Genomic DNA, 121,896 nt, shown 5'->3' on the forward strand with positions numbered 1-121,896 from the left:
GCTTCTCCAACAACTAACACCACGGCAGCAATACTGATTATAGTTTAAAGCTGCTCCTTTTTTCTTACTTTAGGGGTATTTCCAGCCTGATCCTCACTTTGGAAAAGCAGATGTGAATCCGTGTCAATTAATAAATGACAATAGTGATGATTACAGTAATATGTTATGAGCTATTCTCAGCTGCTCCCAGACACATGGAGTGGTGGTTACATTTTCTATTCCATGGCCAGCATAAAGGAAATAAATAAAGCAGTGGTTCTCAATTTGTTGTCCACAGATTCACTGGAGTAATTCCCACATAAAGCAGTGAAGTCTATGGTCACTGAGTGCAAATTCAATACACAAGAGCCCACGTGTTTTAGTGGAAATTTTTTTGGTAGCCCACAAACAAAAAAGGGATGAAAACCACTGAGGACTGAAGCACATACAAATAGAGCATTAGATCTCTCACATATGTCCTCCCAGGGAAAAACTCCCACAGAAAGCACCAGGAATTAAATCTATAGAAATGTAATACAGCTCTATGGAATTTCCTCTGAAGGCCTATAGAATTTAGTACAGCAGGGAGTCCTTTTCAGAGCCCTTTTTTTTCAGACAACTCACAGAAGGATATAATTCTAATGAATGGGATTTAAAAAAAAAGTAATAGATTGACAATAATCTTCTATTAAATTATTTCCCATAGAAGTATTGACAGCAATAGCTATTAACATTATTTTATAAAACTGGAGAGATATATTGATTGGTGGAGCCATTCTGTCCTGACACAGAGAACTCAGGCAATTTATGTTGCTATTCATTGTTAGGCAAAGGGGTTTGTTCTTTCTCTTTTTTTTTTAAACATCTGGAGTCCCATGAATAATTATTTTAATTAAAATAAGAGACTATTTTATCTGCTCTGCTTGACAAGAACTTTGCCTCATGCTACCTGGCAAATCCACTACTGCCACCATGTAAATACTTCTCATGGATTTTTTTTGTGATTTAAGATGCAATTTCTCCTGGGGATTCCCAGCTCTTGGACTCTGCCTGAGCATCCCCAGGTCACCCAGGGAGGAGCAGTGAGTACAGCAGAGCTGGGCTGGCTCAGTGATGGACAAGGGACTGGTTCCATGGCAGTGACAAGCCTGGGGACAGCAGAGCTCCTTGCACAGTGAGGCAAGGGCAGCCAAGCTGTAGAAGGAGAGGGAATCATGGAATTACAGAATCATTTAGGCTGAAAAGCCCTGTAAAACCACTGAGTCCAACTCTGCCAGCACTGCCAAGGCCACACTGCCCCATGTTCCCAAGTGCCACATCCACAGGGATTTTAAATCCCTCCAGGGATGGGGACTCCACTACTGGCCTGGGCAGCTGTGCCAGGGCTGCACAAACATTTGGGTGAAGAATTTTTTCCTAATATCCAACCTAAACCTCCCCTGGCACAGCTTGAGGCCATTTCCTCTTGTCCTGTCCCTTGTTCCCAGGTAGAAGAGCCCAACCCCCTCTGGCTGTCCCCTCCTGTCAGTTTTGCTTGTCCTAAGGTGACAAAGGAAATGAGGTGAAGAGATGAGGATAAAGACTTTGGAAATTCCTCCTGTCCCAGCTTTCTCCCCTTCCATTTAAAAAGGGAAGGAAAAAAACTGTAATGAAATCAACCTCATATGCCTTATAGTGCAGGGGTTTGTGAACTGATTAAAATATCCTGCAGAAAATATTGAGTCTATTTAGGTTTGATGATTTTCTCTAGATCCTCATTAGTTTTATCATAGATTCGTCTCTAATCTTTCCCACAGTGAGGTGGCAAAGTCAGATTTGCAAGGATCTATCAACCAAAAGCAAAAAAGTCAGGGAAGGAAAAACTGTTTCTTCCTTTGACGATGCAATTGTCTGGAAAGAATTTTTTTTTATATTTTATTTCTTGTTGTCTCCTTAAGTGTCTTTCATTTCATCTTCTTTTTCTTCATTTACCTAAATATTGGCTAAATACAGGGAAACAAAATATTGAATTCTACCAAATTTGGGGACTCAAACTCACACAAGCCTGACCCTAATTTTTTTTTTTTTCCCAAAGAAAAATGTGCTCTCCATGCTAAATCCTAGCCCCACAGAAGTCAGTGGCAAAATTCCTAATGCCTTACTCCCCTGGGAGCAGGATTTGGCCTGGCAGGGATGGACAGTAGCTAAGCCCACCACCTCCCATCCCTGGAGATCTTCCCAAGGCAGCAGTAATCAAAATAATTCATTTGCAGTTCTAAGCCTTTGATGCATGACTGCTGAGAAAGAAGATTTGTGAAAGCTGTGACAAACTTACACCTCAGCTTTCAGAAAAGGAGAAAAAAAAATCTGTTACTGGAAAATTTGCCAATTTTTCCCCTCTAGCCCTTAATGCAGAGCAATCCATTTGACCATATAATTATTACTTAAAGGAAAGGAGTTGGTAAAAGAAACGTAATTTATGAGGGTGAACAAGGAAACAGATGAGATATAAGGAAGAAATATTAGAAGAAAAATACAAAAATAAGAGAAACAATGCTGTATAATGCTGTCAGACCTAAATCAAATTCAGAAAGGAAAAATGAGATGCTCGTGTACACAGATTATTCCACCATCAGTTTTTGCTGGAGAAGGAAGAACCTTGGCAATCAAGATTATCTGATAATTACCTTTCTTAATGCATTAAATTCACTCAGCTTCACCTTCAGGCACTAGCTGAAGAAAATAATGACACACATCCTCATGGTTAATGGTTAAACCCTATTTCCAAGAAATCTATTACATGTGGTGTCACCGAGAAAGCCACACAATAAAGCATCTTTAAAAGAAGCACTGATAGAAAAGGATGGGGTTTGGAAACATAAATAGCAGTTGTTTGCATCAAAACATTTTAACATGCAGGCTTTAGTAATACTAATGAAAGTTTGATTGTCTTTGTTAATTAGCTCCCCGCCCTCCTTTGTCAGCTGCAGAACAAACCTTCTCCTGCCAGCATCTCAGGATGCATTAGACATCATTACACATAATTTTTAAATGAACATTTCATTTAAAAGAGATTAATTTTCAAAGTATGGCAGTGCTTGAAAACTAATCTGTACAATGATACAGCTGCTGAAGAATACCTCCACCTCCTAATTCCCCAGTATTTATGGATGGATCAGCCCATGTGCTGCTGCTAATGAGGTTTGGAGAGTCTATTTGATAATTTACAGGCTCACAAAGGGGCTTTGCCAAGTGCCAACCCCTTTCCATAGGATGTGCAAACTAGCCCTGGGCCAGCAGAGAGCCAAACACAACATCTACCCAGTCATACAAGCTCTGGAAAGAGTAAATTTAACCTGAACCTGCTTTTCATCCCTTCCTGCACGTGAGGACATGTCCCTCACAGGCAGCATCTCCTAAGTGAAGTCCTGCAGGGATGACCTCAGTCTCAGGGGACCAGATGCTCAACCCAGCACATTCCCCATGGTGCAGACCTCTCCACAGCACACTCCTTTTCCAGACCTTATCCTCTGCTATTTCCAAAGGAGTGATGGGATTTCACCTTCAAATACTTTCCAGGGAGTTGTTGGGTTGTCCTGGGTGTTTGAATTAGTGACACCAGACACCAGCAGGAACCAGAACCTTTTATGGTTCATTGCCATCATCATGGGGGAGCATGGGAGAAGAAAAATGGACCAGAGCTGCTTTGTAAATACAGAATGAAACATCATTTTTATGTGAAATTTTGTTGGTCGTGTAGAAACTGACTCATTTCTTCACTTATGAATAATTTTTTGCTGAAGAAATGGTCATTTCTACTTGAGAACAAGTGAGGTGTCTGTCTGCAGCATGCATAAATTCATGTGCTTCCAGAAAAACATGAGAAATTATTCTTCCAAACTGGATGCCCTTTATCTCACAGTGGGTTTCTTTTAAAGTATAAACTAAAACTTTCAGAGACAAAAGGCCAAGAAATTTTAGATAATTCTTCTAGAATGGTCTGTGGACTCTGTCATGTCTCCAGCTGCTCCACTGAAACACGAAGAAGGAAACCTATCACTCACATCATGGAACTGCTTTAATGGTGCATAATGAAATGGAATTTGTTACAGGATTTGGGAAAAGAAATTAGAGCTTACCAGGACAGCTGATTTTCTCCCGTGCTGATATAACTCTGAGGAGTCCCATGGGACTCCTGCCTGTCATGAACCTTAATTTAAGCCAACTCTTCAGCAATGTCCATGAGTAAAGACAGAAATTTAATAACTTTGCTGGAGTCTCAGGAGTTGATTGGATTTCAGCATTATCTTTGGGCACAATAAATACTAAACTGGAAGCTGAATTGGTTTTCACTCGGTATCATTTGAAAGTGTTCTTGTTACTTTTTTTCTATGTGGATTGCTTAATTAGAAATACAGGTGCATTCACTGAGCTATATTCCACTGCTCAACTTAAAAAGCCATTTTTAAACTGCTGATACAAAGCAAAACAAATACTTGCTGTTTAATTGGTTTTGCTAAAAGTCGTTTTAAATTAGTAATTTTTAAAATTAATTAATTTTAATTATACAGTACAAATATTTATCTGTCAAGTGAGGACTCATAAAATGAATATGAGAAGGGAATAAAGGTGTCACTGCAAGGGATGAAATGGGCAGCTTCTGTGTCAGTTACTAATGATTGGCCATTATAAATAAGATTTTCCCTTCTGTTGTATGACATTATTTTTGATTTTTTTGTACAGACTAACCACAGTCAGGACCACAATGTACTTGTCCAGGATCAACACCTACACAGTCTCCAGTGCCCTGTACAGAGGAGGTGAGCAGCACTGACAGAGCCATGTCCCAGACATTTTGTGCTGCACTTGGCAGAGCACAGCTTGGCCCAAGAGAGGCTGTTTATCAGTGATGCTGTGCAGCACTGGTCAGGGAATGCCCCAGCAGCTTTCCCCAAGCTCTTATGGGCCATGCTGGAGACCAAAAGCCATTTTTATCACCCACTGCCTGCACCTGACAATCACATATTATCTGCAGATGTCATGGCATCATTCCTCTCCTGTGCAGGACTCATGGAAAATGCTGTCAAGTCCTTCAGCATTCCCAGGTAAAACAGCCACATTTAAACTCTAATTCTGTGCACATTGGTTACTTAAGCAGATTCCCTGCAGTTTACTGCAGGAGAAAAGTAACCCAGATTTGGTCATTAAATTTAGATTCTTTTTGCTCATCTTATTCACACAGTCAAAAAGGTATTTGTATCATTTTGCTTTCCAATGGATGGAATAAAATTAGCTGCATAACAAGTGTCCTTGATCATGAATTATATAAAGTAATGCATTTATTTGGAATTCCAAATACACAAAAGAATTAAAGATGGTGAATGAGAAAATACACCTGTCACAAGAAGAAAGGATCCAATTTTCCAGGCATAGTAGAAATCATATTCCTAAAAAGGCTGGAGCAGTCTGAAAATGTTATTCTAAGGGGCATGTCCTGACAGTCCCTCTCACAGATGCACCTTAATTGTTGATTGACTGAGATTGTAGCTACCCACACTGGGGTCAGTGAGTGTGGAACTGCCTCATCTTTAATGCAATTAATGGAAACCCTGCAGAACCACAGAGAGAAGCCACTCTGTCCCATGTCTGCATTCCCATCTTGCCAACAGCTACATCCAAAACGTAACTGTGCCTCTAGGCAGAAATTCAATCCATGAAAGTTCAACATAAGGATGGTCATGCTTGAAGTGAGACCAGAGGTTCATCTCAGGTAGAAACCTCTGTTTCAGAGTGGCCAGACCAGTGTTCCAGTGAATATTTGGAAACAAAGGATTTCTTGGCACAAGGTTGGCTTTATGGATTTATTAATCCCTCATTGGACTTCCCTTCCTGGAGAAAATGCATTTCTGTCTCTTTGAGGCTATAGGAAGCAATATGAACCTTCAGGTGCCATTCTCCACCTTAGATCCAGACCTCAGAATGAGAATCATTCAGGCTGGAAAAGACCTTTAGGATCATCAAGTCTAACAGTCAACCCAGCACCACCTCCATGGTCACCACCAAACCATGCCCTGAAGAGCCATATCCACAGGATTTTTAAACACTTCCAGAGATGGTGACTCCACTTCCCCTTCCAGGTTTTCTAGGTCTCTTCATCTCCAACAATGCTCATCCATCAGATTAGCAACAGCAACTCTCTGCTTTTGCAAACCAGTAGGCATTGAGGGCAGTAAAACTGACCCCACAAGAAAATGACAGCTGAGCTTGAGAGGACTCTGTCTTTGGTCCCAGCACTGCAGGTGGGCATCCACAGCTCACCCTCAGACAAAACCTCCTCCCTACTGCACATCACACACCAGCCAGGCAGGTGGAACCCTCACACTTTGGTGCCTCTGCCCTATGACTCATGATCATTTCGAATGACACCATCAATGGCTACCAAAAAACCCAAGTGTCAAACAAAGGACCCAGTCCTGGCTCTATGGTTAAGAACCTGGACAAATTCCAAATGATGTAAGGAATTATCAAATTAATTTAAGTTCCTTCCAGGTCGGACAGTCCTTGGCAGCCAAATGGGCTGGGTTCAGTCTGAGACCCTGGGCAGAATGGATTTCAGCCAATATTAATAATTGCTTTACTAATTGAAGTTCTTTGTTTAGAATCTACAAATTATAATTTAAGGTCTGAGGCATCTGGCATTCCCCTTCACTAAAAAGTAAAGCACCTGGATGACAGTATTACTATTTTTCAGCTCTTGTTCAGCATAACAGTTTTGAGATCTTGATGCTGGTAACATGGTTATTTCACATAGTTTGGTGTTTTCCTTGCTTTCTTTGATCCTTTGGGAATAACTGGAACCATGAATACCCTCTGGATGACCACCTTTGACCAAGGGGAATCATTGCTCAGTGATACAACTGATTTTTATCTGCATTAAAAAGAAGAAAGAGAACTCCATGCCACCATTTTTCCACTTTATTTGTGCAATAATGTGAAAGCCCAGAACAACTCAGAATTATGCTAAATACCAGGACACAAAGTGTCTAATTACATTCTGACTTTACTGCTTTCTAACACCCTAAGTCAAAGCAGGTGAACTATGAAGAACATGAAATAATTGCAATCATTATCACATAAAATGCACTGTATATGATTTTAGAGTGGTTTTGGGCTGAATCTGTCTTTAGCTTAGCCTCATGGTATAAAGTCCCATTTGTGCTAATAATTCCAAACCCCAGTTCAGGGAAATGCAACAGAGCTTGATGAAAGCCAAATCTGAGGGGTGAGCAGAGCATTTGATTCCTCTGGCGCATGAGAAATTCCTCTGATGAAAAAATCTTGGATATTATTTCATTGATGCTACATCTGGCAGAGCATCATGGAAGTGGTGAAAATGGAATCAACCTCTCTAGATCTGGACCTTGCACAGCTGAATTTCCATGATTTTATGTCAAGATAGAGAACTTCAATTGCTTATACCTATGCAACATTTTATGAGATCTGCTACAAGCCTGCAGTTCAATCCATTTGCTCTTAAAATCAGCTTCTTAAATAAATTTTTAAGAAAACCCTCAGCTCAGCTCAGCTCAGCTCTTTTATCCTTTATTTATGCTTTGTTTAAAATTACCAGAGTTGATAAGACTGAGCGAGGTTGCTTTGCACCTCTCAGAAGATGTGTGCACATTAAACATATTGGCAATATTTATTTATTCTGCCATCTGTCCCACCAGCTCCACGTTCTCAACAGTTTGGCCTGGAGAGGGCCAAAAATCACCTGAGCATCATAAACCGAGTCCCCGGCTGTCAGCCTAACACATTGAGCCCACAGCTGCTGTCCTGCTGCCTGATTTAATGAGGTTCCTAAAGTAGGTGGACAAGGATCCGGGCTCTCGGTTGCCATGGCGATGGAGCGGCGCATCCCGATCCCTGGGAATCAGCCGCGGTGCGGATGCGCCCGGCCGGCTCTGCCCGCACGGACCCGGCTCCGCTGCTCGCTCTGCCTGCTCTCTCACTGCTGGAAACACGCGCTTTGCGTCCTCTGAACCCCATCCCTTCTCTCAGCTTCCAGGAGAAGCCCAGAATCGTGGAATCACAGATTGCGGGGGTGCTGAGGCTTCCTCCTGGCCCCAGACTAGCTCAGTTTCCAGGAAGCAGCCTGGTCTCCTGCAAGGACAGAGTAAAAGATCACAAAAGGGGCTCTTTGCCCCTCCTGGGGATTCGAGGTTTATTTCCTGATGGCTTCCAGGAGCGAAAGAGAGCGAGGTCAGGGGATACAGATATTTTTCTGGGGTCAGGGAAGGGGCGGGGGGAGATCTGGCATCCTGCCAATAGGGTAATAGCAAAGGGGAAGGGGTCAGACCATGGGGCATTTACAGGGGTCTTGGGATAAGCCATTTTCAGTACATCTGGGATAGTGAATTACCACGTCAGATTATGCTGACCCATCAAGACCAGCAAACCCAACTCCTGGCCCTGAGCAGGACATGCCAACATTCCCCCTGTGCCTGAGAGCACTGCCCAAACTCGGTCAATGCTACATTCCCCAGAGGAAAAGGATTTGTCCATGGTTGACTCAAACACTTCTGAATTTCCCATCACTTCTCACAGCATTTGCTACAATAGAGCAGCACCTACACTGCTGAGGCCAAATGCTTTTTTTGCTGAGTCAATTCACCTGTTTTTGGAATACAAGCATTGATGTGCAATCTGTGATTGTAAAAGTTTCCTTACCCAGAAGGAACTGAAAACCAGAGCAGCAATCCAGTGACAGGGAGAAAATGTGTCATGCCAGATAACCCAGGTCGATTCCCACACATTTCCACCACAGCAGACAGGGACAGAATTCAAAGCCAAAATATTTTAAGTGTATTTTTCCTTCTGTCCAGAAGGGATAATTTAGCTATTTAAGTATATCTGGAACACTCAAACGTGAATGAAAGGCTGTCTCACACCCTTATCACGCCCTAAAAAACCCAGCAATTAAACATATTTTAATGATCCAAATCTCAATTTACCACCTTACAGCCTTGTGAGATTATTCCTCAGATCCAAAGGAAGCTGTTTCTTGCCCCTTTCCCAGCCCTTCTGACAGGAGCATTCAGACATTATCTTTCAGCCTGGAATATTAAAGTCCAAACAGCACCATATCAGAGGGATTAGTAGCACATCTTTACATTGCATTGGCCATTCAACCTTGCTTTTCCTCAGATGGATGTTAACAATAAAGCAAACACCTACACTAGGAACAACCAAAGTGGGTAATCAAGGCCTCTGAACAAAGACAGGGAATTAGAGGGTTTGGAGTTTCTGTGAAAGCAGCAAAAGATGTCATCAAAGTTGGTACAAGCTGACATTCAAGAAAGTATCACATCAGGTCTCAAAAACACTGCAAGTATTTTGTAAGGGTAGGTGAAAAACCACAAGATCATAATGACAAAAATTCAACCCCTCTGGGATCATCTTAGAAAACAGGATCCACATTTCAAGCACAGAAATTCCCCAATGAACCCACTCCTCTCCATATGAAAAAGCATCAATAATCAGACCTATCCTTGACATGGCATTTTGTCACTCATCAAATCCTCTGTGTCCAGAGAGGGAAACAAATTCCAAAGGAATTCACCTGGGGAGTAGGAATTTCCTTCTGTAAGAATTAATAACATCATTTTTGCTGCAGTTCTGAGCAGATGTTTTACAGCTTATGCTGCTCACCAGAACAGAGCTGAGCCCTCAGGAGCTGAGCTGCACCAGCGCTGCAGTGGGGACAGCATGGTCTGTGTCACTGTGGTTTGTCACTCATTGAAGTTGGTTCCAGTGCAAATATAGCAAACACAGCCCACACAATTTCATTTGCAGCTGGAGATTTATTTTATGCCATTTATTACAGCTGCAGGTTTCATCAGGGATGCCTTACAGACTGGATTTCTTCATCAAAATGGCAAAAGAGAGAATGTTGTTTCCTAAAGTTCCATGTCCAGTTTTCCTGTGGCAGCTACAGTGGCCAAGGGACATTTATGACTTATAGTATTGCTTCAGCTCAAGGAATTTGTGACTTGGTCACAATCCAAGACATGCTGATAGTCAGAACAAAATCCACTGCTCTGGTGGTGCTTGCTGCCAGTCCTTGTCAGACTTACCAGCCATGGGAAGAGGAGATGAAAGGCAAAGGCACATTCAAAGTCTCTCCAGTGAGGGGTAAAGCATTTCAGCACTGTGCCACGATGGCACATTTCATCTTGGCAAACCTGTCCTTGGCAAGAAGCTACTTCTGCCATGACATTTCATCTCATTCTTTTCAGTCAAACTGGGTCATATGGCATCTTTATGATATCTTTGGCTTCCTTTGAGTAATTGGAATGGATGAAATTAGAAAAGAGAACCTACAGTTCACTTGGAAATGGTGCTGAGGGCTGGTAACATCTTACCCTGTGACCACACAGGTCAATCATGAAGTGCTACAGCTCATGCAGAACATCCTCCCACTGTTTGCACAGGACCTGGCCCCACCAACAAAGCCAAGACTAGAAAATCAATAACAACCTCTCCACCTAATCAGATATTCTGATTGGCAAACCTGTCAAAACTGTGTTTGCTTTACCTAACCCCTTGTATGGTATTTTCATGATGGTCAATCCTCAGTTAAACAAGCAATAAAACTAATGGCACCAACCATTTTCACTGCAAAGGCAAAACATCTGTTTTATTGAACTTGGAGGAACTTGGCTGGTGGTTCAGAACACCTGAATGAAAAGGTAGCACATTCCTAACAAAAATTGACTCAGTTGCCCAAGAGCAGAAAAATGAAGTATTGCTATGTTATCTGAGACATTCCATTTACTAAAGCAGCAGACAGACAGGTGGAAAAGCACTGTGGACTGATCTGCTCATTGCTTTCCATACTGCATTATGAGTCTTTCCTTTCACATGGAACCTCTCACCAGGCTTCAGCTTCTCAGATTGACCATCTCAGAGCATCTACTGGCACAGCAGCAGAAACTTCCTGTAACAGGGCACTGGGATGAACAAGTTAATCAAAGCCATCCCTGAAAAGCTAAGGCTGGTGCCTCCACTGACACCACCAGGTAAGTGCCTTAAAACTTGGTAATGTAATCCTACTCACTTATTTCTGAAGTGGTGATTTCCACACAAAGTATTTCTCTAAAGCTAAGATGTCCAGAAAACTCTGGTTTGAGATTTTTTTAATTGGTCTTTCTATTTTATGGACTTTAAAAAAAAAGTTTTTAAATGTTTGAGTTTGTTCTCACAATATACAGACTCTAGGTTTGTAGTAGTAAATGAGAGCTCTGTTCCATCTTTTGCACAAAGACACAATTCTGACTTCTCTCCCAACTTGAATATTAAAAGTTAACTTCAAATCCCTTCATGAAATGGATGCTTATTCTGGGGGCTTTTATTTGCAGTTTTTGGCATAGTGTGATTTGGTTTATATTTACTTTTCCCCACCATGGCTATAATTTCCCCTTTCAGGATAGTGAAGTGTTCTCTAATTGGCTTTTATTTTGCTTCATATACTCTTTGCACCTCATAACAGAGCTTTGAAGAGCTCCCACTCTGGTGAGAGAATTCCTACAGAGGCTGTACTTGCTGTAAAATATGATGACATTGGTTAAGTGATACGATTCTCCAAGCACACATCCCTGACATCAGCCTCCAGGAGTCTGCATTACAGGGAAGCAGCAGTCCATAATAAGTCCATATACAACAGGGAGTGATGTGATCAGAGCATGTCCTACTGAAACACTTGTTCTTATGAAGTCCATGAATATTGCTTTTAAGTGTAAAAAAAGTAATCTGTTCTGGAAAGACACTTATGAACAGAAAGGGGGAAAGAATACTCTCTGATCTCTTGAGCCGAGCTCTCAAGACATCAATGACTATGCACTCATTTATAATCTCCACTAATTTACTGGCTGCCCTAGAGACACACTTTGATCTTTGGGAAGATCTACTGTATCTCTCTCCTTTGCAACAGGCAATAAAAACTGTAACCCCTATAATAAAGTGGTCTAAATAATGTAGTCATAACATCTAGCCCCCAATTCATCACGGAAGATGCCACCTTGCACTCTACATTCTTAGCATAAATATTCATCACCAGCATGGAAGGCTTGGCTGTGCACAACAAGTTTTGTAGTAGATGTCCTTTCTCTGCAAGTACATGTACTGTGTGAAAGTCTGTATAATTAATGTCAAGGATCACTGCTACACTTTGAGCTTTGAGCTGAGGACAGGAACAAATGCAGTTTGCTTCCCAAAGCTGCCTGGTTGGTCGGTCAGATTGCTGCCATTAGAGGCTGTGCTTATTCAGGTTTATTAATCTACAGCTTTGGGTACACATGGCAGCACCTCACATCCTGGCAGCACAGGGATATGTTCTGCAGGAGGTTTTGCAGGGAAGGAAAGCACATGGAAACCTCAGCCCAGGGGCTGCAGGTGCAGAGCTGTGCTGGTAAAAGGAAGAGGTGAGGAGCAGCACTGCTGCATGTCCAGCACTGGAACACTCCTGCTCCTCCAGTGCAGCTCCAGAGCTCCAGCAGCAGCACCTGCTCCTTGCCACAGCACTCTGACAGGCAAGAGGGCTCTCAATGCTCTCTGTGTTCACTTCAAATGTCTCCCTGCAGACCCAGGCTCAGCTCTCTCCTCTCGCTTGTCCCCTGCTCTCTCCCCTTTCTTTGGTGTTCAGCCCCACTCTCACTTGGAGCACCACACAGCCATGGAGCTGTCACACTGTTCAGTGCCACAGTGCCACTCACCCTGCCTTGTGTCACCCCCTTCTCTCCACACACTCAGTCTGTTTCCATTGAAGTCCAGCCCTGTGTCCAGAAATCACTTCTCCTACAGGAAAGCCCCATCATGTACCTGTTACTCAGTGCAGCACAGAGATATTCCTCTGAAAGAAGCAGAGATATTCCTCTGAAATTTCTGCTCTCATCAGTGAAGTGGGATGTTCCATACTGCTACAAAAAACAAGTTCAGAAAACCCACTAAAACTCAGAAAAAAGCAAGGCCCCAGAGTCAACAGACATTTTTAAATATTTTGGCCTAAATAATGAATAAGGCTCCCCAGCAAACACTCTAAGGATTAGCCAAGATTATGAATGTCTCACGACTGTAAAACAATAAAAATCACAGCCAAATTTAACAGCATTATTTAGCATATGGAACAGATAGAGGAATAATAATAAAATAACTCAAAGAGCTAAAAGTTCACCATTATAGCTTCTGAATCTGTGGATGTTTTGTACAATTTCTTCATAACGGCAGAAAGCAAATCCAGCTATTGGGGCTACAGGAAATCCCATGGGAGGAATTTTTCTTAATTGTGTATCTAAATTTCATTTTGCTGAAATAAAATGAATTAAATGTTTTCTGCAGTTATAGGAGCAAGGCATAAAGCACCACCAAGAATCCCAGATCTCCTGTGTATTCACCTTCTGTCACCCAGGGAAACTTGAAGAGAGATCCAGCACAGAGCAGGATTAATGACTGCACGTTTGTGCCAGCTTGGGTTTGTCATGTCAAGATCAACTTCCCATCCTGGTGTACCTGTCTGGGAATCCTGCTCTTAAACAGCACAGTGCACCCACAATCTCTCAGTGGGATGCTTCCAACTATATCTGGGACAGAAATGAATAGTGAATTGCCCACTTGCAAGCCAGCCAAAATTGAAGGGAAAAGCAGATTTGCAGCTGACTTTGCCGAGGTCCCTTTGTTTCAGCACAGGTGTCACACAGGAGTGGGTTTGCTTCTTATGAGGAAGCAGCTCCTCAGTGTCAGCAATGAAATAACAGCAGCAGATGCCTCCAGACCTGCCCACACTTGTTGATCCATGGATGTGAGAGACAGCACATGCACGGCATGGGAAATGACAGAACACACATCTGGAGGCCAAAAAGCATTTACTGCAGCACTTGCTCTGGGAAGTGTCTTCCCCACTGACTAGCCAGATACACATGGCTGGAAATATTAGCATGGGATAGGCAGATCCAACAGCAGGTTAAAAGTTAGCAAAAAGAGAAGAAACACAGCGGTATTTGGATAAAGAGAATTAAACATACCTCTTGTCCCTGAACAGACCTAAGTCCCTGAGGGGGTAAAACAGAGAGAAATGAATTTTCACATTCAACCAAAGCCAAGAAGAGACAACACAGAGAGAGGCCTCAGCATGGAGCCCACTGCTCACCTGGAGCTTGGCTGCAGGGAACAGGGAGACTCTGGCACAAGTGAGATGCACAGAACAGCTCCCACAGTCACAAAGAAAAGGGACCAGGAATGCTTTTCCTGGTGGAAAGGGCAGATGCAAAGGCCTGGTGTGACTTCTCCACAGGCTTTCTGCTTTCTTTGAAGTGCCTGTAACCAAAATTAATGACCAAAGAGGCAAAGCTAATCACTCATGCTGGTTTCAATACATGAGCTGTTCATACCCAGTACAATTTTACCTCTTGTTTATTCTGAACCTTTCATCCTAAGAATGTAAATGTTCTTTGCAAAACTGCAACATGAAAATGGGACCCAAACCTCTAAGTTCATGATTAATACTACTCAGAAGACAGTCCACCATCACATAGAGTCATTTTCTCAAACAGAAACAGAGATGCCCTGTAAAGTCTCTTCATAAGAACAGACTGAAGGGAAGAGGGAGCCCAGTGTGATCAGTTAACAAGGAGAGAATATACAGGTGAGCAACATTTAGTTTCCACTACAGGAGGAATGGGTATAAGCTCCAGGAGAGGCACTGGAGGTACTATTCCTGCAGGTCAGTTCACTGAGATATTGCTGTCACAAAATGACACCCATGGCCATTGAGTAGACATCCTGGTGTATGTGAGTTTTCCCAGCAGCACAGCAGTATGGAAGGTTATATTCTGGAAACAGGAGCACAGGGCTTGGCCAGAGCTCAGCTGGGCCATCCATGGCTGAGAGGAGCAAGACAGAAGGAAAAGAGCAGAGGGTGCATTTGAAAGGGAGAACTGGGGTAGAAAGGGGAGCAAGGACCTGCAGAGTGTGTGGCTCTCTGCTGACCATGGGATGGAAAAGGAAGAGGTTTCCTGTTGCTGGTGGGCAGACTCACTATTCCTGTTCCTGGTGGCCATGCTTTCCCTCCAGGATGATGGTTTGCTCAGCAGCAGCAGCTGCTCTGGCTGTGCAGGGCTTTTGCTGTAGCACTGGGAAAGGGCCACAGCCATTTCACTTCATCTCCTGCTCCAGGCAACTGCTGAGCCTGGAGGGGAACTGAACTCAGTGTTATTGTCAATATGTCATAAAAAAAAAATATTTAATACAAAAAGACTCCTCAGTCTGATCAGTCTGACAGACTTTAGATGCTCCATGGCTTTAGTTGCCCCACTAGAAAGCCAACAAATGATGATCAAATGGGTGAAGTACTATGGATTGCACCAATGAAACATAGGAGAACTTTGTCCTGTAATTGGCCATGGATAAATGAGCTATTTTTTTCCATTCATGCTACACATTTGTCAACCATTCTCTTTGGAAAGGCTGAATCTGTGTGACTAAGGGTGAAAGAGCTGAAATTAACTCATGGTACATAAGATTTATAGAAGTTTATAACAAGGTGGCTTTCCAGTAAGATACTCAGACTCAAACATGTACTAGTGTTTTCCTAAATAGTCTTATTTTTGAGGGGTAAAACACAGAAGTGTAGAGCAAAGCCAGTGCTGTTCATGTCCTGGAGTGAGCACACACATGGGAGAGCACAGCTCACTTCTCTTCTCTGCAGCTCCAGGGCCAACCTGGCCTCACTTTTCTGCCCAAGGCCATTCCTTCCCCCAAAGTATTTTAATGCTGTTGGGACCTCTTTCTCAGCTTTGCAAAAGCTACTCTAACACTGTCCAGAGGGGTACTTTAAGAGTTTCAGGTTTTTTGTTTTCATTGATTAAATTTATATTTTCCCTGTTAAAAGTTTTCTTGCTGCACCGTGTCCCTATTTTGGAATTTCAGACACCTCTTGTGTGAAAATGAAAACTCCACTTTAATGGGGAGAGAAGAATCAAATGCCATTTGCTGGAACAGGTTTCACACCAAAAAGGGAGCATGGAACATGCTTCCTCTTCATAATTACCGTGGAATTTGTGCAGAAGGAATTTGACACAATCAACAAAAATATGAACAAGAAGGAATGTGTGTTAATGAAATATCATGTATTTGGAATTCATACAGAGATCATGGGAACTCACAGGAAGAACACACAGCAAACTCCAGCTGCAATCACACCACAATTTTAGCAGAAATGGCCCCATCAGTGAGCAAAATATCATGGTATGAAGTGATAATGTTTGAATTAAGAAAACTTTTTGGAAAATGATACTAGAGGGTCTTTTCCTAAATGGATGGTCATGTTTAATTAGGTTTAAGAGCAAATATGGCAAGGGATCCTCACACAGCAGAGCAGACTGCTGTTAACTTTGGCTGCCTCCTGAATTTTCAATGAGATCTCTAATATAAAAACCATTTTGCCATTGCAAACATTAAGGAAAAATTGCCTTCCTGATCAAAGAATGCCCCCTTTTGGAACATCCCAATCCCACAGAGCACAGGTACAGCATCAGGGTGATTCTGAACACCACATTCATGGATTAAGTATTTTTTTCCTGTTGGAGGAACATGCAGGGCTGGTTAAAACCAGAGTTCACTTCATGCCACTCACTCACGACCTGTTATAAAGGCAGACCAACATTAACCATTCCCATGTAGCCTCTGCCAGCCCATGGCTGTACCAGGCCACTTGTTTGTGCCATTTGCTTTTCCTGACCAATTTTACAATTTCTATCTAACTCTATTGGCTTTTCAGCATGGCATTAAGCTTCATTTCCAAAGCAGCATCCAGGAAAAGTTAATGATCCAAAAATGATTCTATTTTAAGCTCATGATGGGCCAAGAAATCCCTTCCACCCATGGAGTGAAGGGTTTTGCCTCCCAGCCCTGAGGGGACAAAAAGCTTGAAGGCTGCAGCACTTGCAGCAGCTCTGCCCTCACTGAATGTAGGTAACAGTCCCAATTCCCCTTCTCTCTCTTCCCTTTCCATTACAGAAGAGATGGCAGCTTCCTTCTAGTCCAGGACAAGATATTTCCCTGTGGATCAAGAACTCAAGAGGGGAGCACAGCAAGGGAAGTGCTGGAAATCACCTCTGGCCTTTACGAGGGTGAGAGTGACTGACAGATAAGCCAGGACTAAATCTCTGAAGACAAATCTTGGGACTCTGACCTTTAAACAACACCAAATCCCTCAGAAAAAAAAAAAAATTAATTCAAGGCTTAAACTTCTGAGGAGCTCTTTAGACCATTTCAGATCCAGGATCCTGTTTTAGAGCAATTCTTTTCAGCACTATTTCATTTCTGTTGAGAGGGAAAAAAAAAACAGGCACTACTTTTAGAAAGACAGGAATAGGAAAGCAATATGGGCACATTCTAGCAGCTGGAAAAATGATGCTTAGAATTAACCAATATAAGTGGACAGCATAAAGCAGGGCTGCTCTTTCTGATTTGACTTTTGCTTTTTTTTATAAATGCCACAAATAATGCTTTTAAAAGCATTAAATCAAGCCCCATTCCACCTCAAGCAATGGATACCCAACTGTATCCTTTAAAAAGCATTGCATTCTAAGAAACACAAGAACACATTAACAATGGAATTAAGTAACTTGCACTATTTGCTAGCCCTGATTTTTGAATTCCCATTGGCTTTTCTAATTTTTTCTCCCTCCCCTCCACAGAACAAGATAATTAGACAGAAGCAAAGAAGATGTACAGAGCTAGAAAACAGAAGAGCCTGACATGTGTAGTGCATGCTGTCAGCCATATGGCATTCTATATATATTGTTACAGATGAAAATTGTACCACACACTGCGCTGTACATTAACACTGGAATGGTATACAGTAATTCACAGGCAGAAACTGATACTATCTGCTGTGTTGGCTAATAGATTTTTGAAGTTTTCTCCATAGCATTTTATTTTAAATGACAGTGTTTTCCATTAATGGGTGGGCACTGTCAGTTTGTTGACCCTGGTCGGGAAGGACGTCTTTTTGTTCCGATGGCAGCCATCATTTCTGTGAAGTGATGCATGTAAAAAAGCCGGGAAATGCAATTCACCTCACACGCGGCTGTCACTCACTCTGACATCTACATCTTGGAGTATTTTCTCAAAGTTTTCTCCATGTGACCTGCAAGTTAAAGATCAGGGAGGTTACCTTCATCCAGCCCATCCATGTGTCAATCACCCCCACCTAAAAATGAAAGTTACAAATAAACTGCAGCTCTATTTATACTCTGCTGCCTGTCCCATCTTTTCCACGTCAATCTGGCCGTCTCTCATTACAGCTACATCACGCTGCCCCCCTTCCTGCTTTGTGTATCCCCGATTAAGTGCCTTTGTTTTTCTGCTGCTGTCCTTCTGAGCATGTAAAGCCCTTAATGCCTTGGCTCTCTTTTTTACCCTGTAAAACTTTTGACAGGAAACTTAGAAACATATTAGTGGTCTTTTTAAATCGATGCGTGGCTACAAATCAAGCAAAAACTTCCTTCTCCATTCAGACACGCAAGGCAAGTAAATACAACCCTGAAGCTGAAGTGTCTCAAAGAGAACAGGGTTAGATGGGATATTGGGATGAAATTGCTCCCTGTGAGGCAGAGGTTGCCCAGAAAAGCTGTGGTTGCCCCATCCCTGGAAGTGTCCAAGGTTGGATGGGGCTTGGAACAGCCTGGGATAGTGGAAGGTGTCCCTGCCACGGCAGGAATGAGTTTTAAGGTTCCTTCCCACCCAAACCATTCTGTGATTCTATGATTTCATTCTTTTTGTGCCAGCTGTTGGAGCACAGTGAGGGAACTGCCAAAGGCAGGAACAGGAACTTGGCTGTGTTCTCCAAAGCCCTTGGTGTATCACTGTCACTGCTCAGTAGAGATGAGGGGGTTTTAGGTGTGCTGAAAGTTGACTTGAGCAGAATTACAGAAAAGAAAAGAAAACATTACCAAAACCAAAAAATATTACTGCAAATCACCTCTCCCAGTATTCAAGCTCCTTCCTGTATTTAGAAAAATGCTTCATAAAATCCTGACCTCTTCCTAATTAACAGAGGTAACTGTTCCCCAGCCCCTGAACACTGAACTGAAGAATAAGCTGGAAACTGCCCAATAAATCTTGAATTACTTCAGCTACAATAAAACTTCACGGGAAGACAAGAGGACTCTCCTTCAAATCCAATGGCTTGGGATCAAGGTCCTTGTACTACCCAAGGAGAAAAACTCATCTGAAATACCCACAAAAACACAGAGGGAAGATTTGGGAACAGCTTCATCTCAATTACCAAGCAGGACCATACAATTCCTTATTTTACTTATGTTTTATTGCCAGAAATCTAGTCTGTGTTTCAAGCATTTTATTTGTTTCACTGTTAAATCCCAGTGCCCATTGGGAGACAAGGTGAAGGTAGACAAATTCAGAGCCTCATCTCCATGCAGGCAGCAAATTTACTCACAACAGTCTTCAAACGTGGTACATGGGGGTTTCAAAGCTTGGCCATATCCAGGGAATCCAGAGGTGAAAGAATATTTTCTGCCTGTCTTCAAAGGAGTGAATTTCCAAGCACCATCCTTTGGGACGTGCCTTATCTGGCAGGCAAAAATAGTTATTGCAGTGCAAAGAGCAGAAAATGAAGCAAATTACCTCCATATTTTTGGCTGGAAATGTTATACCAGGTAGTCCCTCTCACAGTTGTTCTTTTCTGCTCAATCAATATTTGAGTACTGCCTACAAAGAGGAACTGGCTTCACAGAAAACAGGCATGGCAAATACACTGAAATGTCTCCATACAGCCAAATACATTGCTCAGTATCTCAGGAGTTGGGGTATTTTTCTTAGTGGTGGGGAATGCAAATTCCAGACTTCCCAGGCAGAAGAGGGGTTGAACCTAGGTCTGCTTCATGCTTTCATGCTAGACAAGCATCTGACTCTCGAATGCAGGAAGGTTGGGATCACCACTTCCCTGGCTTCCTCTTTGCTTTCAAAGATTTCATTTGAAAAGTGGAAGTAAAGCAAAGAAACAAAGGAAGAAAAAAGAATGGTTTGATCAAACGTTGTATTTTCCTCCACAGTTTTAGTCTGGCTGCCAAATTTGGGCTGGGGGAGGAGGTCACCCAGCCAGAAGCACAATATGTTCAGTCTGCTGTGTCTTCCAGTGGATCTGCTCCCTTGGGCCTGCCAGATGGAGCTGCACACCCTCCACTAAAGCCCCTCAGCCATATGCCAGGACTCACCCGTGGCTGTGCACGGCTCCAGTTCTGCTCTTAACAAAAACCAGTGGAAATATTTTGATCCTTTGTCTCAGAGCACCCATAGGGAGGTTATTCTAACCTGCCCTGAATGCCACAGCAAGAAATAGTGCCCAGACTTCTCCTCCTCCAGCTTGTGTTGTGGATGAAGCTGAAATTGTTCTGTTCCTGTAGAAATTCACCCATTTCATCCCATCAGTGATGAGGCACAGTTACCTCACTGGTTCCCACTTCTCCAGCCATGCCACAAGACAGAGTCCTCCCTGCATCCTGACACAGCCACACTCTGCAGCAATAAACCACCCAGACCAATTGCTGCTCATTCTCTGGCCATCCCCAGGCTTCTGAAACACCCCAAGAACCAGCTGTCCTCAGGAGCTTCCAGCTATCATGGGAAACTTCCTGGACTAAGGAGGTAAAATGTCCTCTGTGCTTCAGCTCTCTCTCTTGAGAGCAAATCTCCTTCTCTGGGCTACAAAATGTGAGGAATTTCTTCTGTTTTCTGACACAGCTAAGCAGAGGATGGTGTTTTCATAATATGGTTTGTAGGAGCTGGGACTGTATGAAACAACATTTTACAGCTATTTTGACTGCATGGCTGTTTACATCTCAGACTTTCAAATCTACAACAAACAGACTATATTTACCATTTAATCAAAGAATGGCTTCTGGATATTTTTATTTGGGAGAATCAACATGTCCCAGCATCATGTTTGCTGCCTACATTCACTGACCACAGCTTGATCTCCCCTCTGTTCACAGGAGGACTTGGGCACAAATCTCCTTAAGACAGTGAATACCTTCATCATTTTCTTGTGTCTCAGCTGGAGCACAGAGGAATGGACTGAGAAACAGGAGGAGTAAAATACTGCAGTGAACTTTTAAACTAAAATAGCAATAGAGAGTTAGATAATTAAATGGGAAACCAGATCCAAATGTCAAATAAGGAGGGGGACATCAAAGAGAAACAGCAATCTCTGATAAAGATCAAGAGAGAAAACTAAAATTTTTATGGCATATGCTGACAAATGGCTGAAGTAAAATATAACAAAGTAACTTGGTTTAGCAATATTTCTACAGATTGTCTGAACTACACTGCTGCAGAGATCAAAGGATAGAGCTGGAAACAAAATACCAAAAGAAATGACACACTACCCTTCTACCTCTTCCCCCTCCTGCCAACCCCCCTCCCTTTTAAATTCATATTTCAAACCCAGGACTCAGAGGCTGGAGATTTGTAAGAGTTTCTGCAAAGGTCACTCCATCAACTGGGCGAGTGGGAACTTTATATTTGAAATTTCTTTGCAGTATCCTGTTATTTTCTGTCCCCATTAGAAAGGTGTTCCCAAGGCAGGTCCAGGCAGTCTCCAGCTCAGATCTCCTCTCAGCTGAGCACCAGATTTTCCCAGGGATGCTCAGCTCTCCTCTGCCTTTCTGTGTGGGACTCAGTCACATGGCTCCAGCAGATGGGTTTGCTGCAGTTTTTTCCCAACAATGCTCCCATTGTTGTTATTGAAACTTCTCCTCCTGCTCGAGCCCAGTCCTCATTATGTGCAGATTAATCCCCTGGTTCTGATGACTGTGCTTCTCTATCAACACTTGCCATTTGTGGGCATCTTCTAAAAAGAGAGTAATTTCTTATTTTTGGTTTGCTTTGTTGACTTGCTTATCACTGCATCATACAGTCCAGCTAAATATATTTGTCAATTGAGGCACTTTAAGCATTTTGTAAATAAAACAGCCATCTGTAATTTATTTAAAGTTTATTTGCAGTAATCTCAAATGCAGGGACCCTGCCAATTATTTTTTGTTCCTGTTTTTCAATTACTTAAAATTAAAAATGAAATTTCATGAGGAAAAAACCCCTGGTTTTTCCCTTCTACTTGAAAGCCAGCTCTCAAGATAGCTGCTTTTCTGCTATTATCAGGAGACTGGGAGATAAAGATTATCTTTGACTACATTCTCCTCCTACATGAGAACAAAGATTCTTTTAATAAATGAAACTCAGATTGTTCCTGCTCAATGAAAAAAGTTGAACTCAAAAATAAGATAGTCAAGGGGAATCTTGGAGTAGATGTTACCTGCAGGAGTAAACTAGATTGAATGACCATTTCTGGCTTAAATCTAGGAAAAGATTTGGTGGATGTAGCAGATGGACCCTCTACCTGCTGCAAACATGTTACAGAAAACTGCAAGTCCATTGCAGGGCAAGGTTGGACAGGAGGAGCAAATGTTGACAGATAAAGTGGTTTAGCCAGTTTAAAATATCTACTCCTTTTAAACACAAAATTACTTCTCAGGCACTACTTGAAAGCTGGAAAAGAATACAACACCCTCCTGCACCATCAAAATGTGCAAAATGCTGCAGAGCCTCTGTGGAATTCTTGTTTTCTGTTAGGTCCCAGTGTTTTCCTGGGAGTTGGTAACTATCAATTCCCATCTCCAGCCCCACAAGAGCACAGCAGCTGCAAGGCACAGACAGATCACAGGGCCCTGATAGCAGGAAGAGGATGTTTATTGCCCTCCAAAGCACCTCTCCCTGCACAAAAGATGAATTCTATGTAACCCTGGTCAGTATTTAAAAATTTAGGAGAAAAGGATTGCTCAGGATCACAAGAGTGAATTGCTACACTTTAGAAAATGGATATGTGGGAAAGGATAGACAATGAGCTGGACTGGTGGAGACTCACCCTAATATTCACCAATTCAATCTTTATTAGCAGATACCATCAGAAATTAAGTGCATCCAAACTCCTTTTGATCCTTCAGCTTGCATGTTTGCCATGAAGAAAGTTCAGCAAAATAAAGTGTTGATTTTAGGAAGCTATTTGTCCCCTCTGTGTAATATATGCTGACATTTCCTCCCTGTGAACCATCTTTTGCCATTCATTCCACTCATCCACTGAGTCTTTCCTCTGATGTCTTCGTATTTATAGTTCTGTGTCTTCTATTTTTTTTTTCATTGCCTCTTAGGACTGTAGAGTTAAAAAACAAATGTGGTGCCAGAAGAGACAACTGACATTGGATTCTTCCAGGGCTTCCTAATCTGCTTCTGAAACTTCCTGGAATAAATCTCATCAGAGTGGTATGAGTCTGGGTTTATACAAGATAAATGAAAGAGCAAACTTTGGAAAGGTCCTGCTTAATCACAAAGTAATAGAATTTTAAAGGACTTTTTGAGATCATCTGGTTCATCCCATGGCACAAACAGGATCATGGTACCCAAAGACTTCTGAGGCCAACCCACTTCCTCAGATGGAGACACACAACCTGTCTATGAGAGCTATTTCAATACTTTACCTACATCTTGTCCTGTAAAACCTCTCTAAATTTAAACAAAGCTTCAAGTCTTGCATTTAAAAACAAGCAAAACTCCTACCAATAAAAAAAAAAAAAAAAAAAAGGAAAAAAGAACTGGTCTGTGTAAAAACTCTTCATTCATGGCTGTGCACTGGCAGAGACTTCCAAACTCCAAGAGCAAGGAAGAAATCCATCGCTGCTGATGACAAGCAGTAAGAATTCTTTGCTAGACAATAAAGCTTTTCATTTTAATTCCCTGTGACTTCAAGATGCAGAGGATCAAGTGGTTTTGGTTTCACACTTCACTACCACAGTTTATTTGGAAACAGAAGAGGTGACAGATAACACCACACAGCATCCCAGGACACTTCTAATGACCAGACAAATCCCAAATAACTGTCTGAGACTCCACAGAAAATGTCTACCTAGTTTCTACATTGAGCATGGAGTTTAGTACATGTATTGGTGGGAAATTGTTGCACAGTGGTAGTAATTAATGGTAGCAATTAAGTTTCCAGATTATAAAGTGATAATGAAGTGTTGATTGTTGCAGGTGAAGGAATGAGTATAGCACTGTATCCAATGGGGAGTTTGGTGCCTGAAGCTCTAACAGGCACAAAACTTCATAAATAAATGATTTTCTACTCTTCACTTCCACCTAAAACAACTGAAAGAAAAACAACAAACTTGAAACAGATATTAATCTTGGTTACACCAGCATTATAAAAATATAATACAAAATTACATCATTTCAATACTGTTTAAAACAGTATGAGTACATTGCAGACTGGTCATAAATCTTGTTTTCTGATTGAATTAATGACCAATAAATGTCCAGCTACAAAATTCCTTATTCAATTCATAACTTATAACATTGCAATCTCCCCTCAGTTTAAACCATATTTTTATCTTAGGCAGAAAAAAAATCTTAACACAGCTTTGTTTCATCTGCTGGCTCTTCTTTGGCTAGAAAGAAATTTGGGATTCCTCTTACTGTCCTTCAATCTCAAGGATTATATTTGCAAGAATTATATGAAATTTTAGAGAGGAAAAGTACCTGAAAATGAGATATTCTACATAGTTTATGGAGAAAATGGAGAAGGGGAAAGGCAGGAGAGGAAAACAATAAATTGATTTTTGGTGATTTTAGACGGGCTGAAGCATCGCCTAGAGCCATAAACCATGATTTGTGATCCATGAGTTGTTGCTCAAAGCTCACCTGGGAACTCCCAGGGCAAGGGGGTAACCTGAGTGGCACTCGGGTCCTTCCCACAGAACAAGGTGCTCCAAGCCCAAATGAACAATGGCAACAGCAAATGCCTCCAGGGGCAGAACTGTGACCCCTGCACAAAGGGTCCTCTCCAGGGGTGTCCCCCGGCTGGAAGGAGCTGGAAGAGGCTCATCAGCGGCTTTGGAGAGGAACCTCCAGGGGCTGCTCTGGGGGCACGGGAGGAGGGATCTGATGGCTGAATGGGATCGGGTGCACCAAGGCTCAAAAGTCACCTCCTGCCTCGGCTATGTGACCCTGCTGCTGTTAATGTGCTGCCACCCCAGGGTTTCTCCTGTTACCTGGATCAGTCAGGGGTGCACAGACTGAGAAAGGAAGAAGAAAAGCAATGATGAGGAAAATGTTCACCTTCAGTTTGGACAATGCTTTTCCTGGCTGATTCTCCCCTTTAGCACCCCCATCCCTGCCACGGCAGGTATCCACTCCCAGCAGAGTGCGATGGGACCGACCTGGGCTGGCTGCTCCCCACGGTTTCCTGGGATCTTGTTTCCCGAAGAGGCAGCCTGCCTTTGGGGAGAGCCCTCCTGCCACAGGCCAGGCACACAGGCAGGGAGGGTGGGGGCTCCCCCACCTTTGATGGAGCTCGGGCCCATTCAAACCCAGATAAAAGGAGCATTCACTCCCATGCTCCAGGTTGTAAGATGATCACCCACAGGTCTCAGAGCAGGATTTTCCCACAGAGCCAGGCACAAAGCTGGGGAATACCCTGGGAGTTTCCTGCAGTTTGGGATATTAGCTGTTAGCAAACTGGATGGATCCACAGGCCATGCCACACGAAAGCTGTAGATGAGAGCTGGGAGCAACAATCCAAGTTATTCCAACAAAATAACTATGTGCAGGAAGCCACAGAACAGCTGCTAGTTATTAATAAACCCACTACATCAGCAAATTGGCATACACAGGTACTAGAGTTATAATTACAGCAACTGCTATCAGAACCAGTTTAGAGCACAGGTCTCCAGTGAACTTGTTCAACAGTGGCAAAGAAGCCTTTGCACCCATGTGTGCATGTGCACCACGTCCCTCTTGCCCACAGTCCAGGGTAAAACAAACACCAAGACATTCAGCTGGAATTATTCAAAACTTCTGAGTCAGGTCTTCAAAAACAGAGGACTGAATTTGAAGGCCTTTTGTTCTTCTCTCTGTTACAGGCCTTTATGATAGACCTTTCTCCACAGCCACAAAGACTTTATTACCTCTTTTTTATTACTTAAAATCTGAGAGTCTCATAAATAAAGCAGAAATCTAAAAATCTGGAATGTGAGCAATGCAGCAGTGCTGTGACTGTCTTTGGAGACATCAAGGCAGGATGCAGTGCAGTGAAGAGGGCACCAAGGAAAAATGAACACATTCCCCATGAAAAGAAAAACCTCAAAAGAAATAATACAAAATTTAGGTCAAGAATCTAACACAAAGCTACAGAAAACAGTTTTCAAGGAGCAAAAAGCAAGAGATATTAAGAGGAAAACTGCAGAGGAATGTGGCCTAGAGTAGGATTATAGACTTTTGGCTCTGATTCTTACCATGAGTAAGGATTAGCCTTGATTACACAACGGCTCTGCTACTATTAGTGACTTGCTCACTTGCCAGTTGCAATAAAAGCAATGCAAAATATATTTAGTTAATTTTGACACCAGAAAAGCAGCCACAGGGCAGTTATTTAATCATGATTATGGGAGAAAAGTCCCATTTTTTGTTATCGTCCAGAAGTAGAGGCAGTCTGTTTTTACTCAAATCAATGTCATTATGCACATACTGTCATTCCTTCCAGAATCTCCTCTGTCTTTACCCCACATAAATAAACCCAACCACTCTCTAAGCTCAGTCTCTGAGGCAATGCTTCCAAAGAACATTTGGTCTTAAAAAAGGCACGGTTCAGTCTGAATCAAATAAACTTTCAGCAGAATCAATCAAAACCATTTGCACTCTCTTCTCACATGGATTGCCTGAAACTTGAGATTTCCAGAGGTGCTGGTAGGTGGAGAACTCATCTGCAGCACAAACACTCCCACACAACAGCAGAGATTTCACCTACAGCAGTCATTTTGTCCAGGGGCTCACCACATTCTCAGTCAGACAATACCACCACTGAGGGTCATAAAAAGACTGAGCTCTATATTGCACAGTTTGACAAGCAGATAAATGCACAAGTTGCTCCCTCAATAAATTACATTAAGGCCTGATTTGAGGATTAATAGGATTTGATAACTTCCCAGAGTTGCAGCAAGTCAATATATAATAGGTTTCAGACTTGCTTTAGAGCATCCCTCCCCTGAATGCCAAAGCAAACAGACACTGGACCCAAGACAGATCCCATTCAGCCCTTCCCCTTTCAAACTGAGTATTCCATGTATTGGTTGTCAGCTCCTGCTCCTCCTGCTGTTCACTGGACCAATGGGAAAAGCTAATAAGGCTCCTGCCCCATCCATCCACAACTCAATTCACCTGAGAGATGAGATTTGAATTTCATTATTCAAAGGAGGAGATGGAACATACATCTGTTTATGCAACACACTACATTTCCTTGTGTAAGTACAATAGCTGTCTGAGCACAGCTATTCAAAAGGCATTTCAGTGTTCAGCTCACTTCCCTCCTTCTGCTGTCCTTCCATCCCTCCCCAGCTACAGCTCTGACTGTTTTGGGGATCAGCTCTGAGTTCTGCCTGGAGCTCTTCACTTGGTCCTGTCAAAGCTGATACTCACCCTAGGAGGATTCTCGGGCAGTTGGCAAACACAAATAAGGAACTTGGACATCTTCAGGTCTACAAAGACAGGAAGTTGAATTTTTTGGGAACTCCATTTTTGGGTTAGGCAGCAAATTTTACTTAGTATTCATGGTACAGTGTGGCAGCCAGCTGAAGTGTACTTAAGACTATGTAAACTCTTGAAGGGGAAACCCTGACCTCTCCATCCTGAGTGCTTCTCCTGTTCTTCTTCAGATTCAGCTTTAGTGGTCCATGCAAGAATCTAAACTAAACTGAACTTTCCCTTCTCCAATGAATGTGCTCTCAGCAGCATCACCTTGCTGATCTGAGTGACTCCAAAATTCCTCAAGCACCACTGCCAGTGCAGGACCATGAGTCTGAGAACCAGGAGAAAGTCTGGACTTCCATCTCAGACTTAAACTTAATTCAGTTGCAAAATACATTCTTAACTATTTTATGATATTTTCTTGATCCCAGCAAAGGTAGGTAGGAAGACACAAACACAAAAGTCTCTCTCTGGAGCACCCACTCTGCCTATCTCTGTGTGTTATTCCAGGCAGGCAGGTCCTGGTGTCATTCCATACAAAATCTCTCATTCCAAAGGAACCAATGCAGAACTTTAAATCAGGAAGACAAAGGTGAAAACGATGTTGTGGCTTTTGCTTTTCACTGAATTGCCCTCATTGCAATGGGCATGGCAGGAGAGAGGGAAAGTCCAGCTCTGTTCCTGACAGGAGGTTTGCTCAAAGCAAGGGATGGTGGGACTTTGGCTGTGTCCATTTAAAAGTAGCATATCATGCTAACTTTATCTGCAGTAACTGCAAAAGTCTGATACAGGTGACACTTTAATTTGCTACTAATCTTTGAACTGATAAATACTTCCCTGTTTCAAATGCACATTCTTGGAGGCCTCTTGAAGGAACAGGATCATGCTGATTAAAGACAGTGTTAACACCTCCAGTGCCTGGCCTAGATTTTCAGAGAATGGTTCAGATACTGAACCAAAAGTTCAACTCTTCTAAAAGCTCACTCCTTCCTCATTACTTGTCTGGCCAAGATGGAAATTTGCTTTTTGAATTTTCAGAGAAAAAGCACTTGGAAGAGGTTTGAACTACTGTTGTTAACCTTACCTGTTTGTCTTAGCCTAGAATCCAGAATTGTATGTAATTACTTTTACAGAAAAGGATTGTAAGTACAGACCCTTCAAGTCCTCTACTTATATTTTTGGACACAAAATACTGATTTTCCAACACCAGAACCAAGCCAAAGGGAGAAGCAGACTCTTACCGTTTTTCTGATACACTGTTACAGATTTATTAATAGTTTATATTGATTTTGTTTTTTAGGTTTTTTAAGCCAGTAAAAAAAATCCTTTCTTTGAAGGCACCAAGACTGATGTCTCCCTGGTCTTAACTAATGGAGCTGGTACAAGGCTGAAAAACTTTTTGCCTTGTTTTATTTATGAATTGGCATATGTAGCTATAATTGGGGTGTTAAAAACATTATGCTATGCTAAGTAAAGGGAGATTTTTTTATTTTTTTCAGCTGGAAAAGCCTCTTTGGGACATTTGTGACGAGCATCCATGCCCAGAGACTCGTGTGGAGGCACAGGCTGCTCTCTCTGCACGCCCCGAGGGATGAGGGCTGCGGTGTGCGCGGCTCCCCGAAGGTTTGCAGCAGCAGCACCATCTGCCGGAGCGGCCCGGGGAACGAGAAGCGCTCGGCGGTGCCGGGCGGGCACCGAGCGCAGGCACCGGCCGCGATCAGAGCCACCGGCACAAAAACCTCTGCGCCGGCATCGCCGCCAGTCCCGGGGCAGCTCGGCCACCGCAATGTAAAAAATATATCAAGCTATTAGAGTGTCCAGAGGAGGGCAATGAGGATGGAGGAGCGGCTGAGGGTTCTGGGTCCGTGTGTCCAGGGCAGGACAGGAATGGATGATGTGGGAGCACCCAGCCCAGCTCTCGGCATTGGCACCTCGCAGCTTTGGTTCCTCAGATTCCTGTGCTGTGCTTTTCCTTCTGGTAAACACAGGATTCAATTTTTTTCCACCTCGCAGCTTCGGTTCCTCAGATTTTTGTGCTGTGCTTTTCCTTTTGCTAAACACAGGATTCACTTTTTTCCAAAGTAGAACTTGTAAAGCACTATGAGATCACAGATTTATAACTAAACCCTAGAGAGACCTTGGAAATGTGCGACAGGCTTGGGTTCTGCTCTGCCCCCCCAATACACCCTTTAAAAAAACATCTCAGAGCAAACACTGAAATTCTGTGCCTGAAATAATGTCTTATTGTGAAGGAGCAAAGACAATGGGATGTAGATTCCCAAACACTGATCCTTATAGCTTGACTAAATAAAACAATTACTAACAGCCTCTTATTCCAAAAGATCAGTCAAATAATTTAGATGAACTAAGGAATGTAGAAGATATATTAAAAATTATTATGCTGTATACCTATAAGCATGTGCCCATCTCCTAATTTAAGGGCTTTAGTTCTGTTGAAAATGAACTTGCAATCTTCTAGGACAAACTGCCCTTCACTTCATCTAAAGCTCTGCCATTAAATGCAAAGGCAGGAAGGCTGATCTTTAATGACATTCATCTATTTATATCTCACTTCTTAAATAACTGTAGAAATCTCTTTTCAGTGTGAACAGACTACAGAATATTTGTAAATGCATGCAGGAAATACAATGCACAATTTTGTTCTGTGCTTTCTAGAAGTGCCATCCTCTCAGGTGGAATTACCAGGATTAATTTAAGGACCATTAAAGGACAAAGCCCTTCTTTAAAATGGAACCAGACCAATTTATTTCTTGGTTGCCAAGAAATGCATTTAGGAAAAAACCAGCTACTTTGCATTTTGAACATGAGATAATTTAGTAATGTCAACATCCAGCAAAATGGACTCGAGTGTTAAAGTGACTCTGCCAGGGTGTAATTAAGGCTCATGTCTTGAAGGCTATAAAGCAGATATACCTGTACTCCACTGGGGTTGACTCCACTACACTGGCTAATTATTTTTTTAGGAATAATGGCAAACCATGTCAGACATCTTGCTGCTGATTTAATAACATTAAGCTTCAAGGAGACAACCTCTACCTTTCAGTTAAATCTGAAATAGCAAACAGGGCATTTAAAGAAGGGACAGAAAAATTCTGGCTGTGCACCTTTCCTCACACAAACACCTCAAAGCACATCACAATCTACAAAACATCAAAGAATCAATTTGAAGAAGTTTAAATGCACATCCAGACAGGAAAACATAAAGAAAATTGCACAGATCTTTTGCTAAATTTACCAGGTTTTATTTGAACTATCTTGGAGGCTTTTTGGTTGAGTTTATTATTCATTGTTTGAATTCTTTGGGGAAGTTTTTCCCAATTGCTGTAATCATCTGTGTTAGCTCTTCCATTTCCACTAAACCCTTTCTAATACAGCTTGATCAGACTCAAGGAAAGCAATTCAGGTGCTGCTCTGCACAGAATCAACACAAGGCAGTAAAACAGTTTCCTTTTATGCATTTCTGAAAATAGTCTTATATTTAACTCCTGAAAGTTATCCATCTGAAAGGTTATCCTTTATCTTCTTACAGGAACTTCTGGATTTTTTTTCATGAGGGTCTGGAAAGAATTTAGAAACTATCTGTGCGTTGTATCCATGTGGGGAGTTATAATGATTCTCTCAAATATGCTTTGATGCAACTTTAACACCTAATTCCATTTCTTTCATGATGTCCAAACACCAGTGTATACTGGTTTCTTCATTTCATCCATCCCTTTTCAGCATTAGTTTCCTTTGCATATTTTAATATCTTTTTGTTCATGCAGTATCCTTACTGTTAAAGACTGAAATGCAGTAATAACTCTTGGGATATATTTCTGTCATATGTCATACTGTTCTGATGTTTTGAGGTTTTTTTCAGGTTAAAAAGTAATTACAAAACTGAAGAAAAATTAGCTCTCTCCTGAGAATTTAGTTGTTCTGCCAGTTTACAACAGACATTTGAAAATCCAAATTTATTATCTGAACTAGTGAACCATAACAAAAAAAATTCTACTAGAACAGAAAGACATTATTTTCATATTGGCTGTAATTAAAAAAATATAAAAATCTTACAGCATAGTAAAGATTATATCTGGTGGGAAACAGGAATTTCCCCTACAATCTTCTTTAATTTTATTTATTTTTTTAAATTAAGACAGAATATGAACTGTTCATCCAAACCTCAACCATCCAATTTTCAACAGAGAGGACCTTGATGATGCTGCTGGGAAGGCTGACAAGAGCTGAAATTTTCTACTTGATACAGACAAGATTTTGTCAAAAATGAAGTGTTATTTAACAGTTAAAAGAACTTCATCTAGTTCAGCTTATCTGTTGTTTTTCCAATTTTTGGTTTCTTTCTGTTCTGCCATTTTTTGACACACCAATACCCAGCCCTGCCTTTGTTCCTTGTTCCCTGCCACTCTTGATTTGGGTATATTTGAAATAATTTCTTGTTTATCTTTCCATCTTCAGTTGTTTGCTCTTCAAATTCCCTTCTTAGTCTTGCCTGACTTTTTCCTGTAACGATTTGTTCTTTCTGTTGGATCCATTTGGGCAGGCTTTCCATTTTCTCTGTTTGGCTTGGATAACCCCTTAAACTGTACCAGCAGACCAAAAATCTGTGATGCTGATTGAGCAATTAAGATTCTTTAGGCATGTTAATGAAAGGACACTGACAAGTGACTGAGCTATATATAATCATGGCCTTTTAGAACACCAGGAAAATAAATTCACTAATACCAGGTCTTTTAGACCCCATTAGAGAGCAAAGTCTGTGAGGCAGCCTGAGCATTTCATCAGGTCGGCCAGGGCTGTGCTGGGTTTTGATGAGCTCCTCATTGCCATACATGAACTTTCCAGATGAGATTCGCTCGCCTGATTATTTCCCTGGGGGATGGGAAGAGCACAGCCCTAATTAGCAATCTACTTTGATATGAAATAAATATTAATTGGCTTTTCTAATCTGAAGGTGTCTACAACCCCTGCCTTTTACTATTAACGAGAATCCCTCCTTATTTTTTTTTTTTTTTTTTTTAATTTTGAGATGTTTGTTTTCCTTTTACATTTTAGCACATCTTAAAACTTGCTCAGGCAACATCTCGTAGTTACAGGTTTGGTTTGTGTTATTCTTGCAAAAACACTGGGAGTTTTAATTCAATTTTCAGATTTCTAGAAAAATCTGTAGGATTATATTTCTGAAATATCAGCCACATATAAACATTCACTTAAATTCCTTGCCCAAATAATATAGATAATAAATACAATATCTATTTTTATAGTATTTTTAAATACTTACTAAAATATTCAAGGTATATGGACTTACTCCTATAAAAGTACCTACATGGAATTAATCTAACAAGCTGCTCCTGCTCAACATTTAAGGGATAAAGCACCATATATCAGGAAGTCAAAGAGGTGGCTCTCCACAAAAGCAATTAGAAGTTATCAATGCAGAGGAATGATTATTAATAAGGTTGGAAAACAAGGCATGGGAGTCCTGAGTGTGAGAAACGGGGGTGGAAGAAGAAAAACAGAGAGGAAATGAGGATTCTCCTTTCCAGTGCAGTGCAGAATTTTCCTCAAGTGAACCTTTTTTATTCTGCGCCACGTTTTCCTTTAAAAAAACAGCAAAGCAGTTTTCTTACAGAACATCCACAGAAATCATTGTCCTGTAAGAAACCTCAGGAATACAATGTAATTTTTACAGCTTCTCCTCTTCAGTAAGAGAGCAATGGCAACCTGGCAGAAATAAGAGGCAGGCATGAAAGCCTAGTGAAGATTTTTTTCTTATTATCACACCATCACATCTGAAATAATTCCAGGATTCCAGCCAAGATCTTTGACACAAGTATTTGTAATGTTGAGCTAAAATACCAACCCAAAATGCAGCCAAGCACTGTTTGCTAAGACAGAAATCCTCCTGCAGGGTTTCTAGATTTATCTGTATTCAGGAGATGGGGGGGGGGAAAAAGAAATCCAGAAGTTTTTCTGAACTGATACAGCTTCAGGATTAAGGGTGATCTGTAGACAAAACATTCTGCAAGGCTTTTTATCCCTGCCATGGGAGTCATTTCACTTGAATGTTCTATTTCTGAAGCAATGGGGGATTTTAAGTTTGCTAAAACAACTGGACACATTCTTCAAAACAATACAGTGGGTCTTTCTTGTGAGAGCAAAGCTAATCAAACACACATCCTGTGCTATTGATGTCAGCCAGCTGCTCATGGCACTAGTGGAGTCTCTGCTTTTAGGCCAACAGGAGTATTATGGACTGTTTCCTCCATCTCTTCTCAAAGCAAATGCCAAGATGGTCAAGGTGTCAGAACATCCCACTGAAAACCACATCAAAGGAGTGACCTGAGCTGCCATTCCAGGACTGGAATCTTAGAAGAGACAAGATCTGCAGAAATAAATACAACAGCGAATCTAGAAAACATTTATAAGAAATTCAACAGGAACAGCTCTGGATGGGCTTTGAGGGCTTCAAAATCCCTTCCCCAAAATAACAAAAGGGGTAATTAAGGAAATATATAATGCCATCCCAAATGGCTGCAGCCACCTCTTTGTAACCTGACAATAAAGATTTCCTCAACACAGAAAGAAAGGAGAGAACTCGAAGGAAAGGTATTTACAGAATGGGTAAGTGAGGTGACTCAGGCTCTGAGAGGCTGGAAAAAGGGAAAAGAGGAGGAATGGGAGAAGAGTGCAAGAAAGTAAGGAGGGTGTTTGCAAAGAACACACTTTAGTGGAAGAAAAACCACTTCCCACAAAACTGAGTGTGAGGTTTGTGAGTGTGAGGCTCAGCTCCGTGTGCTCAGCTTCATCTGAGGTCACCTCTAGGAAATAGGAGCTGAGCACATCCTGGCTGAGGTTTGCCTCCCTGGGGAGCCCAGCCAGCCCAGGCAAAGCTCCCAGAACCCATCACACCCTCTTTGAAACCCAGATGTTTGCTTCAGCTGCCTGCTAGACATGTCTGAGGCTAAGCCAGCTCTCCTAACGATGATTTCACTGCCATGGGAAGAGGCACCTGAAGGACAGAGGGCAGCTAAAGAGAAGAGCAGCTGCCTTTGGCAGAAGCAGATACCTCCACATCACTCCCACTCCACCAAAGATGGCAAAACCAGCATATCCAAATGTGTAGGACTGTCCATCTCTCACACCTACCTTCCTTTCACTCCCCTTGCTGCAGCAGGAGGATCCAGTCCCTTACACCTCATCAGGGGTAGCAAAATTCAATTTTATCAGCTCTGCCAAAAGACCTGGATGAATTCTGGCCTGCTGTGCCCAGAAAAGAGTTTAAACTCGTTACAAATTCTAGGCAAGCCTCGAAGTTATCAGTGAGGTTTTTTTCCTACAGCAATAGTCAGAAAAGCCTGTGGATTGCAAGCTTCCATTTCCATGTAAAGCATCACATCTCCCTGACTGACCAACCAGGCTATTATGATTTGTCTATTAAAGCCTTGTGTTTTCCACCTATCGAGTGCATAAACAACAGTTTAACCTTTATCCCAAGGCATGTACACCCCTTTACTCCCAGAAAAATGAAATCATGTTTAGCAGTCAAATCAGTATCAACCTGACCTTTAAACACATCAGTGTTTCTTGGAAAAATATTATGGCTGGGATGCCTACTGTGGTAAACAATATTAGCTGCTCCAACCCATGGCTGAGCCATGCTGTGAGGAGCCTTATCAAAATAAGGGGGTGAAAACCAGCAGGGACTGCAGATCTTCTGACAAACTCCACAGGATATGAAGAACAATGTAAATGTAACAGTACTGGCAGATATATTTCTATATTACTGTTCCAGAGATAACAGCTAAGGTGAATCATTTCCCACCACCTACAGCACTGAATTATTTCAAATTCTGAAGGGACCATATTTATTTCATTGGTAGGTAGCAATTTACTTAGCTGAAGATCATTATATTTATGTGTCTGTGAAATCCTCACAATAATTATATATTTGAGCTGTCTCAGAAGTGCTATATATATTCTCATTAGTCATGTACTTCCAAGGATATTATCATTTTTTTTTCCTTCAACAACCTTTGCAATCTGAGTGTGAAGTACTGCACTGCACATGAACCTCGATTCTTATAGTTTTCTTAAACTCCACTTTAATCAAACAGCAGGGTGGCCTATATTCAAATGCAAATGCTAAGCGTGCTATGAAATATCTTCATTCCCTTAAATGACTGCACTGTGGAGCTTATTTAAAACAGACCACACTGTGCAACAAAACAGAGGAGGACATGGGAAAAAAGTCCCCTGTTTGATATTACTTTTGCCAGACTTCTCCAAAAAAGGTCATGAAAATGTTTAGAGCAGGGTAAGGAGATCAAGGCGAGGGGGTTCCTTTCGTTCCAGTCCTATCTGTGCCAAGCACTCAATTATACCCGTGGGTGGAGAGAGGTCCATTTGTTTTCTTCAATGCACTTCACAAGTCTCATGTGAAAAATATTTTGAAAACACAAAACGTTGCAAGGCTCTAAATGCAAATGGCAGCCCGTGGAGCCAGAGATTAATAACCTCAGGAGGATCAGTACACACTGACATTAAAACTTACAGCCCTCAGAGCTGCAGGAGAAGATCATGCTGTCCTTCACACCACCTTGTTACCCTCTTCATGTTCCTGCAGGATCACCAGCTCAGTTTTTCCCTCTTCTTTTTAATGCAAAACCAAGATGAGGTGCCAGGCTGGCACCCCTGGAGATGGATGCTGGTGGTTACTGTAAACACTCCACCCTTCTGCAGAAAGGTTGAGCCAAAGAAACCCAAGAGTTTTAAAAATATTAACCCCTCACATCACTACTCGTGTTCTGTCCAGTTTCTAATTTACTTGAACACCTTCCACAAGCAATAAGGAAATGGCCTCAGTTGTATTTTCCTTTACCATCCTTGCCAAAATCAGAGAGATTTCAGTTTCTTTCTCGTGTTTTGACTGATGGATTTTCTTTCTCCTTTTTGAAAATAACTGAGTACAAAAAGATTTAATGTCAAACTTGTTTTGATACACCAGGTCATATCAATTACCCACTAGCCTTAGACCTGCCAAAAGGACAAGTTACAGCTAAAATCAACAAGCAGCACAGGTAAAAGACTTGGCATTGCATCTCACAGATGCAGTGCAGTAACAAAGCAGCCACAGCCACTGTAACGCCATGACAGTCCCAGCAGCAATGTACTGCAACTACCAAAATCTGCAAAGAAAAGGGCAGAGGCTAAATTTTGTTTCAGGCTGTGAAAGCACAGGTTGAAACAAAGAGAAATAGTTCTCACTCTTTTTGCTGGTTTGGAAAATTGAGCAGTGAGGAGATGCTGAGGAATTTCAGTTCCTCCTATCATCAACCCATTCCTGCAGCAACCTTTACTCTTCCCTTTGGCAAGTACCTTAGTACTTGAAAATTAAACCCCCATCCTCTTGTTAAAAGCAAAGTTTCAATTTAGATCACTGAAGAATCAATTAAAAAAGCAAAAGCACAAAGTTTCTTGGAAATCACCTGCATAGGAAATGAAGCAGTAACTGACTTTGAGGAGTTCACTGTACCTCTCACCCTACAGATTTATCAATATCTATGCTACAAACCCATGACACTCTTGACGTTGCTGGGGCTGCTTCTAAGTAGTTCAGTTACATATAGGATCTACCATTTCTCTGCAGGTGAGCACCTATTTCCACTTCTTATAGAAATGTATGTATTTATTTAGACACTCCATGGATATGGAAGCAAGCACTGAGCAAATTTAAATAAGCATGACTTGGCAAACAGACAGACTCACTGTGAAACCCCCCCACAGAAAATTAATCAGCCTAAAAGACTCTCACAGTTTGAAACTGGGCTTGCTAATCTATGATGGCTGCCACATTTAGTTTATGATGATATAAAATAAACATCACACCTTTAAACTTTTCCCAGGGCTGATAAATCAGCAAGGAGGGGATGACTCTCACGAGAGGATCATGCCTGCGGTTAGCAGAGTCCCACAGATACACAAGAGATGCAATTATGCAGGAATAGCCAATTCTAGAACTCTGACACGGCTTATTATTTGACTAGCAAACAAGGAACTTCTTCAACTAAATTGCAGTCTAGCTATTCTAATTCTGATCTTTTTCATCCTTCTTTTCCTTTAACTATGGCCTTCATAGAATTTTGCTTTATTTCAATCCTTTGGTTGTTGATGTGCCCTTTTCTTGGGTCTGTTTTGTACCTGCTGTGGACATGCACAGCTTCTGAGTAAGTGTAGTTGCTGATAAGATTCACCCCATCACAGCTCACTAGTTAGAAATTTGTGATTCAGAGTAAAGGAATTTGCAGCATTAATTTCAGCCACACACTGTTAGAGGTTCTTAACTGTGGCAGTGCAATGCTTCTGAAATGTACGAAATCACTGACACTCTTGGTGCAATGTTTACCTTTGGATGCATCAGATGATACTGTGCCTTGTACCACAGTGTATGTTTGTGTGATAAGGAATTTATAACTACACTAAATACGCATCAGGAATCATCTGCATGATCTGCAGTGCGCGCGGGGAGCTGAGCTCTGACGGGGTGAGAACCCGTGGAGCTGCACCTCAGCCACACACCAAGGACACAAACTTGTCCTGCCTGAAACCATTTCCATCCCCCTGCAAGGTAACCCTTCCATCACCCCAGGCACAAGGAACAAATGATTTTCAGTAATTAACAAACAGCCTTGGCACAGGGCCAGGCCCCGGCTGCCCGTGCTCCGGTACCGGCTGGAAGGAGCACAGCACAGCAACTGCTTGGGCAGGTTTGGGACTGTAAAGGTCAAGTAATTACCAGCCTTTCAGAAGCATAAACTGCCTTTAAAGTCAGCAGAGCAGGCAAAAACTATTAGGAGATTCATCCAACATTTATCTTTTAACTTGTTATCTCTGATACACATACTCATTCTTATACTGTTTGCATTGCAGTGCATAAAATATTAAAATTAAAAGGCTTAGGGACTTCTGAAGGGAAAAAAGAGAGTAAAACTATTTTAGATTCAGAAACATTTCATCAATATGTAGTGTATTTGCATACTGGAATCAGAGAGTCCTGATTATGCATGTTTATTGATTTTGGCTTTGTTTTGATTAATGATAAAACTATGATCTGTCTTGTAAGGTAGCAGGGCTTGAGGGAGCTCAGTGCAATACAAATGGTTTGTATTTTAAGAAATCCTATTCATGCAAATAAGGGCACATTCACATGCATTTTGCTCAAGCATGGTTGTAACAAAGCTCTCCAAACATTCTCTTTTATACTCTGGATAATTTGGGGAGGCATGTTTAATACAGAAATGCTGCATAACAATTACTTTTTTTCTTCATTATGAATGACTCCCATTATATCACCTTGGACAAAAGAACAAGCTTCAATTCCCACTGCGCCTAATTTATTATCACAGCCAAAGATATTGTTTTGTGTCAGAGTGAATGCAATATTTCTAGAAATGGATTGCAAAAATCCTGCTGGGGAAGTTCAAGGGGACTAGGGAGAAGTGAGGAAGAAAAAACAATTCCTGGCTGGAAAAGTTTTTGCATTTCTGGAAAAGCAGCGTTGGCATGTTTGCCTCCAGTCTGGAAGGGAGAGAGAGGTTTCCATCAGACAAAGCAGCTGTAGATACTCATTATCTGGGTGCAAGGAAAACGTGAGGACAGACTCCCAAAGTGTCATGTCCTAAGGACATCAAGAGCTGTGACAGATTCTATTCCTGCCTTGGTTACCAGCATTTAGACCATCCACTGGGCAGTGGACTGAAATGATTCTGAATTTATCCAACCAGACATCTGCACATCAAGATAAATAAAATTATCAGTTGGCCTGTGTTCTGACACATGAATTATCTCACAAATCTCAGCAGGATCTTTGCCTGTGTGACAGCTGCCATATTGCCCTCTGATATCTACTTTGGCAGCAAGGTCAGAGTCTGAACATATGAGCAACCTGAGAATAAGTGAGGGAGTGGAGGCGAGGAAAATCTTCCTCCTTAAGTTATAATTTCCAAACACTTTTTTGACAACTTAATAGTCCAAAGCTATGTTGGAAGAAGGATATTGAACAAAAGTGTCCACATCTGCAAGCAAGGCTGACCCATCTGCTAAGAGACCCTGTGACAGTTTCTTTTTAAAGGACAGTGATGTTTGTTTGCCTTCTGTGGGCTGACAACAGAACACCAGAGAACACCAAGAGAACACCAAGAGAACACCATCCTTCCCATCATCCTCCACTGACTGACTATTTGCCTCCCCAGCAGTTCAGAGCTGCTCCATGCTGCAGGAAATTTGGTTGAACCCCTTCTCCAGGTGCTCCTGTGTATTTGGAGAGAGACCCAGTGATGCTCAGAGGGAAGAGGAGGTGTCAGCTGCACAGCAAGACAAGGTCAGGTTGCCTCACCACCACTCCTGCAGCTGAAGGACTGGACTTCTCTTGGAAATTTGGGCTCTTAATGTCTTCACTGGTTAATAACCCCTCTTTCACTTCAGGGACTTTGTTACATGAAATAAATGAAATGTTCACCTTGCCCTTCCAGCTCCAGCTGTTGGGAACTTTTCTCCAGTCTCAGAAGAAACGGTAAAAAAAAAAAAGAAAGCCTTTGCTTTCACAGAACACAGCACTGCCAGGCTGCAGGGCAGCCTCTGCCTCCCAGCTCCACAGGGACCCTTCTCTGGAGGAGCTCAGGTCAGGAGCAGCAGGGCCAGGACAGGCTGGGGAGATGCCTGCTGTCTCCTGAACAGCCCTCCCTCAGCAGGGAGCTCAGGGCACACGAACTGCTGGCACAGGTGCTCGGCAAGAAGGGATCAGCTAAGCCATGAGGGCACACGCACATTTCTGCCTCCAAAAAAACAACTTTCACTCAGTTTTCAATTCACTTGAAAAGGCAAATATGGTTTGAAAATTTCAAATTTTGTAAGGAATTATTTAACCCAGAGGCTAAAGCTGTTTTATATTTAAGACTGAATTTAGCTTGAAGCATAAAGAAAACTCTAGCATAAATTAGCACATATTGAAAACTTGATGCTAGAGAAATTAAAAAGCTGGTTTAAATCCAAGTAGTAAACTAAAAAACTAATTTTGTGAATTTGCTGGATACTGTCAGTGATTAAATAAATAACTGTAATCAGATTATAGGGTCTTTGAGATAAAATAAAACAAATTAGTATTGAAAAACCTTTGAACTTTGTAAGCATCAAACCCCACGAGATATTTCTATTTGTGCTGGAATAAAGTTGTTGCATTTTTCTGACACAATTTGAGAGCTCACTGATATCAAAATCAACTCCCAGCTGTAGCACTTATACTAATATAACACATATCAAAATCAAGCCCTTCAACACATCTGCCCTCCTATGGAACCAAACTGCATTGCATGTCACAAAACAGTCTGAAAACCAAATGTTAATTCTCACCTAAATGACAGCACATTTAATTCAGAATGGAAATTAACATCCCACATGCACTGAAAATCTTCATAGCAATGATGAAAAGTGGGAAGTTTGGAGTTTAACACCAGGAACAAAGATAGGATTAGGCATTTTTGATGGAAAATATTGTACTCCTGCATCAACAGTCTTCCCCTCTAGTTCTCTTTCTTTTTTAAGTCTTTAAACCTGGTGCTTAACTCATTCCATGAAATATTCTGCAATATATTGATCATGCTGGGTTTTAATTCCAACTCAACTGAAGAAGCATTGTAAAAAAGAATCACTATAACCCAGAGGAATCAGGAAATTAAACTTTATTTATTTGGTTTGCCTTTCCCATAAGTAGACAAATACATACAGTATCTGATTACCTTGTGAGGGGAAACACAGCTTGAAAAAGAGCCCTGCCAATGTGCCACTTGGGCCATTGATTAATTAAGCAATAAGATGAGAGGTCTGTCACTTAGGGTCATTAATGCATGCCTACAATGCCATTCAAGGCACGGGTGTCTGGTTAATACCACAGGGCCTGAGCCCACAACAGTTTACATCTGGGCACAGGACTTGACTCTTGTGCTGCTCTGTTTGCATATTAACATTGCCATTTGTAGGTGTTGGAATGCACTAGGCAGTGTAAACACAACCTTCCTTTTTGGGGGTGGAGGGTGAGAGAGGGACAGGAGACCACTTTAAATCTATTTTCAAGCATTGTTTGAGTTACAAAATTTGTCTCTCATTCCATGGAACACTGAAAAGTTTCACAAAAATACATACTTGTTTCTATCAGAATAGTGCTCTGTGAGCACTATTTCCACATATCCCACAGCAAGGAATTAAAAGAAAAAGTATTCCTAAGATTCTTCTGATTTTCTTTACTGCTTCAGGCAACCAGGAAAACCACCACTCTCTACCTGGTCTGCCAGAGCTGCTGCATTTTGTTTGAAACAGTTAAACACTGGCCTTGTGAGAAAGCACAGGGATTTCCCTGGCTTGGGGGGCTGGGCACTCACCTGTGAGCATTCCCCAATTCCTGAGTTCCAATCCTTGCAGTCCCAGAGGTCTCCTCCAAGCACTTCTTTCCTTCTATTTGAATTAAACTTACCTGTTTCAAGCTACATTTTTTTTTCAAAAATGACAATTTGAAATACTTCACCTTCAGGTGAACATACTGAAGAAGAACAAGCTTGACCAGACAAGAGGTAACATTCTTTTCATAAAAGCAGCTGCCTGTCCAATTCATAAATTGGATATTTTACTGGTTCACTCACACCCACTATGGCTAAACATCCAATTTAAGGTCAGTTAGGATTGCTTCCCCATTGAATGGACTTCCCTTAAATTAGATATCCACAGACAATGTTTTAACAGCTTGCTATTTTATTATTTGGTTGGGGAGGCAGGAATAAACCAAGAAATTTGGGATGAGGCAGCTCTGTATAGTTTTTTCCCACTCCAGAGTTAGATAATGAGCAGCAGGAGAGTCTTAATTAATAGCAATAATAATAACAATAATGGTGATAAAGTTTGTGTACTGTGGCTTGCAGATAGATATGTCTAAGAATCTTCTACTTAATTTCAGAAATTTAATTTCTTGCCAACCAGCGTGGCCAGTGTACCAACATAAACACTTCCATTAGACACAGGCTGTACTCTTGGTTCAACACCAGCACCACCACAGTTACACCAATATTTTCTTCACTTGGGGAAATGCTAAACCAGTAAAGAAGCTTAATATCATCCACACATGAACTATATAATTGTAAATAAATGAGCATCAACTTTGGGTTTAGACAGAGCTGGGACAGAATTGTCACTGTGTAACTGTGCAGCACAGGGAAGGAAATGCATTCATCTCCAGCGCCACATCCTCATCAAGTTACTTCACTCTAACCTTGAGAGTACAAACTAAGGAACAACATTTCAGCTACATGGAGTGATTAGATTATGAACACAGTGATTAGATTAACAGCAGATGACTTGGAAGTCAAACTGCTGCATTACCAGCTCCAGCAGCAGAACTCTCTCTTCCAGTGCTCCCCATAGTCCCAGCTTTAAGGACTTCTTTAAGTCTTTAGACACCAAGTAAACAAAAGACAAAAATTTCCATTTTGCCTCCTGTTGTACCAAATCCAATCTGCTCTCATAGAACACCAGGGTCTCTAAAGACTGTAAACAGCATTTCATTGGTCACAACACCTCACAAATGACACAGCTATAAAAGGTGACAACCAGCTTACCAGGGCATCACCAGCTGAGCAACAGCAGCTTTGAGGGAGACCATGCCCTCACATCTTGTTATCAGCAGGCAGGACAGAAAGAAGGAAAAAAAAAACCAAACCAACAAACACAATTTAAAGAAGTGAACATAACAACTGCAGACAACAACAGGCACAAGACTGTCACCCAGCACAGCTCCACCTGAGAGCTAAGCCTGCTTCAGCCAGGGCCTGGAAACTCCAGTGGCAACGTTGTTACTCTCCAGCTGAGCTCTCTTAATCACGGGATCACAGAATATCCTGAGCTGGAAGAGTCCACAGGGCTCATCAGTCCAATTCCTGGCCCTGCACAGACACCCCAAGAGACCCACCCCATGCCTGAGAGTGTTGTCCAAACCCTCCTGGAGCTGTGGCAGCCTTGGGGCTGTGCCATTCCCTGGGGAGTCTGGGCAGCCCTATGGTTTAACCTTTAAAACTGATTTTGTTTGAGTTCTGTCAATTTAAGTAACACATGGAAAACACTTTGAAATTAACACAAAAAAGATTTCCTAAAAGCGGTGTATAGGCAGCCCCTACATTAATGATGGCTCAGGAAAAAAACCAAAGGGCAACAATACCCCTTGGAAAGGATTAGAGGATGAAGGCTGTTGTTTCTGTAAAAAGGGTGTTTGGGTTTGATTTATTTAAAATAAAGGAACACACAAAATAAGTCCATCCTTATCAGTAAAACCTAGAACAGTATTTGGCTGATTTAACCCACAGTATGCTGATTCTGCTGAGCCTGCCTACACCCATCGGATCCCATTGAACTCCCAGCCAGGAGCACTTTCCTGCACTCACCAAAAAATTTTAGGGGAGTTACCAGCCTTATTTCAATCTCTTCCATTCCCAAAGAAAGAAAGAAACAAAAAAAGCATGTTCAAAAATGTTTTAACCCAATAGGATCTTCCTCACAGAGTCATTATTATCATAAGAGTAAACTAAATTTATCTGAGGAATTCATTTTTCATTTCCAAATTCAGTGTAGTGTGTCTCCATTTATTTACCCAAGAAACACTGGCAGAGCATGAGATATGTGGGAATCACCTGTTTTATTCTACCCAGCACAGTGTATTTCAGTTCATAAGGGTTTCATGGTCTCTTCAGTTTCTCCTCTGCAATTTTTATTACAATATAGTTGAAAATATGTATTAATCCACAGGTGGGTTTTTTTGTGGTTTTTTTTTTGGTTTTTTTTTTCTTTAATCCACATTTTAACCAAAAATGGGAAGAAAAAAAGAAAAAGAGGGGAGAAAAGAAATCTGGAGTGTTTCTCTTGGTGTCTTAAGGCATAACAAACTACAGCAATTTATTTCACCACATCCAGTTGTAATGCTAAACCACAGATAAACATTACTAATAGAGCAAGAATGTGTTCCTTCCTTCTGATGGAGGTCCAAGATTGCCCTTTGGAGTTTGCCAAACAGCATGGGGCACTTCATTCACCATGTGATTGGCACACAAGTCAGTTCTGAATCAGTTTGGGGATGAAGTTGTTGGCTAAAGCTCTGGAAATTCTGACTCTGGAGCTGTCAGGCAGGCTGTCTTTGAGAAAAAGCAATTCTTTTTAATAGCACTGTTACTTGGCTTTTTATTTGGTTTTACATTGTTCATTGATGTTTTGGATTTTGATGTATTGTGCAGCACCCCAAGAACTCTAACAGGAGAACTCCATTTAAAACATGAGTTTTTTATTTCAACATGTACTAATACATCTGCTACATGTTTGGGGAATCTAATCCCATCTATTTTGATGGCACACAAAAAGGCCATCAGCCACTGCACACTGATACCAAAAAAATGCATGTGTTCACCAAAAGGCAGAAATCTCATTTCTTAACTGAGCTCATGGTCAAGGCAGCTCTTACAATGCAGGGAATTCTAAGGGTCAAGGGTTTATTTTTCCATTTATCCTGTAAATAAAGGAAATTATCTCATAAGCTTATGATTGATTTATTTTTAGTCAACATTATTTTGCATAGCAACAAGCTTATTTGCAGGATATTTTAAGACACACAGTTTAGCTTATTATTTTATTGGTATTAATGGAAATGATCCAGAAGAGGAAAACACATCATCTGGAGGTCTGACTCTACTGCCTGCCACATCCTAACATCAGTGAATATTCTGGGAGCAGAGTGCTTGGAGGATTGGGTTTGAATTATCTTCCTGGGGGACATGTAACTAAAGTCATGAGTTCTTTTAAGATCCAGTCCATCTCAAACTCAAACCTCCATGCAGCCTTCCACCTCAGCTCGAGTTTTTTAACCCCTTACAGCCACGAATCAAATTTTTGAGTGCACAAATGTTGCTCACAACACTCTTTTTCACTTCTACAACTGCTGAGCTATAACCAAACAGGACACTTATTTTGCACAGCAATCTAATGTACAGTTTCTTTTTTATCTACTTTCTCTAATGGCTGGTCACCTGCCTTCTCAGCTATGAAACCTTTCAGAAATGTTTCTCTCTTACCTGAGCACACAGGGATTTGGCTCCCTGCTATGGCAATCCCTCGAGGATCTAGTTCCATCATGCTCCTGTGACAATGCAGGTGCTGTCAGCTGCCTGTGGTACAGCCCTGCCACTGATTCAGAAGCTGAAGGAGCTTTTGTAATAAGATGAGGGTCAACCAGTATCAGGTAACTCAAGCACAATCCCTATCTCTGTTCTCCTAGTATGTCTAAAAATATGCACAATCTTTTTTTTCCTCATAATGCTCCTCTTAGTAATGGAGAGTAATGTCAACGAATCTCAGGTGCACTTTACAGATTTGTTTATTCCTTCAGCATTGTTTTGAGTAGTGAATATTCAGATTTGCTTGGTCGGTGCTCCAGAGGCGTTTTGCTGATTAGCATGTCTCATCTGGCTGCAGGGCACTGTCCTCCTCAGGAGCAGGGTGGTGACTGCACTCTTTCTGGACGCTAGAGGGTCTGTGGATGTGGTGTTTGGGGTAGCGCCTGCAGCAGCAGCCCTCCTTGCCAGAGGCCAGAGCCGCCATGAAGGAGGTCTGGTAAACGGTGACAAAGCCTTCGCTGCTGCTCCTGCCTGGTGCACGGGCCCACTCAAAGAAGTTATGGGAGTTCTGCTTCTGTTTCTCCGGATCCTGCTTCCTCAGGCCCATGCCCTAGGGAAAAAAAAAAGGAAAGAAAAATTCATGCAAACATATGACTTCCAGTCACAGCTTCACAGATGAATCTTGTAACAGTCACTACCCCACTGTAAAGTGAATGAAACTGTTACCACAGTGATTGCAAGAACTCACGGTTGATCTTTAGCAAGTTAAAAATAATATTGTCAGACTTGCCTGTATGAACGTTTTTGGTTGCATATATAATGGAAAATCTGCTGACCTTCCACCTCTCAGTGCTAATAAACCACTTTTACTTTGCATTTCTGTAGCACACCATCTACTCAAAGCTATTTAGCTACACGGGGCTAAATTAATCTTCAGAGGCACCCAAAGAAATAGGTTAATAACTCCAGGTTTGGACTCCAATAAAGAAACTGAGACAGAGCATGAAATCTGAATCTTCAATGCTATCCCTTGTGTGTCCAAACACAGAGAGACACAGCCCGATTTTCACACTCCACAGCTCACAGGAAATTTAGCTGGAATTATGGTTGATCAGTATCTCTAAAACTATGAGACACTGCCCAAAGTGCACAGAAATTGAGGTTACACAGTGAATAATGAATTCCAAAAAGTCTAGGCCTGTCAGAGCTCAAAGTCAGACAAACTGCCTATATCACAATTCACTGCTTCCTCCTTTACTCATTATCCTGTGAACTGCACTATTTCTTTTGCTGCCTGGAATAATATCAACAATCTAAGAGGAATGGAAGAACATGAAACTGTTGCCCACACAGAAAAGCCCAAAACAATTTAAATTCTAGTCCAAGTTGTGGCTTTTGCAGCATACATTTAAACAGGTGTGTTGTAAAGACAAGTGGGTTGGAAAATAATGCATTCTTGAGATAAACTGTGGGTATCCTATGGATTTTGCTTAAATTTATGATAAAGATGACTCTGAACAAAATATTAGGACTGCAAATTACAAGTGGCTGAGATCTCTACAAAAATTCACTGCAAGGCAAATCACTTAGAGAAGACTAATAGGACATTTAACTGCGTACAAAACCAAAACAGGAATATTAGAAAATGCCTGTCAGAGACCCAAATAATGGCTTTTTTCTTCTCTTTGAATCATGCAGTTCTCAATGACTGTGTGTGCTGCTGCACATCTGTGACAGTCCCAGAGATGTCCCAGCCCTATACTGATAAAAACTGCATTTTTCTTTGTTATTTACATTTTTCTCTTCTCACAAGCTTTACCATCTATTTCTCTTTTTCTGCAGGGGACAGAAAAGATGCTCTGTTTAATCTCTGGCAGACCAATAGATCTGAAGTTGCTTGATTTGTCTCAGTGCTGGGTACTTACCAAGTCAAAATACTCAGCTGCATTGCATATGTCATGTCTGTTATCATGAGAAGAGAATGGGAAATTGTTGTTTCCTGCTTCCTGAAAGAATAGAAATTATAGCAAAAAATATGAATTTTCAAAAATTCTGGAGTCTATTAGTCTTTGTTCTTATATTGAGAGATTACATCTGCTTTTGTTCTAGCACAGAAGTCATATTCCTATGTTACCTGCATATGATTTTATAGGGGTAATGTGGACTTTTAATTTTTTAAATAAAATTATCAGGAGGATTTGCTGAATGTATACATGATTAATTCAAAAGTGTGAATTTTCAAATAAGAAATGGTACATTCTGTCTGCAAAGTAGCAAAATGCCAGATATAAGTCAGGATGGCCTTGCTTGATTTAGCAGTAGGCCTAAAGCTAATTAAAATAAACTACAAAAGGGACCTCAAAACTGAATTAGTCTGTGATTTATGAACTGAATGTCATGGTCACTGCTTGTTGCAGGGCAAGTGGAAGAGGTATTAACTGCTTAACTAATTTATGACCTCATTCTTTAACACAATGTTCATCCAGTCTCCAAATTAAACCAAAGTTTCATAAGAAAAAAAGGACAACTGCAAAAACAGCCATTTCAGACACAATGAGCATATCTGACTTTTTAAATGTTTGCTATTTATCAGTGCAATATCCCAATTGTCATATTCCCCTCCAAAAATAGCAAGTTTTAATGTAACAGTCTAAAAGAGGTGTTTCAAAAGTAGGGGAACCTGAATGTGTTCTAAAGATCAATGTAACTGGAGGCCTGATCCAGCAAGAACATTCACCAGACACAAAATGTGCCTGCACAGGTTCAGCTACATGGTCAAATCTCAGGATATTTGGTTTGCTAGGCAGATTCTCTTTCTTTTTTTTTTTTTTTTTGGTATATTCACAAGTTCACTTGTCTCATATTGATTCACCCAGACCATAGTAGTGGATAAGTAAATTCAACAAATACATTCTCATACATGTGTTTAAAAATAAGCACCTCCTGAGTCTGTAAATTTCTTACTAAAATATCCTGCTGCAATTAAATGTCAATTTCAGCATTTCAGGAATAGTGTTTATTACCAGTGCCTAAACAAACTTCCTCAGATTGTCCCATTTTAGCCTTTAGTGCATCTTCATGCTCTCACCACTGATCTCAGATTAATTCTCAATTTAGGACAGGTAAGAATTTCCCTTATTCTATATAAAAGTGGAAGGCTGGTATAGACAAGACATGCAACTTCAGGTGAAGTGACACTGGTGTTGGTAAAAGGTCCCTTTATCCTGGTTCCCCTTTTCAGGCAGTGGCTAAGGCCAGATGTTCCACAGAAAGGTAGATGTAACATTAACACAGTGTATATGTTACAGTTTAATTTCCTTTTCAGTAGCCCCAAGCTTCCCTTTTAAATATTCCTTCCAAGCCCTTCATTTCTGCCTTTTACTACAGCAAAACCTGTGAAATGAACCCACTGTAATTGCTGTGCCTATAGAAAATGAAAATAGAAAATGTTCTGTGCACAAAATGGGTGGGTAAAGCAAAGCTCAGTGTGATAAAATACGGACATGAAAACGTGCTTACAACACTGCAACATTTTAAACACTTGTGACTTTAAAAAACACTGAATTTCCTTCCACCCTAAAATTTTTCACAAATATCATTTTTAAGCAAGCCTTAAAAATGTTTCAAATGAGGAGCTTTTAACTTTTTAATGATCAAAAAGAACACTCCTTTGTGTGAGTACACTGAATTTCTGACATTCATTGCCAAACAGCTGATCAAATTTCCATTAAACCTTCTTACAGGGCTTTACACACAGGCTGTGGGCTGAGATTGATCATAATGTATTCGGTGTCTCAATAATAAAAGAGAAAATCAGCAGTAATACAGCAGGACTTTGAGCAACTAAAATTCTGAGTGAGTAGCAGGGAAATATGTTTCTCCCGCAGCACAGGCAGCAATCACTCCATCCCCTGAGGCACAAAGTCTGCCAGCCCGCTGTGACTGCTCCGCTGACGACCCTGAGTGCTGTTCTTATTCACAACTTAGCGAGTGACAACTTGCAAAAGAGCTCCGAAAATCGGCTGCGCTGCCACGGGAACTCACCTGCACACGGGCTTTGTATTCCAGCGGCGTTCTATGATCCTTACCCAGAGCGGCTGCCGAGTTCAGGACATGTCTTTGTGAAGCGGTTGTTGTTGATTCCAGCTCGCCCTGCTCCACTCCAAGATGGGCAAACTAGAAAATAATTAAGATTATGACCCTTTAAAATAAAAGCCAATTAAAAAAAAAAAAAAAAAAAAAAAAAAAAAGAGTCTGATCAGAAATGTGGGCAAAATGGTATTTTCCCATTTGTTTTTTTATTGCTTGGATTGCAGCACCACCTAGTGGCGTCTGGAAAAATGAGAAGCCTCCCACACACACAACACAAACCCTACCATAAAAAACCTATATAAAATAACCACACAAGAATTTTAGGGATCTTCAAGACAAGAATATCAAGGAACTTTCTGAAAACTGTTTTTACAGCAATAACCACTAAGGAAAACAACGACCTTCACTTCCCTCACCCCATCCTACTGTTGTACAAGTTTGAAAGCACAAAATTTTTGAGAACAGCTCAAACAAACCTCAGGCCACAGAGCTCAGAGAGTGAGGAACAGCCTGTGCCAGGAGTGTCACAGTGCCCTGGGATGCCAAGGTGCCCCAGCCCACTGTTTCTGATGGGATCACAGTGCTCTCCTGGAGGTGAGAACTGAGGCAAACCTTGGCTGGAGTTCTCCAGAAAAGAAGAAAAATCAACCAGGGCTAACTATCAAATAAGAGACCTCCAGCATTGCTGGAAAACTGGGGGAAAAAAATCTAGCCAGTGTTAGTTAGCAAGCCAGAACTTTTGCACACTTCCTCTGAATACATAGGACACTCTTTCTTCATAAACCTCAGGAATGGGAAGACTCATTTCTGGCTGAAGGACAAGGTCAGCCTCAGCATGGTGCTTTTTTGAGAGTTTAAGGGCAAAGAAGACCTGTGAGGGACACAGGCGCTCCTGCTCGGCCCTCACCCAGTCGCCAGGGCGCCGGTCGGCAGGCTGCCCGGAGCCGTCCTCAGCCATGGCCCGATGTCACTGCCGCCTCCGCAGGCTCTGCCGGGGCCGCTCGGCTCCCTGGAGACCTGCTGCCAGAACGGGCACGGCGTGGAACCTCCTCCCCTGTGACCTCAGAGCCCTGCCCCGCTCTTTCAGCGACATCCACACAACCGAAAGCGACGCTGGGCAACGCTGCTCTTGCTCGGGGGCTGCAGGGAAGAGGGAAAGAGCGGCTCGTCAAAGGATTGAATGTTGAAAACGAATCACTTCTGCACAGGCACCTCAGTGACACTTTACAGCCTGGATAGGAATGCGTGGGGAAAGGAGAGTTGTTTCTGAGGAAAACCCAAAGGACGCTAAAGATAGAATTTTTAAGATGTAACTTCCTGCTCTTTTGAAAATGGCTTTCCACATACACACATCTTAATTAACACACGCCCAATATTTACAGAAAACCTGGCTGCGTCTTAATGTTTTTTTTTCCTTTTGAGCACCAGCTTGGAAACATCCCAACTATTTAACTGCAGCACACTTGGCCAGTGCACCACAAAACAAGACTTTGCCTCCTTGGCTGTGACAGACTGTAAAGAAGATGACACTTGTGTTCTCTTTGGCTTCAAACTAACAGGGACTGGGTTTAGATTGGATATTGGGAAGAAATTGTTCCCTGGGAGAGAGGAGAGGCCCTGGCACAGGGTGCCCAGATTTGCTGTGGCTGCCCCTGGATCCCTGGCAGTGCCCAAGGCCAGGCTGGACATTGGGGTTGGAGCACCTGGGACAGAGAAAGGCAGGGGGTGGAACTAGATCACCTTTGAGGTCCCTTCCAGTTCAAACCACTCCATGATTCCATGATCTCTATATATGTATGTGTGTATATATATATTAAAAGATGCCTGTGGCTATAGATAGATAGTGATGTAATTTAAGAGGCAGTCAGCATTTGTACTCTCTGACCAGTCATGAAGCGTACTGCCTCTTGTGGTTTAGAGAATGAGGAATACCATCTACTAGGGAAATAATAGATATTAAAAATCCCATGGGCACTATTTAGGAATTACTTGCTTTCTGAAGCCATCACATTAGCTTTTGTCAAGCCCAGTGTACAAGCAGAGGGCAGTTTTCAATCCTCTCCCATGCTGAGGTACTCCATCACCAAGTTTCGCTTGTTTCATTAAGGTTCCAGTTTTCCAGGAAAGCAAAACAAGCCTGGAGGAAAGGAGCCTGAGGGGGACCTTCTGGCTCAGCTGCGAAGGGCCTCAAACTGTGCCAGGGGAGGCCTACATTGGAGAACAGGGAAAATTTATTCATGGAAAGGGTGGCCAAGAATTGGAAGGGGCTGCCCAGGGTGGTAGTGGAATCTCAGCCCTGGAGGTGTTTAAGGAACGACTGCACGGTACAGTCCGTGCTTTGGTGTAATTGCCAAGTTAGGGACCGCTCACAGATTGCCCATGAACATTTCCAACCTCAAACCTCCCGATCCCGGTGGCCGCGCCACACCCTCCCCTCACGGAGCCGCCGCCTCCCGCCCCTCACGGCGCCGCCCTCAGAGCCCGCCCTTCCCGCGCCTTCTCGAAAAGTCTCGCGAGAGGCGGCGCTTCCCGGCCGGCCGCCCCCGGGAAGCGGCTCCGCTCCCGCCGGCGCTTCCCGGCTCCGTTCCCGCTCCATTCCCGCTCCATTCCCCACCATGGAGGAGTCCTGCGGCGCGGGCGCCGCTGCCCCGCTGAGGGGAGACGCCGAGGAGCCCAAGCAGGTGAGCGGCGCTGAGGGGGAGCCGTGGTAGGTGAGGTAGCGGGGCTGAGGGGGGGTCGAGCCCTCAGCTACAGACACAGCCCCCAGTGGTGTTTTAATTGAAGCGGTGTTTTTGATCTTGTTTCCGGTTTGTCAGGGCCGGAGTGCGGTAGGGAACACGCTAATTATGATTAAGCGTTAATTGCGAGCGGTGTTGCTGTTGTTATGCCTAAGTGCATCGCATTTACGTAAGTGGTGTCCTGTGGAGCTGTTTTTCCCTCGACATGTGTTAGTTCAAAGCTCCTCGCACTCGGGTAACAGCTGCATGTTTTACTGTGTTTCAAAAGAAATGGGCAGACGCGAGGCTTATTTAATTCATTATTATTTGTGTTTAGATTTAATGTTGGTGGTAATGATGGTGTTCGTGAACACTTGGTGTAAATAAACACGTACTTTCCCAAATTTCAGTGGGAGTCATGTGTTTTTTCTAGCCTTTCTGAGTGATTTTGTGTTGTGTGGGCAGCTGACCTTGCTGGCACTTCATTCTCATACTTTAGTGTGCCCAGGTGGGCAAGAAGGCCACTGTCCCCTGCCTGGCTCAGCCACAGTGTGGCCACAGGACCAGGGCAGTGGTTGTTCTCCTGTGCTGGGCACTGCTGACGTCCAGCCTCAAATTCTGGGATTGGTTTTGGTGCTGTTACATCAGGAAAGACATTGAGGGTCTGGAGCATGTCTAGGGAAGGGAATGGAGCTGGAGAATTCCTGAGGGAGCTGGAAAGGGGCTCAGCCTGGAGAAAAGGAGGCTCAGGGGGAACCTTGTGGCTCTGCACAACTCCCTGACAGGAGGGGACAGCTGGGGGGATTTGGGATCTGCTCCAGGGAAGAGAGGGCACGACCTCAGGGTGGATATTGGGGAAATTCCTTCATGGAAATGGTTGTCAAACATTGGAATAGGCTTCCAAGGCAGTGGTGGAGTCCCCATCCCTGGAGGTTTTCAAGAAAAGATTGAATTGTTGCTCAGTGCTCTGGTCTGGGTGATAGTGTGGTGATCCATCACAGATTGGGCTTGATAATCTTGGAGGTCTTTTCCGAACTGAATGATGCTGTGATAAATCCTAAAGTTAAGCTTATGCTTGACACGAGTTGGAATTGGGATAACTGGGAAACTCTGTGTGCTTGGGAAAGGTAAGCAAATATAGGACTGGATTTTGTTCACTTAGCATTAACAATAACTTACTACAGAGCAAGCCTGATAGTTTTAATTGCCTTAAATAGAAGGTTAATTTCTCTCTGGAAACCAGGGGTCGGTGCTGTTCCTTGGAGGCAATGAGGTGAAGAGCAGTGCTGTGGTGAAATACTCCTCAGCCCCTCCTCAAGCAGCCTTTGCCCGCCTGCAGGAGAAAACAGACCTGAAGCTGCCTCCTGCCAACTGGTTACGGGAAAGTGCCAAGCTGGGACCAGCAGGGACAACCATTCTGGGCAACAGCAGGAAAAGTAAACCCTTCTCAAGGTAAATAACAGCAGCCCCTATTTTTTTCCAGGCCTTTAAGAATAATTCTGATTGTGCACTTGGATCCTGTGTCATTTAAAGTAGAAGGTACAGGTTTTACCATAGCAACTACATATTGCTTTGTCTTAACCATTCTCCCTCTACTTTTTCATCTTGAGTTGTTGCCTCTGTGCTCTGATCTTGTCTCTTCTGTAAATGATTGATGATGTTGGTTATTACTTTGTTCACGTGCATATTGACACCTTGCCTCAGACAGTCACACTGACTTTTTGTTCTTCCCTGGTTGGCCCAGATCAAACTGGACTGGTTCAGCCAGCCCTTCTGCCTTTGATAACAGGTGGAAATGGAACATGTGGTTCCCCTTGGAAACCAGTTTAGCTCTTCTGGATCTTTAGAAACTGGACCTGACTAATGGCAAATGAAATTTCATCTATCACACTGTAGGTGAAATGAGGGGCCCAGCCAAGAAGCAGTGTTAGCTTTCAGTGTGGATATTTGCTAAATCGTTGAATGAGTTGAGTTCAGAGTGCTCATAAACATGAGGCTCAAATCCTGTGCTGAACAAGCAAATTCACACCAAGTCAGCCAGTCAGTGAAATTTAACAGTTTGTTCAAGGTCTGTGTTTACATCCTCATCTTCTCTTTTAGAAGCTGTACTTTTCAGAGCAGAGCAACATGTTTTTCAGGGCTTTATGAATTTTTCATGTTTTTTTTAGTTACTATGTTTGCCAAATAGAGGCTGGCAGTTCAGTCTCTTTCTCTAGTGTCAGTATAAAAGCTGATAATGAAGGTATAACTTGTGCATCATGCATGTTTTGGATTTTGGTAGTATTTGGATTTGTTTTAAAGAATGATTTGTACATTGAAATATTCCAACTTAAGTACTTTGTAATTTCTTTAATGAGGGTGGAGGAAGAGACAATGTGTCTGTTACAGCATGTAGGGCAGTTCTGGAAAATGTGAATAAGAGGTAAAATTCAATTACAGCTACTAAAGTTAATAACATGCTTAATGCCTTAAAGAGAAACTCCTCAAAGAACTGTTCTTGTTTGCAGAGTCCTTCCTTTTCTCTAATTTTTCTTGATTTCAACAAAACTTTAAGTGTTATAGAATGTCCTGAAATTAGATCTAAGGACTTTCAAATATATGTTTGAAAATCTTGAAGAATATGAAGATAAAATCACTTTGTTAATTTTAGATCTCATTACACTTGGTGATGTTTAGCTGAGTTATTTTTTTAATGAAACCTTTCAAAGACTTTATAATAATGTTGGAACTCTAAAGCCTGGGAGTTTTGAACTTTCTGTGCTTTCTGGCACTGACCCTTAAAAGAGCACTGCTTTTGATTTGAGTTCTTGGAGAAGGCTTCTAAATTTGAGTGATGGAGTTGGGATCACTGGTGTGTGGTTTGAACAGAGGTGTGTAATATCACATGGTAAAGGGTTTGGAATTTGGGGTTTTAGAATACAGTCATAGGTATGGGACAAGATGGAAGTTCTGGGGTGTTGTCTTTTTCTTCCTTCTTGTACTTTGTTCTTGCTTTTAAGTAATAGTTTTTGGTGGATAGAAAATCCCACAGTGCAGGTCACAGGTGTTTGGTCATTGGGTGAAAAGTATAAACAATACAGATGTTAGCTTTTAATGGAGCTGTTTGCCTTTAAAAGACCTTGTAACGAGCAAGATATGGCTCCATTTTGTCATTTTTAGCTTGTTAGCTGGAAGTGCTGTAGCACTCACTGTGCTAGAGATAAGAATTAATAAACAACTGAGTCTGAAATCTGTCTCTCGTGCTTCAATCCTGGCTCTGAGTGAAGGCAGAGGAAAAAAAAAGATAGCCACTAATAAATAGATATAAAAGCCAGGTCTGTAGTGTCACACTGGAACTGTCTTAACTTGTAATATTCTTTTAAATAGCTTTGGGATGGCCTATGACTTCATTGACTCAGTTGGAAATGATGTGGATGTCGTATCTGATTCAGAGGTATGGACGCATCTTAAATTCTCTCCTTCAAATTCTTACATTGCGTAAACTTTTATTTAAAGATACTGTGATGGCTTCTGGCATCTTTGTGTCCTTTGGGGAAAAGGAAAGATCCCTTAATGAATCACAGATCACCAAGTAAGGGAGCTGAGATCACTGAATAAGAAATGTAGAGAAAAAATCGTATTTCCTCTGGAGTTCTATAAATAATCTGCAGCTAAAGTTGCAGTTTAGTGAATGCAGCACCTCAGTCTTGCAAGGTAGTTATCTTGTGTGTTTGAAATCAGTTATTTGGATGCAAACTGTTACTCTCGAGTTGTTTTTTTCTGTTCTTATCTAGAACAGAGAGCTCCCCTCCAACTTCTTCTTCCTTTGATTTTTGTCAGCTTGTCAGCTCTTTTGGTGCTGGTAATATCTGTAGAATTCAGATGAGGATACTCAGAAGAGAAAACACACTAATGTTAATGTTTGTCAGATTTGTATTCACACTTAGATCCCTGGATTGCTTAGGACACCTGACAAAGAATTGGTATTCCTGCTGTGGAAATCAAGGTTTACAATCAAAATCATCCACTTGCATATTTTTATCATTTTTGTCTGGTCATGGTGATCCAATCAGAGAATGTGTTTAAGTTACGTGTCTTGTTTCTACTGATGATTTGGTCTCTTTATCACTGTCATTTGGGTTCTCTGCCCTCAGCAAATGCATTTTCTTGTGGAATGGTTTTAAAATCCCTGGCACTGTCAGTTTTTATTTGACCATGGGTGCTGAGGTAGAATTAATTTTCTTCCCAGTGGCTGGTAAGGGACTGTTTTGGGATTATCCTGAGCACAGGTTGATAATACAAATATATTTTGACTATTGCTGAGCAGGACTTACACAGAGCCAAGGCCTTTCCTGCTTCTCATCCAGCTGTGCTGGCAGGAGGTGGGAGTGCATGGAAAGCCAGGAAGAGAGACAGCCAGGACAGGTGACCCTGACTGACCAAAAGGGACTGGGGGAAAGAAGAAGGAAGGGGGGGATGTTTGGAGTGATGGAGTTTAGATTTGGAGTCTCCCCATTATTACACATGATGGGGCCTTAGTTTCCTGACAATTGTCTTTGCATGAAGCATAATTATATTGAATATTCTCTCTTTTCTCTTTCCTTCTGCAAGAACATCAAAAAACTCCTGAAGATCCCTTACAGCAAGTCTCATGTGAGCATGGCAGTGCACAGAATTGGGAGGACACTCCTGTTGGATGAGCTGGATATCCAGGAACTCTTCATGAGATCGTCTCAGGTGAACCACTTGGTTCTTTATAACTGTGGCACATGGGCAAAATGCATTATTCCAGGACTAGAGTATTCCAGGACAGCAAGAAAATGTCTGGAAATCCCTAAAAATCATATGTGGCTACCAAAGGTGTTCTATTCTGCATCAGTTTACCTACAAACTACATCTGATGTCCTGTGTTCTTGGTATTGTAGGGTTAATATTCTAAGTCTCACTTTTGTGTAGTATTGCTATACGGTTTGATTTTATAAGCAATATGTGTTTCTTACTATGTAACCTCATATATCTGATTTTCTAATTAAGTCAAATTATCAATAAGAACAAAACTTTCCTAGAAGCTGTATGTTTTCAGTAAATTACCGATTCAGGACTTAAGATCTGAAGTTATTTTCTGGGTTTCCTCTTGTGGATGAGTATTTGTAAGTTTATAAAGCACTTGGATTACTTTGCCGATGCTTCTTGACATTTTTTTCATGTTTCTTCTCTTCCCTAGACAGGGGACTGGACATGGCTGAAAGAGTTTTATCAAAGGCTGATTGATCAGAAGTGGCAAAGAAAAAAGAAGAGTAAAGAACATTGGTACCAGAAGGCAATACTTTCTAAGTTTTTGTATTACAGGTAACCTTTTGTCTGCTTGAAACTTGAATTTTGCACCACTTCTGCTTGGTTTTTGGTTTTGGAGTAAATGTTAGAATTCCATTATGGTCTCACTTATTTACTGCTTTTTTCTTATACAGTGGGAATTGAGGGATGAGGTCAGGAAATAACATGAAATGTTTTCACAGAAATGGAAGTATTTTACTGTAAAATTGAAATATCAAAGCACGAAATAAACAGCATGACTTAATTAACAGCATATCAGCCAAGTCATTTGTTGGCAAGAGTGCATCAAACATAACAACTCTAAAAATGGATCTGTTTGCATCTTGTCAGCTGAACTTGTAAATGTTTTCTTGCTAGCATTAATGGAGATGGAGCTGCTCAGCCTGTTCCTTCCACTTCCAAGCAGCACCAGGAGGGTCCTGTTGCAGGTGAGAGTGATGAAGCAGGAAGGGCCTCCTGGCCAGCTCCTTTTGAAATGCCTTCCTCGCTATCTGAAGATCCAGGTGCCTCTAACCAGGTTGGTGTGGAGAATGTTTTCCATGGCACCACAATGTTTGTAGAGCCACAGACATGGAAAGGTTCTCAGAAGTGCTGCTGCAGCTCTCTTTGCTGAAAGAGCTGAGCTAAGGCATGAGGAGAACTTAGCAGGAGGTGCAGTTCCAGATTTGCCAGTGGTTCAGAGGTCCAAATTTTAGCTATTTATTTTGTCACTGTAATGTTAAATTGCTATTTATCCCAGCATCTTTGAAAAACAAAATCTTTGGCTAAGAGTATTCATTGGTGCCTTGACCTAAAAGTAGGGAAATCCTGATAATCAGAAGATGTGTTTGGAAGCTTGAAGTTCTGGCCTTTCCTTTTAAATCTGCCATTAGTATACATCTTCTGGTGGCCCTGAATTTATTAGATGAAGAGGAAAATCAAAATTTCTGAAAAGGGAAAACAGTTAAGCAGTACTTAAAAATACTTGCCATGAGATTACACAAGTGGAGAGGAGATGTTTACAGCAGTTATGCAACAAGCTATGATTAGTATCAGGCCCTAATTCAGGGTTTCTATTCTGGCTAAACTTATTTATGAAAACTGTTAATTCCTGTGGCTTTTGTGGATAATATAAAACAGGAATTGATTAAATTTTGAAGTGGTTGAAAGATCTGTTGTCTTCAGTCTGCATTAATATAATAATGATGCTACAGTTGTGCTTGCACAGTATTAAGACTGATCTGCCACATTTAGGGAGTTTCTAACCTACATTATCCGTAAAATTGTAACTGCATGTGTTGTGTCAGAAACACTTCAGTGCTTGAAAGCTTTTAAAAAAAGGACTTTTCCACCCTCTTGAGGAGCCATTGCCCAATTCAGCAGACTGTTGATCATGAAGAAGCTGTTGTGCATTTGCACAGTGCCATTTTCTTCAGTTTATAAATAAACCAGCAGGATAGAGGTTTTGCTTCTGGACACTGAATCTGGTCTTGACCCTAGGTTGATAAGGATCTCCTATAAATACTTTCTGATTTCTTGCTAAAACCTCTGAGAATATTACAAAATACAACATTTTGGCACTAACTGTAGAAAAGAAGCATTCTAGTCACTGTCTAGAGGCTTTTTGCAGTTTAATGCAGGTTTATTTAAAGTTGTTGGCGGTAAAGTTTTTTCCCTTACATGCTTTTGTTGTTCATATTTTTTTAAATGGCTGACTTGATCTCAGCAGCAGAATCACTCCTTATCCTTGTGCTCTCCACAGGGAAATGTGCCTCTTGAACCCTCATATCTAGTGGGGCACGTGGCCTCAGCCCCCAGAGAACAAAACCTGACTCCTTTGTTCAATGACGGGGAGAACAGTCAGGTATGCTTGATGTGAGAGCTGAACCCCCAGGTTAAACCAGAACCCCCAAACTGGGCCTAAACTGGATCCAAGGCAAACCTCAGTCCCTGTAGAAATAGCTTTTGTGGCATCTGCAGTTTTAAGTTTTGTGACTGTGCTGGGTTCATCACGTGCTGGCTTTTATTTGCTGCTTTGGCTTCTTGCTGTCTCATAATACTACAGAATGTCATGGAGAACAAGTGTTATACCACTGACTTACAGGCCCGTTCTGTTTGCTCTTAATGAAGGGACTTAAAAATGACTTTGTTCGTAATATCCTGTGGACCTTTGAAGATATCCACATGTTGGTGGGATCAAATATGCCAATATTTGGAGGTGGGAGATACCCTGCTGTGAGCCTGCGTCTCAGGTGAGCTTAGATATTATTTATACCAGCCTTGACTGACTTGTTACTCTGTTTCCTAGTTAGCATTTTTGCTATTTTTATAAAAGAGAGCAGTCATATTTCTCCTCCTGGGAGTCTGAATTTCAGTAGATCATAAGCATTTAAGATGTTATTGAGCAGTGGGACGGAACTGTTCCAGTCCCAATTTAATGTCAGTCCCTTCATTATCACTCTTCCTGTTCCTGCCTCTACATAGGCAAAGAATGAGCAAAAACCTGAAGCTCATTTGATGTATTTATCATCTTTTAAAGATGGAATTCTAGGAATTAACAGTACCTTGCTCTTCAAGGAATTCTGGAAGATCTGATAGAAGGTTTGTGCTATAATTAGTTGTAGCTGAAAGTGCTGCTCCTTTAAACTTCTGAAGTACTTACTATCTTGGTAATACTGTGATATCTGAAGCCTGTTAAATATGGGCAAAAAACTAATGGAATGTGAGCATATTCCATTGGAGAGATTAGAGCATCTTCTTTTATATAACTTACTAATACAGCAATTCACAAATACTTGTTTTAGTATTCATCCACTCTCAGGTGACTTAAACCCAAATGCCATTAGTGAGCATCCCTAATAGTTCCTGAAGGGTAAACAAAGATTTAAACAACACCAGAAATATTTTGTTTTAGGGATAACAACAAGCCAATAAATGTGCTAACAGGGATTGACTACTGGTTGGACAACTTAATATGCAACGTACCAGAGCTTGTGATGTGCTTTCATGTCAATGGAATTGTTCAGGTATGTCTGGCTCTTTGCATTATGCCTTAAAATAATAATTCATTCTTCATCTTCTAAAATTGCCTCAGTTATAGCAGATCCTTCACACTCTTCTGAGCAGAGATGACAAAAATCCTGCATTGCAGAATGAATCTTAGACAGTTTGCAGCAGTCATCTAAAAATAGTGTGTTCTTTCTTCCCCTCCTTTTCATGCATGCAAGATTCCTTCTTCCCCTGATGTTTGAGTGAAGGCAAAAATAAAAAAATGCAACAGCAGAAATCAGTTTCTAGCATCTTGAAATGTGAAGTGTTCCCTTGCCAAGACAGATACAAGCTTTTGAATGTTGTTTATGCTGTCTTACTGTAGACCTCCTGTGTTTCTGTTCTACTTGGTAGGCCGGAGTTGTTTCCTAGGCTGACTAGGTTTCATTGAAATAACAGCTGTTGTACCTTCTCCCCATTATTTTTCCTCACCTTTTGTTCTCCATTCACCATATTTGTGATAGAAATGGATCCTTCTTAAAGCTTAGATTGAGTATCATAGTCATGATGTGCCTGCTTAAAGTAAGTAATGGAAATTAACTCAATTTATCATAATAGCAGCCTTTCGTTTTTTTAGCTGTTGATAGAGACACTGCTATATGAATTCTAAACTCCTAAGCTTGAGTTTTAGTTTCTATTCTTTGCAGAAATATGAAATGATCAAGACTGAAGATATTCCCAATTTGGAAAACTCTAATTTTTCTACCAAAGTGATAAAAGATATTGCTCAAAATATCTTGTCTTTTCTGAAATCAAATTGCACCAAAGAAGGACACACCTATTGGCTGTTTAAAGGTAAGAAGATTTAGATCAGTTAGAAAAGATTGATGTTAATGTGATGTTGATTAATGAAAGATTTTTCTTTTCAGCAAGTGGGAGTGACATAGTAAAGCTCTATGACCTCACCACACTTTGTGAAGAGACTGAAGACAAATACCAAAACCCTTTTACAATGCCAGTAGCAATTCTGCTGTACAAGTGAGTTTTTATCATTTTTGTTGCAATACTTAATTATCGGTGCAGTTCTGTTGAGAACACAGACCAAAAATAATGATCAAATGACAATTATATACAGACTCATATACAGACTTGCTAAATCTTGGTCCCACTAGTTCAAAACAGACTTTTTCTTTTTCACCATTTCTCAATGTAAAACTTCTTTGCTGATAAAGTCATGTAGACCCCTATTTGGAAGATCTACAGTTGAAGAATGTTTAAAGCTTCTTTTTTTTTCTAGCACAGACAATTTATCCAGGGATTTCACTGTTTTGTTCAACTTTTTCTTAGAGTTGCTTGCAATATGATGCTGAAGAAAAACCAGAACAAGAAACACTATGGCACGATCAGAACGTTGCTCCTGAATTGTCTGAAGTTGTTGGACAATGGCAGACATCCTCAAGTAAGAATCCAATGTTTTCTTGCACTTTTGTGTAAATATAACAATGCTGTAGTCATAATAAACCTGGTAATAAATAGTGTGCTACTTCTTCCTCCCAAAGGAGAGAATTTAAATTTATAAACACAATTTAAAATTTATTTTATTTTTAAAGAATCCCCATCCTATTTTTTTAATTAGTATTTTTTGCTACCCTCATTGCAATACAAGTCTTCTGTCCTGCCCCAAAAAAGAACTTCTCATTACATTCACTCTGTTGTTCTTGCTGCCAGAGAGCCCTTTGGGAGCAAGTCCTGGATAAAAAGTGTAAAGTGTGAATATATGAACATCTTTACCCCAAAAGTGGCTGAAAACTGGGACAGGCCAACCAGAGAAGTTGTAGTCTCCATTCTTTCAGATACCCAAAGCCCAGCTGGACACAGTTCTAAGCAGCCTGCCTTGATAAGTGGGCTGGGCTAGAGAGTCTCTAAGTGATTTAAACTGTTTTCAACTGAAAATGAATCCCAAAAATGTGATGTGAAAAATCTGAATCATATTTAGAATGGATTACAAGAGGAGACATGACACACATTAAACTAATAAGAATGTGGATTCCTTCTAGAATTGTGAAAGGTTTTCAAAATCCCTGTGGCATTTCTTCAATTTTTTTTTTTTCCTTGCATAAGATTCTTGTGTTGTCTCCTGTGGGCTGTTAGAACAGGCAGTGCTTGTTCTCTACCAGTTGGTTTTTACTCTCTTCTAAGCTTAGTCAGCTTGGATGCTTTTCCCTTGCAGGGAATTTGCTCAGGCTGTATTTGCAGGTTATCAAACACCTCTTGCATGTCCTCTGTACTCCTTCTTTGAAGATAATTTATATTCTTGCCTGTCAAAAGAAAAATTTAACTTGAGAATAAATCATTTTTTTCTCTTCTTTGCAAAGATTATTGCTTCAGCAAACTACATGTTGTCAGAGCTTTTTCAGCTGGATGAACCTAAAAAAGAAGACAGTGCAGACTTCCCTATAAATGGAAATTCTGATGAAAGTTACAGTGAGGAAGAGGAAGAGATGCCAGACAGTGATGAAAATGGTTCTTACAGCAACAGTTCTGATCCCCCAGATGACAATAAAGCAGTGGCAATAATCAAATCTGTTGGGGAGCTGTCAGTACCAGAAAAGTACAAGTCTGTGCATCGAATACGTGTGAGTGACACTGGGGGGGTATTTAAGGGTTTTCCTGGATGATTCAGTTCATGGGACAAAGTGGGGAGTGAAATTCAAGTCCCTGATTTTGCCTTCAGGTTAACTGAAGTGGGCAAAGAAACACTTCATGAGCTGCTCATAAAATCTGAGGTATTTGAATTTTATGGTAGAGCAGGCTTCATGTAGATATTTTCGTTACCATATTCCACTTTGTCTTGATGTTACCTCTCATTTGCATCTTCTGGCCAGTTATTTTGATATTTGCTGTGTTGACATTTCTTCTCTTCCCTGCCTGGTGCCCCACTGAAGCCCAGCTGTGCATTCCCTGTCTGTCATGGCACTGAGGAGCGCTGCAGGCTGGTGCTCAACCACGTCCTGGAGGTGAGTTCACTGCCAGCTTCCTGAGGATGCTTCACCTCCCACCCAATTCTTCATCCACCCTGTGTTTGCTAAATATTGCTCTCAAGGTGAATGAAATGATTTCTCTCTTTTTGCAGGGCTTGAAGTCTGTTGACAGCAGTGTTAAAAAAGAAGGTGATCTCCCTGCAGCTGACCCCAGCACTCCAATTCCATTGAAATATGAGGATGAATCCACCAGTGGTGGTCCTGAGTCCCTGGAAAAACAGATGGCCTTATTTCTAGACAAAAGTAAGTGGTATTGTTGTGCAAATAAGACCTTTCCAGTGCCAACACAAACTGCTGCTACTTTATTTTGATTGTCAAAACAGTGTGTTTAAATCACTAATTACACCATTGCCTAAGGAAAAGTGCACTGAAAATTGGAGAACAGTCTGTTCCTTTTTAAATATGAAAAGAGAAACTCATTTGAGTTATTTTGCATAGCAAAGAATCTTTTATTAGTCAACACATTATTTTACTGGACCCTGTTTAGATGTGGCTTTCAGATGACTTCCATAAGGGCTTGGTATTTTGAGGTTTGGTATGTGGAGCACTAAGTTTTGTGGGTTGTTTTAAAAATAGACTTTAATTTCTTTGTGTGTGTGTGACCTGGATGTTTTCTGGAAGAACTTCTCCCTTCTGGCAGGTGTTGTTCCTACATTAGGCTTGGTGCTTGAATTGCATATAAAATGTTAACTAGGATTTTATTTTCTTTCTTGTACCTCTACAGTTGTGAAAGGAAGCAGCAAATAAAAGATGTTTTGTTTGCTTAAATACTCAAATTCCAGAAGTTTCAGACTACAGTATCATTATTTTATTTTGTTCTGGAGTGACATAAAGAGTTCCAGGAAAGACTTTTTGTTTGAAAGTAGTAGAGTTCTTTGCAGGGCAGGGAGCCCTGTAAGCATAGCCCAAAAGAACTTTGTCTTGCCTACTTTGGCAGTTCTTTATTCTTTCCTTTCTCCTCCCTTCTTCCTTTGAAAAATCTCTGAATAAGAAGTCAGTTTTTAGTTATTTCCTGGATCTGTGCTTGAGTCCATCCCTGAAGTAGCAGCAGTGCTACTTACTCACTTCTGCTTCCCAGTCCATGGGTTTGGTTTGTGATGTGATTTATGTATTTTCTCTGCCACGTGTACATATTTACATACATATGGAAAGGATAAGTGCTGTAAATTCTGGAATTTCTAACTTCAAGAGAGCTACCTGTGAACAGTGAATGGATACAGGGTATTTGCAGTGTGTGTGTCTTCTGCTGGATGGGGTGCTACTGTTTTAGATTTGTCATTGTCCTAATAGAACATGTAGTGCTTAAGAATTTATTATATATTTATGTATTGTAAGAGAGTGGGTTTACAAGTCAGGCCTCATAAATCCACCTTAAGCAAGAGACTCATTTCTGTGTGCTAATACTGTGAGGGCAAAACTGTCCCTTGGTAGGGACAGGCCTTAAATCAGGAACAGTGACCTCTTCCTTCTGGCTCCATAAAGTGCACCAAAGCAAAGCATCATAACCATATGCAGAAGATATCTTGAAATGAGTGTGAGAAAGTGCTTGTTTTTCCTGTGGGAAGGACCAGGTTATCCAGGTTCTTGTGTGCTGGAGGCTAAACCCACACATAGAAGCTTTCTCACTGAGACTGCTCATACAGAAACTGAGCATTTATCTTAAGGATTTGGTGGAGAACATGACAAATTCTGCCTGTGGTTTCCTTGGTTTTTCCTGTTGCTCCCTGAGGGAGTAGTGTTGGCCTTTGCTCCTGTGTTTCATAAGCTGAGGTCAGAGAGGTCACCTGTAGTGCCACTGTCCCACTGGATTCCAGCATGCTGGTGTCAGGTGCAGTGCATGGAAAAGTGCCACGTGTTGGGGCTGTTTTGCAGATGGTATGGAGTGGCAGGCAGGCTGGCAGAGCTCTGCCTGTGCAGGGCTGTAGTCAGGAATTCCCATCCTCCCTGTGCAGATGGAGTTGTGTCCAACCTCTGGCATATTTTAGAGGGGAGAGTCCCTGATAAGGTTCTCTTCCTCTTACAGTGGGCTCCTTCCAGAAGGGGAAGCATTCCAGTCAGTCAGGAATGATTCCTGGATCGTGGCAATATAAAATGAAACTCCAGCTCATCCTGAAATCATCCAGAGCTTATTATGTCCTGTCTGATGCTGCCATGGTCCTGCAGAAGTACGGGCGAGCGCTGCGCTACATCAAGCTGGCCTTGCAGTGCCATGGTAAGTGCCTTCAGTGGATTTGTCACCTGTGCCACTGCCTGGAGGTACCTGTCACCACTTCAGATACTGCTGTGCATGGTTTTTCCTTGTGCTGTGCAGTGACAAGTCTGACAAGCTTGTCTTTAATTAAACTCAGTGTCTGGTACTCAGGACAGAAGGGTGTAGTGAGGATAGAAAGATGATCCCGTTTTGACAGGTTGGGAACTTGAGGGCACATTTGGAGCTCCAGAGCAGTTGAATCTGGGAGAGTCTGCCCTGGTACCAAGGCCAAGACAGTATTCTGTGCTCCAGGTGAGGCTGCTGCAAGCTGGTGTTTTTTTCCCTGGTGGTTCCCATGGAATTTAAATATATCCTTGACTCTGAGAAATACTAAACCTCTTCAGCAGCTTAATTGGATGCTCCTCTAAAATAGAATACGCCTTGAAGTGTTACTGAGGAAAAGGAAAAAAGTAAAAACAGGCTGTTTAGACTAATACTGCCATAATGAGAGTAACTAACTGGGAAATGCCAGTAGCTTAGTGCTAAAGTGCTGCTATTTCCCTGCCATAAGAGAAGGCTTCTGTCTTAGGGCAGGAGGAGATTTATAAAGCAAACCCACTTGATCTTAGCACAAAGCATCAATAGACTTCTCAATTACTTAGCACTCTGCATCTTTCAGTCTTTTATAGACTTGAGAAGCAACTTTAAACTCTACCTTTTGGCAGTTAATTTTGCAGGCTGTATCTCCCTTGAGTTAATCTGCAGAAAGTCAGCTTTCTCTTGGTTTAATCTCAGGTTAGCTTTTGTAATTATTATCAAAATGACTATTCATCTTGGACAACACAGGGCTCTTTTTAAACTGTCAGCTGTGTAGAGCAGCTGTGACTTTAGGTTATTTCTTCTGAGGATAACATGTTGTCACACTTATTCTCTGTATGCAGACAGGTAACATAAAACCTAATTATCTTGTCAGCTTGTGTCAAGCCTTTTGATGTGTAATTCTTCTCTTTCCCCCTCCCTCATCCATGTGTTTTTTTTTTTTGGTTTTTTTTTTTTTTTTTTTTTTTGGTTTTTTTTTTTTTGCTTTTTTTTTTTCCCCCCCAGATACCTACTGCTGTCTCTGTGGCAGCATGCTGCCTGAGGTGCTGGTGTTCCTGTGCCAGTGCTTAACCCTTTGTGGAGATATCCAGTTAATGCTGGCTCAGAATGCAAACAACAGAGCAGCTTACCTTGAAGAATATAATTACCAGACTAAAGAAGATCAGGAGATATTACACAGCCTTCACAGAGAATCCAGGTGCCAAGGTATGATCCTGACACAGAGAAGTGCCAGACTTTGGATACATGACAGACATAGAAAATTCCATTGGGTTTCCTCAAAACCAGGCACTAGGAGATCTTGTGGCAGAAGGGTTATTGCACTTCACTTCTGTTTTCCTCAGAGAAGGCTCATCCTGCCTGTCATACAGAAGGAGGTTGTCAAGGTATTGTATGACATGGCCTGAAGCTGTGAAACAACTAAAGGCAGTAACTGTTTCAATAATAAATAAAATCTACCTGACATGAGTCTTGTACTTGCTCTGGACATTTTCCCCTAGACTTAGAGAAATACTTTTGACACGAAGGTTTTGCATTTTGTTTTCCAGTGTTTGCCTGGGCTACAGATTTATCCACAGACTTGGAATACCAGCTTTCTGTCAGTTGTAAATGCTATGAGGCAGCTTATGAAATCCTACTCTTCAGTAACTTAAAAAGCCAAAACCCAGAGCAGCACATCCAGGTGCTCAAGAGGATGGGCAATATCAGGAATGAGATTGGAGTGTTCTACATGAACCAGGCAGCTGCAGTGCAGACTGAGAGAGTGGGCAAGTATCCTTTTTCCATTCCTGACCATTTCATGGAGCTACAGCAGTGATCAAGTTCACTAATTTTATGAAAAATCTATTTCTGATTATAAAGAGGAAATTTAAATGACTGTAGTTTTTTTAAGTCCACTGTGATTATTTGTTTACAGTAGATTGTACACTGTAGTTAATTGAGCCTAAACTGAATAATGGAATATATCATTTGGAGAAATTCCTTTAAAATGTGTAGAATGCTCTCAAAAAGCCATCAGGGAAACTTCAAACTGTGTTGTGAAAGGGAGGGCATGTTGCATTCTTGATGTGTTGGGTTTAGCCCAGCATGAACAAGCAGCAGCTTAGTTTAAACATAAGAATAGCTTCAGTAAAGTAGCCTGTGAATTTTTTGGTCAGTAAATCCTTGGAAGCTTTCCTTCTGGTTTATTTTGGTGGACTTTTTTTGAGGAAAAGCTTTTTAGGGTGAGGTGTTCAGTGGGGTTTTGTTTTTGAAAGCAAACCCAATATTGTCTAGGAGTAAGAGTTCTCTTAAGTAGAACAAGTGAGGTGCTGATAGTTCATTGTAAACAGTTCCCATTTGCCAAATGCCAGCTGTTCCCTGTGACCTTTGTCCAAGTGTTAGTTGATGAATTTTGGCTTGGACTTTGAATTCTCTGATTTGCCATCATCTCTCGGTTTTTGCAGAGGTTACTTAGTTGAAATTAAAGCTTAAAATACTGAATTTTACCTGCCTGTAATAGTCATGTTTTATTTGCTTCATACTGAAAATTTATAGAGTAGAAACAAAATCTGGTGCATCCTATTAATTTCCTGGTGTTTTGTGTGTCCTATCATTGGAATTCTTTTGGAAATATAGTAGGTATAATGGTGCACTTCAGGGATTAAACCCTCAACCATATGGGAATATTAATGTTTTCTGTGAATTGGGTTTTCAGAATCATTTACCACCCTTAAATTCTAAGAGATAATTTATAGGGGAGACAGAATGGAAAGGTTTGTTCAGGACCTCTGAGGAATTTGAGTCTCTAAGCCTTGTGCTTCACCCTAGTGAGTAAAAACGTCTCAACAACAGAGCAGCAGCTCTGGAAGAAGAGTTTCTCCTGCTTTGAAGAAGGAATTCAGAATTTTGAGTCCATTGATGATGCCACCAATGCTGCCCTCCTGCTGTGCAACACGGGGAGGCTGATGAGGATCTGTGCCCAGGCCCACTGTGCAGCTGAAGGGGACTTCAAGAGGGAGTTTTCCCCAGAAGAGGCCCTTTATTACAATAAGGTAACACCTCCCTGTTTAAGCAGGGCTCAGGCCCCAAAATGCCTTTTACTGTGAGGTATTTGTAACTGCTTTAGTAAATATGTTTAAATTTGGGTGGAATAGTCTGGGATAGCTGTCCTGCTTTCATACTATCCTAATCCATGCTGTGTGGGCTTTAGTGCTGGTGTTGAGGTTTGATTGCTGAGACAGTCAGATGCTGATACTGAACATAATGCAGTGCCACACACAAGGGAGAAGAACGACATGCTCAGAATTAAAGTGATTATCAAATGGGACATACTGAAGAAGGCTCAGGGAGATATTTTAAATAAAGGGAAGTTGATTTCTAGTTGTGAGAAATGCAGGCAGCAACTGTGTGTGCATGATTTTGGCATTTGTAGGCTATTGACTACTACCTGAAGGCATTGAGGTCCCTGGGGAAGAGGGATGTGCATCCAGCTGTTTGGGATTCTGTGAACTGGGAGCTGTCTACAACATATTTCACCATGGCAACTCTGCAGCAGGACTATGCTCCCTTATCCAGAAAGGCTCAGGAACAGGTAACAGGGCATTCATTGTGTCTGAAAAAATGCATTGTTGGCATCCTGGAAAACTCAACAGGAGGGAGAAAAATTGATACTGAAACTGTAAAATCATACAGTAGTTTGAGTTGGAAAAGACCTTGAAACCCATCCAGTGCCACCCCTGCCATGGGCAGGGACACTTTCCATGTCCCAGGCTGCTCCAAGCCCCAGTGTCCAACCTGGCTTGGACACTTCCAGGGATCCAGGGGCACCCACAGCTTCTCTGAGCACCCTTTGCTAGGGCCTCCCCACCCTCACAGGGAGCAATTCCTTCCCTACTTTGCCCTAAATCTTCCTTCAGCTTAAAGCTGTTTCCCCTTTGTCCTATACTATGTGCCCTTGTGAAAAGCCCCTCTTCAGGGATTTGTTCTTAAATTTGTATTTATTTATTTCTGTTGTAGATAGAGAAGGAAGTCAGTGAAGCCATGATGAAGTCCTTGAAGTACTGTGATGTTGATACAGCGTCTGAACGACAGCCCCTGTGCCAGTACCGAGCTGCCACCATCCACCACAGGCTGGCTTCAATGTACCACAGCTGCCTCAGGAACCAGGTATTGCTCCAGGCTCTTGCATTTTCTAAATTCCATCCTTAACATGGTCAATGCATGTGGAGCAGCTATTTCTCCTTCTACCTGTAGCTGGGATATATTTATTTCAATTAATTAACCAAAGAAAGGAGTGCTGTTTCCCAGCCCTCTCTTTCCAGTGGTTCCTCAGGAACATCCAGAGTGGGGGGGTTGACTCTGTGCTCTCCTGTGAGTGCAGGTTGGGGATGAGCACCTGAGGAAGCAGCACCGTGTCCTTGCTGATCTCCACTACAGCAAAGCAGTGCGACTCTTCCAGCTGCTGAAGGATGCCCCCTGTGAGTTCCTGCGTGTGCAGCTGGAGAGAGTGGCCTTTGCAGAGTTCCAGATGGCCAGTAAGTGCAGCTCTGGCTTTAACCAGCTTTCCAAGCCACCACTACCTACTTAGTTTTGTTTCTACATAACTAGATTTATATGAGAGCAGGAGCAATCAGAATAAAATTTTCCTGAAGAGAGGAGGCAAGGCACTTTTTTCTTTCTGGTTTTCAGCTGACTAGGGCAGTATCTGCTTTCTTCCTAACTCTTAAAGTCTTTGGGTGGAAGAAAAATACAGTCTGTAACACAAGCCTTTTGTTCTTCCTTTTTATGTTTTTGGTTTGGCTTGTTTTTGTTTTTTTTTTTTTTTTTAGGTCAGAACAGCAGTGCTGGGAAATTAAAGACTCTGTCTGGGGCCCTTGATATAATGACCAAAACCAAGGGTGCATTTCAGCTCATCAGGAAGGAGCTTGTGGCAGAAACTGAACAGGTAAAGGAATTTTGAGTGGTGTGATACCTGCTCCCTTCTGGCTTGTGCCTTCACCAAAAAATGGTCACTTGTATAGTTAAAATATTCCTTGGTTACTTTTCCATAGAGCCAGTGGCTTAAAGAGTGTGGACAGTTAGATGTATTGCAGTTCTTCCTTAACCTGGAAGTGGATTAAAAAAAAATTCCTCTAGAACATGATCCAGAGATGGATTAAAATTCATTTTTGTACAGATGTGGACAGCCTATGTGAATGGACTCTTGTGCAACTCTGTTATCCCTTAAAAGTTTTCTCTGAGAACTTCAGAATCTGTATAATTAAAATGTTCTCTCTCTCTGGTATATTTAATATTTAAATATTAAAATGTGCAGAGCTGTCTGTAGCCAGTGTGAATTATGTTCCTGATGCCTCAGTCAAGGATTACTACAGGATGTGCTGATGTGTGTGTCCCTTGCTGGCAGTTTGAGTAACACACATAAAAATCAGCTCACCTGCAAGAGAGGTTTTTTAAATCACTCTCTGTATTTAAAAGGTGGAATTCAGTCAAATTGTTTTGGGTTGTTTCTCTCCTGTAGATCAGCAAGGATAAAAGTCCTGCTGAGAGCATGTCAGTGAACGATTCCTCTGCAGGCCTTAACAAAGAGGAAGTCTTGAAACTGCTCGGGATTTTTGAGTCCAGGATGTCTTTCCTTCTCCTCCAATCCATTAAATTGTTAACTTCAAGCAAAAAAAAGATTGGGTAAGTTGAAGCTTGGTGTGCTTTGTCCTGACTGACATGGGATTGGTGTGTGAGAGGGCAGAGTTCCTGGGGAAGAAGTTGCTGCGTGCTGTTGATCTCTTGGTACACCTTGCTGATAAAATGTCTGTGGAGTTTGGCAAGCAGAACACTTGAGAAGAAATTCAGGCATATCAGTAATGCTGCCAAGAGAGGGATGGATGTCACAGAATTTACTGAGGTTATTGTGGTGAGGAAGTTGTCTGCTGACAGTGGGAGACAGGTAAATAAAAAAACATGAGAAGAGAACACAGCCTGGGTGCGTTTTTAGCTTTTTTTCAGGCAATGTTAGGAGCTTTCACCTCCTAAAAAAGAGCTTCCACAAGGTGGCAATGTAAATATGTGAAACACGGTGGATTTTTACAGGATAATTTGTTACCAGGCAGATGTCACAGCTAACTGAGTAAATGAGTTTAGTTCTGTTGTCTCATAACATAAGCAACTCCTCATTTTTTGTTTTGGAGGGTTTTACCCCCCCATTTACCTTTGCATCACCTTGAGGTTTTGCACTGAAGATTCCACACAGGGAACCGGTTACAGTTTGAATGATGTGAAATGGGACTCTTAAATCTGCTCAGCTCCTTGAAACTTTGAGGCCAAGCTTGAAACTGCCTTTGAATTAACCTTTCTTGTGCCTTCTGTACATCCTGTGTGCATTTCCTCCCTTCTCTGCAGAGGGGAAGTTCTGCCTTCTGCTTTAATAATGGGGCAAAAAGGGAGGAAACTGGAGCTCAAAGTTCTGCTTCAGGGTCTCAGGTCTCACTTTGGCAAAAAACAGAACATGTAGGAAAATCAGTGTTTGATAGCCAGACTTGCAGCCTGGCAGTCAGAATGGATGAAATCAGTTTTACCCTCCCAAAGTGGGAGAATTTGAGCAGAACAGAATTTGGCTGTGCAAATCGGGGGCGGGGGGGAAGTAATTGAAAGTAATACTTTGTTCTGGGAATACTTTTAACTTATTCCAGAAACACTTTGCATTTCAGTGGCTTTTTATTGAGTACCTGTTCAGTTTAATAAATGAACCTGATTCCTGCCAAGTGCGTGATGAATTTAATTTGCTTCAACATTTCTCAGTCATTCCTGAAGCACTTGCAATTAACCTGACTGCTGCTTGTACATTTTATATTATATTATATTTTATGTTCCTGCCTGCAGTGTAAACAGAATGCTCTGACTGCAGTGCAGGGAATGGTGGGAGGCTGAGGATGTCCCCAGGGACATCAACATTATTTAATAACGCTCTTGATAATAATGAAGATAATCTGATAAGAACGAAGAGTGGTGGTCAGGTTAAGAGCTGGGATTCTCTGCTCTCTTTTCAGGGGCAGCAGTGAGGAAGAAGCAGTTCTGAAAACAAACAAGCAGGTTTATTCCCTGCTGCTCCGTGCCACTGCCAACAAGGGGCTGTCGCTGCTGGAGCGCACGGAGCTGCTGCTGTCCCTGCTGGAGCAGCTGGCTGGCACCCACTGAGGGCAGAGCTGCAGGCTGCAGCACCAGTGCCTTGCTGGGAGCACTGCCCGTGCTCCCTTGGGATGCTTGTTCATTCAGGGTGACTTCTCACCACTGTTGTTCCATTGGAACCTGAGGAAGCACAGGGATTCCTTTTTATCCCCACAAAGCTCTCCTTGTTCAGCTCCCAGCGTTTCTTTGTTTGAAATGCCAGCTTGGAGTTCTGGAGATAAAAATGTAACTTTTGCACCGTGGGGAAAATCCTGATTTTTCTCTTGCAGTGAAATCCATGTTTTGCATAAAGATGTAACCTCACAGCTGCTCTGGTTTGGTATTTAACAAAATGTGTTTTGTAAGCAGGGCTGCACTAGAACACTTCACTGCTAAAGGCAGCTCAAGCTATACCAGGAGATTTCTGTGGAATATGTGGATGCACTTCTTAATCCCAGGGAGGATCCTGCACAAAAACCTGTGCCTTTCTAGCTTTGATGTGACTCTTGCAATTTATCAGTCATCTCTGGGATTTTGTTTTGGAAAGTGAATGGTTTCAGCTGTGTTGGAATTGATCAAGAATAGTATTATCTTTTTCAGACTTGAAACTGTGAATAAAAGAGAGGATATTTTTAAATAAAAATTTATTTATTAAATATAAACATCAGTCTGCTTTGTTTTTTTGGTTATGACCCTCCTTACAGCAGCAAACTGCTCAACAGAGTTAAAACTATTTGAAAGACATAAAAAACTCAGTAAACTCCAATGCAACAGAGTGAGGTCTTACCTCAGTATGTGAGGACTCTTGGTTTTTTTGCTAATATCTATTATTTGAAGATAAAATTTTCCAGAATATAATATCTGATGTCTTGATGTTCTTCCACAAATAAATGTGGTTCATTGTTGCATAGTAACTGTATAAACCACTTTACATAAAGGTAGAAATGGCTTTTACATGCATTCATGGAAGCAGATGAGCTTTAAGCCCTTCCAGCCCAAACCATCCTGGGATTCTGTGCTCTTCCACTAGTTTGTGCCCTCCTGAGATTCCACCTCATCCTGAGAAAGGGAAGTGTTTCATAACCCCAACTCCTGTCCTGCTGTCCCAGTGTGACTGATGAAGCCACACTCTGGAATTATTCAGTTTATAGGAACAGAACTGGGCTCAGGTTCCCCCTTGTTCCAGGTGTGGAGCCTCTCACGTGGATGGAAATTCAGCTCCCATCCTCAGACTTGACCTGAACTGTGCAGCAAACAAGGGTTTCTCTGTTATTCCAGGAGCCTCAGCACTGTGCTAACAACACAAATGACTTTGAGGAGGATTATAAATTAGTATATTATGATTCAAATCTCCTGTGAAGCCCCTGGCATTAGCTGGAGGGAGTGTTAGTGCTAAATAGGATTATTTTTCCCCTTTCAGAGATAAACAATTAAAGCATAAACCACATCCAAAACAGACAACTCTAACACCATTATTAATTCTGATAAGCCAGTTTATTTCCTGTTAATAAATGCTCTTTATTTACAGGAACAGAAACCAAAACCTCATTTTTAAGACCCTGTCAGGGTAACACGGGGCAACAGCTGCCCTGAATTAGCCCCACACAGAGCAACTTCACTGCAAGAATTCTCCTGTTCCACTAAGAATATACAATTATCATTTTTATACAAATATTTGAGAAGCAGAATAACAAGTTTACAAAAGAAAATACTTCATTGGAATATGTGGGGTTTTCCTACAAAGAAGATGTGCAAGTAAAACTGATCATACAGAGCAGCTCCAACCTGAGCTGTGTGCTGGGGGTTCCTGAGCTGAGGTGTGGGGCTGACTTCAGTGTCAGTGTTCACAGCTGCTTTTCAAGGACAAAATATTCACAGTGCACAGAGGAGGAAAGGGAATAGCTGGATGATTTTGGAAAGATTCCAGATTTGTTAAGATATTTCAGTGCAACCTTCTCACACCCATTCCTGACCCGGACAGTGCTTCATAATCCCAAAAACCACTTTCTCTGGAGCAGCAACTTGACCTTGCTGGGCAGGCTGGGCTCTCAGGGGGGCACAGAGCAGCTGTGTGGCTGCAGGGCTGTGTGGATGGCAGCAGCCAGCTCCTGGGCCGTGGGGCTCCCTGCAGTGCAGCTCACGGCGACCCCGGCGCTCTGCAGGGCCTCTGCTGTGCTGGGGCCGATGGCAGCGAACTGCAGGGACAACATTCCCACTGGACACAGCTCCAGCACCCAGCTGTGTCCTCAGCAGCACTGACCAGCTCAGGCTGGAGAGCTGCAGCATTAAAAGCCACCCATCAATGCAGCTACTTAGCAATGACTCAGGGAAGATGAGTGTTTATCTTGCCTTAGAAACACTGAAAGCTCTGAGTCCCAAGAAACAGGGAAAAGTGAGAGGAATTTTAATCAGCTGTAGCTTGGTGCAAGCAAGAACTCACACCATCACATCACTAAGAGAAAATGAAGTTTGTCCTAATGGAGATGGGGTAAAGTGGTTGGGGAAAACATTCCAGGTGAAAACAATTTTTTAAAATCCAACCAACGCCAGGTTGGATGGGGTTGGAGCTACCTGGTGTAGTGGAAGCTGTCCCTGCCCATGCAAGGGGGTGGAACAAGATGGGTTATAAGGTCCCTCCCAATCCAAACCATTCTGGGACTCTATAATCTATATAATAACATCTTTTATTATTTTTGTTATTGTTTATTCGCTATAGATTGGGGTTTTCTTCAGAGAAATAAACACAAATCAAAGATAAAATCAAGGTTTGCAGTAGTTGTAACAGCCTTTCTATCTCATTTGCCCACCCCAAATTTCCTGCCTCTTGTATTCCACCATTTTTAAGAGAAGATACCTTCACTTGGTTGATCAGATCCCCTGAAAGCTTCTGGATGTGCTGGAGGCAGAATTTGACACCAGATGGGCTGAAGAACGCGACACTCGCAGGGACCCCCTGGGTGAAATAAGCAGAGTTGGTACAGCTCACTCCTCCTTGGCACATGGACAGGACACAGGGAATGGCTTCCCACTGCCAGAGGGCAGGGATGGATGGGATATTGGGAAGGAATTCCTGGCTGTGAGGGTGGGCAGGCCCTGGCACAGGTGCCCAGATTTGCTGTGGCTGCCCCTGGATCCCTGGCAGTGCCCAAGGCCAGGCTGGACAGGGCTTGGAGCAGCCTGGGACACAGAAAGGTGTCCCTGCCATGGCAGGGGGTGGGACTGGATGAACTTTAAGTTCCCTTCCCACCCAAACCATTCCATGATTCTGTAATGGAGGCTCCTAAAATGGAAAAATCAGCCAACCTTGAAAAATGAAAAGCAATGATTACTTTTACTCAAACTACATAGGGCAGATTACTCCTGGGTTCTGATTCGTGGTCAGAAGATGGCCAGTGATATTTCAGTTACACTACTTCAAAAAAAGGAATATTCTGGGAGGCATTGTCACCTGCCTCAGAAAATCCCAAACTACATCAGTGTCCAGTACCTGCTGGGAGAAGTAACTGCTCAGAGCTTCCTGCAGATCAGGGTGCTGAGTTGTTTGATAAACAGTGAAGCTCTCCAGGGGTATGCCTGCAATCAGGATATGCAACCATAATTAATTCATTAATTTCTATTATTTCAATTCAGCACTCACAAAATCCTAACTGATTTTAAGTGTAACAATTTTAGCCTAAAAAGACACATAAAAGTTCTGTGAAGGATTTGCACATCCAGAGCTCTGGGCAGCCATCCAAGCTCCCAGAGTTTACTCCCATCCTCTCCTCAGCAAGTTCCACTTTTGCTTCTTCCAATTTCGTTCACAAGCTTTAGATGCAACTTTTCTCATCACTGACTAATTAAAATGGGTCTCCAGGGGAAGTTCAACCTTTTCCTCTAAGCACTGTAGGAAGTACTTCTCTTTTCAGGGCTCCACAAGGAAATAGGAGAGCTGAGGAATTGGGTTTCTCTCCTGTAAACACACAAACAAGAACTTTAATTAACTCAAGCCTTTAATAAAGGGTAAATGTGATTTAATACATTTTAAAAGTATCAAATGCTGATTTATCCAATGCCTCACCACAGACACAGCTCTGAGGCAACTGAAAACATCTGCAGCCCCAATTCACAGGACAGAAGCTACTTAGCAGGAGCATTAAGAATATTCCATAACTAGAATATGAATATTGGCTAAAAAGATAACTTCCTCTGGAGAAGGGCAAGGGGAATAGAAATGCACTTTACCTCCTCCTCAACACAACCTGCCTCAATTTGATATTTAAAATCTGTCCCACTCAATAAATGACAGAGCTCTCTATAAAAGAATATTCAGGCAGACAAAGTGAAGGACAATACTGTGCTGAAAAGTTTTGGTCTATCTGCAATTCCATTTTCTTAATTCCCCAAGAAAAAAGGACTCTAGTTGCACTGCTGGGGTAGGAGTAGATATCCTCACTTGCTTTTGTCAAATTAGGAATTTAACAGCAGACTTGCTTTGCACAGTTTTTGCCTTTTCTGTAAATAAGAAACACAGAGAAAATTTCAAGATGAAATTCTACAGAGATTGATACAGCTTTGCATTCAGCTTTCCAAAGAAATTAAATTATTTTATTACTAATTCAGATTTGTTAATACATTTTTAAGAGTCAATTACTGGAGAAAATATGCTTTTAAGTGCTGAAAGGAGATTGCTGATTTATGCAAGCAGACATTCTCCAATAAATCCCAGAGGATATTTCTATGTCTCAACAACAAACAGGCTCCAGTGACTAAAATTCACTGCTTGGTTAATTTTTTTTACCTTCATACAACACAATAAGCAGGTATTTCTCTTGTCTTTATGCTAAAAAAAAAAAAAATCCCTGGCAAATATTAATTCATTGCCAGAGTAGATTTTCTAGCACTAAAAAATCATCTGAAACCTTTCTTTGCTTTAGTACACCTGCTGAAGAGGGGAGATGGGTTATTCTTCACTTATGACATATTTGTGTTGCATTTTTAATTTTCAGAATTTATTATTTGATCTTGTGTTGGCAACTCCCATTTTTATCATTAACTATTCCCTAGAGCTGAAGTATTTTATTTGCCAGTGAATTAGAGAGCCCAGCAAAAACAATCTGTGCCAGCTCCAATCCTGTTTTTCTTTTCCCTATAAATTTCTGCCACTGGGCAGACTTTGCTCAGCAGCTCTCTCACATCAAAAACTCTTTCTTCACCACTTTGAGTCATCCACTCAAAAATAAACAGCTCCTATGCCTAAAAATCTTCCTTATTGCTACTGGAAATTTTAACAAATTAGAATAAAAACAGAGGAAGTCAGCAAATAGACTTTAAAAATTCCCCAATAATCTGATAATAGGTTGAGAAGCATTACAGATTTAACCATAACAAAATGGTTAAACAAGACATAAAGTATCACTTTAATTTCTTCAAAACCACTCAGCTTTGGTGCTGGGAACCAGATTCCTCTGAAACCACAGGGTAATTTTAGGGAAAGTCATCAGCATTTAAATCTTCTGATTTAGCAGCAATTTCCAATCATTACAGCTCTGATCTTCCATAAAAATAAACTTTTTCCTGCTGGCTCATAGAGTATTTATTAATTAACCAGAGGGTCTAAGATTACATCTAAATTAATATCTTGTATATATATTTTGAAGTATTTTTGCCTCACTGTGACTTTACCTCAAGGAAATTCTGAAATTATAGAAAGGACATTACTTTAATTTAGCTCCAACATTTTAGCCACTTACTTGAACAAATATATTCAGCTAATTTCTCAGCATTTCCAGCCTTTTCTCCTTGTGGAATAAGACCAATTTCTTCCACTAGAACCAAAAGCAGCAAAGAAAAAACCATGGGAAACAATGAGAACAATTCAGATTTCCTGTCACAGAACCTGGGATGGAAAGGGAGGCACAGCTTGATCCAAACACACAAATAATTTGTGCACAATCTCAACCAGGTTAGAATCCCTTTCATCCAATTTCATTTCCAAAGACAATGGCAATTCAAATTAAAAACAAAGGGGTTTTTTTTTCCTGTTTTGACCCAATTTTCCAAGCAGTGACCATCACATTGCAACAAAAGGAGCAGAAATCCAGAGGCTGGATTATATCCATGGATATCCTTGGCTGGAGCATGGTTAATTCTAATTTTTATATAATTATCTCTCTTTCAAGTTATCCAGTTCAAAAAAATTTTTTTCTTCTCAGCACCCTTGAAAAGCAGCTCCTCCTCCAAAAATTGTACTTCCAAGCTAGATTTAGCCAATTTTTAATTTTTTAAACCCCATCTTACCTAAAGAAGCTGTAGCTTTTCCTACCACATATGTTGGTTTGATATTCCACATTTGTTTAAGAGATTTTGACCAGGCTGAAAAACATTAAATTATACTAAATTAAATGAAATTTAAGCACATGGCAACAGAATGTGAATGTTAAATGAATATTTGAACTTCTGTTTAATCCATAAATACAGCAAAATTATAATAATAACTAAAGCTGCACTACACATTCAGCAAATCTGGATGTACAAATCCTAATGGATCAAAAAGAGATACACCAAGTTTTTTTACTGTTTTCTTTTAACCACAGAAGCACAGGACACTGAGTTTTATCTGGGAGTCCTGGGAGGTGAAAAAAGAAATACAAACTACAACAGTAAAAATAAAAATCAGAAGGAAAAAAACCTAAGGATTTATTGCCTTTGAGAGGAACCTGAATAGGAACTACAGACTAGTTTTTATTATTAAAATGTATATTTTCCAAAAGTTCTAAAAGGGATGAAATTTAGAGAAGTGATTACTTGTGACTTAAAATCTTAATATATTGTCCTCTGCTGCTGAAAATGCTACAGTAAACTGAGGGTCTCAGAGCATTTAGTGCTTACTCAAGGGTGTAATTTACTCACAGGACATTGATTTGTCCACAGCCCAAAATGGAACAGATAAAGAAGAAACTCCATGCCAGAATCACCCAACACAAGAATTTGGAAGAGTTTACAAGGATTTGACATTTCATTGTGATGAGTATTTCTGTTTAACAGGATTCTTCCTCACTCCTGATCTGTTGGATTTTATGCATCAGCACTTCACCATTTTTAATCTAATAATTAATTCACTTGAGAAATGTCTTATTCAAGACAGAGAACTCCCTTTTTCTGCAGCATTCCATATGAATCATACAGGCACAGAAGTAATGGCCAGTTCTTATGAGATGGTCTCTTTAAAGCAGGAAAGCAGCAAGCAAAGCAGGTACTGCAGCAAAATATTCCTTCTGCATGACAAAATGAGCTGGAAAAGCTCTCACTAATTAGTAATTTGCACCAAAAGCTCCTTTCTTTCATCTTTAAATGTGAAAAACACTACCCTTAAAAGCTCAATGTAGCATGAGCCCTTTATTGATGTTAAAAGAACTATGAAATTCAGTTTTTTTAAAAATCATCTACTGGTGGGTGAAATAAAATTCAATAAAATCCAAACTTCACAAGATGCTGAAAGAAAAAGAAAAAGGAATATTAATATGTACTTACCTTCTTTTTTACTCTTCTCTTTTAAACATATCTTGATGGCTTCTAATGCTCTTGGGCTGGTAAAAACTAGGCCTCCATAGCACTCTGGATGGGAAAGCTACTTAGAAACAGTAAATTTAAGAAGTAAAAAAAATTAATTGGTAAATTAATTTTAAAAATCAGTTGCTCAATTATTTTTAACCTTGTGACAAACACAACAGCTTCAATAACTGCCTGAAATGCCCCAATACTTGTGACAATTTATGGCCATACAATCTCTGTCTGACCAATTTAATTATTTAACAAGCAGGAACAAGGTCCTTGATGTTGTACATGAAATTTTCCTGTACAAAGCTTGTTAGTGGCAACACAAAAACAGGTGCCACACAAAGAATGATTAAATGGGATCTTGGCAAGCAAATCTTGTTGGAAATAAGACAACTGAAAGAATTTCAAACTTACCTTCTCAAATAAGCTGTCAAGAGAGGTGAATTCAAAAGACAAAACTGGGATCAATGTTGCTTCCAAGCTGTATGATCCTAATTCCTATCAAGAAAAGTTTTGCAGCTCTTGAAATAAATTCCAAACAGCATTTTTGCTTTTTCAAAGCAAAGCACAAGCATTTCTCTTTGCTAAAGCAAAATAAAAAGGCATTTTATTTCCTTTCCCTGGTAAATCTAGTTTGGATTTGTTTATTGTTTAATATTACAACATTTTATTAAACAAACAGCTGTGGGACTGGGGCCTTCTGAGGTCCAGGAGACATCAGCACATAACCCTGAAGTCCCCAAGTGCCCAGCCACTCCTGCAAACATCCCTGTACATCTCTGTAATTCTGTCAATAGGTTTCTTCTAAAGAAATAATCCACCTTAATCAGGAATTCTTACTCTTGTGAGATTTACTCACATGACCAAGGGCAGTAGCAGAAGGGACCCCAGTAACAGGTAACTTCTATTTCATACCACATTCCCAGTAAAAACACAAAGAATTTCTATAATCTTTATTCTGTCCACATGAACATAATATTAATTAATTTAAAAGAAGCTGGTTTAATATCAGTACTTTGCTGAGAGCTTTACAATGAATTCAGTACAAATGTCCCATAATTAATAAAATTCTTTGCAGGAAGGGCATATTTTTCTAAGATACTTTTTCTCTTAGCATAATTTCAGATATGCACTCCTAATATTGATTAAGCCCCTTTTCCCACTTGAAACAGCTGCATTCATATTTAATAAAGAAGTGACACATTTTTTAGTTTTCTTAACATTTACTCACTTTAATATATGGATCTGGTCCTGAATCTTTGTCTTTGGGATCCTTCAGCAGCAGAACCTTCATTGTTCACCAAGGGAGTGCAGCAGAACCCTGAAATACAAGAATGGAATTTATCTAAATTAGATCTAAAGGACTTTTTGACTTTAACAGCTCCAAGAACTGGTTTGCTACCAGTTGTACTGTTCCTTACACAATGAGTAAGCAGTTACTGTGCATTCTCCAGGCAGGAACACCCACCCTGATAAGGACAGAAAATAATAAGTATGCTGCCTTTAGATAACACTGCTTAAGGAAGAGGCTGCAATGAAACTCATCAAGGGGAACACATTTTAAATAATATTTTGTAAAAGCAGTAACAGGTCCTACAACGCCACCATGTTCTGCAATTAAATCATTGTCTAAGTATAAAAAGATTATTAATTCTATTAATTTTCATGCTCATCAAAATGAGCATGCAAAGATACTGACTTTATGTATGTCTATATGCACTTATTTATACATCTAAAATAACATAGATAATATTCATATGCCTTCTCTGATACTCTAGGAAACAAGGCAGGGCTGAAAACATCTATTCTGTCATAAAAATGGAAGATGATACTTCTCAATTCCTTACAAGCTTTGGTGCTAAATTCAAAGTTACAAAACCTAAGCAAATACACAAATAACAAAAGAGAAATCCATTCTCTTAGTGCACATTTACCCCAATTACCAGTGTGGTATTTTCCTGATAGATCACACACACAGGAAAATTCATCTTCCTCGAAATTCTTTCCCTGGATGTCAGTATTCAAATTTTGGCAATGACTTAATTGCTCCTAGAGCAAAAACAGCTTTCAAAAAATAAAACAACAAAAAACCAAACAAAAACTAATAACCAAACCAAACCAAACCAAAACAAAACCAAACAAAAAACAATACAGACGTGCTTGTTGCTTTAAAGGGAATACGAAAATTGCAACCTTCTTGAAGAGTATTTATTTATAAATCTGGAAACAGAGATTGCCCAAGGCTCTTCTTTCCACGGACTCATTAACACCCACCTTTCTTCATTAATTAGACACAGAGTGTTAAATGGAACACGTTCCATATAGCTGAGGCTGGATCATTAATGAGCATTTCTTCAGTGCTTAGGATATTTCAACGCATTTTCCCGACTGGCATTTTCCACAAAAAACAGGATCACGTTGTGCTTACTGTGCTCTCCCTGCCACCCTTTCCTGCCGATTTCTCTGGAATTATCCGGGGGAAACCGGGACACGATTTTTAGAGCAAGCAGCGGGCGCCTGATTCCTGTTTTAATCGGCAGCTGGTTTTTACTCACAGTAAGTTTTGCTAATGTCGGAGATGCTCAGGACAGATGTTCTTTTTAAAGCACAGAATCCCAGGATCGCTGAGGGTGGAAAAGCCCTGCAGGATCAGCGAGCCCGATCCCCACCGTGTGCCCAGCCCAGAGCCCTGAGCGCCCCGTCCGGCCTTTCCTGCAGGGATGGGGGCTCCAAACCCTCCCCGGGCAGGTCGATTTAATCCCTGACAGCCGCTCCCGGCAGGAATTCCCTGTGCGAGGAAGTGACACCACAGCACAAAGAGGAAATCCGCCTTTGCGGGGCAGGGACGCGCCTCCCTCCTCAGGCTCCGCGCTGCCCGGGCCCGTCCGCGCTCGCCGGGCGCTGCTTGCCGCTCTCTGTCGCGACAGTCGGCGACATTCGCCGCGCCCCCGCCGCACCGCCCTTGCCATGGCCACGCCGGCCAAGCGCCGGGCGCGGGGCCCCGCCGGGGAGCAGGGCACCCACAGCGGCGGCGGCAGCTCCGAGGGCTCCGACAGCGGCTCCGGGGGCTCGGCCTGCTCCGACTCGGAGTCGGACTCGGAGTCCCCCATCGATGAGGTGAGCGGGACAGCCCGCGGGGTCCCGGCGGGGATTGTCGGGGGTGTTCGGGATGGGCCCTCACGGCTCCATGAGGGGATTGTCGGGGGTGTTCGGGATGGGCCCTCACGGCTCCATGAGGGGATTGTCGGGGATGTTCGGGATGGGCCCGCACGGCTCCATGAGGGAATTGTCGGGGGATGTTCGGGATGGGCCCGCACGGCTCCATGAGGGAATTGTCGGGGGATGTTCGGGATGGGCCCGCACGGCTCCATGAGGGGATTGTCGGGGGATGTTCGGGATGGGCCCGCACGGCTCCATGAGGGAATTGTCGGGGGATGTTCGGGATGGGCCCGCACGGCTCCCGGGGGGATTGTGTTCGGGATGGGCCCGCACGGCTCCATGAGGGGATTGTCGGAGGATGTTCGGGATGGGCCCTCACGGCTCCATGAGGGGATTGTCGGGGGATGTTCGGGATGGGCCCGCACGGCTCCCGGAGGGAATTGTCGGGGGCTGTTCGGGATGGGCCCGCACGGCTCCATGAGGGGATGTTCGAGCTGTATCCCGGCCCGCGGGCGCTGGAACGTGTCCTGTGATAGCGCAAGGGACGCGTCCCTGTGGGTCCTGCAGCGATCCAAAGTGTGTTCGCTGCCTTGTTGTTGAAAGTTTTAAATTTTTCAAGTGTTGGGGTCCCCGAGGCCTCAGCTGTGCAGCCCCGGCCCTTGGCGTGCCCACTCAGGTGTGGGGCTGGAGTGCTTAGAAGTGGTGCTGTCAACATAAAGAATTAGCTCTTTTGCTGTATTCTGCCATGTTTTATTGTTATATTGGCTTGCTTCCTTTTATTATAGAATCCCAGGATAGTTTTGTTTGGAAAGGACTTTAAAGCCCATCCAGTGCCACCCGTGCCATGTGCACGGACACCTCCCACCATCCCAGGGTTTTCCAAGCCCTGTCCAACCTGGCCTTGGACACTGCCAGGGACCCAGGGGCAAGCTGTGCCAGTGTCTCCTGAATTTTACTGCCTCCCAAGGAATAGTGTGCCTGTTTTCTACATTACAAACAAGCCTTTTACACTGTTGTGCATGACCTCAATGTGAAATTAGAGAGAGTTACAGGGCTGAGTTGTTGGGGTTACTCAGGAGGTGTAATTGAAGCTGGCAATTAAAAGGCAAAATAGCTTTGTGTGATTTTGAACAGTGGAATAGGTAGGCAGAGTAACCTTTGCAGGTGTGACTTTTAATATTGAATACCAATAAAAATGTTGGTAGACACACCGCATTTGTTCTGGAAGGAGAAGCAGCTGCTGCAGAATCGTGGCTGCTGCAGTGCCCAGGTCTCAGCATTTGCAGAGTTCCACAGTGGGATTAATGATGCCAGCAGGATTTGGGAAAATAGCAGAAATGTGGTTTTAGATGTAATTATTTAAATGTCTGCAGCAATCTTCACTTTTAGCCCTTCACCCCAGTCCTGAAGTTCTCAGGGTTTAAGTGCCTGGACCAAACCTCTCTGCACGAAGTCAGTGGCTACAGCAGGTGCAATTGTGTGAACCAGAGGGCAGGAGCAAAGCATTAGAGGTTTCTTCATGGCACAGGTGGGGGGTCAGATTTGAAAAGTTACCTTCACAGCTGTCCTCTCAAGATCACAGGAGAAATGGTAATGATTACTGACATTACTTCAAGGTGGAAATAAATTCTGTTTCTGCTATTTGCCATTACTTGTCTCCAAGTTTTTACAGTTTGGCTTTGTTCTGATGAAACTTCTTGCCAAGCATGTGTGATATTCTCTGTTTTTCTCCACAGGAAGTGAATATTGAATTTGAAGCACATTCCATATCAGACAATGACTACAGTGGTATAAAGAAGTTACTACAGCAGGTACTGTGGCTACTCGTTAGCTTGGTTGATATGTCCATTGATAAATAATATCTAAGGAGTTATGCAAAGACAGTTCACATTCTCTGTATTGTTTTATAGTTTTTATATGTTACTTTGCTTCTTTTTATTAGATAATTCCAGAATGGTTTGTGTTGGAAGGGACCTTAAAGCCCCAGCCACGGGCAGGGACATCTTCCACTGTCCCAGATTGCTCCAAGCTCCATCCAGCCTGGCCTTGGACACTGCCAGGGATGGAATAGCCACAGTTTTCAGATACACTCCAGAGGGTACCAGTGTGGAAACATCAGCATATGGAAGGTGCAGGAGCAAGCACCTCCATCAGCTGCTTGTTAGTTTTTGCAGTATTGTAGTGAAGGAAGATAAATAAAAAGCTCACTTTATTTTGTACTAAGTGGTCCATGAGATACCCTCAGTGCCTGAAACTTAATACTTGTTTCCTGTCTTCCAGTTGTTTCTAAAAGCTCCTGTTAACACTGCTGAATTAACTGATATATTAATACAACAGAACCACATTGGGAGTATTATCAAGGTAAGACAGATACTGTATTTATAATTGAAGTACAATACTTTATTTGTTGAAATGACATGATTTCTGTATTTCAGAAGGGGATCCTGTCTGTGTTATTTGTGTGCTTTCTTGCTTTTTCTGCTTTAAGAATTGTTCTTCTATGGGAATTGAAATTTTCCATGCCTACTTTCAAGCAAAGAAGAAATTGATATATTGTTATTGCTGATTTCTTTTTACAAGGGAGGCTTTTCAGTCCCTAAATTTCAGTGTAGTAATGCTGAAAATGCAGTGGAGAGGTTTGTTACCATCTTGATAAGAAATCGGAGCTTGTGGCTTTCCTCCAAAGACAAAGCTCTTTGTCCCCCTCCCTGTCAAAGCTTTATTGCTCTGTGGTTGTCAAGACATTCCAGGTTTACTTCCCTACATTCGAAACTGAAGGAAATCGGTTTTGCTTAAGATACTGCCATCCCCTGGGCCAAGATGCTGCTTATTAAACCTTTAGTGCCTTTCAGAGGACTCTGCTGTAGAAGATGCAAGACCTGGCCCTCTCTAAAGCTGGCTCTGAGCACACTGAGATGTTCAGTGATGCAGCAGAATTTTCAGTGTGTGTTTGTACAGATTTCCTCGATGGTTTTCATCTTCTGATATCACCTGGAAAGAAAAACATCTTTTGCTACAGAGTGGAAATAGAATGTCAGTATGAGTTGTTTCTTTTCATTTCATTCAACAGCAAGCAGAAGTGCAGGAAGACAGTAGTGATGATGAAGAAGATGATGATGAAGTATTTGGTTTTATAAGCTGCTTGAACTTAACAGAAAGGAAGGTTGGTATTCCTCAGTAACATCTGGTTATAAATATTAGCATCAGTAATAAATGAGACTGCATCCTGTGTAACAAGCCTGGACAGCTGGACCAGGATTTGGAGTTCCACTGTGGAGGACTGGGGTTATAAAACTTGTGGCTTAGCTTTTTTGGATGCAAGTAACTTGCTGAGGGTCAAACATGAAGCCAAGAATGGAATAGAGAGTTAAAACTGGGCCTAGTAATTCCAGGCTAAGTGAGCTGTCAGTCTCTTGTATTTCTTCCCTTTGATTTTCTCCAGTTTGGAATTCTGCTGTGGTGTTGGGTTCCTTGTTCCTGTCACTTCACAACCTTTGTTTGCCCTCAGCTTTAGGGCTGGAGAATGATTTCAAAGCAATTGTGCAGTGCTTTAGAGAATGCTGAGGGAAATTGCCACCAGGCCTGCAGGGAGTTAGTTCCCTTGAAGCTGACATTCAAGGTTTTCTTGTTTAAATAGTTGTTTTATCAGGTAAAGAAAATGCACCTTTTGATTGCAGGGCACCCAGTGTGCTGAGCAAATCAAAGAGCTGCTCCTGAGTCGCTGTGAGCAGAGCTGTGAGCAGCGTGTGGTGGAGCAGCTGAGTAAACTGCTGAACGACAGCACAAAGCCTGTGGGACTCATCCTCAGTGAAAGGTTCATCAATGTCCCTCCACAGATTGCTCTGCCCATGCACCAGCAGCTCCAGTAAGCTTGTTTATATATTTTTTTTGAATGGTGTTTTTTCTTCATCGTTTTCAGAACTCTTATGTATATAGAGCTGTGTTAAGACAGTTGGTGCTATAGATACGAGTAAAGCATGAACAAAAACATTCTGTCTCATATGTGGTCTTTAGTTAATTTTTAAAATATTTTAAATCTTTATAAAGGTTCAAAACTTTCTCAAATTCTGTAGAGGATCTCATTTGAGAACACAAGCTGTTCTACAGAAATAGCTGTGTATGTTGCAGTTTGTCCTTGTATTGCAGATTATTTTCACGCTGATCTAGGAAAATTTAAAAATGAGAACTTTTTTAGCATGCTGCTAATGAGAAGCTTGGGTGTGTCTGTTTCTGTGTTAATGTCTGGCTTTGGAATGGGAGATTTGGAGTAAGGGAAAGGATTAAAAGGTAAATTAGTTTTGGCCCATGTAAATATACAGTGTTCTGATTAGTTTGAAATAATGAAAAAGCAGGTGAAGTGCTGGTTGATCTCTGTCAATTCATGGATTATATGAAAAGCTAGGTGAATGTAAATAAATTAATCCACTGAAACATAGCATTACATTATTTTAGTGCCATGCTTAGAGCTGAGAACAAGGAAGTTTTTTTTGTTGGATAAAGAACCAATAACAGAATGGAGATCATCTTCTTTAATTTTTGTCTTTTTTCCTCTCATGTGAGAAGTCAGATTGAGTTCACCACAAGTACAGCACTTACCACAGCTCAAATTCAGATCTTAGCCTCTTTGTCTTAAAGATTTTGGAGTGACGACATGTTGAACACAAGGGAGCAAGAGTATTTTCTGTCCCTGCAGTTACAGCTCCTCAAGGAACTGATAATGTGATATATTCTCAAGGAGAGTTGCACTTAGAATCATTGCACAGACACTCTACCATGAACAGGATTTTGGGGGAAAAGGGTTATCCTGTGAGCTGTGGAAAAACATGCATATTTTTATAGTTTAAAGTACAAATAGCATGTTTAAGTACCAGGAATGCATCTGCAAAATTGTTTTTCTGAGGTACTCATCAAAGAATAGGCTGCAATTTGAATATCCCTTCTATACCAGTACAATATAAGGTTTACTTATATCCTTGTTTAGTATTTGAATTGTGTAAACATTTTTTCCTCTTTAGGAAGGAGCTGACTGAGGCACAGAGAACAAACAAACCCTGTGGAAAGTGCCACTATTACCTCCTTATCAGCAAGACCTTTACAGAAGCCAAAAAGAGCAATTCTAAGAGGAAGGAAGGGAGGAATCAGCCAAAGGAGGAATTAATGTTTGCAAATGCAGAGGAAGAATTCTTTCATGAGGTAACACTGTTTTTTATTTTAAATGCTTCTTTTTCTTTACAAATAATCAAGAGATGTTTCACTTCAGATTTAAGGGGAACTTTTATCAAGTTGGTCACAAATATTTTTAAATTAAATCCAGGGTGTTTTGGAGTAGTGTTGAGAGAGGAGCAATCAAGCTCTTTTTGTGTATGATTTATCTGTTTCCTCCTGGCTACCTGTTACTAGCAAAAACTGCTTGGAATAAAAACTTATGGAGGTCCTAAGAAATGGCTCTTGCTTCCCTTTTCTGTCTCTATTCTACTCAGGGCAAGTATATTAATAAAAAGTGGTGAAACACTGAGGTGAAAATATAACTTCCCATTTCCTAAGGCAACTTGGCCACACAACTCTGCTGGTCCCAAGCCAGACCAGGTGAGGGGAAAATGCAGGAAATGAGATTTTAAATGTGCTTTGAAATGCAAAGAATTTTTCATGGTTTCTTTTTTTTTTTTTTTTTTTTAACCACTATTGTACAATATTATTACTTTGTCAAGAGAGTGTTATTTTTCATTTCTGGCAGTGCCTGCAGGACAAAGGACTTGCACATGCAGGGGGTGGTTAATGGCAAAGGTTCCTGTGTGTAATCATTCTGACAGAGGCTGTGATAGGGCTGTAATTTTATTTCTTGGGAAGGAGAGAAATGTAAGTGGGGGAGTTCACTGGTAGCTGTAGGGAATTGTGTTGTAGCCTCTGTGCAGTAGTTGGGGATTTTGTTTTTGTGCTCCTGCCACAGCAGCTGAAACAGCTGAAGCTGAACTCTGTGTAAATTGTTGTTGAAAAGCTGCTGGGGAGAAGCCTGTGATGCTCATGTGTCTGTGGGTGTTCTGTTCTAGAAAGTCCATTTTGTATTTATTTATCTCAGCTTTGTTATTTATTAAAGGGTAATTGTGAGCTTTCATCTGAACTCCAGTAATTTTTAGTTCAAAAGGGTAGTCTCAAACTGAGCATGTTTTTCTTTTTAACAGTCTTCCCAGTGTTTTAAAAAAATCATTTTAAACATTATGTAGGGTATTAAATTAAATGTCTCTCTGTACTTAATAATGTGTGTGTGTTAAATTAGTGCTGAGAGTCTGTCCTCCCTGATCACACATAATGTTAATTAGATTGCCATAAAATAGCATTAAATGTGGTGAGGCACTTGGAGCCATGTCAAATTCAGAGAAACCTTTTCCTGCACTTGGCACTGCCCTGGGCTTTATTCTGTTCCTTAAAATTATAACCAGAAAATCTATTAGAACCAGACTTGGAATTGATTAAAGGTGCACAAATTGTTCTTGAGCAAAGCCACTCAGTTAGTGTGGTAATTGGTCCAAAATGAGATTTAAAGCCTTGATATATTGTTAGTGGAAAGCAAACCTAAAAGGAGAATGGATGTTAATTTTCCCCCAAAGGGAAGGAATCAGGTATGTTTTTCTACTTGATGGTTCAGCTCAGAGTTCTTAATCTGACTTGTGTGAGAACTGGAAACATTCATGGGCTTGTTTTTCTTATCCATTAGGAATTTTGTCTGGGAAAGGTGATGAAAAGGTACTTTCTATATGGGATTTTGTATTCCTGAAAAGAAATAATGCACATTTGAGACACCTGTCTGTTTGGAGAAGCATAAATAGATCTTGCAGTTGCTCCAGCATCTTGGACCTTTCCAAGAGCTTTCTGAAATTCTCCTCAGCATTCATATTGGTCCCCTTAATACTTGATTTCTACTCATACTCTTACAGATTTGTTAATTCTTAGGACTCTGGGCTGTTTTACTAGGCTGATCCCAAACTATAGCAACCATTATAGAATTTAATGTGAATGATATAAATTCTGTGAAAAGAAAATATTTAAAACACTTGAAATAGTGGAGTTTTTGGTTGTTCTTTTTGGTGGACACTTCAATAGGGGAAAAAAACTTCATAATAAGCATGGGCATAATAGGTTTATTATTTTTACTTTGTTTAGATGATGTATTATCTTCATGCAAATTCAACATTTTAATCTGAATGCTTTTATTTCTGTTGTTTAGAAAGCCCTCCTGAAATTCAACTACTCTGTGCAAGAGGAAAGTGACACCTGTCTGGGAGGCAGATGGTCCTTTGATGATGTACCAATGAAGCCTTTGAGGACAGTTATTGTAGTTCCAGCTGATGGAATTCATGGAATTATGGATAAACTCAAAGATTATCTCTCACTCTGAGCTTCCCTACAAGCACCAGGTTTTTACAGAGCAGCCATGCAGGACTGTGACCTCACAATATTTGCAGAACTGCTGTTAAGCCAACGGTTTTATGAAACCAAAAATATTCACCAAGTGAATATTTTTAAATATTGCATCTTACTTTACTTTGATATCATCATGAAGCAGTCAATAAAAACCCAGTGTCAAAAGAAAACCTGAATATGTGTTCAATGTATTTTGAACCAAGGCTAAATCATGTGTTTTTTTTCCAAAGCCATGTATGCAACACCTTTTGTTGAGAAAAATGCTTTTTCTTAGCTTCATCTGTTAAATACATTTATGTCAAAAATTTGAAATAATTACATGGGTTAGGGTGGGGATGTATTTTGGATATATTGCTTTTATTTATTGTTGTCCAGTATGTGATGGTTCAGTCTAAATTCACTGTATAACACATCTCTGCTCAGTGGGAGTTGGGGGAAATTCCTCATTTTCTTTGCTGTCACTGGCAGTTTTCTGTTCCTCCTTTGTGGCTGAAACAGGTGCCAGGTGATTGATCACTTCCTGCAAAATATCCTTGCTTTCACTTGGAGGAAGATTGCTGAAATAATACTGAGGTACCAGCTCTGCAAATCTGGGGAGGAAATCACACAAAACATTATTAATTTTTAACTGAATTTTGAAATATTTGTGTAATTATTTCCAGGCATATCTAAAAGAAGCTACAAAGTTAATATTTTAACCCAAAACTCTGCAAGAATCCAAGATTCTCTGCAAGATGTAGTAGGAGTTTGTGCTTTCAGTAGCCTGCACTGAAAATCCTCAGCCTGCACTTGAGGGGCAATGCAGTTCCCAGTAATGCAGATTAGAAAGGAATTTCCCTGCTTTAGAGCAGATTGGTTCAATAACACAATGAAAAAAGCTCTCCTATAAACATGGGAAATAGAAAAGATGGGAGAGTGAAATGTATATTCTTTGTGTAAAGAGATTTTTGCAGAAGGAAGATTCTGGTCTCTCCCTGAATCCATAAACACTGTATGATTCAGCTGCCTGGGTACAGAAAACATGTTAAGCAAGGAATTTGCTGGAAAATAGGTTTTCAGGGAACAAAGACCTTTCCAGCTGGATTCATGTGTGAGTACACTCTTCTGTTTACTCTGTTTGAATTTTTTTCCTATATATTTTACTTTAGAAGAAACTTGCAGCTCATTATGTAGGCTTTTCCAACTGATTACAATTACAGAGGCAATTATTGAGAATAGTGAAGGCCTGAGATCACAGATCTTCCCTTTTTATTTTTTTTTAACCTCCCAAAGTGATGATTTTGTGGATTTAGGAGTGAAGGAGCAGATGCATCACAGTTCACTTACAGGTGGGGGGAGATCTCAGAGACAACTCTGATGGAATTGCCCTCTGAGATGCTGAACTCATGGAATAAAACCCACTCTGGGATCCTCCTGGTGTTGTAGTAGGATGAGAAGGGATGGAGCTGGGCCACTTGTTTGTGTGTTAACATCAGGTAGTTCCCTGAGCCATCCACATCCCGAGCAATCTAAAAAAAAAATGTGGAGAGTTATCAATTATTTAATTGATCAGTGCCTATTAGATTTAAAACAGAAATTAAACTTTCCTTCAGATACTTTCAACTGGAATCTCTTCCCAAGTTTGTGTGGTTAAGTTTGAGATTGGATACCATGGAATGACACTTAAAGAAAATGTTGATCTGTGTATTTTACAGAAAGCTGTAACAAATAAGTACAAAAGTATCTGAGTTTAGCTTTGAAGGGTCTGTGAAAACATAAACATGTATTCTTTAGCTTATACACTTTTCGTGGACTGAAATACAATGTGTCAGGCCATGAAACTTGCACGTGGGAAAGGTCATTTTTGTGTTGAGAGGGAGCACAGGGATGTGAAGGAAAGCCTGGGGACTGGAGTGGCAATAAACCAATCTAGTTTACATTTACAATTACAGTTGGAGTGCCTTCCTGAGATGAGGCAAGCTGTCTGTTATGCAAGTCATTTCTCTATTTCCAGGCAATTTTCACCTTCAAAAAGGAAGTAATTCCTGAGAGAATATTGCAAGTTTAAGAGGGTTTTTTTTAGGTGAAAGAGTTCTTTGAGTGAAAGGCCTATTGGCAGTTTTCTTATTGCTGTGGAGAGTGTGAACTCCATGCAGTGAGAGATGAACCCCAGAGAAAAGGCTGAAATGGGCAGGAGTGTTTGATACACTGGGAAAAAAAAGACTTTTATCCTTTCTGGTGATCAAGACATTTCACTAATGAACTTAAGTTTTCTGAAAGCATTCTACATAATTTAACAGTGCAGGAAGATGAAACCACAGTGTTTTTCCTTACATGCATGAAGTAACCAGATAAAAGAGCTTTCTTAATGTTCAGTAGATTTTCTTCTGATCCAAAGTCTGGTTCTGAAATGGGGAGTTCAATGCGCTTCATAATCTCCACCAGCTCAGCTCTGATCATCCCAGCCATGCTCAGAGCAGAGAAGCTCAGGAAATAATCACGGCACCATTTCTCAGTGCTGAGGTCTGTGGGGGGAAAAACAATGTTTTTGCTTAAAGCAGAATCTCACTGGTGTGTGCAATCCACAGAGGTGCTGCTCTGGGAATTAAATGCTCTTGCACTGCAGCAAATTATGTCCAAAATTCTGGTAATGAGCCATACAGACAGTTTGGGCTGAGCTCACAAAGTGGGCAATACTTGATATCCTCACTTAGTTTTACAGAATTGCAGCTATTTCCTCCTGAATCAAATCCCTTCTTTGCTCTGTTATAAGTAAAGCCTCCCAGAGAATGAGTAGCAATTCTGTTTTTCAGGCCTTGTGGATTTAGGCCAGGACACAGCTGAAATCACACCTGTAGTGCTGGTGCTGATCCTGCATTCTGGTAAAGGACTGATTCTACTGGAGCTGCCTTCAGCATTCCACATGACTGAACAGGAAACAATCCTGCTTTCCTGTCTAGAGTTTTTACTCAGTGTGTGCAAATTTATCCCTCTGCTGTCTGAGCACTGGGCTGGGCTAAATGAACCAGAGCAGGATGCTTGAGCACAGGAAAATGCAGTGAAGAGCTTCTGCTGCTCTGCACTCTCCTGGCTTTTATTTCTGTTCCTGCAAATGTGTACTTTACTACTTTCCATTTTCCCTTAAATTCTTTCAATTCACAGCTATCGAAACCCCACCAGAACTGTTGGGGGAATAGAGGCCCTCCTGACCAGCTTTTATTCATCCTAAACTTGGATTTTGTGCTTCTCCAGGAGCACTGGTTTTGCACAGTGTCACTTCAGAGGACAGTTGGAACAGTGGTTATGGATCCCTGTTGGGTAAGAGATGCTGTCCTAGGACGTTTTTAGTTAATTATTAAATTAATATTCATCAGCAATAGCTACTCCCATAGGTTTCTAGAGGGAATCACCAGATTTTTGGGTCTGTTGTTTCCAGCCTGGCCCCAGAGTGCCTGGTTTTGGCTGGGGCACACTTGCCTGGCTGTGTGGGGGTGGCAGTGGCTGCCCTGAAGGCGTTGAAGACGTTGATGAGGGTGCAGTGATCTCCTGCAGGGTGGGAGAGGCGGCGCCAGCGGCTCCGGGCGATCTCCTCTGTGCCAGGAGGGGCCTGCAGGAAGCAGCTGGGAGCTGAGGAAAAAAAAACAAGTGGTGAAAACAGAGGTGCATGCACAAAACCCCACTGGCATTTTGGGGTTTTTCCTTCCCCAGCTGCCTTTAATGCCCAGTATTGGATCAGTGCTGAAGAACTGAACCTGCTGCGTTCACTAAGGGTTTATTTTTGGGTCCCTCCAGTCTGGTTTAGTTAATGTGTGCTGCAAACACCAAAGAGCAGCTTTCTCCCAGGCTGATGCTAAAAAAGCTTCATAATGCCACAACCTAATTTAGCCAGAATCCAAATGGTTTCTTTATTATAGAAAGACATCTATTGATTTAATGCCTTAATTTGCCTCCCATTAAAATTTGTGTTTTCCAGGGCATTTTACTTTTGTGTCCTTTGAGATGGTTGAGCTTTTCTAAAACTGAATTGTGCCTATGTTCAATCATTTACATTTGTTATATGTACTTAAAAAAGACTATCACAAGTTAAAAATCAACCCAGTTTGGGCATGAAAAGTTGTCCTACAAGAAGAACAACTCACGCAGCTTGATATCCTGTGGTTCATGTGCTTGCTGCCCAAGACTCCAAGGTCATGTCAGCTTTATAAAACACTTGAAGTAGAGAGACAAGATCACAAAGTAATTCTTTGTAGGTAAAGAATCTGATCTGTAACAAATGTAGATTAAAATAAGAAAGTTTCATTTTTCAGGGATGTTTCTGACAAAAGGGAGGGAGCCAATGGGCAGCTGAAGCCTGGAAACTGAATTCTCTGTGGGAATTCTTTACTTAGCTTTCATTTTACCCTTACAGTTAAGACTTGAACAGCCAAATAACATTAATTTACTTGAAATAAGTAGGATGATAATAACAAAAATTTGCTTTTTTGGAGAGACTTGGAGAGAGTCTGGATTGGGCAGGTGCACAAGGCCTGCAGTGGAAGCTGATGCAGGAGTACCTGTGACCATGGCTGCAATGGTGAGCATCTCATCCACACACTCAAATTCACACGAAGCCAGCAGTGACTTGGACAGCTGAGGATCCAGGGGGAATTCTGACATAATAATCCCAAATTCAGAGAGGTTTCCATTGTTATCCAGTGCTGCCAGATAATCCAGATCTTCCAAAGCCTGCATCAGGCTTTCAGGAGCTAAGGAAAAGGGAAGAGAATTCCAGGTCTTGAGAGTGGCTACACAGGAATGAATGTCTGAATTCTCATTATAATATTTCAGCTGTGGAGAAATGATACTGCTTTTATTTGACAGTGATTAAGAACAAAAAGTAATGGATGAATGAAAGGCTGAGAAAATTCTGGAGGAAGGAAATAAGAGGTAACAATCATAGAGCTGCAAATCACTTTGTTGATACTTTTTATGTCAGAACAGTTTTTGTCCCAGACAAAATCCTCAATAGTGGATTTTGAGGACACAATCCTCAACAGTGTGTTAGCCCCTAGACTCTGTCAAAACTGCTTCCATTATTGGCAGTTTTCAGGTAGGTTTTTTGTGTTCATTCTTTTTTAAGAGGGGTCATCACATTTGAGGGATGCTGAGATACAGGTCTAGGAAAGATATTTTTTAACCAGATGAGATACTCTGATATTTGCAGAAGTTATAACTGTTATTCTTGCAGGTATTTGGAATTCTCTTGGTTGCCTTTTTAATTATACTTTTTAAAAATAGTTTCTTATGATACCAGAAGAAAGATGGGAATGTAGTAAAAGAAAATGTCTCCCTGTTAAAAAAAAAAAAAAAAAGAAAAATTGGCTGTACTTTATCTCTCTACAAAATTCAATGTTCAGTTTTCTCTTAGTGTGGGTTATCACTTCCTTACAATCTTCATAGGCAGATGTGAGAACAGAGAGGCAGCAAAAATAATGAGGGAATATAGGGAAATATCCTGAGAGGACAGGATTAAGCAAATCAATACTTAATATTAGAACTTGAGCAGGTCTGTAGGAAATCTGGTGGTGATGAAAGCAGGTCAAAAAGCAGGTCAAACAAGCAGAGAAGAGCTTTATGTAGCTCCAGTTCTGGGGGTTGAGAGGGGGAAACTCAAGTTGAAGTTGTCAGGCCTACACTCCAAAAAATTGTTGCCAGAGCATGAAAGGCACAGGTGGAAATTTGGGAACTCCTGGAGTGTGAAGGTTCTTTAAGGTTCTTTCCTCCCAGCTCTTTTCCAGGGTAGATTTCTATTCCAGGTTATATTAAATGATCAATATCTTTCATGGGTACCAGTTCATTTATATTCACAACTGCTCTCCAAGCACTGCAGCAACTTTCTCCTGACTCCAGTCTAAGGATCTGGTTTTATTTTCTCAGTTTTATGGGTAACAAGTTAAATTCCAGTCCCCTTGAAGCTGGTGGCAGAAATTCCACTGCAGCAAGGCTTGGCCTCATCCCCAGCCCTGGGAAGCTGCACTGCCATTTATCAGCTTCTGTGGGCTGCTGTCAGTCTGTTTATTAATGGGAAAAAAATCCCTAAATAAATAACCAGACCACAAGCACAGCTGCCCACACAGGCAGGGGGTGTATTTGCACTTGGATCTTCATCAGTAGATGACTAGAAATAATTTCTTACTTCCATTAAGAGTGGGGATGTGTATGGCATCACCAAGACTAAAAGCAAAGCAAGGCTCTAACTAGCTGCTAGGTCACATTTAGCCACAATTTCCCAGACATTCTGCAAGAAAATCTTGAGATCAGGTTTTGCCTTCATTGGCAGTGAACTGTTTATTGCCATCTCTCTGTAATTAACTACTGACAGTCAAGGAAAAAGTAAAATGGGAAGCAAACACTTCTGCTATGTCTGTTATGTCTGAAGGGGAAAAATGATTTACTAATCCCCCTTACATGAGCTTTTCCAGGATTTCTCCAGCATCTAAATCTCCTAATGTGACTTCAGTTAAGTTTAAAACACCCCATTTTCAGACAAATTCTCTCGGGAACCTGTAAATTCCTTTTAATACTCAGGACCTGTTTCATTTCAGTCTCAGAGTGTTTTCCTCTGCCTGTACAATTCTATCTAGAGGGGGCATTTATTATAAGAAATGTGGGGTTTAGTAGTATAAATGATGAGCCCTTGCAAAAGTTGAAGCATCTGAGAAGGAAATACTGAGGAGTTTCAAAGAAATGAGAAGTAGCAGCTGATGATGAATATGAGTCAGTGACAGGAAATAAAAATCAGTGATTGAAAATACAGGGAGAATAAAAGGATCATTCAGATGTGTAGTAATTACTTGGAGATCATACAAAGCTATTTTCCAGAAGTCAACAAAGTAGTTTGTGCTAGAGCTCACAAAATACATGGTTATATGGCAGCCAATTTCAACCCCCTGATAGCATCAGTAATTTGCATTTTTATGCCCTAGAGTTAGTTGTCTTGAGATTTATAAGCACAAATTACTTCCCTGTCTTCCTATGAGTGTTCTGGAAAAAAAAAAAAAAAAAAGATTCCTGGAGTTTTATTGCTCCAGAAAGGAAAAGACAGTAAAGGTGGATTAGAGCAGGTGAAGGAACAGTAAAAAAGCAAAAATAAAAAACCAGAATAGGGCTTTTTAGGGTTTCTTGCCAGCATCAGCCACTGCTGCCTTGAGGTGTGAATCATGAGGATTTGTGACTCCACTGCTGCTTTCACAGGACCAAAGTTCAAACAACCTCTCAAGATGTGTCCTGTGCTTTCAACAAGAAACTGTCACATCCCTGGAATTTTGGGAGGTATTTCCTAATCCTGTATTTTCTTTCCTTGTTCTGTGTTCTTTGGCTGCTCAAGACTGGGTTGCTCTGGACTCATTTCAGGAAATCTGACCAGTTTTATGTAAATACAGGTTCTGCTTTTGATCCTTCTTAGGCTTAGTAAAGCAAATATGTAACTTAATGTTATTGTTAGAACTGGAATCGTTTATCTGAGAGTTTCAAGCTACTTAAAATTATATTCTTGGTTTCATATTTTTGGAACTTCAGTGTGAACAGAGTAAATTCTGTCTCTAAAGGCAAGCACACCTGTAATCTTCAGTACAACATCCCATGTGGCTGAAATGCAAATGCTCAAGGTGGGAGCAAATAAATTCAAAAGAATTATTCTTGCATTAGGAAGCAAGTAATTTAGGGGTTTGGTCAAAGTTCTGTAATGAGTGGATATTAGAGATAGGAATGAAACTTAAATTTTGTGATTTTTAATAGTCCATTTAAAACTCTCTTGTGCTTCTCTGGGAGATCCACAGCTTCTGTGGTCTGGCCTCCTACTCTGCAAATGCTGAATATGTAAAATACCTGTTTTTTGATAGATATTTTCCTTCCATAGGAATAACTTAAAAGTTAGAGCTGCCATGAATGTCAGGTGAAGGGATGTTGTCTTTGAAGAGCTGATTCTCTGCCTGGCACACCACAGGTTTTGCAGGTTCTGTTGGGCTGAACAGCAGAAAGAACTGCCAAAGTAACTACTGCAGGGAGAGCAGTCCTGGGAATGGTGTTTGCTGTTCCTGGTTTCCAGCATTGCTCCTTGGACAGCAAAGATGGAGGAGTCTATGCCAAGTTTTCCTCAAATTATGCAAAGATTTTTCTTCTGCAAGCACAAGTTTCTCTGTGCAGGTTTCCTCCTGATTCTCTTTTCCCCCCTGTACCTTATGAATCTTGACTCATATGGGTCTGTTTTGCTCTGAAGCAAAACCAGTTCTATAACTATTATTTTGATAATTAAAAATTACTTTCTCAAACTCATACTTTGCAGTTTTTCCATTCCCCTCATGCTGCCTTATCACTCCTCCAGTCTGTGATGGTCACTGCTGTGCTTTTCTGCCTGGGCCTGACCTGTCTTGTCCTGACAGAATATACTGAATAATGTCTGCACACATCATTTAATTGATGAAATCCAGAATTTAAAGCATCAAAGAATTAACAAGTAAATTTAAGATAATAAATCTGCCCTGAAGTGATCTCTGTTGAGCAGACCTTACATGGTGCATTGAGTTTCTGTCTTTGAGAGTTTCCACTGAAAATATGCCAATAATCTATTTCTCTGAAACAATTTGAAATTATATAAATTTATACAACTCTTGTTATTCTGGATTTTCTAGAAGTATATTCTCCAGGGAGTTGTAAAACCATAGCCCTCAACTGTCATGGTCATGATCATCGACACATCCTTTAATCTGAAAATTGTTTAGGAAATTCTGAACAGATGCAGAATCTCCAAATGCTTTCCCCTTGATTCTGCAGAGCAGTTTTACATGGCTTCATCTTTATAATGATTTGCTTAGTTTAAATAAGGATTTTCCAGTGATTTACAAAAGTACTCAATGTTGCTGCTATCTATGGGACTGGAATTTTTTTGTCTCATTATAAAACCCAGGAAAGATGTGTCTGATTAACTGATCAAAATGTAAATACATCCCTGCTCTAGGGGCACAGGGATCCCCCAATGCACTTTGGAGCTGCAGTGCCAGATTCCTTTTCCTCTGGCTCATGAATTCCAGGAAGGGGAACAAGCTCTGCTGCATTTGCTCCTCTCAATTATGGCATGAATTAAATGCAGCAGCTGTAAGCCTGACATGTTTGTTGCTTTCATAATGCAGTAATGAGTCAGACTTAATCCAGGCTTTTATTTCTCCTCAAAGAGCAGCAGAAAAAAAAAAATCCCTTGTGCACATTGCTGCTGAGCAGAAATAAAATGTTTTACTGATGTAATTTTTGTTTCTTATCTGCTGCATGTTCTCCATGTGCAGGAAACAGATTGAGAAGTACTTCTTGCTATGAATTTCAGTGTCCTCCTGATCTGTTTGTTCACCAGTTCATGCCTGTGTCTTACTCTGTCATCTCAGTGAAAACTCAATTTTGTTCAGGAGAAATTCACATAAAACCCCTGAAGCCTCCCTCTGTTTCAACTGCAAGGACAAGGTGAGAATGTTTGTTGCACAGAAACTGTGCAGAGGAAAGGCTGTGGCACACAGGAGGTGCTGCAATGTTTTTACTCCTTTTGCTCAAAGGGAACTCAGCTCCAAGGAGGTGAAGAGCCATGGGACACTCAAACCATGGCAGGGGCTTGGAACTGGATGATCTTTAAGGTCCCTCCCTGCCCAAACCTTTCTTGGTTTGTGTGCTTGAAAGCCTGATGTGTTTTGAGCTCTGTGAGTGGTCTAAGACAAGAACTGACTTCCCTGACAAATTTCTCCCTTTGGTGTTTCACTTTCTTTTAGAGAATTTCACAGCAGGCACTTTAAACTCTGTGTTCTGTCTGTGGGAGATTTCCACTCCTCTCTGGAGGATTGTGTTGGGATCCATCCAAGTGCTGGGAGGAAAAAAGTTCCCTGTCTGCTCCAAAGTGGAAAGCAAGCCAAGGTGTGATGTATCCTGGATAAAGGAAGAGCTGTGCTGGATCATTAAAGCTCTGTCTCAGATGTTGAATTGTGTAAAGCAGGAAGCAGACAAGGAAATTGTGCAGACTTTCTCCTCTCCTGTCAGAGCACCCCTGCAGTGTTTGTGGGGTTTTTCCTTTGTTCAAGCAGTTTGTCCAACATTCCTCCCACTGTTCACTAATTCCTAAAACTATTCAATACCTGCACCTGACACTCTTGATCTAGTCAGCAAAAGCTTTGTCATATTTAATGTCCATCCAAGTAAAGCCAACTCATTCACTCATCAAATGCCTTTACAATTTTTTACACATCAAGACAATGCTTTCTTCAGCTCCATTATCCAAAAACACAGCCAAAACTTAGAATTCCTGTATCTGTAAAACCTAATGTGCCTCTAGCATTTCATTCTCTCTGAATGTTGTCCCCATTGTGCCTTTAAATCCAAAATTGCCAAATACTTTCCCTCATATAATTTTACTAATTCCTTCTACAGTTCAAGACCAACTTCCTTCGTATCCAGGAAAAACACTATTATGTTTTAGCATATATTTTTAAATAGTAAAATACATTTTCAATTTGAGTGGGAGCAAACTGTATTCCATAAGCATTTTCCATGCAGATTTCATGGATTCAGCACAGGAGATGACAGTCACAAGGCCAAAATACTCCAATTCTCATTGGTTTTGAATTAATTGCCATCAGACTGGCCATGTTTTTTCCAATTTCTTTTAGGCATGTTTCTGCTAAACAAGCACACAAGGGAAAAACAGAATAAATTTTTCTTAAAAATTCCACTGAACCATCTATTGCAACATCCAACAGTGAGAATTAACACTTTATTACTGATTAATTACAGTGAACAACACATAGAAGAGATCATTCCAATTCTGTGTATGTGCATGAGGAAAGGCAGGATAATATAAGAATTCTTCTGCACTGGAAGATTATAGTGAATGAAGCCAGCAATCCCCAAACCAATGAAACCAGGGCTATTTCCCTCACTTTAATGGGTTTCAAGGCAACAGCAGAATCTGCAGAAACACTTGAGTTTTGTGATAAGCCAGAACAGAGGAAAATATTCTTCTATAGAAAAAAAAAGGCCCTAAATTATGAAGTCAGGGGGGAAAAGAAGGTGAATTCCTTCACACTCTGACCTCAAAATTCAGTTTCTTCCCTGCCTAGTATTGAAAGAGTATTTGGGTTTCTTTTATAAGGAATATTGTCTTTAAGGAGCAGCCCATTGTAAATTTGAGGTGGGAGATGCTGGAGGATAAGGAGGAAGCTCATTTCCTGCACACACATCCCCCAGGTAACAACAGTGGTTTATTTGGCTTGTAAACTTTTGATTAAATGAATATATTCTGTTGGATATCTGTACAATGCCTTGTACAACAGGGCACACATTTTCTTTGTGGGTTGCAGGAAAATAATATGTAACCTAGATGAGAAGATACTTAGATTATTGATTTTCTTTTTTAGCATTCCAATTCCATTCAGATACTTTATGGTCTTTTTTCTAAGTGCTATTGAGCTGAGAACTGCTATAGCAGGTAAGTGGGAAAAGCAGGGTGACATTATTGCAAGTCCTTAAATAAAAAACAATCCTGTGAGTGACAGGACAAAATTAACATGGAAATAACTTCTAAAATAATAATTAAAATATGAAAAATTGGTGGATCCCCCTACCTGGGCTGCTGATGAAGTCACAGTGTGCAAAGCCTGCTATGTCCATCCTCTTCAGGAACAGGACCAAGCTGGTGAGCTTGGATTCCTGAACTTTAGCTGGGATTTGTGGCTTCATTTCCTTGTATACAAATTCTTCAGGATACAAGCAGAAGATTTTCCCTGGAAGAGAATTCAGGAAAATTACCTTTTTTAAAATGCTTCCTCCTCATGTTGCCACATTGATTGTATTAATAATTTGAGCTAATGGATTTAAATTTTGAGCTAATATTTCTACCTGATGGAGACATGCCCAGAATTTGTTTATGCACCTCTGCTTGACTTTGGCTGATAGGCTGGGTTAGAACAGAGTCTGCTCTGATTCTAGGATTGTACACCTTTAAATGAAAGAGATATCAAACATCAGATAAGTACACAAGGGCTGAAAAAATATGAATGGTCTGTACTGAATTTCTCTCTAGGTCATTTTACAGAAAGGGTAGTTAAACAGTTCTCATTTCTTTTTGTTTCAGCATCTTGTAAAGGAGAGCACTCAGCATCCTGACAAACTGACAGATGTTTTGCACTCACTCTAAGTGTGCTCTGAGATGAATGTCTTTTTCTTTTTTTTTTCCAGAAGAAATGTACCTTACTAAAGCAGAAAATGTATCATCAAGAAAAACATAAAAAATATTATTTATTTCTTCAAGTGACAGAATCCCAACATTTTCTGATAGCATTTTGTTCCCTAACTCCAGATTTTTGTCTAAATACTGAAATTACAGGAGATGAGGGCTGGGTTAGAGATACATGGTGCCATGTTTTATATTTTTCCTAATTATGCTTTATTTTTATTGAGCTGAGGAGCTGATTGACTCACTGCTCTGGCCACAAGCCTGTAGTGTCCAGCAAGACCTAAAACTGCCTGGATAAGGCAGGACTCTACTCCTGTCATCTGACCTATGTGCTTGAAGTAAAAAAAAAAAAAAAGATAAAATATTCTTCAGTGCAGGGCACAGAATCCTTTTCCTGCAGGTGAATTGCTGGTACATCCCAGCTGCAAGGCTCAGGTGGGATTTTGCTCTGCACTGAACTTTTCCTGTTCCCTCTGTGCTCAGCTGACTTTGAGCCACAGAGGCTGAATGGGAATTTGAACTGGTGAGGGAGGAATATCACAGGACTAAACAAAATCATTGAATTAAAGCTAAAAGTTGCATCTCTGCTAGAGGAGGTTTGGTAGATATCAGGACTGTTGGATCTGTTTTGTTCCCATTGCTTTGTGCTTTAAATTCACAAAATGTTTCATTTGTTGCATTGTACTTTGGGCTTCAGGTTACCATGGGAGTGAAATTCATTTCTGCATCCAAGAAAACTCCAGTTGTAGGAATAAGTTTAAGAAATAAACATGGTCTAATTGAAAACTGCTTTTAGGCTCTTCCTCCCATGAAACTGTAACTTTCTTTTAGCTTGCCTTGAGACTGAGTTAGTTTCTAATTCCCAGTTAAAGACCTTTTAAAATGACAGATTTTTGCACTGAAAATGAAAGGTACTGGTGGTTCACAGGCTTTTCCCTGAACTACTTGCAAGGCCAATCAGGATTAATGACCCCTGCTCCAAAATTTTAGGAACACTTAACTGCAATTTTGGTTATTCCACTTTGTATTATAGAAGGGAAATGTATTATATTGTTTCTTTTGCCTGTTACTGGACTTTTTATTTTAACCAGGACAGCTACAAAACCAGTAGGGGTGCAGCTCTTACTCATCTCTTAGGACATCAGTTTTGTAGAAATAAAACAAATGAGATTGATTTTTTTTTTATTTTTTTATTTTTTTTTTTGCAGCTGCACTAATCCTTCCCAGGGTGGAAAACAAGAAATGAGGCCAAACTTAGAAAGAACTGGAAAAGGTTAAGTATCAATTAGATAAATGGCAGCATTTGGGGGTACTTGGATGGGAGCACATGTCCAGGGGGAGCACAAGCAGCTTGAAAAAAATAGAGATTCCCAGTGTGAGCAATTAATAAATCATTAAATCAGGGATGAGAATTAGCTCCTAAACCAGCAGATATGCCAATAGGTGCCTAAGAAGTGATTGCATTTTGCTTTATGTATAAAATACTGAGGAGAGATTTATGACTGATAGGCCAGAACTCAGGTGAGATGTATTCTGCAAACATTCTGTCATTGGCTTGGTGCCCAAATCAGTGGCAGTTTCAACTGCAAGCATTTATCTGGCTTTAGAAACTTAAAAAATCCAATTTCTGAATAAATGTGGGAAGTAATTGTGGTTTCTTGCTTGGTTTTCACATGAGATGTCCATGAAAATAATTTAAATTCTATTAATTTGGATGGTAAAAGTATCATAGAACCTGTGCTATGAAAGAAGAGAAAAACATGATCCTGTAGGGACTATTTGCATTAATCTGACCTACACAATTCCCTTTCCCCTGCCCTGAAAAACCCTTTTGCAGAGTTTATTTTTGACAAAGTGCTTCTGCTTCCCTTCACTGACCTTTCTTCTCTCCACACCCACATCGATGACAAAAGTCACATTTTTAGTCCAGATCAGAGGCTCTCCAGAGCTGGTGGTGAGCAGCACTTTCCTCCTGTCCTTCTTGCAGCATTTCTGCTTATCTGGAGTTAATCTGGGAGTCAGCTCTTGTTTTGTGGGGTATAAAGGGATGGGGATGAGCTCTCCAAGGTCAGGGTTTAAACTGGGCTGTTCCTGTCTGATCATGTGATAAGCTTTTTCAATTTCCTGTAATCAAGAGAAATACAGTTTTTTGCTCATGAAATTATTACATTCTTAGTCCAATTACAACACCTTAAATGATCAAAATATGCAGAAACCTCCCTACTTTCCCTTAATTATTATATTTCAGGAGATATAAGTATTATAAAGATTGGAATTTTTGCCCTAATGGTTAATAAACTCTATAAAGATTTAATAAGGTCAAAAAAATGTCCCTAACTTTTGTTGATGGAACATCACCTTTAAAATAGTTTACAAATCCAGAGGCTGGATATGAATTGTAAAAGCTTTTTGTTGTTTTAGTGTTTTATTCTTGAGCAGGGGGGTTAACAAGAAACCATTTATGTTCTGCACGATTTTTTGAAAGGCACACAAAAATAATTCATGGGCTGGCTCAGTCTGAAAGGGAATTTTTTTAAAAGCATTTTTATTAGCAAACGTTTTGCAAAATTGAAAAGCCAGACTGAGTTTCTCTTTGAGAGTGACACCACATTTCCAGTAGTTATAGGTTGAAAGTGCTCTATAAAAATTGTAATAAAGATACAAGAGTGACATCTAATAGCAAGGCTGGCAGCAGGGCAGCTCATAAATCCTGATGTTCTTGGTTAATTCATGTTTTTGTTTAGTTTAAAAGACAGTTGAGTGCTTGGGAAGAGTGAACCATTACCAATATGAAACTTTAAATCACAGTTAAACAAAATTCATGGCATGTTCTGGTTCATAACAAGTGTTCTGTTCATTGTTTGAGAGAAAAATGAGGGATCTCTTCTTGGCAAGAAAGAAATTCCTATTTTAGTTTTGTGAGGAGTTTACCTGTCAAAAAACCCCCTTTTAAGTAGAAATAAAATTTTCTTCCCCATCTTTTGAAATGGAAAGTGTGTATTTTCTCTTTGGCATTATCTATTGCAAATATGGGGACTGACACAGAGAATTCATTACTTTATCATTTGTAAAATTGGTGTCTGTAAGGCTTAAAACTGATTTAACACTTTATTCAAAGTGTTTCATATCCATCCCCCTTTTAACAGTGAAAAGCAACAAACACTACCTGGGTAGTTTATGCTAAATTATCCTTCCTTTAAAAAGTCATTATTTCTTGGTGAGTTTGTTGTTCTAAAGCAGATTTAATGACACACAATGGAAGATTTGGGATCACTATCAGGAAAATAATCATAATAATCATAAATATTGAAATATTTATTTGATTGTCAGATTGCTTTGACAGCTATAAAGGACCTGCTGGTGCAGTGAATTTAGGGAATCCCTGCTGTCTGCAGAGATTCAAAGGTGTCACTATTTAAAATGACCAAGCCCGTGCAGATTCCTGGATTTTCTGTCACACCTCTGGAGTGACGTTTCCTTCGTGCTGTTGTCCTCACAAATGGTTGGCAAGAAGAAACCAAATGGAAAAATCTTTTTGGGATGTTTAAGGTAAAAACAGTCCTGTGCAGTAGGACGTTGATGGAGACTGGAATGTGTTAAATCCCTGTCCTTGTGGCCTCTGCCCCTGTGTGCTGCTCGTACAACTTTTTGCATCACACAGAAGGATGGTGGCCTTCCTTTAAACCTTAAATATTTATGTGTTTTATATTTATAACAATATTTATGTGTTTTATAGGTATTTCATGTGCATAAACCACAGTGTTAATTATGCCACGCTTTTTCGAAGGAAAACCCTGAAATTACAAAACCCGGCGGCACATCAGCTCCTGGCATCAAGGTGAGACAAACCCCCCCATTTCCCGATTAGAATCAGGAAGGGAGCAGCGCTGGCTCACCTGCTCGGAGGCCAGGAAGACGACGACGTGTCCCTTCTCGCGGGAGTGGTGGATCTGGAGGAGCAGGCGGATGGCGGCCAGGAAGGGCTGGCGGTGGCTGCGGCAGGAGAACACGGCCCGGGCGCGGTGCCCGCCCCGCGCCCGCACCACGGGCGCGCTGCCGCAGAAGCGCTGCAGGGACCCGCACATGTGCGGCGCCGTCAGCACCACCAGCCTCAGCTCTGCCCGGGCTGCCAGCACGGCCTTCAGGAGCCCCAGCAGCGCGTCCGTGGCCACGGTCCTTTCGTGCACATCGTCCAAGACGATGACGCCGTAAGAGGTCAGAAGGGGCGCCGACATCATCTCCCTCTGCAGCATCTCGTCTGTGCAGTACCTGTGGCACAGACACGCAGCACTCTACCTGTAGCTGAGGTTTGGGGGCAGCAATGCTGCTCGGTGCCCCAAAAAGAACACAAACTAACAGAGTTAGTTCATGCGGTGCTTTATTCAGGGCCCTGCGGACTAGCGTCCAAAGTCAGGATCCCGCAGTTCCCTTTTTCCGTCAGGTTTTTATACCTTTTTACAAAGTGGTCTACTTGCAAAAGTACACATTCTTCAAGACAATACAGATACATAAATCTTGTAGATATCATTCCTAAAAGTTATAAATTCTGCATGCTTGTCTACTCAGAACTATAGGCTACCCCCCTTTAATCCCCCTTGCATGTTTTCCCATCACCAGAACCCTTTATTTATTATTATACTTTAGCCTTATCTTGTAAGTTTCTAAATGTTCTATATGCTCTACTAATTCCTTTAACTATTGTTTTCACAGTTCTAAATGTTCTATATGCTCTACTAATTCCTTTAACTATTGTTTCACAATGTTGGTTTCCAGGGCCTGTCTGAAAACTGCAGTTTTCTAAGCCTTAGCATGACTACTACTATATCTACATTAGTCATTTTTCTCATTATTTCGGTACCAGCAAGAGCTGCCTTGCTCTCCTCCAACAGCTACTAAGAGTCTGGATAGCTCAGAACTTCAGTAGCAACTTGCAGCTACTCGCTAGCGACGGACGAAATATTGAGACCATGTTGCGATGATTCCGGAGACAGTTTGTTACCTTCGAAGGGAATTGCTAACAACAGTCCGGTTACATTAAACAATAAAAGGGTATTTATAGGTTTATGGAGGATTGACTTTTTATGCAATAAGATTCACACATTTCAAAGTAACCAGTTATCTCTAAATTCTAAGTAAGAAAAGAAGCAATTATTGTAACACTTTAAGAACCAATAGAAATCCTAAAAGATAACGGGAGCTGAGATAGGGAAGAGGGCCCCTGTCCTTAGGAATGTCTTTGTTCTAAGGGATATAGTTCCAGGGGCCCGTTTTGGGGGAATTAGAATTTCCTACATCTACCAGGTTTCTGGGACTGTTATTGTAAGAAATTAATTCAATATATTAGTTCTTTATAAGAACAGGGAGTGTTTTGTAGAGATATCACAGTCTCAGTTACATGTTTAAGTCCTTCCTTAAGTAGTCACAAACCTGATGTGATTCAGTGACACTCAGTGACACAGTGGTGGAAAGGATGCTCCAGGCAAAAGCAGAAATATTTCTGCCCTGAAATTATCTGTTCATCTTCCATCACATACCATAAATAATTCCTGAGCTAGGAATGAATCCTTTTGGGTGAGGGAAAGAAGGTGCACTTGAGGCAGAGCCAGGACGAGCAGTTAACTTCTACCATAAGGCCTTCCTCACTTCTATCCCTGCTGCTGACAGTTTCTTTAAAGGATATTATTTTTGTTGTGTTGCTCAGCAGGACTTGGAATTTTTGAAGCAGGTTTTGATGTGTGAGAAGAAGGGATTCATCTCCCTCTCAACAGGAGCAGCTGCAGGAAGTTCTGCTCCAGGATGAGGTTTAAGGAGTTCTTCACAGAAAGAGAAAGGACAGGCAAGGGGAAGAGTGGTGGAAATTGATTTTCAGAAATGGTGAGTATCCTCCTCTCCACTGCAAACCAGTGGCTGAGAAAAAAGCTTGTAGTCTAGACATGATAGTTTGTGCCTCCCATATTAAGGAACCAGAGAAAATAACTCTCAGAAAATAACTCTCACAACTTTCTGGGAGGCTCAAAAGCTGAATCCCTGTGTTGCTGCTGTCACCTGCCTGTACTTACTGCATGAAGTGCACTTCTTCCAAAAAATCCCCCTTAATGCTATCTTCCTCTTGTTGCTGGATATACCCTCTTCTAGCCATGTTTTTTAATTGCATTTGAATTTTAACTTTTCTTTTGGAAAGATTATCCCATGTTCTTGTATTGTAATGAACACGCCTGTACTGGAAAATAGAAAAAGAAAATGTAGAGGAAAAGAACAAGAAGTTACTGAGGTGCTTAAAGAAGATTTGCATGGATGATAACATTGCCCACTTAAATCTCTGCTATGATTTGCCTCCTTCCAACCTTACTGATTAATCACAAAATCTCTGGAGAAGAGAGGGGAGAGCTCATTGCAGTCTGAAACTCCCATGTGAGGGGAAGAGGGGGGCAGACACTGATCTGTGCTCTGTGGTGGCCAGGGCTGAGGGAAGCTGGAGCTGTGTCAGGGAAGGTTTAGGCTGGATTCTAGGGAAAGGTTCTCCCTCAGAGGGTGCTTGGACAAAGCTCCCAGGGGTACCCGGGGTGGAATTGTGGGGGAGTCTGTGCAGGGACAGGAGCTGGACTCAGTCCTTGTGGGGTCCCTTCTAACTCATTGCACCCTGTGATTTTAAAACATTACACAACTTTACAAAGCAGCTTTGATTTTCATTCTCAAGACCTGCAGTGCTGTCAGCTGCCAACTCTCCAGCCACACCTCGGCCCAAAGGGCTCCGGAGGCACCAACCTGAGGATGGTGTCAGGGCTGCAGCAGCTCTCCAGGGGCACGCAGTAGCCCACCTCGTGGCCCAGGCTGACGTCCATCTGGTCGGCCACGCGCAGGGCCAGCGCCACGGCGGCCTGGCGGAGCACCTGAGTGCACACCACGGCCCCGCGGGGCTGCACGGCCAGGCAGTGCTCAGCACACCACTGGGGCACCTGCAGGGACAGGGGACAGGCAGTGAGAGCTGGGGCTTACACCCAGAGACACTGTGATAGCAGAGACACTGTAATACCAGTGACACTGTAATTGAAACATGGCAGTGAGAGCTGGGGCTTACACCCAGAGACACTGTGATAGCAGAGACACTGTAATACCAGTGAACTGTAATTGAAACAGGGCAGTGAGAGCTGGGGCTTACACCCAGAGACACGGTAATACCAGAGACACTGTAATACCAGTGACACTGTAATACCAGTGAAACAGGGCAGTGAGAGCTGGGCTTACTCCCAGTGACATTGTAATACCAGAGACACTGTAATACCAGTGAAACAGGGCAGTGAGAGCTGGGCTTACTCCCAGTGACATTGTAATACCAGAGACACTGTAATACCAGTGAAACAGGGCAGTGAGAGCTGGGCTTACTCCCAGTGACATTGTAATACCAGAGACACTGTAATACCAGTGAAACAGGGCAGTGAGAGCTGGGGCTTACACCCAGAGACACTGTGATAGCAGTGACACTGCAATTCCAGTGACACTGTAATACCAGTGACACTGTAATACCAGTGACACTGTAATTGAAACATGGCAGTGAGAGCTGGGGCTTACACCCAGAGACATGGTAATACCAGTGACACTGCAATCCCAGTGAAACATGGCAGTGAGAGCTGGGTTCACTCCCAGTGACACTGTAATACCAGAGACACTGTAATTGAAACATGGCAGTGAGAGCTGGGGCTTACACCCAGAGACACTGTAATACCAGTGACACTGTAATACTAGTGAAACAGGGCGGTGAGAGCTGGGGCTTACACCCAGAGACATGGTAATACCAGACACACTGTAATACCAGTGACACTGTAATACCAGTGAAACAGGGCGGTGAGAGCTGGGGCTTACACCCAGAGACACTGTGATAGCAGAGACACTGTAATTCCAGTGAAACAGGGTGGTGAGAGCTGGGGCTTACACCCAGAGACACTGTAATACCAGAGACACTGTAATTTCAGTGAAACAGGGCAGTGAGAGCTGGGTTCACTCCCAGTGACACTGTAATACCAGAGACACTGTAATACCAGTGAAACATGGCAGTGAGAGCTGGGGCTTACACCCAGAGACACTGTGATAGCAGTGACACTGCAATTCCAGTGACACTGTAATACCAGTGAAACACAGCACAGAGAACTGGGCTCACCCCCAGTGACTCTGTAATACCAGTGAAACAGGGCACTGGGAGCTGGGCTCACTCCCAGTGACACTGCAATACTAGTGACTCTGTAATACCAGTGAAACAGGGCACTGGGAGCTGGGGCTCACCCCCAGTGACTCTGTAATACCAGTGAAACATGGACTGAGAGCTGGGCTCACTCCCAGTGACACTGCAATACCAGTGACTCTGTAATACCAGTGAAACAGGGCACTGGGAGCTGGGGCTCATTCCCAGTGACACTGTGATAGCAGTGACACACTGCACTGAGCTGGGCTCACCCCCAGTGACACTGCAGTTCCAAACAACCAGGCAGTGAAAAGCTGGAGTGAGAGCCAGGCCTGCTGATAGCACACTGCAATTCCCAACAAGCACAATTCTTGCAGCTGTGTGGAACAGCGAGATCAAGCTGAGCTCCTGCTGCTCGCCTGCTCTGTGCGTGGGAATTACTGGTGTCAGCACTGGGAATCTCTTAAATTCTCAGCATGGATTTGAAGGTTTATCTGGGAATTGCTCAGCTGGACTCAGGCTGGTTGGAATTTGCTGCAGAAGGGGCAGAAGAGGCCTCAGGGGAGCAGGTGGCAGCAGGGTCAGTACCAGCACATGCTGATGGATCCAGGGGGTCACTGCAGTTGTTTTTGGGGCTGGCTCAGCAGCAAAACTGCTCCTGCTGCATCACACCCATGGAAAACATATCCCAGGATTTCAAACTCAGAAATGCCAGGCCAATATCTGTCATTTCAGATTAATTACTCTGTGAACACATAACTGAAACTGAACTGCTCCAGGAACTTACACAGCAGCTCCCTAATTTATCTATTTGCATAACATCAACACTGGAAAATATCCATGTGTTGTTGTTATGAGAAATTAAAATTGCATTTTATTGTAATGGATGTATTAGGTTTCAAATCCTTCATTTAATCAACATCTAAACTTAGGTGCATCAGCCACATGTAATTTATTTCTGTATAGTTATCTCCATTTCTAAAAATGTTTAAAAAACAACCAGCAATGTGCTACATCTTATTAAAGGTTCAATAAAAATTGCCTTGTTAAAGGACAATTTAAAAGCTAATATTTCTTAGCAAGAACTGTTGTTTACCAGTACACAAGTTTTTTGTGTGTAAATTACAGTTCAATAACAAGGGGTAAAACTTGGCACTCCAAAAATTCTTCAGGTGTGAATCATTTTTATGGGAACATAGGAATTTTCAGGGAGAGGTGTGATGTCTCTAGTTCACTATGTGATCTCTAGAAGTACCCAGCATTAAAGTCTGTAGGATATATGAGATGCCCTGCAACAATGATGATCCTGCAGCTTTAACTGCCAGAATTTTTTCTCCTGAAAATTTTTTTCTCCCAGTCATAAACAAGAGTATTTTGGCTGATAGCATTTACTTGAAAATTCTTTTCTACTCATTGTGACAACAGACCAGGCTTGTTATATATAGTTACAGCAGAATTTCATAGTCCTGACTGATGTTTGTGTACTTAGATTCAGCTGAGATCTTGGCTTCAGTGAGTTCTTTTAACATGAGTTTTATAAAGTAATTTTGTGCTGTTGGAGAAAACATTTGCTCCTGGCTGAAGGGAGGGAAAGATCATTAATTCTCTCTGAGAAGCAGCCGTGCAGATTTCAATCCTTCATTCCCTGGGAATTTTTTTTCATTTTATCTTATGACAAATCCCCTGTGTTTCTTTCCTGATATAACTCTAATCAGAACCAAAACACAAAGTAGCTGCAATTTTTTTTGAGTGCTTGAAGAAAGTTACTAAAATGTTTAATATATTTTAAATCTGTATTTGACTGCATTAATCTTTATTCACCTTCTGTATTTCACTTTCCCTTTCTGGCCTTAATACATGGATTACAATAGTTATAGTGACTTTGAAATTCAAACCTAATTAAATGTCCTAAAAATGCATTAAAACCCCCAACCAACTCTGTTGTACTGACCTGGGTGCTCTTGCCAGTCTTAGCATCTCCTGACACAATCACAATTTGATTATGAAGCAAACTTTCCATGAAAGTACTTTTTTCTTTCCATATTGGAAGCTCTTCTCTCTCTTTCAGCAGTCTATAATAACGGGAGGAGTAAGGCAAGCCATCAAAAGGATTAAGCTCTAAATCTTCTCCACAGACAAGTATTTCCTCTTCATCCCCATCGCTGCTGTCGAGTAATTCTGAAAAGCAGTGGTTCTCTGGAGAAAAGGTTAAAAACTCCATTTTTCCTTACATATATTATTCCCAGCGAAAGCACATTAGTGATGGAAGGAGTCCTTTGTGTGCTGATTGATCATTTTGCCCCCCTAAACCTGAGCAAATCCATTTTTCCTTGCTCCAGGATTAGCATTTCACAGCTCTTGGGTTTAAAAGTTCAGGTTGGGTGTCCAGCTGCCTTTGTGGTCTGCTTGTCCCACTCTGGGTGGTTCAACAACCACAGTGAGCCTTGAGAAAATATATTGAAAAAAAATAATAACCCCAAATCTTCCAAATGGCAGTGATGAAACCAAAAAGAGAAGCTGAGCAGATTTTGCCCTTCAGTGTTGAGTCAGGCAGTCCCAGTGTTTGCTCTTGTCCAGGCTGGGGAATAATTGGGAAGAGCAGCTGAGCCTGACCTTTGTGGCTGCTGTGGGAGGCTCTGGAGCTCTGGCTGTGATTGCAGGGCTGGCATGTGGCAGCTAATCCCAGCACAAAGGCTGCACCCCTGGGTGCTGCAGCGACAGGCAGGGCTCTGCTCTGTGCTCTCTGCAGGGCTTTAGAAAAGCAGGGAGGCAAAGACTCTTCATGCACTCTGTGGATGAGCCCAGGGGGCTTGGGAGGCTTCAACAGCTTCTGCCACAGTTAAAATACACTTAATACATGAAAAAATCCCAGAGTGATGCCAGTTCTAACCCTTCAAGGGCACCAGAAGTGGCCTTGGAAGGTGGTGGAAGAAAAACATTACTGATGTGAGACAGCTCCGACTCAAAAGTAGCAAAATAGTTTCCTAACCTTGGCTGAGCTGTACTGCAAGACAAATATTAAATAACAGTTTTTATTTCAGCTCCAGAGGGAAGTTTTCACCAGGATGCTGATAATGTCCAGTTTTCATGCTCAGTTAGGTCTTTCAGCTGCATTTGGATTCCAGTTCTCCTCTGACCTTCATGGATGCCTCTAATCCACCCTGTTTGTTTGATTTTGTGTCCATCCCTCCCTGCTTGTTCCTGAGATCTCTGCCTCTCCCAAATGGGGCCCAAATCACTCAATAAGGCAGAAATATCAGGAGGGGATTAGAAATTCAAACCCACAAAAGTTTTGGGGTTTTTTTTGTAAAATTCATCTTAAAATAACATGAAGGATTTTTTGGGGGGTAAAATTAATCTTAAAACATCATGAAGCAAACATGTGCATTGCTATTATTCTGCATTTTCCTTATTTTTCACATATTTAGCAGCAGCAGCAGCACTCTGATTTCCTCATTTGCAATACAGGCTCATCTCCTAAACACTGAGAATTGGACAGCAATATTCCTGGTTCACTGAACAAATTTGAATTGTCATACCACAGCAGGTTTTCTTTTTTGTTTTCCCTTTTTGGAATGTGTAATACAAGGAAGCAGATTAAAATGTTACCAAATCAAGAAGAACATTCTACTCTTTGAAAATGAAATATTTTGAAACTAATATTCCTTTCATGATAACGTTTTAACAGAGCAGGTTGTTGACTGATTGACATTATTTAACTCTGCTAAAATAAGGTCTGTAAAACTTTATTTTTCTTTTCAGCCAGGCCTTAGAGGACTTGCAAGATGTGTGCTTTAACATAATACAGAAGGATTTAATTAATTCTAATAAATAACAGAAGCTCTTTCTGCAGATGAGTGCTTTTAGTAAATTAGCTGCTTTCAAAGGTTTCAATGAGAATTTTGCTATTGATTTAAATTATATATTGTTGTGCAAGTGCTGATGATAATGCACTCTAGGAAAGGAATAAATACCTCATAAATATTCTGGATATTTAATAAAGACTCCTGAATGCATAAGAACTCTTTGCATCTTTGCTATTAAATCTTTCAGAGGAGGAGGAGTCTCTATGTGTAGTTTAAAGGAATTTGATCTGTGCTATCAATGGCATTACTGAGATCTTTTTTCTCCATTTATCCCCCCCCCATTTCAGCAGAAATATTTTGTAATAGCAATGGGAATTTAAGGGTGTCACTTTTTTGTTTTACTCCAAGAATGTAGTTTAGATTAAATTTACTTTATAATGTAGTGAATAAAGCCTGTGAAATGTGAAGGTGAAACATCCTGCCTTTTAAAAGCAGAATTACAGTTTATTGTTGTTAAATGAGAACCAGCAGATGCTGTCAAGAGCAGTTCCTCTTTCCATCCTGTTTTCCATCCCAGACTCTGGTGCCAAATCCCTCCAGTGGGATGTGGAGCAGCATCTTTGCAGCTGGAAGTGGAGGGGCTGCTCCTAACCTTGAATTATTTTAGTCCTGAAGGCTTTGCTAATTTTCCCTTTTAACACAAAAGCCCCCAAGAGATGTGTGCTGGTATGTTTTGATATTTCCTCTTTCTGTTTGTGTGGCTGATCCATGACCTGATGTCTCCCCGTACTTCAGATCAGGAGCTGGGAATCAATTTGAACTTTGTTTTTCCTGATGAGGCCAAGGGCTGTGTTTTACCTGCCCAGACTCCTGAGTTTGTTCCCTGGGGCTGGATTTTTTTCCATGCTGTGAGACTGTTGGATTCCAGGGGTGTGAGTGCACCCAGGACTGGGAGGAGCCCAGGCTGCAGCTGGACCTGCAGCTCCTTATCCCCAGCCCAGGGCAGGGGATGCCAGGAGGAAAGCTGGGTGAGAGCTGCATTTTGGCACATTAAATCCTCGTGGAAGATGTTTCCTGAGCTAAAAGTGGGGCAGGGAATGGGATGGGGTCTCCTGGCACATAACAAAGCTGATCCAGCCACCTGTGTGAGCAAAGCAGCTGCAGTGACTGCAGGGGCACAACCTGAGGTGAGAATGTCTCTGTGATTTATGGAGTCCTGCTGCTGAAAATGACACTTTAATAGTCTCAGCAGGAGTTTTTGTTGTTGTTTTGGTTGCTTTTTATGCTGCTATGAATATGAAAGCTTGGTGCCTGGCCAAGAGACAGCAAATAAAATTTAAAAAAACCCTCTTATTTGAAGACTCTGTTGCTTCTCTCTTGGCCTACAGACAGCAGCATTTAACCTTGCTTAGACTGTAACTAAATTAGTTTTTTTGAGCAAAGTGTAAAACTAAAGCAGAGAATTTTCACCAGTCAGAGAGACACCAGCACAGATGGGTCACACTTGTATTGTGTTTTAATTCCCACTTGAGGTCTTGCTGTCTGGTAAAATATTTTGCATTACTGCTCTTAAAAGTACTGACAGCCAGTAATGGATTGGTGTAGAACAAAGCGTTTCAAGTCAGGATATAAAAAATATCTAATTTTAACTCACTGGTTGCCCAGTATTGGATGGAAATGTGAGAATTGAGCTGAAATTGTGCATGTTTATCCAGTATACTTGACTGGGGTGTTATTCCAGGACCTTCAATCCCAGTAAAGGACTGGGTTGGACTGGTTTAGTGTGGAGCACTAGCTGAACACTCTCAGTGTTCACAATTAGAAACAAAAGACAGATCAAGCCAAGTTTTCTTTGTGCATTACCATATTCCTCACCAGCATTTGCTTAATAAACCATTGGTTATCTCATTATCTGCAGCAAAGCTGGGTTAGGACACCATCCACAGACCTGTCAGCCCCAGAGCAGATCTGTGCTTTTATTCTTCATCTGAGTGATGACATCAAAAGCAAACTCATTGCTGTTTCTGCCTTTTGCAAGTACATTTTTTATCATGAGCTGTTTCAGAGAATGGCTTTAAGGACAATTTAAACACCAAGACAGCTTAAGACAGATGATAGGAGGCCTAAATGAAATTTTATTCTAATTTATTATGTTGGGGTTTTTTTATGCAATGGGATATCTTAATCTGTTTTTTTTTTTCTGTTGTTTAGAAAAGCAAGACTAGCTTTGTGTTTTCAGTTCATAAGTACAATATTGATGTATGCTATGGAGTTAACACTTTCCAGAGCTGCAGGAGGAGGGAAAATAAAGATAATTCATTGAGAAGAGAATAAAAAATATTTTACATTTGAATTAAAATGAGATGAAGAGTCAGCTGTGACAATATTAGTACAGTTTTTTCCACATGACAGCAGCAATGGATGAGGAGTTTGGGTGAGAGCCAAAATGTCTGATGGGGCAGCAACAACAACTGGAGTTACAGCAGTGCAGGGAATAGAGAGACATGGGGCTGTTTGAGAGGGCTGCTTTAAAAACTGATGAGGAATATTCTCTGGAAGAATCCTGGCAAAAGTTAGAAATTGAATTTGTGACAGTACTGCTGATTTGGTGATGTTTTTCTGTGAAGGCAGAAATATTTTCACAGCCTGGAATTTGAATTTGTGGATTTTGAGGTAATTGAGGGTGTTGAGCAGGGAAAGGGGGAGGTGAAAATGAACCAGGTGGGGTTATCACAGACAAATACAGGTGGTGACAAAACTTATGGGCAGCTGACAAGGCAGCAAATGGGAGGCAAAGCTTTGTCCACCCAAAGCTGTGGCAGGAGGTGGAAAGGAGCTTGATTTAACCCAGAGATTTTCAGAAACAATTCCTGGGTTATTCTAATGACTCACCCAAAGAGAGAAGATGTTTGCAGCAGCAGAGGTGGCTGCAGGGACTGGCAGAGCTGCTGAGTCAGCAGCAGGGGCCCAGCTCAGTTTGGGGAATCCACAGCTTCAGTTTTCTTTACAGCTGTTGGCAGCAGAGTGAAACTTTGAGTGTTCACTGCTGCTCTGATGGATGGGGGACTGAGATCTCTGTACTCCAGAATTAATTTTCTGTGTTCTAAGGTCTTCCAAATGCCTCTTTAGGGCTTGATTGATGTGACTGCTTTTTATATCTGCCCAATAAAATATATTACACAAGCCCCCCAAGTGTTTTTATGGCACAGGTGTCTGCTTTCCTCTGCTCTGAGCTTTATTCCTTTCTCTGTGGGTGTGGATTCCTGATGCTTTAGATCCTGCAGAATGGAAAAACATACATAAAGGTAACTTATTTTATTTATTATTATATAAAAAAGAATTTTCTGGCTACTTTATTGTAAGTACAAATTCTCTTGATCTCTCTCACGTTCGAAAGGTTTTTATTTCTTACAGAATCACAAAATATGCTGAGCTGCAAGGGCCCCACAAGGTTCATTGAGCACTAGTTTTTTTATCCATGCTAACTTTTAAGGAACTTGTAACTTAATCATTTATTTAATGGAGCATGAGATGTGAAAATGTTGCACATTGCAGATGTTTCTGATAAACAAATCCTGCACAACACAGTGCTGCAAATAAAAACAGGGGAAAAGATGAGGACTTTGGCTTTAGGAGGGATGAGAATTTTGCCTTTAGGAAGGATGAGGACTTTGGCTTTAGGAGGGATGAGAATTTTGTCTTTAGGAAGGATGAGATTTTTTGCTTTAGGAGGGATGAGAATTTTTGCTTTAAGAGGGATGAGGACTTTTCCTGCTGGGGTTGGACATTTTTTTGCCTTTTCTGTTTGAGCTGACTGTTGATGCCAGGGCTGTTCTGCTCTGTCACAGGGAGCTGGCACAGGTCAGTGTGCTCTGAAATAACATTTTGGTTTGTTTGCCATTGGAGATGGTTCCATGTGACTCTGCCCTGGCTCAGTGTCTCTCTGTGCCTTTGGGCACTGTCACCTTTGGGTTTCTCCACAGACCTGTTGTCACAATGTCACCATCAACTCAACACCCAGAAAATCCCACTCTGAGCCTTTGGACACCTTTTTTAAAATTGTATTACACTATTCCAACCCTGGCCAGGTCAGTGGGGGTTCTGTCACAGACAGAAATGAAGTCAGTCTCCATTTTTTGGCTTTTACCCTCCAGCCATGATTCAAGCCAGAAAATCAGGGGAGCCAATGTGAGCTGGCAGGGCTGTGCTGTGCCAATTCCAGCCCTCCCTGCTGGGCTATGTACAGATAATTTTTAGGATGAATGTCTGCTCCAAAACAGATGCAGAACTAATTTTTAATTAGTTCTAATTTTAATTTTTTAAAAAGTTTAACAGGAATTTTTGTGTCAGTAGAAATCAAGCCAGATTTTTTTTCAGAAAGTTTTTAATATGCCTGTGTTGCATGTGGTTAAAAGAATTATGGAAATGCAGCTTATTTTATTGAGCTAGAGTAACCCTTAATGTGGGTCAAACTCTGTTGGAGTTTTCAGCTGCAAGCAAAAAAGTAAATGTTAGATAATAAGTCATCTCTTGACCTTAAATTTCTGTTCACCTCTAAAAGAAAGCAAAAGGAATTTTACATGTTGATTAAGAAAAATTGCTGGTTTATTATTTTTTCCTTCATTCTTAATACCTGTGTTTCTTCTGAGACTTCACCTTTTATTTCACCTTCACTTTGAAAGTCTCCTGAAAGATAACTTTGATTTTGCTTTTTTAGTGCTAAAGCAAACTGAACCTTTTGTAATGTGTTAGGAAGGACTTTATGGTCATGGGAACAAAACCTGGTTATGAATGAAACCTGAAACCTTTTCATTATTAATACAGTGATTTAAAACATTCTGGAGCCACTGAAATGGGGGGTGGAGGGAAGATAATACCTTCACCTTCTGTGGGTGTATTTTGTTTTACACTTCAGATTATAATTGGATGGGATAAATTATATTGTTTATTTTTAAGGACTACACAGGTATTCATGAGCTTTGGATGAGGTGCTGAATATTCAAATTCACCTTCTCACTTTTATTTTCAATTACTTCCAGCCATGGCCTTTATTGAATAAATCATTAAGAACAATCTTGTGCAAGTGGGACCATAAATCACAGTTTGGTTCTAGGAAGTTATAAAGGAGAGGGTTTTGTTTGTTTCTTTCTCTGTAGGGAAAATATATCAATTAATAAGAACTCTGTTGTGCTTTTCTGCCTAATGGAGAGCAACAATATTTGATGAAACACCAGTGAAAGGAGACAAATGGGATGCAAGTCAAGGGGTGATGGGGAAAAGCTTTTAAGAAACAATATTTAAAGCAACAAAATCATACTCCTAGAAACCTGAGTGCAGATAGACTTTGGTTTTTTGGATAGGGAGCACAGATTATGTCAGACAGAGATGAGTTTGAAAATCCTTCAGGAAATGTTTGAATTTTTGAGTGTCTTTAGGTAGGGTCTGGTTGCCCAGAGGGGTTGGCAGTGATGGAAGTGTCTGGGTGGAAGAGGCTGCTCTTTGTTTTTACAATGAAATTTTCACCAGGGAAACAAAACTGTTCCCTCAAACGTGCCCTGAAAAAGGAATGTTTTACACAGAGAGGATGTAAACCCTGCTGGGAGCCTTGGTACCACCTGGGCAGAGAACATGAAATTGGTTAATTGATTAATTAATTAATTAATTAATTCTCTCTGGGTGCTGCTGAGCCTCGTCACTCCCCTGTGGCCTCACCACCTTTGGCTGTCACCCTGTGCAGAAGGGATGGAACTTCTACAGGGTTATAACTAACTAATAACACATTAAAAATATCTTTGAGAGGTATTTGTGTCATGAGAGAAGAGCTGAGTTACCTTTTAGCACAAAGGGAATGAAAGCAGAATAGAGTAAATCAGGGAGAATAAATAATGGGTGGGTTTTGTTGAATGCAAGAGGATTTTTGTTGCTGAGTGCTTTGAAAAAATTTGGGGTTGCTCTGTTTTGGTTCAGTGCAGTTCAGCTCACAGCAAACACTCCTGGATTTCTTGCAGTGGTTTCAAAGTTTCATCTTGCAATGTTTTAAAACATAACTGAAGAACAATTTCATTTCTTTTATGGTTACTCCATTCACAGCCTGTGTAAACAGAAACTTCAAAAGAAACCTAGAAATATTTTAATGGGATTCAAGTAATATCTGTGATCCTGCCACCTGTGAAGTTTGATTTTGTGATTCTTTATGAAA

At 41.3% G+C, this 121,896-nt stretch overlaps 5 protein-coding genes across 8 annotated transcripts; 2 read left to right on the plus strand and 3 right to left on the minus strand.

Annotated features, from left to right (window-relative positions):
* Window positions 1-44,972: 44,972 nt before the first annotated feature.
* On the minus strand, window positions 44,973-52,401 carry TEX36 (testis expressed 36). Its single transcript, XM_056494596.1, has 5 exons — window positions 52,305-52,401; window positions 50,818-51,050; window positions 49,863-49,994; window positions 47,744-47,824; window positions 44,973-46,428 (listed from the first exon to the last, which is right to left on the minus strand). The coding sequence occupies exons 2-5, from the start codon at window positions 50,866-50,868 to the stop codon at window positions 46,153-46,155; spliced, it is 540 nt and encodes a 179-aa protein (XP_056350571.1). The 5' UTR covers window positions 50,869-51,050; window positions 52,305-52,401; the 3' UTR covers window positions 44,973-46,152.
* Window positions 52,402-52,422: 21 nt separating this feature from the next.
* Window positions 52,423-74,037, plus strand: EDRF1 (erythroid differentiation regulatory factor 1). 2 transcript variants are annotated; one of them, XM_056494594.1, is made up of 25 exons: window positions 52,423-52,591; window positions 53,871-54,079; window positions 55,994-56,060; window positions 57,218-57,343; window positions 57,831-57,955; window positions 58,298-58,457; window positions 59,682-59,783; window positions 60,050-60,171; window positions 60,834-60,945; window positions 61,615-61,762; window positions 61,837-61,945; window positions 62,255-62,366; window positions 63,283-63,543; window positions 63,853-63,924; window positions 64,041-64,191; window positions 65,972-66,160; window positions 67,244-67,444; window positions 67,786-68,008; window positions 69,051-69,270; window positions 69,651-69,809; window positions 70,235-70,384; window positions 70,599-70,752; window positions 71,047-71,162; window positions 71,736-71,899; window positions 73,258-74,037. In XM_056494594.1, the coding sequence occupies exons 1-25, from the start codon at window positions 52,526-52,528 to the stop codon at window positions 73,403-73,405; spliced, it is 3,666 nt and encodes a 1,221-aa protein (XP_056350569.1). In that variant the 5' UTR covers window positions 52,423-52,525; the 3' UTR covers window positions 73,406-74,037. The 2 variants fall into 2 exon arrangements, with proteins under 2 accessions (XP_056350569.1, XP_056350570.1); XM_056494595.1 differs by lacking the exon at window positions 59,682-59,783.
* Window positions 74,038-74,853: 816 nt separating this feature from the next.
* Window positions 74,854-83,724, minus strand: UROS (uroporphyrinogen III synthase). Of its 3 annotated transcripts, none has more exons than XM_056495051.1 (10): window positions 83,189-83,724; window positions 82,146-82,235; window positions 81,329-81,412; window positions 80,888-80,984; window positions 79,655-79,729; window positions 79,108-79,182; window positions 77,244-77,327; window positions 76,863-76,948; window positions 76,230-76,328; window positions 74,854-75,570 (listed from the first exon to the last, which is right to left on the minus strand). In XM_056495051.1, the coding sequence occupies exons 2-10, from the start codon at window positions 82,206-82,208 to the stop codon at window positions 75,424-75,426; spliced, it is 810 nt and encodes a 269-aa protein (XP_056351026.1). In that variant the 5' UTR covers window positions 82,209-82,235; window positions 83,189-83,724; the 3' UTR covers window positions 74,854-75,423. The 3 variants fall into 3 exon arrangements, with proteins under 3 accessions (XP_056351026.1, XP_056351025.1, XP_056351027.1); XM_056495050.1 differs by having other exon boundaries at window positions 83,470-83,714; XM_056495052.1 differs by lacking the exon at window positions 79,108-79,182 and having other exon boundaries at window positions 83,470-83,703.
* A 23-nt stretch (window positions 83,725-83,747) lies between these two features.
* Window positions 83,748-91,668, plus strand: BCCIP (BRCA2 and CDKN1A interacting protein). The gene is made up of 7 exons (XM_056495049.1): window positions 83,748-84,031; window positions 85,810-85,884; window positions 86,354-86,434; window positions 87,144-87,236; window positions 87,751-87,938; window positions 89,089-89,266; window positions 91,296-91,668. The coding sequence occupies exons 1-7, from the start codon at window positions 83,882-83,884 to the stop codon at window positions 91,464-91,466; spliced, it is 936 nt and encodes a 311-aa protein (XP_056351024.1). The 5' UTR covers window positions 83,748-83,881; the 3' UTR covers window positions 91,467-91,668.
* A 90-nt stretch (window positions 91,669-91,758) lies between these two features.
* Window positions 91,759-114,657, minus strand: DHX32 (DEAH-box helicase 32 (putative)). The gene is made up of 11 exons (XM_056495048.1): window positions 113,843-114,657; window positions 110,481-110,671; window positions 107,612-107,984; window positions 105,594-105,839; window positions 103,379-103,478; window positions 103,105-103,263; window positions 96,025-96,216; window positions 94,945-95,098; window positions 93,806-93,989; window positions 92,819-93,000; window positions 91,759-92,082 (listed from the first exon to the last, which is right to left on the minus strand). Exons 1-11 carry the CDS (start codon window positions 114,110-114,112, stop codon window positions 91,890-91,892), a joined length of 2,244 nt encoding a protein of 747 aa, XP_056351023.1. The 5' UTR covers window positions 114,113-114,657; the 3' UTR covers window positions 91,759-91,889.
* Window positions 114,658-121,896: the final 7,239 nt, after the last annotated feature.

The sequence above is a fragment of the Oenanthe melanoleuca genome, chromosome 6, assembly GCF_029582105.1.
Source record: "Oenanthe melanoleuca isolate GR-GAL-2019-014 chromosome 6, OMel1.0, whole genome shotgun sequence".
Classification (NCBI taxonomy): Eukaryota; Metazoa; Chordata; class Aves; order Passeriformes; family Muscicapidae; genus Oenanthe; species Oenanthe melanoleuca.

Bases quoted from the DNA above. Each gene is read 5' to 3' on its own strand.
- TEX36 (XM_056494596.1), bottom strand. From the start codon at position 50,868: ATGGCTGAGGACGGCTCCGGGCAGCCTGCCGACCGGCGCCCTGGCGAC. The intron at 49,995-50,817 runs GTGAGGGCCGAG...ATTATTTTCTAG, and splicing joins ACCGGCGCCCTGGCGACTGG to TTTGCCCATCTTGGAGTGGA. The intron at 46,429-47,743 runs GTAAGTACCCAG...TTTTTTCCCTAG, and splicing joins CAGCTGAGTATTTTGACTTG to GGCATGGGCCTGAGGAAGCA.
- EDRF1 (XM_056494594.1), top strand. From the start codon at position 52,526: ATGGAGGAGTCCTGCGGCGCGGGCGCCGCTGCCCCGCTGAGGGGAGAC. The intron at 67,445-67,785 runs GTATGATCCTGA...TTTGTTTTCCAG, and splicing joins CAGAGAATCCAGGTGCCAAG to TGTTTGCCTGGGCTACAGAT. The intron at 69,810-70,234 runs GTAACAGGGCAT...TTTCTGTTGTAG, and splicing joins CCAGAAAGGCTCAGGAACAG to ATAGAGAAGGAAGTCAGTGA.
- UROS (XM_056495051.1), bottom strand. From the start codon at position 82,208: ATGAAGGTTCTGCTGCTGAAGGATCCCAAAGACAAAGATTCAGGACCA. The intron at 77,328-79,107 runs GTAAGTGGCTAA...GTGTGTTTACAG, and splicing joins AGCTGAATATATTTGTTCAA to GAGAGAAACCCAATTCCTCA. The intron at 76,949-77,243 runs GTTGAACTTCCC...TCCTGATTGCAG, and splicing joins TACAGTGCTTAGAGGAAAAG to GCATACCCCTGGAGAGCTTC.
- BCCIP (XM_056495049.1), top strand. From the start codon at position 83,882: ATGGCCACGCCGGCCAAGCGCCGGGCGCGGGGCCCCGCCGGGGAGCAG. The intron at 87,939-89,088 runs GTAAGCTTGTTT...TTTCCTCTTTAG, and splicing joins CCCATGCACCAGCAGCTCCA to GAAGGAGCTGACTGAGGCAC. The intron at 89,267-91,295 runs GTAACACTGTTT...TCTGTTGTTTAG, and splicing joins AGGAAGAATTCTTTCATGAG to AAAGCCCTCCTGAAATTCAA.
- DHX32 (XM_056495048.1), bottom strand. From the start codon at position 114,112: ATGGAGTTTTTAACCTTTTCTCCAGAGAACCACTGCTTTTCAGAATTA. The intron at 95,099-96,024 runs GTACTCCTGCAT...TTTTTTCCTCAG, and splicing joins CATTGCAGCCATGGTCACAG to CTCCCAGCTGCTTCCTGCAG. The intron at 93,990-94,944 runs GTGTGCCCCAGC...CACAGACCTCAG, and splicing joins ACCCCCACACAGCCAGGCAA to CACTGAGAAATGGTGCCGTG.